The following is a 138,466-nucleotide window of genomic DNA, read 5'->3' as shown; positions in this document are numbered from 1 at the left end:
TCATCTGCAGGCTTATTATCACCAGCAGATCGGTTTCTAATGCACTTTTCCTTTTCAAACTGTCACACTGTAATACTTGCCTCTCGTTAAATGCGTTACAGACACAAATCTAATTTGCATGCTGCTTTTCCTTATTTCATTTAATTGTAATTACAGCCATTTGTTTCTCCCCAAGTAGATGGATAAATAAGTGTTTGTCATGATGAATCCAACGAGAGCCTGTAGCAGGAATCGAACCCTGGCGTGCGCTCGTTAGCTCGACACGTCGGCTCGTTTGTTTCCTACGTGATTCACATCTTAACGGCTCCACTTTGTCTTTCAGAGAGTTTCTGGAACGCGGCGTTTTTCGACAAGGAGACGTCGTACCTCCACTTCCCACGTTCCACGGCGAGCTGAGGCCGACATCTCCTTCCTGTTCAAGACCACGGCCTCCTCGGGCGTGTTCCTGGAAAACCTGGGCATCAGAGACTTCATCCGCATCGAGCTGAGGTGTAAGTACACGCTGGAGGGGGGGGAGATTTAATCTGGATTAGAGCGACGAGTCAGCGAAACCTGGAAGTGAAAGTCTTAATCTGGATCTGTGTTAAAAACCCAGAGGTTTCAGACTTAATCTGTTTCAATCTGCGCTGCAGGGAGAAGATTGTTTACTTTGGTTTGGTTGAACCAAGTTGTCTTTAACTTCCTGTCTCTGCTTTGAGTGTCACAGGAAGTTCATATCCATATCCATTTCATCTCTTTATTTCATTATGGAAACTAAACAGCTTCTCCCTGTCACTATGATTAATACAAATGATGATGATGCTTCTCTCAGCAAGTTTCTTATTATGTCCAGTTCCACCAGGTCCGACAACACAAGGAAACTTTTATCAACATTATGAGCCATAAACTCTTAGCTCCCTGCTGTGTGTGTCATTTACAATATGACATCAGGAACCCAGAGGGTGTGATTCTACTTTATTGGCACCACAACATTGTGTCGCCTGCGTAGGTGTTTGTGTTTAGTTTTACATTCACATCCCTCTGTGCTGTGGTGTCATTTAAAAGATGGAATAAATGCCCCCCCCCGGGCTTCTCCTCCACTGGGTTCACGGTTCGGACTTTGATGCAGTGAACAATGAGCTGCGCACTTAGAGGCAGACGAGTGTGGAAAGTCGTGAATCTGTTGTTTTCTGTTTCATCAAATTCCATTTGCTATTTTTGTGCCTCACCGTGCATTTGCTTATAGATGGGATTTGAAGGGACAGACACACACTCGGGGACGCTGCAGCAGCAACAGCCTCGGTCCTCGGGGGAAATCACAGTCAGCTCGTTTGTTCCAGCTTTGAATACCACTGCTCCGCCGGCAGCCGTCCTCAGATCGCTCCTGTTAGTCCTGAGAACAATCTCCCAACGAAAGTTACCGTCGGAAGCCTTGAGGTTGGTTTCATCTCGCTCTCCGCTCCCAGAGAAACCAAATCCTCTGCTTCCAAAAAGAGGAAGAGAGAGGATTTGTTTTCAGAGACACTCGAACTCTCCGTTTGAAAAGAACATGAGAGGAGAGAGAGAGATTCTGAAGGTGCTGGTACGACTGTTCAGCTCCTCCAGGTCCCACCAGGCCTCAGCGATATGATGATCCATACTGGGTGGATCGTTCCATCGTGAGCAGTTAGGTGGATCACTGGGCCTGAGTGCTCACTGTATCGTGTCTTGTTTTGTATCATTAACCTAAAGCGCTCCCGGCTGCTTCCATAAACACTTCCTTAATTGATTTTCTGCAAAATACATTGTTGAAACTTAGTGTTACGATTTGAATTACGAGGATAAATTGATTTTAGTTCCTTCCTGTCCACCCTTGAAGTTTTCTATCTTCAACTGTGTCCAGCCATAATCCACAAATACAGATTTAAGATCTCTCTGTGCCTTTGATGGGAGGAGGAACAAAGTCACTGGCACCAGACCGTGAATTTAAGAGGGACATCTGAGAGTTACTGAGATGTTGATGGTCTAATATGTCTCATATCTGCTTATACTCCATCTGAGTCTCTGCATGACTTCACAGAACCAAACATTCAAACTCCATCTTGTCCTCGTGGTCCATCCCTCTCTGACTCCTCCATCTTGTCTCCTCAGCCTCCACTCAGGTGGTTTTCTCCTTCGACGTGGGCAACGGGCCGCTGGAGGTTCTGGTGCAGTCCAACGAGTCGCTGAACGACAGCCGGTGGCACCGGGTCCGAGCCGAGAGGAACGTGAAGGAGGCGACGCTGCGGCTGGACCAGCTCCCCCCCGCCAGGCAGGAGGCGCCGGCCGAGGGACACGTCCACCTGCAGCTCAACAGCCAGCTGTTCATAGGTGAGGGGGAGACACACGAGGCCTCTGCATCTCACACATACACACACAATCACACACACACACTTCTTCTACATTTAGTTTCTCCTCCCCCTTCAGTTCACAGTATCTCCCGCTGCAGGAAAGCACTGATCTGTGCACAGCTGCTGGTTCCTCCTCTGCCGTCGAGCAGTTCATCTGAGCTTGTTCAGAACTCGGAGTCTCCCTCCGAGCCACAGAGTTACTCATACGTCTGTTTGGAACTGGACAGAAACCAGTGAAAAGACTGGAAATACTCGTGATCAGATGAATTTGTTTGCTGTGGATGCAGAAACACAACATTTTAAATAAAAGATAGGACAAAAACATTATACATACAAGATTTAACGTGTCTTATTCAGACTTTTTGTTTTAAATCAGGTTATTAGTAGAATATTGAAACACTTCCCTTGTAATAGTGATGAATTTGACACAGATAAACTACAGGAGAGAGATGAGGAGCAGCTGCAGCAGGAAGTGATCCTCAACGATTCTGTTTCTGATCAAATCCTCAGAAGAAAAAGGTTCAAAATATTCTTTGTTTTCCTCTAAATCTCCTTTTGGCTGAATCCCGTGGTCTCCTCAGCGCTATCGGATTTAAAAGCCGCTGAGTCGGCTCGTCCAGACTTCAGCATAAACTCCCGGTCGTCTGATCCCAGTCCCTCGAGGCTGGGAGGTCCGACCTCTTCTCACAACCCGGCTCGGAAGAAGAGAGATATTCTCAAACTGCTGTAGGCTCGACACGGCTGGATATAAAAGTGCTGAGTCGATGATTTGTTACATTGGATGAATAAACAGGGAGCAGTGGTTTTATATATATATACAGTGTCTTCAGATGATCTGTAGATGAACCTGTAAGTGATTCATTAGCAGTCACCCTGCGACTCTGAGAATATCCACAGTCATCAGAGCTGCTCCTTCATCTACACTAACCTGATTGGATCTGCAGCGAGGAACAAATAATGAAAATCCATCAGTTATCATCAGGTTTTATCGTCCTGTAAATAGTTTGTGTGTCACTTCATATCAGTAAACACAATGCGCAGGGAAACAACACAACAGTGATGAGATTGGACGAATGTGTTTATCCCATAATCCGCTGTAAGTGGCCAGCAGGTCGTCACCATCAGCCCAAACCCTGTATATATTATATTATATACTACCTCTGAATTATCAGCACAGAGCACTAAAGGATTTATACTGTTTATTAGAATGGAAATGTACTGGTATGGACTGGTTCTGTGACTTCAGCAGCACTGGGCTTCACAGGTTCGATGCCCAGCTGAACCTCCCACGAACACCGGGATAATTAAGAAGCTCCGACGACCCTGGCTTTGCTTGAATAAACCAGTTTGTAATTTAATTGCAAATAAGGTCTCCAATTAATATTTAAATGAACCTGTGCGGGGGGAAAAAAACAGGATCCTGTAGTTGCAGGAAGTAATCACTAAAAGAAGGAAGTAATAATAATAGAACTAATTAAATAAAATTAAGTTTATTTGAGAATGTTTTTAGATTTAGTTTGTTCTATTAAGTGGTTTGAATTGGGGCAAAGCTAGTCTGGAAATCTCCAATGATTAATTCCTAACTGGGAGAAAAATTATCTTTCCCCCCTAGTTTCTAATTCAATTCTCTTTTACCTGCATCCTCTCGTTTTGTAAAGCACCTGGTAGACGTGTTTTTAAAGATGCTACATGAATACATTTTATTATTATTATTATAAATCTGTGGTTTTAAAACCAAGAGGAGACTCACGGCCACTGTCGCTGCAGAACCACAGAAAAAGTAATTGCACCGTTTTTTCCCAGGCTGCGTATTTTTACTTGTAAAACATTGTTTAAGCAAATGTCTTCACTTCTTTGTTTGGCTTCTTTTCATGTTGTTGTTGTAGGATTATTCACGTATTAATAATTCATGAGCATACAACAGCTTCCTGTAGATCTGCTGTATGTGAAACCAAATATTGATTTATTTGGATTAACGGCTCTCGGCTTGTTTAAATTCATAAACCCTCTCTCAACACAGGCATTGTGTTTATTAGGGACTTCTGCTCATGAGATGCTGTGTTGGTCTGTGTTGAAGTCAGACTCCGTGAATCTACAGTGTGTTTGTGTGTGAGTGATAATCCTGCCTTGCTTCACAAGGAACTGAACTCCATTGTTTAGATTAATTAGCCTTTGCACAGATTTATAATCCACAGCATTGTTCATCCTCTGATTCCTGTTGAGGAAACTCCACACGCAGCAGTTTCCAGTGCGACGAAGCAGAAACGACTTCCTTTGTGAAGCTTCATCATCTTTTGTGTTGCCCTGTGTGGATGTGTAATCCTTTGTGTGTTTGTGCTGCGTCACCGTCGGCTCAGACACTTTATTCTTCTGTCTCTGGGACCAAAGCATTTGCTTGTACACGGATTTTCAAGATTCCCCTTGTTTGCGTCTCGTGTCCCTGGATGTGATAAATATACGTGAAGTATCCTGATCAGTCAATTCTGCAGCTCGAGCCTCTAATCTCGTGTTTGCTTTGCCACAAAAACATACTTCAGTTACAAAATTAATGAAAATAATCATTTGATTTCACCATCATAATTCTTCATATTTAAAATGTTTTATTTATTCACAAAGAAACAAAACAGTTCAGCAACTGAAGCTGAACATTAATATGTTTTTGTGTTCGTTTTTCTTTAAGATGATAATGATCTAAACTTAGTGCAATAAAGTCTGTATACTACTACTAATAATAATACAATAATCAATAAATAATAATGACAGTAATATTTGTAGGGTTTAAGTTAGTATAGTGTTTTTACCAATACTCTTGTGTTGAACTTTTTATTATTGAGGACTCTTTTAGACTTGAGATATGTTTGGAATGTTTTGTGGACTGAGGTCAAAGGTCAAGGTCGCTGTGACCACACAAACACCTTGAGATTCAGATTCATATTTGGCACAAAGGTTTATTCAGACTCCCGGATTATCTGGTTAGATTTTAGTTGTCAAAGGTCACGTCGGCCTCATGAAACTTTGGCCTCTTCTCTACTTTACTTTGAGAGAATCTCTTCAAGTTGTGAGCGTTTTCTTCTTCGTCATCTTTGATAATTCTCGTTTCTGAATAAATCTGCTGGTGCAAATATGAAATGAGAGCGTTTAGATGCTGTTTGATTTGTTATTCATGAGGTTGATTTACACTCTGCAGAGTCAGGGTGTAACTACCGGGCTTTGACTCACTGTGATTATGATGCTGATTTACATAAAAGGCATTTACATTAAAAAGTGCAAGATGTGCTCTAACGAGAAAAGGTCATTTTATCAGAGCGCAGGTGAGATTCTATCTTAATGCTGAACGATGATGATCAGGAGACTTATAGGATGAAAATGACTCTTTATCATTTCATCTCCAGTTGTTTGAAGAGTTAATGAGTCGAATCAGACCGGAGAGCAGAGGCCTTAACGCAGCTCGGTGATTTATCAGTGTGAAAAGCTGCGGCTGCACAAAAGGCAGCTGTCAGCCGAACGCTGCTCAATGAGCTTCAGTCTGTGATCACTGCAGGACTAAGAGGGTGTCGTGTTGAATCCCAGTGAACAAACGGGGACCATTACACAACGCCGAGCGCAGCGGGAGCCGACACATGGAAGTGGGCAGCGCCTCCTGTTTGACAAGCAGAGCGACAGCTGATGAAGGTTCTGCCCCCGAAACCGTTTTTCACCGTCTCTGTGATAAAAGCTTTGTGTCACCACGGTGGGTTTTTTCATCGTTTCATTTCGAGAGAGGAGAGTTGACAGTTTAAAGCTGATGGAGGAGCGGGGGGGGGGGGGGGGGGGGGGTATGCTGCACAGGACAAGAGGAGGAGGAAACCAGTGAGACTTATCAGGACCCAAAGAGAGAAGGAGTGTGTCATGGTTCCCAGAGGATGTCTCTGGATCCCTGTGGTGATCCCCTGACTTCACTTCAGATCCACCGTCTTAGTTTTGTGTAAAATGTCGTCTTGTGGAGTTTGGTAAGAAATATTCATGGTCCCTTGAGGATGAATGTCTGGGACTTTTCCTGTTGCGCCAACTTCTGAAATATCCTCACCAAAATCTGGCTCAGACGTCCATGATGCCCAGAGTAACTGTTTGTTCATGAGCAGAGAATAAACCCTTTTTAAAAACACATTTAAAATCTAAATGTGCAAAATGATGTCACTGACTTCGACTTGCAGCTCGTGTTCATGGTTGTGTTGTGTCTCCTGATGTGTTCAGGAGGAACCGCGTCCCGGCAGAAGGGCTTCCGGGGCTGCATCCGCTCCCTGCAGCTGAACGGCGTCACCCTGGACCTGGAGGAGCGGGCGAGGATCACGCCCGGGGTTCGACCCGGCTGCCCGGGTCACTGCAGCAGCTACGGCTCGCTCTGCCAGAACCGGGGCCGCTGCGTGGAGAGAGCCACCGGCTTCCACTGCGACTGCGGCCTGTCGGCGTTCACCGGAGTCTTCTGCCACTCAGGTACCGTCCACCTGTCACTGAGCCTCAGACTCCATGAAGAGACCTGATGGACAGGTTTCTCATGAGGCATTAAAAAACACTGAAGGAGAAACAAACACATGAAAAGAGGAGACTTCAGACTGTTATCAGGACATGTGGGTGTTTGTCAGTTTAAAGGTTGAGAGTCTTTATAAATCCAGTGAACCTTTGAGTTCAGTGAAACACTCGACAAGTATCGAGCTGAAGCTTTCATGCAAACTGAGGCTGAGTGACTTCAGTCTATTCAAACCACTTGTTTGCTGCTACATTCATTACATTAAAAAGAAAACATCATCACATTGAACTTTGTATCTGGGTTCAACAAACTGAAGTGAGAAGAACTGCAGGAGATTAGATCTGCATCAACAGGACGAGGCTCAGGTGTGGAAAGTGACTATATGTTCTCATCCTGTTGATATCAACAGCTCTTCATAAAATACATGAACTATAAAATTAGCATGTACACATTAGATAAGCATTAACACAGACAATTATTAAGTCTAAGGAAATATCAATATTGTAAATAAATATGTTTGTGTGTCTACTTTTCTGATGAAGCTATAACAGTGAGTCTGTCTCTCTTCCTGCAGAGGTGTCGGCCTCCTTCGAGTCCACCACCTCCGTCAGCTACACCTTCAAGGAGCCGTACGAGCTGATGAGGAACAGCAGCGCCCCCCCGTCCTCCATCTACTCCGACGTGACGCTGAGAGGAGAGAACGTCTCGCTGAGCTTCAGGACCAATCAGAGTCCGGCTCTGCTGCTCTACGTGTCCTCGTACTACAGAGAGCACCTGGCCCTGCTCATCAACAAGCACGGTGAGGAGGGGGGGGCTCTTATTTTGAAGGAGTGTGGTTGATGTTCAGACCTGAGGGGGGAGTGGATTTATTCTTTCCTTTTTCCTGCTCATCCCTCGTCCTCCTCCTTTCTCCTCCTGCTTTACAATTTTCCTCTCATCCTTTTGTCCTTGTCCTCTTACCTCTAATTTTCATCTTTTTACCTTCCTTCATTTTCTCTCTCTTCTCCCGTGTTCGTTCGCTCCCTCCTTTTCATCTTCATGGTTTTAAACCTCTCTCCGTCTTTACTTTTCCGCCACACCTCTTTTTCCTCCCCCAAGGTTTTCCAATTACTTTCCTCTCCTCACATCTCCTCCCCCTTTTCCTTCCTCCTCCTCATCCTTCGCTCCGCAGCTTTCCCAGATCTATCAGGATCTGTCCGATCTTTCTTCTTCTCTGGATTCAACCCGTCAGCCTCTACTGGCTTTTAATCTGTCCAGCTGGGAGGACTGGCTGGAGGAGGACAGAAAGTGTTCAGTGGTTTTATCAGTGGGAGCTGATGGGTGAGGCTGAGGGGGAGGGGGGGGGGGGGGGGGGGGGGGGGAGTTTGCTGCAGCTTTTAATGGGCGACCGGTCAGTGTGCTGCAGAATGAAACAGCAGAAAACTCACTGATGTGTTTTATAAACTTTGGACTCGGATGATGTTGTGAGTGAGTTTGGCTTTTAAGAGAAGGAGGCACTTTGAATTTATAAATCACATTTTCTGCTTCCAGGATTCTAATAAAACAGCACTTTGCTGCTAGATTAGCTGTAAATGGATTTCTCTGCTGTTAATGACTCACGGCTGATGGACAGCAGTGCATTAAGGTTTCCTGTTGACGCTGGAGTTGTCAGGTGAATGGTGTTAAACAAGAAGTTTCCAATTTATCTGTTTTCTTTTTAACTTCAACTGAACTTTTACCTGTTCAGCCTCCAAAACCAAATTTTCCTCAAGACCTCATTCAGGAACAGACGTGTTACCAGAGCAGCAGCAGGAGTCTGCAGGTCGCTCTTTGTACCACTGTAGAAAAATAGAGTTGTAATCATAAGATTTCATATTTCATATCAGTTCACTCTAACACTGTGAGGGTCTCACTGGGCTGGAAAGATACCAGCTGATGTTTGGATGGAAGCGGGGAGAACTTTCTAGACAGCTGACCTGCATCTGTTGTTTGCAAATGCAGCTCTAAATGTAATGTTTTCCTGTGTGTGTGTCTGTGTGTGTGTGTGTGTGTGTGTGTGTGTGTGTGTGTGTGTGTCTTTGTGCAGATGAGCTGGAGGTGAGGTACAAGCTGGACAGCAGCAGAGAAGCAGAGGTGCTGAGGAGCAGAGTGAAGAGTTTGGCCAACGGACAATTACACACTGTTACTGTCAGGAGACTGAGCGACTCTGTGTCCGTGCAGGTAACAACACACACACACACACACACACACAGAGACACACACAGACACACACACACACACACACACACACACTTTAGTAATACCTTACCACCTAAACCTGGACACTGTTAAGAGGCATTCAGCAGTTTTAGTCCACTTGGGGACAAAGACTCAAATAAAGCATCTGTTGTGTTTAATGAAAAATATCCAGAGTAACATGAGAATCCTATTTAAGTTCAGTGTAGAACCACAGCAGCTGTAAAAACTGCTTCATGTGAATTCCCCCCCCCTCTCATGTTTTATAGATAAGTCACTTTTCTCAAGGGTAAAGTCAAGGTCACACATAGAGATGCACACACACACACTTTACAGTATCGTGATATTAAAGCTCTGTCAGCACTTTCCTCTCAGCTCCTCCTGCAGCTGGACAAACTCCACATTCATGCATCTCCTCATGAAACATGAAGCCTCCTAATCAGACCTGGATCTACTGAAACTCTTATCTTGTTAACAACAGCCTCAGGTGATGCATGAGGTGAACTTCACCCAACCAGGCCCCGGCAGCCTGGATGTCCATATAGTTATCAACGTGGTGAGATAACAAGTAACAAGGTGACCTCGTCCTGGTTCACTGAGCCGAGCTGAAATATGAGCTGCATCTCATCTTATCCTCCTTCTATTCCTTTGAATCCTTTTATCTTTAGAAGAATGTTGTGAAGACGGGAGGTGAACGTATACTCTGGACAAAGATATCTCACCAAGAGATTAAACTGGATCTGTTTCGGGTCCCACAAGAGTCAGCAAAGTTTAAGAGATTTTTAAACTTTGGGTTTTGATATTGGAAAAACTAATTTTGGTGGAACTGAAGTCAGGAGATGATTCTTTTCTTTTCAGATTAACCAGAACGCCAGAGAGGACTTCAACCTGACGTCTGACGGAGAATTCAACGCCGTCAAGTCTCTGGTGTTGGGCAGAGTGCCAGGTCAGTGACGAGGCTGAACTGGGATCAGATCTGATCTCAGACATGAGCTCTGGACAATAAGGTCTCAGGGCATTATCCTCATTATTCCTATCTGCCTTTTTGTAGTTACTGTGATTTATTATGAGTGAAAACCACAAACAAATAATACATAATAGAGATTAAATCATATTTTTTGAGTAATGCTGATTTCCTCCCTCTCCAATGTGGATGTTGTGTTTCTGATGTCGCTGCTTTCAGGTTCCATGTCAGAACAAACGAGAAGGACCTGATGCATAATTGATGAGTTGCTGTGAACATCGTGTTTTGCCCCTTTTCGCTTTCTATCATAACCAAGAGGTTGAAAAATATTAAATATGTTTGGCAGCTTTGAAAAGCCTCAGGTGGAGTATGAATATGTTTAGCTTCAGTTAGAGTTAAAACCGGGAGGATGTTCCTCGAGTGGAGAGAAGAGCGTTAGAGCACATCGACCTGGAGCTGGACAGGGACCTGTATCACAGTGGGACAGGGACAGTAATTGTCTCAGTCATGACTTATTCATGTTCCCTCCGAGCGGCTGCATCAGAGACGGAGGTATGAGCTGTTAATAACACGAGGGGCTGCGAGGCGGCCACGGCTTTCTGATAAGAGAGAGACTCACAGAAACAGTTTAACAGGAAACAAACTGTGAAACAGGAAGAGTCGGTGAAGCAGCCGTCACCTGACCAGCTGAACGAGTCCCCGCCTTCTCCTCCATGTCCCATCCACTAACATGGAGGGCTTCTGATCTACACTGCAGCCAGCCACCAGGGGGCGATCAATGTAATTGTCCATCTTGTCATCTCGTCTTAATTCGGCTCCACAAATTAATTTAAATTTGGATCTATTCGTTTTCTTCTTTCTACGAAGATAGTGCTGAAAAATGTTAATTACTTCAATTTAATTTAATTAATCTGCATAGAAGTTGTTTTAGAACATAATTGTTATTGTCAGCCTAATGTAAACATTTTGGTTATTGGTTATTAAATCATAAAGAATCTTATTATAACACAATATCTTAGTCATGGCTGCACACAACTCATTTTGAGGGCATTATAAATACTAATTATCTTAATAACTTCAGTCTGTTACTGGATGTAAAGTCTCAGAGAGTGAGGCACCGTGTGTTTGATCCCCAATCAGCCGGACTGATGGAACAGAGAGAGGCTGATGGAGGGAGGAGGGAGGAGGGAGGAGGGAGGAGGGAAGGAGGGAGGAGGGAAGGAGGGAGGAGGGAAGGAGGTGAGTGGTACAGGCTGCCGTCATGTTCCCTGCTGCTCATCAACATGAACACTTCCTGGGGAAAGTCACAGTGTGTGTCTGTGTGTGTCTGTGTGTGTGTCTGTGTGTGAGATCCTCAGAATCAATGTGCTGCCTCTATTGTCGTCCTCTGCAGGATAATGTGCAGCGGAGTCAATGAACCTGTCGGTGTTTGACATGATTTGGACAAATGGTCCCGGTGGTTGAGTGCAGCCTCTAAATAAATGTTTAAGTTACAGCGCCGATAAATCAAGCTTCACTTTTATGCCTCCAGGAATAGACAGCGACCGGAGGCACATGTCGGGTTTGTGCGTGTGTACGTCCGGCTTCAGGGGATTTCTTCACATTTCCTACAAATATTAAATTTGTCTCTTGCCTCCTTTAGTTTTCACCACATAAATAAAGTTGTTTACAGGTGAGATACTACTTTATTTTGCTCCTCTCCTCCTCCTCAGACTCTGATCTGGACCCGGACGTGTCCAGGTTGGCGTCTCTGGGTTTCTCCGGCTGTCTCTCAGTGCTCAGCTTCAACTCCATCAGTCCTCTGAAAGCCGCCCTGCTCCACCCGGACACCAGCCCCGTCTCCATCAGCGGACCTCTCCTCCGGTCCAGCTGCGGCTCCTCGGCGTCGGCCAATCCCTACGCAGCGGAGAACAAACACCACCTGTCAGGTGAGAGGAATTCTAGAAACGTTTGAAGATGGAGATGAGCCACGTTTTGTGTTTTTGATTTTGTGAAGCATTTACAGTTTGTGACACTGTAACCTGTGAGGAGGTTATATTACATACTTAACTACTGGTGAGTTACAGAGAGAGGAGATATAATAAGATATAATTCGATAATAATAAGATAATAAATATAAAGATGTACATACCTAGCTGGGATTAGATTGTAAAAGGAAGCAGTACATTTTAAAACCACTTAAAGGTTAGATGTTTTTATATGTGACCTAAAAAGCAAATATCTTCAGGCCTGGGTCCTCGTTGTGATCTACTAAAGTGGAGGAGGCGGGATTGAAGCCCGACCAGGAACCAGGAAGGGAAACCAAACATATCGAATTATTCAGAATAAGAACATGAGCCATATGAGCTATATCCTGTTCCCGACAACGTGCTGGATGAGATAATTAATTTGAATTTCCTGTCACATTTCTTCCCTGTAGAACTGTTTCCCTCCAGCTTCATGTCTCTGTCCCTGAACTCTCTGAAAGACGATTCTGTGACTGTGTCTTAAACTTTCTCTCTCCTGCTGTTTGTTCTCTTCTCTCATTGCTTCGTCTTCTAGGAGCCTTTTATTTACTCTATTTTATCTTGTCTCAATTTCGCAATTTTAATCTTCTATCTCTCTCTTCTTTTCTTCTCTTCTTCTCTTCTTCTCTCCTGCCTCTGCTGCAGACCAGTCTGGCTCAGTGGGTTCAGGTCAACCTCTGGTCAATGCCATCAGGACGGACTCGGCTCTGATCGGAGGTACTGAGCAGCTTCACCGTCTTCTTGTGTCACTGACAGATTTATTCCATTGATGAGAGATCACCTGCTCCTCTGGTCAGATTGATTCAGAGTTAGATTGAATGGCTCCTTCAGTGTAAAGGTGAAGCTGGAAGACGTCTTTTAAAACTCTGAATCGAATCTCTGTGACTTTGTGTCTCAGACTCACAAAGCTGAGCTAATTAAAATAAACTTTTCCTTATCAAAAAGAAGTAATATAGTGCGAAATTAAATTTCTGCTCCATATTCTTGAATTCCAATTAGACAAATCCATTTCTTTGAGCAGCACAGAGTCCAAACGTGTGAAATCCTGTTCGCTGTGTTGAATGAGATTAGGAGGAGACGTCCGGACCTCAGGGGGGTGGTGGGGGGGGGGGGGATGGACACACATCACAAAGCTCTGTGACCAAAGTCCACTGTGGTAGATTCACTTTGCAGAGTCAGCGTGTCAGTCAGGAATCCACAGGGATCCGGATTCTGCAGAGCAAGCAGACGTCTAAGTGTCACATGTGCTGATTCATGTGTGTGTTCATGGATGTTGTTGAGTTATTTGACATGTTTGTTGAGTTTGTCTCAGCTGAACAACACGAACGTGCCTCAGATCAACATGTGCTCTGCCTGATGTTAAAGCTCCTTCTCTGTTATCTTAAAGAATTGGTCTTTTTTAAATACAATGTGCTATTACATTGATTTCAGTGGTATTTTCAAATTAAATTGAACCTGAGATCATATTCTCAGATGTGCTCAATGGAGCAGCAGCTGAAGAGATGGAAGAGATTTGAACCGGGGGTTGAATGTACTAGAAAGTTAGATTAGAAGGATACTCAGAACATGAAAGGGAATAAAGTGAGTGTAGAGGGAGAGAGATAACATTCATACTCATTTAAAACCTTTAAAAAAAACGATCTGACATCTTTAAACGTGCTCTGCCCTGCAGGTGTGATAGCGGTGGTGATCTTCGTGGTCGTGGCCGTCCTGGCGATCACGGGCCGATTCCTCTACCGCAGAAAAGAGACGTACAGGAATCAGGAGGTGAAGGGAGTCCAGCGGGAGGACAGCCCCGACTTCCCCTTCACCAGCCAGACCGACTCCCAGAACGTCTGCGGGGAAAACCGAAAGGAGTATTTCATTTAGCCGGAGACGAGCCCGGTGAACTGGAGACGCCTCAGAACCTCTCACTGAACCCAGAGCCACTGGGAGACCTCACTGGGAGACTTCACTGGGATAATTCACTGGGAGACGCAAAAACCTGTATATTGTGTACATATGGATCCAAACAGGACTTCTGAGGAGTTTGATTTCCTGGTTTCACAGATTGTAAATATTTAAAAACAAAATGTAAATGTCGGCTTCGTGTCCACAACAATCTTTCGCTAACATCAGTGTCGTGTTGGGACGTTTTAAAGGGGAGACTTGTCAATGTTCATATTCTGGTTTATAATTTAAATTTAACATTCTCCTCATTTTCAGAACACACTGTCCTCAGATTGTCCATCGCTGCTGCTCCTCTGTTCAGCCTCTGTCTGAAAAAAACACATGGTTTCAGCTCCCGTCTCTTTTTATAATATTCAAACACAACTTTATTTCATTTGGCTGATGCACTTACACAATTTAGCAATTTCCATTTTGCAAGTATTGTCCATCTTCTGAATTACACATTCCTCACAAGTGATTTTTCTTCCAGTAACATTTTAGCTCCCACTGAATTGTGCTGTTAACAAATGGCCTCTTCAAAGTCGACACAGTCTCACTGCAGTCGTGCACATCGCCACGAGCGCATTGTGCGTTTGTCGAGTGGCACGCCGCCGTCTGCTGCCGGTTGAGAGACTCGGAGACTTTTTAATACAGCAGGGATTGATTTTTCCACTTCATTTCCATTTCTACCTCTTTCCTCCTTCCTCTCGCTGCCGCTCTTTCTCCTCTCTGGTGAATTCTCTCCGTTCGGAACATGAAAGCCAAAAAAAGCAGCGGACACAAATACATCTATGAGCATTTAGCGTTTTCCAGTTTCCTGTTGTGAGGAGGCTTTTGAGAAATCGTGCTGTTCAGTCGATTGTGTTTCCTCCCTGCTGCCGGCCGCCTGCTGGAAGCCCCCCCCCCCCCCCCTGCTCTCTGAACAGCAAAGCTTTTATCACTGACGGCAGCACGAGGCTCTGTAACACTGGGCCTGTCTGTCACCTCGCTCGCTGCACAGACGTGTGTTTCAAACGCTAATCTGCTTCTGACAGGTGGACTGGGACTCGATGGAGAAGCAGCTGAGCTGATCAGGATGAGGCGCTGAGATAATCCAGGAGGCGTCAGGCAGACATGACATGAAAACACACGAGGTGATATTAGCAACTGACTGAATTCAGCTGGTGTGGAAAGAGGAGGTGCTGACGGAGGAGAAGCTGAGAAGCAGAAAGAGGATCGACAGCAGCTGTTGAACAAACACACACCGTCCTCTCTCTGCCAGGCCCTGAGGCACTGATGGGATTTTAATGAGGAAAAAGTTGCTAAAACTTTAAAGTGCATTGTTTTAGTTGTTTTTTGTTAATCACACAACAGTTCGCCACATCCAGAGACTTGATTCTCTGAAGTGTGGTCCGTCCTGCAGAAGAGAGGAACTCAACTTTCAGTCTGAGCTCAGCTGCTGAGAAAACAGATAAATGTAAAACTACTGAGATTATGGCTCCATCCTCACGACTACGTTTTGGTTTGAAGAAGCAATAACTTGGAAAAGTTAGACGCTCAAGACCACAGTTTATAATAGATCTAAACAAATCCATAACTCCTGCTCTTTGAGTTTTTTCTGCTCAGTTAATTTCACGAAAACTTTACACTCACAACCTGCTTCTAGATATTTTCTACATGTGCTTTCCACTGAGGCTCCAGACAAGTTAGAGATGTCAGATATTTAACACATTGTTTTTTTTTTTGATTTACTGAGAGGAAGAAAAACCTTGATCCACATCAGCCTTGTTCTTCTTACAGGAGTGAGATCATGACTGTGTTGTCGTGTCTCTCTGACGATGCACTGGTTTAGAGCTGAAGTGTGTAACCGTTGTGTTGGTGCAGTGACGTGTGTGTGTGAGTGAGCTGCCATGTAGAAATATACAGATTTGATTCATACGCTGGTTGTTTGACTATCAACGAAATGCTGTAAGAAAATAAACGATCTTTTTTTTTACTTGAAGATCCTGTTTTTCATCGTCAGAGTTTTTCTGTTTCCACTTCACAGACGAATCCTCAGTTCAGAGTCACTTCTGAAGTTTGTTAATCTGGTTCCTAGTCAGAACCAAAGAACATGTGTTGAGGGAAGAGAAATGAAAAAGCTCGGAGCTCTTTAGCTTCTTTGTTTACGGTAAATGAAGCTGACACATGAAGGAGACTCCCCCTCCACTACCAGAACACTTTACATACATTTACATCTTTTATATTTGCTCTTTCAAACCGCGGCGTGGGCGGATTCACATCCTTCACCGCTGACTCCTCTGCTGTTAACATCCACACAGCAGGGACATGTGACGAGCGGTGAATCATCCACATTCAGTGATTCTCTGCAAAGTGCCACTTGGTCCCTTCTGCCTTTTAAAACGCCCGAGGTCACGAGAGGGTTGGACCGAGTTGGATTGTGTGATTCAGGTAAATCTCTGCTGTTGGCTGTAATCACAGACCTGATTAGAATTGGGATGTGATGAAAGATTCAGCCTCATCTTTAAAGTTAGATAATTTCTGTTTTGGTGGATAATCAGTTTAATGACCAGTGAGAAACCTCAGGAGCTCAGAAAGATGGAAGAGTTGGAAGCTCACAAATTGATTTTATTTGATTTTCAACATTTCTACTTTATTCTTGGCCTTTCTACTTTATTTGCGAAATATATTAAATATCTTCCTCTGAATTCGTTCGACTTTACTTTCAACACTTTGCCTTAATTCTCCACATTTTGACTTCCCTCTCAGCTTTCTGACTTTATTCCCTGAATAGAAAAATAAAAACCTCTGACTTAGTTTCTACTTTGTTCTTGACACTCCAACTTTATTTACAAAATCCTTCTCCTGATTTAATTTGACTTTGCCATCAACATTTGAACTTTTTGGATTTAATCTCTATATTTTGATTTACTCTCAGTATTTGGACTTTGTTGTTAAATGTCCGACTATTTGCGGAGCACGAAATAATTCTTCCTCTGATTTAATTTCCCTTTAACTCTTAAAGTTTAGTTGAACTTAATACCTTCTATTTTAGTTCATTCATTTTAGTACTTTTTGACCTTGTTTAGATAAGTACTATAAAAATAAAGTTATAAATCAAATTATCATAATTATTATTTATCTTTGACCACTCCACTTTATTTTCGAAACACTGAAATGATAAAAAACTGAATTATTACTATATTCTTGGCTCTAATTCTCCTGCAGGACCTGAAACGGGCTCATGAAGGTCAGAGACATCTTTCCTTTTCCTCTTCTCTCTGTGGATGTGAAACCGAAGTGATCCACCTCGTTTCACGGCCGTGCTGCAGAAGTCGATGGATTGAGCAGATGCATAACCATGTGTCACCCTGAGCCCGTCAGCGGAGGCAGAGTTACAGCAGCAGTTCATTCGTGACGATGCATAATTCAGGTTATATTGGAATCTGTTTGTACTTTGTTGTTCTGATTTTTTGTCTCTGGACCGACAATAAGTTACAGAAAACGATAAATGTTCTAGAAAAGCACTGAACCTCCAACATTCCTCTTCTCTCCAGTTCCAGTGGAGTGATCTCTGCATCTGTTTCTCCTCCACTTGGCTGGTTGACTGGTTCAGTTCACTTGAATCCCTCAGTATTCAGCCCGGCTCCTCAGCCCGGCTCTGAAACCTGTAATTACACTGGTTTCCAGCTGTTTCCAGCTGCACCAGTGGCTGCTCAGGAGACGGACCGAGCTGCATTCTGATGAGAGCAGCCGTGTTGCTGGTGAAGTGTTTTTCTTCTGCTGCCTGAGTTTGTATCTATGTGTTAAACATGTCGTGGTTCTGACCTTAAACTGCCTCCTGGTGAAGCTGCGATTGAAAAAGCATTTCAGTCTCCAGGCCTCAGGTTTAAACTCCTGATGAAGAACATGTGAGGGGATGAAAACTACATTTCAGATGCATCATGCAGGTACTCTGATTATCTCAAATACATTTAACTGACAGATATTTATTAAATATGACAGATTCAGATTATTACAGAACAAATAGCCGATATGAGTCTGTTCAGAAGTTTACACCCGATTCTAAATACTTAATAATAATAATGACAAATAATTATTCTAAACACATCGATAATTAATTAAAGTATTATGAGTATTTCTACTCTGTGGCTTTTACTTATATAGTATAATATCCATCTTTCTCCTGCTGCTGTAAATGACAACAAAGACACAAACACAAAACAAGTATAAAAAGCAATATTCCAAATAAATCCTACCAAATAATATAGTATATTAGTTCGTGTAATATTGTATAAACATATTTCCAACTTCTTTAGTGAGTTTTCTGTGAATTTATATACAGATTCTACAAATCCTTCTTCTTCTTCTTCTTCTTCTTCGTCTTCCTCTTCTTCTTCTTCTTCGTCTTCTTGTTCTTCTTCTTCTTCTTCTTCTTCTTCTTCTTCTTCTTCTTCTTCTTCTTCTCAGGACGTATTGACGGTTTAATGGAATTAACGCTCTGTCGCCTCCTCCTCTGAAGTCCGTGGCTGATTGAACTGGATCGTTCAGTTTGTCCCTCACACTGGAGGTGAGCTCGATAATTACCTGAGGCTGTTGTCAGCAGACAAACTAACTCGTGGGAGAAAAACAAGCTTTTACTTTGAAGTAAATACAGGGGGGCACAAGAACAGTGAAAGCTGTGAAGATGGCCCAGAATGCAACGGGGTGTTTACTTCTTTGTCGGAAACTTTCTAATCGAATATTCATGCCGCTTGACACAAAAAGATATGTCCGTTTTAAAACGATTTAACGGTCACTGACCAAATATTCCGATGTTTCCTTTGCGATGACCTTGTTGTTAAGCAATATGTCCACAGGAGGGCAGTGTGGAGTACAGTGCATTACCGTATAGGTAGCTAGCGTTTAAAATAAATGAGCCTTTATGCTGCTTTGCTTGTGAACATGTCAAATTTCATCGATTTGTCATCATACTTTTGTTGTTTCGAGATTTTAGGCTTCAAAATCCAGGTGAACCGTCATGATGATTGACAGCTGAGATTGACTCGCCATTGGTTGAGTGCTTGAATCAGTGGGACCTCGATACGGAGGTCTTTTCTTACCCAGAATGCCACGGTAAAACGTGAAAGTTCATAAGAGGATTGTCCGAGTTCACCTGATGCTTTTGCTTTTGAACCTGTCTTCAGTGAGAGTCCAGCAGCTGGAGGAAGGTGAAGAAACATCTCTGCAGCATCTCTGATGTCCGTCACGAGGGTTTCGTGAGGTGAGTCCAGGTTGAGATATATTCTGTCTAATAGAAAAAATCAAGTTTAAACTGAAGTCATGTCGCCACCTTGACTTTGCAGATTTATAATCCAACATTCTGCAAGAGAGCTCAGTTTGTTGCGATGCCAATTAACCTCAGTTTCACTCGTGTGCCTCGTGCATCCGGTGATAAATATGAATTATTCTGCTTCTTCTTCTTTCCCCCTGGAAGATTCCCATCCTGCTGCCTCCTCCTCTGCCAGTCGACAGCATGAAGCTCAGAGAACAATTATCAGACGACACATTTAGCTCATGAAAATCTCCTGTTGGCTGCTGTCCACCGAGATATGAAGATACTAAAGGGACTTTTCTCAGCCGTCTCAGAAACAGCAGAGCTCCTCTCCTCCTCTGTGGTGATGCCCGGCTGGAGGGAACCTCCTCTCTCACCAGCAGCCGGCCGCTCGTAACGATCCAGCCCTCCTCCGGTGTGTAATCCCAGATGTTCGAGTTCTGTCGGATGAGTAATTAGACGACAGAGTTTCTCCTGCTGATCGTCAGCCCCCCCCCCCCCCCACCACGAGCTGCAGAAGAGAGGCTGATCTAATGAACTCACTTCTTTCGAGTGAGAGATTCTCGAGAGCAGACGTTTGACTCAGGAGCCGCGACTGAGCAGCTCGTTAACGGACAAGATGTTCTCGAGTGCATCTCAGCGACTGATTAACAGGGAACTAACACGTTGGTATTCATATTAGTGTTCAGATCTCCTCATATTAAAGGACTTGGAGTCACTTTGAGGACTTTATGGAAAGTTTCTGTTTAAACTCTTCTTTGAATGTATAGACTTCGGCAGTTGTTTGGATGTTGAGCTCATTTATTCCTCTTTTACTTAAACATGTATTCAACAATACATCTATAAACGATACACACTCTTCAACCAGACCCTTAAAATGAAGAAGCGAACAGGAAGTCAGTGGGTGGAGCCTCGTTTCAAACATGGAGTCGTTGCAGTCTCCTGTACATCATGGAGTTTAAGGGGGATCAGCTTTTCTCTGGGGTCCCGTCTCAGTTCTGCTCAGCGACTCCTCGATGGAGGCTTGCAGCTTGTAGCAAGTTCACGAGAACACAAAATAAAAATCATAGAAACGTTTGCATCCTAAAAAAAATGCTAAACTCTGAGTGTGTTCAGAATTTATTCGAGCCTCTGCTCCGCGAAGCAGAAAGATAATACGATAATACTTACTCCAAGCGATCTGCGTATTTACTTGTTATCAGATTTCGTTCTTCACCTTCTTATCAGACACAGACTTAGAGCCGGCAGCGTTTTGAGGAGACAAAAGATCTTAATTAATAGTCAAGGTCGTCCGAATTCTGTCGTGTCCTCCTCCTCGAGTCTTATCACCTCGTGGGAGCGCAGAGGTGAAACTGAAAAATGTTTGTAGAAAGTCAATTTATCGTGGGACGGGTTGGAGGAGGCTGTGGGAACTGATACCGATCGTGACGAGCAGCGACTCCCGGGTGGAGGCCGGAGCTGGAAATGTTTTTCGGGGAGAGAAGGCGACGAGGACGATCCTTTAAAAAAGTTCTCCTCGTCCACCGCGGCTGTTTTTTCTTCTTCCTCAGATTAGCTCTGTTTCTCCAGGGACTGATATTTTTCCATTAGAGATTAGACGGTGTTATCTCCTGTTAAGATGGAAGGTGCTGGAGAGTCAAGGTGCTTTCAGAACCAGACTCTGGAGCAACCTGATAAATATTCTCTGCAGAACTTCGGCTCTGTTCAAACAATCTGTCTCTCTGCTTCCTGCTTCCTGTTTCCTGTTTCCTGCTGCCTCCTCCTGTCCTTCATCCTCCTGTTCTCATAAGGAGGAATAACAAGAAGCAAACAGGAAACACAAAGTGAAGTCAAATCCTCTGGATCGCCCCCTGGTGGTCGGCTGCTGTACAGCTCATAAACCCTGCCTCCTCCATGTTAGCAGGTAGGATATGGATCAAACTAATATAGTCGTACTATCTTCATTCTCAAATATCAATGCACATCTCAGACACTATATATTTAAACTAAAATGCACTGGAATTAAGCTTCTACATTAGAACGCCTTCTATACTGATGGTGCAAATACTACACATACCAAGGAAGGTATTGGAAGCACTCTGCCGCCATCTAGTGGTCGAAGTGCAAAATACATACTAGCCCCTTGGGACAGTGCATTTTGAGGTATTAAGCTGTATTTTAAATACTGTGATGATGGAACAGCAATGATTGTACAGAAACATATGTTGTTATTCAATTTCAATCAAAAGCAGCATGAATCTACATACCAGAGACTGGTAAATTTGTTAAATTAAGGTTATGCCCCATTATGCCTAATGTCGCTAATTTGCCTCATACCTTAATTTTATATCTACTGTAAATGCTATATTGAAATTAACAAACTCCGGCAGTAAGGGGTTAAATGATGAAATCTTGAAGGTGCAGAAACCAGTGCAGCAAAGATTTGTTGTTTGCCACCTCAGTTTTTTTTTTTTTAAAGCATCAGCTCCTCAGCTCAGTTATAATGTGACGTAATTCAGAGAAAATCCCTCCACCAGTTTTCTCCCAACTCGGTTTTTAAAATGGTTGTGAAAATTGCATGAGTGTTTTCAATCATATGCATTTATCCCAGTGGGATGATTCCCTTTTCCAGCGGGTCTCCCCTAAGCTGTCCCATTACACTCGATATGATGAGGCTCTCTCCTGTCAAAGACGCTCATTTACCCTGTGGCACTCCTCCCATTACAGACGCCCACGGGCTGACATTTACTGAGGCCTCCTACTCGTGGTTATCTCGGGGGCGTTGAGCTATTCTCTGCTCACCAGGTGCCTCCGTATCCATCTCCCTCTAATTACTGTCTTTCTTCCATTTGCAGTTTGCTTCTCTGTTCCTCAGTCGTTGTTATTGTCCGTCGCTCTTAAGCCTCATCAACTTTTCTCTCCTCTTGTTCCGTTTAGCTTCCGTGTGCCGTTTAATCCCGGGAACAGGCCGAGGGACCGAGATGCGGTGACCGGTGTTTGTTTCTGTCGCTGATAGGATGCTCGGAAAAAACAGTTTTTACTAATCCGCAAATATGTCCACAAATCCTCGAGGTAAACACAGTTGTTGTTTCTTGTTGTGACAGCGCGGATAAATACATCAAACCAACGGCAGAGCAAAGAAGAAGATTATGGTCAAGTGAATCATTAGAGGCTGCTCTGAAAGGCCGATGCATTCGCCCCAGAGGCAAAGAGAAACACGACTTCAAGCCAGTTTCCTGTCGACTAAAAGGCAACATGAATAATGTGATGTTTAAAACACGTCTCTTTAACCTCGGACAGGTTTTCTGTATTTGTTTGTTTTGCTCGCAGGGAGCAGCAGAGTTAGAGCCGACAGCTGCAGTTTCATTTCCCCACCGGGCAGATTTAGTTTTTGTTAGAAAAGACGGCTCTACGTGTTTTCATTTATTGTTTCATAATGCTGGCGTCGTGAGGCGGCGGCCGTGATGAAAGGCCGAGGAGATTTAATTGACTGGACTCGAAGGCGCGTGTTCGAAGCTGCAGCGGGAGAGACGCTCAAACTGTTTAATCGATAAAAAGAAAAATGACTCCAGGAAAACAAGTTTGACTGTCGAGACCCGAGCGCTCTCCCTGGATTCCTCATTGATATTCAGCAGTCGTGACGACATCAGTGAGAAATCTCCTCCACGACCCCGGTGACAAATTGAACCTTAAAGAGAGAAAAAGCAAACATCTGTGATCGAGTGCTTCGTCCGACGACAGCTGAACGCACCGGTGTTCATCTTCCTCCTCTGTCGTCCCCGTGGCATCGTTTAGTGTCAAGCATCAGACAGTTTGTGTGTGTGTGTGTGTGTGTGTGTGTGTGTGTGTGTGTGTGTGTGTGTGTGCGTGTGTGTGTGTGTGTGTGTGTGTGTGTGTGATGTGTCCAAATTCCCCTTTTTTACAGTTCAGATTTGAAATGAGATTTTCTCTGCATCAAGAGAAACGATATTCTGCCCACACGTCAACACAAAAACATTATTATGACAATTTTACAAACCTAGAGCATAAACACAATCAAGTATAATTTTTTTGTGTTCGTCTAAGTTTACAAATGTTTAATATATTAAGTGCTGCATTATTTATCCTCATTATCTGGATATAATATAAAGTTGATAGTTTGTGAACATTTAAACCACATTTATTACAACTTTAAAACAAAATGAAATGACGAAATATGTTTTAAGAGGTTACGACCTTATAACCACCCACAGAATCTGTAATTCATCATTTTAAAAAACAGAAATCTGTGTACCAGACATCAGACTGTATCACCTCTCACGCTCTATTATCAACAGATCTATCATCCTAACTAGCTTCACCACGTTCCACCAATCCCTCTCTCTCCTCCTGTGTCTCGGCTCCACGTCTCAGGGCGGGAATCGAACCCAGACCCCTCACCTGTGATCCATCCTGCTGCTCATCCATATTGATGTGGTGCGATCCGGTCAGGTCGGTGTTACAGGTCGTCCTCCGCTCTGAACCATTACTCACCCGCGGCACATCGATGATGCTGTTTGTGCTCCAAGGTCAGAGCGCAGTGATGGATTCTTAGTTTACAGAGCTCTGAACTGAGTGAGGCAGAGACGGATCGGGGGGGGGGGGGGGGGGGGGGGTCAGGGGAATGGCTGTTTCTCTCCAGGATCTTTCAAAGTGAAGCAGCTCGAGCAGTTGAATGAAAAATGAGTGAGATGATTGAACCAAACATGCAGGAGTTTGTTTTTCTGCTGATCGATGAACCACCTAGTGGACGTCCTGAGAATCACCCTCAACAAGAGTTAAATTACCAGAATACGTGGAAACCTCAGATGAGCCACATGTGATGCAAGATCAATAGAAGTTGAGGAGTATTTGGTTTTCCAGGAAGTTTTGACTATCTAAACATGCAGCAGAGTGGATTCTCCTGATCAGAAACACAAACGATGATGCTTCATGAAGAAGTCTAATGTTTCATCCCTAAAATTCACGGAGGGAGATTTACATGATCAGCAAAGTGGCCCCGGCTCAATAGGCAGCAGGAGAACAAACCCGACCACAAGCTGCTCCCACAGAAACACACAGATCGAGCTCCAGCATCAGCTCCTCTGGTGGATTAATCATGGAAGAGATCATCAGAGCTGCTGGAACATATTATCAAAGCTTCATTAGTCCGACTTCTGCTGGTCCCAGCTGCTACTGGTTTCAACACCACCTGTCGCTGCCGATCCTGTCATTCCTCACCTGTCCACTAGGTGTCCTCAGTGAGGTTCTCACTTGCAGCACATCACCTGTCGACACGCCTGCTCCACACGAGGGTAGAAGCCGTAAAAAGAGGAGCGGGCAGATAAAGCCGGTGAATCCAGTGCTGTGTATGCCCGAGGACAGCTAGCACAACATCACACACACACACACACACACACACACACACACACAACCTTTATTTAAAAGTTGTTATAAATGTGGTTTAAATGTTCACAAACTGTTAACTTGACATTATATCCAGATTATGAGGATAAATAATGCAGCACTTAATAAATTAAACATTTGTAAACTTAGCCTTATTATTCTTGATTGTGTTTATGCTCTTAGTTTGTAAAATTTGTCGTTGTAATGTTTTTGTTTTGACGTGTGTGCAGAATATCGTTTCTCTTGATGCAGAGAAAATCTCATTTAAAATCTGAACTGGAAAAAGGGGAATTTGGACACATCACACACACACACACAGACACACACACACACACACACACACACACACACACACACACACACACACACACACACACACACACACAAACATACACACACACACACACAAACATACACACACACACACACACACACACACACACACACACACACACACACACACACACACACACACACACACAAACACTGGCCTGGCTAGCCTCGATTTTCCAGCAGGTCCTCTGTATTTTGTTATTTCCCCATCCAGCCTGCATCATATATGGAAGCCATTGTGGTTACAAGCAGAGAAGACAGTTGTCTTTGATTAACTGTTGGCAATCAGAGAAAACCGAACCGGCTGATATAATTATGTCTCTATAAGGCCCCAAAATAAAATCATTAATAAAATGTTGGTTCCAGGCCTGAAGCTTCCAGGAGTCAACAGGGACATAACTGTGCTAAAGATGCTCCAGTGATCATGTCAACGACAAATATTTAGTCACACGGAAATTCAGATTTTAAGGATTTTAGTGTCCAGGCTGTTTGATTTTATTCTGAATGATATCGTGTTTCAGTCCGACCTCGACGCAGCGTCTCGGCTTCATGTCCTGACTCTAGAAACCCCTCCTTAAATTCCAATGCACAGTCTAATCTCCCACTTTCCAGTCCCCTGGGCGCCACGTGTCTGTCGGCGGCAGAGAAACAGGACGATTGTTTCTTTCTGCGACTGCGAGTGCAAACAGGGATTTTAATCAGTGTGTGCGTCGGTGCAGGATGTGGAGACGAGCACGGACTAAAAACTGACGTGAAATATCATTTTTTGAGATATACTCTTTATTTGCTTCGGTGCTTTAAGAGTCATAACTGAGCAGGAAGTATGGAGCTGGACTCAGGGGCGACAAAAACTTGAAAAGTATGAATCCAACACTTTTAAAGCTCACTAATTAATATTTACTCCTCATTTGTTTAATTTGTAGGCCTACTAATAAACGTTATCTTATTTTATATTACATTAAATTTTCAATTCCTGAGCTCCACCTTTCTGCGAAAACAGAAACATTTGGTCTCTTATTGGATCTATTATATTAAATTCAACATATGAAATAGAGGCTAGATGTTTTGACCATTTCCAGTAATCAAAAAGCTTATTTCCCTAAATGTCAAACAATCTTTCAGTTTATTCTTTAGTCTTACTTGTTACAATGGTTGGTCCACCACACTGTAATTCACCATAAACTAATGAGTAAACACACATTAATGAGGAGAACCTCGTTTTTCATTGAGCTCTTTGGTTCTAATTATTAAAACAAAATGCAAATCATCCATAGATGGGTTTGTTAAAAGAAAAGTAATTGGAATTGTAAATCATCCTTAATGGTTGTTATCTTTCTCCATCTTTTCCATCTTCATCTGACCTTTTTTATTCTATACACTCCACATGTTTTATTTCCCATAATGCACATTGTGTTAGTATTTAAATTAGAATGCTCAGAGAGAAGCTGCAGAAATTAGCCTCGGTCGCTTTCAGCCAACGCTGATTATAATTAGTGATTTATTTACAGTTTCTGCTGCAGAGTTAAAGTGATGAAGGTTTATTAATAGTGAGGAGTGGGAGTGTGTGTTCGACCTTGAGCTTTTTCTACATGTTTATTTTCATCACAGTGTTTTAAAGTCCAGGAGGAAACTGAGGAAAAGAAAAGCAGCTGTTTGTTACTTTCACTCGCTTCAATGTCCACTTGTGTTATATTGAATAAAATAAAATATTAATATCACACAAATAAAGTCGTAAATGAGAAGAAAGTTGTAATATTACTAGGATATAGTCCTAAATAAAAAGAAAGTTATACTGTGTGAAAATAAATTAAGATTACAGTATTAATTTATAATATTATATTTAACTATATTAAATTAAATTGATGTAATCTAATGAAAAAAGTCATAACAATAAAAGAATTAAGTTTTAATGCAGGTGATATTCTGATATTCTCTATCTAACATGACATGTAGCCTGAAATTACTTTATTCTGGTAAAATCACAACTTTTATTAAAACTCTATTCTCATAATGTTGTCTCTCTCTAAGTGGCCCTAACACCAGTTCTGTTTAAAAATGCAAGAAGAATAAAATGGTGGGCACAGAGATGTGTTGCTAATCTAATTGTTGTGACCACTTTGCTCTTTGCGAATGTGTAATGGATCATTTCCTCGCTGGAGGAAAAGGCCATGAAAGAGAAATTAACTTCGTGGAGTGGAGACATTTTAACTCTGCAATCTGCATAATGAACTTTAAGCTTCACTTTGATTCTTCTTCTTCTTCTTCTTCTTCTTCTTCTTCTTCTTCTTCTTCTTCTTCTTCTTCTTCTCTCTCATTACAAGCTGCATTCGGCTGATAGCAAACCTTCTGTCACGGTGCAGAGCTGAGATGTTTCCATCAGCGGATGAATTAATGAACTTCCAGCTCTCCTCATCTTCCTCCTCTCACCTCCTCATCCCTTCTTCTGTCAGCCCGTCCCTTTGTCTTCTTTGTCGCCCCCTGGTGGCTGGCTGTATACATAAACACCGCCTTTCCCATGTTAGTGGATGGGACATGCTAAAGCTCCATCCCCCCTGGTGGCTACAGCACAGACTCTAGCCTCAATCTAACAAGATGGCAGTGTTCGTATTCCCTTCTATTTTTGGCTTCACTTGTGAATATAGTGGGAGGAAGTGTAGACGTGTCGTCCATCTTTATTTACAGTTTGTGGTACCGATAAAAATCCACCAGCAGAGGTAACAGTTTTATCTGTGGGAGTTATTTCTGGTGCGGAAACACGACGTGTAAAACTTCAACTTGGAAAAATAGGAAATATAGACGTGTCTATTATTGGAGTGTGCTGAGGAAGAGGAGGAGGAAGAGGAGGAGGAGGAGGAGAGATTTCAACTGAGCACCGGAGAGAAGTGGAGGAGGAATCTCAGGAAGACGAGGAGTTGACGGGAGAAAGTGGACGTCAGAGAGGAAGAGGAAACTGACAGAAGAGGCTGTGAAGGTGAAGGAGGAGAGCTCTTTGACTGGTTTCCTCTGTGCTGCTCCCTGGAGGATCTCTATTTATCCCTCTCCTCCTCTATTCATGATCAAATAGAGATTCCCAGGTGATGTCTCCACCTCCTGCTCCCCTCAAAGTCATTTGACATTTATTTTAAGCCAGAGGAGAACCTGGGGAGAAACCTGCAGCAGTCACTTCCCCCTGAGCCGAGTGCGGATGTGTGTGTGTGTGTGTGTGTGTGTGTCCCCTCATCATTACCTCCCTCCTCCTCCTCCAACCATCACTTATATCCTCCTCTTCTTCTCCTCCTCAAAGATTGTGTTTAGACACGATCCAATCACACCCATCTGCAAACCGACGCCCACACGCATCACTTCTCTTTCTCTCTTTGTCCTTTTTCCTTCTCCTCCGTCTCTTCTGAGGCGGTGGAGTCAGAAGCCGGCGTCCTCAGTGGAACCAACGCCCCGCGGTGGGGGTGCCGTGACTCAGGAAGAGAGAGAAGCTTTCAGACTTCACAAACACAACCTTGTGATTCCCTGTTTCAGACTGTTACGGCTGCAAATAGCCAGCGAGTGGAGCTTATAGCAAAAAAGGATAAATCCATGAATCTGCACCTGCAACAGATTCTAACATCAGACAGATAGAAACTGATATTGACTCCTGTCTGATTTGACGACTCCTCTTTTCTCCTCTTTTCATATTCTTGTGAATATGGTTCAGTTCAAATCTCTTTGAAGGATGAATCCCTCACGGCTCCTCTTCGCCTCAGTAGAAACACACTGAATACAATTTTCCATCTATTGTAGAATGATCTTCCTCTTCTTTCTAACGTTGATGAGATGATTGAAAGAGAAGTGAATAGATGCTGTGATGTCTCATTGTCTCCATCCTCATTAACTTTGTCAGATTGAGACAAACGTGGGACATGTCCTTGTGTTTTTTCTCTCACACAAACTTCTCCTGTCGTGGGAACTCGTGTGTTTTTTAAATGCCACCGAGCCGACGTCTCATCAGAGAACAATAAAACAGATTTCATATGCAAATAAAACAGACACACGCTGCTAAAGGAAACGAACGGTTCCACCCGGGTCATTTGTGTCTGCTCTCATCTCAATGTACGAGGCTCACATGAACGCTGCTGGTAATTTCACTCTGATTGTTTCGTCCTCGCTGAGATTTACTCTGAGTGGAAATTAAATCAATAGATGCAGAGACGCTCCTGCGACACTTCACTTCCACGTCTACAAATACCTCCGTTCCTTAAAAGAACCAAATCAAGGACAAACCTGATCTGACTGGGACGGTTCAGAGACAGATGAATCCCAGCAGCTGAGGCCTCCTGCAGCTTCTCCTCTCTCGCTGACCTGCGCTGCCACAAGGTCAACGGGCCAGATTGTGTTGTGGTCACAGAAAATAAAAAAAACGTTAAAGTCTGGAAACCGGCTCTGTGGACGAGTGTCACGGACACTAATTGTTTTTTCCTTCCTGAGGTGGAAAACACGTGAGCGATGCCGATCTGCTGGATCCACGGCTGCTGCTGCAGGTGATTGACAGTTGAGGGGTGAGAGACGGAGCCGGGGGGTTGAGGCGGAGGGTGAGGAGGGTGGAGGAGGTTGTTCGGTGGCCAGGAAAGTGCAAAGGACTGAGGTGAAGGGAGAGGGATAAGTGTTGAGCCCCTGCTGGAGCCAGGAGAGGCCAGGAGGAGGAGAGAGTTCAGACCTGGAGTTCAGACCTGGAGTTTCTCTGAGATGGAGCCAGAGAGGAACTTCTGAGTGAGCCCAGGAAGCTCTCACTGAGTCGTGGAGAGTCTGGTGATGGAGAACATCTCACATGTGGCATAAGCAGGTTGTCAACTTCCTTCCTGTCTGTGTTACTTCCTCTTAACAGACACAGTCTCTGTTCGGCCTGTGGAGTTTTATCAGAACCACCTCATGTGTGAAGGTGGACGTTATGTGTCCAGATCAGGCTCAGATCCTTTGTCTTCATCAGGACTTCAACTCGTTGATTTGGCCGAACGCTGAAGTTCATTAAAGTGCAGATGATCTGAATAATCAGCCTCACACTATGAATTCTGTGGATCCGTCAGAAATCACTGTGTCCAGGTTCGATTCTTCACTTCACAGCTTCGCTCATCTGTCCTCGTCTCCTTCAGCTCTGAACCTCGTGGCCTCGGCTGATGTCAGGTCAGTGGTTCTCCTCCGAGTGGATCTTCGTGCTTTAACAATTTTCCTCGTTGGCAGTTTCTCTCGCTTTATGTTTTCGGAGGTGGGGATTTTTCTCCGCCTTATTATTTTTGCTGACCGAGGTCTCACTTTCTCTAATGGCTGACCTGCAGCAAAACTTCTGAGTTGTCGTCCAATTAGAGGCGACAACTCAGATCCACAGCACAGGAAGGAGTTGGTGGGGAGGGGGGGGGGTTCTGTCCTTCTCTGGAACATTCATGGTGCTTTTACTTTGAAAATGACCTAGAAGGCAACGAACAGTGGAATGTTTTTAATTCCTCTTTCTAAACTAAAAACCATGACAGCAGGGATTTACTCCGTGACTCAGCTGCAGGACATTAAAAAGCAAGTTTTCCTTTTCTCCTCTGTCCCGTGAAGGAAAGACTCCGACTCTCCAGGATTCTGTAATTAAAGTATAACACTGTACAGACGGCTGCTCTGATACCTCACTGGTAATATGCGTTGGTCAAACCAGGCTTTGCTTCTACAAGAGAAAACATGTTTTTTCCTTTGGTCAAATCCACCTTTTGTCCCTCTCTTAATCCGTCCTGACGCCGTCTCTTTGAACTCTAGCTCTACTTTCCTCTCCTTGTGCCTCCTCTTGATAACATTCACAGGGAAATAAGCTGTTTGTGGCGACGCTCTCTCTGAGGATTCACATTTGATGATGATGCTTCAAATCACCTTAAAGCATGAAAGGCTCCACGCCCTCTCCCACCTTTCAGATCCCAGTTCGGCTGCTGGTATTTTTAAGACGGCTCATCAAGGACCATCCCAGCACCGTGGACAAATAGATAAAGCTCTGCAAACGGGTAAAAGTACTTTGAATGTGTCCTTGGCGAGGACGTTGGGTGAAGTCTTTGTCTTGGTCTGTGTGTAATTGTGATAGAGCAGCATTTTTTTGCACATGTAGCTTCTCCCCACTCTTCCTCCTGCAGGGAAGACGAGCAGCACCTTAAAGACTGTGACACTGCTGGCATTTCTTATTTGTTGTTGTTGTTGTGCTGGTGGTGTTGGGTGGGTGGGGGGTGGGGGGGGGCGGTAATCTGCAGCTGCTGCCTTCACCTTCGTGCAATTGTTGCAAAAATTGATTTCAGTCTCGGCTGAACAACAATGCAGCGGCCGGCCGACGGGTTGATTAGCTCCACACAGAGGCAGAGACAGGCGCCCAGATCCCATCTCACATGAGAGAAAGAACCATTTCATTGGAAGTATATGGGCCAGAGACCTGAGAGTCGCATTGTTGGCAGGAGGAGGAGGAGGAGGAGGAGGAGGAGGAGGAGGACGTGAACGCTGCTGCAGCTCAGGGATTATTTAGAGAGGTGGTTGGAAATAAACTGGTTGAATATAGACTAGCCTGTCACAAAATGATCCATATATCCCCAAAATGAAATGTCTGGAGGTCTGGGAGGTTCTGATAAAGGGTAACAACACACATATAGAGTCACATTCACACACAGGTACACACAGGTACACACAGGTACACACATATATGTATATAAAACACTGGGACGTATTCCCAAACCACCAGGGGTAATCTATCACAGGCTCGGGGGGGGGGGCGGTTGACTGTACGTTGATATATCTGCTTTATTATCGGCACATTTGAATAGAGGCTGTGCTGAGAATTCCTACCCAGTGTTTTTATACAGGTGAGATGGAGGCAGCTGCTCCTCCTCCTCCTCCTCCTCCTCCTCCTCCTCCTCTTCCTCTTCCTACTCTTCCTCCTCTTCCTCTGCTTCAGGATAATTCTTCTGAGACTGATGGATGTCCAAGAGCAGACGTTTCAAAAAGCAAGAAGAAGCCTGATGAGGTGAATTCTGATTTGGGACTATCACGTACATGAATAACATTTCATTGATTGATTCACAGAAGCAGTTTGAGCTCAAGCAGATGCTATTTGAGTGCAAGCGTAGAAGCATCACAACTTCTGATCAGGATCTCAGGAAGTCCTTCTCTCAGAGTGAAAACATCAGGGGAGTCGTCTCCCCTGTGATTCGCTGGCGACCTGTGCTGAGTCAGCTGATTGGCGCCCCCCCCCCCCCCCCCCCAAAAGGATGAGCGATGTAGAAAAATATGTTTTGATGAATATTTGCAGCTAGTAATTGAGGAGGTAAAGCCATTCCAGTGGCATTAATCAAATTATGGCAGTAACTTAAAATCAATTAATCAGTTTTCCTTGATTAATCAATTACTCATCTGGTGCAGACGCTGTCAAACTGTAATGAGACATGATGAAGCCCGGCCGTGAGAGTTAAGCCTCTTGTGGAAGAGGGACCTGAGAAGAAGTTACACAAGAAATTAACCAACACACTAATGAACACACAAATGTTTTTAGAAACACTTAGTTAGATTTTAAAGTGTCTCAAGGGAAGGAGGGCCTCGGGCGTCCAGCTGTGTCTCAGCTTGTGTTGTTGTTGTGTTTACATTCGTGACGACAAACTTCTCAAAGTGAGTCACATGCAAACTTGTCTTTAGGAACAAAGAAAAGCTCAAACGTGAGTCGACCTATGTTAACGTGTTTGATGTGTTTTTTTTTTAATTTACAACAATAAAAGTCCTGGAAAGGCAGAGAAATTCATTTTATTTTGAATGTTTCCACACATTCATCCATTGTGTATTTTTTTGTCACATTGATATTTTCATGAGTTGACAAACAGCATTAGTTAAAAGCATTAGTAGTAAACACGACTGGAGAGAGACAGACAGAAGACGAACACAGACAGATACAGACGGAGGCAGAGAGAGAGAGCTGATCTCAGAGCAGCTGCACGGACCTGACAGACGGACTGCTCCTCCCTGGATGGCTGCTTTAATGACATGCTGCAAACTCATTCAGCAGGACCAACAAATCACTGGGACAGACACACACACATCACACACACAATCACACACACAAACACACACTAACACTGCTCCCTGCCGGAAAACATATAACCCTGCTTTAGTCGTGGAAAAGGAATAAAACTGTATATGTATAAATACTGAAATGTTTGTGCATCTTCCTGCTTCTAGATCAGTGGATTCTGTGCACACTTTATTATTTCTGTTCTATTTATTATATTTGCTTACGTCTATATTGCATGTTTACTCATTACTTTTGGTCTTATCTATTCTTATCTTATCTTAAACTATGAACTGCTTATTTTTAAATGGTTTAAAACACTTTTAAGAAAATGTAAAGTGCAAAAAGACAAAGAAAAAGATGATTTGAAGATAATTTAAGTTTGACCTCAACCTTTTATCCATTAAAACATTAAACTGAAATGTGAAGAGAGTCTGAAGTTGAATTCCTGAATTCTCCATTTTGGAAACTGAGTTAAAATCCTGCTAAACTGTTCTTCATGAAGTTGTTTCATGGACTTGGGAGGAAAACGCTAATCATGTGGTTAATTGATCGTTACTAAGATTCCTCCTTCGTTAGCTGGAGACCCATTATAAATTAAAACTTATTAAAAACTTAAGAAAGCGTGATCGATGCAGTTCAGCACAAACAAAGACAGAATCCAAATTGCTTGGACGACTGGAACCGCTCGTTAGCATCCGTGTCTCTGATCAGCGGTCGGAGGGATTCAGGGCCTTTGATTGACAGGTGTGATGTGCATCTGAGCGTCCGGGCTAATGTTGACAGATAGCTGTTTCTCTGCAGCGTCACAAACTGCAGCAGCGTGAAATGAGCTTTAATTTGCCTCCAGTTATTTCAGCTCTGATGTTGTTTGTGCTCGGTTTCGCTCCGACGGCCCCGCGACCCGCTCGGCTTCTAGATGAGCTGAACGTGCTGCTGCTGGAGGTTAGCATGCCTGAGCGTGTGTGTCTGTGTGTGTGTGAGTGTGTGTGAGTGCAGACATTACTGCTAATTGTTTCAGTGCAGGCTTGACCTTCTGGGCTTTGCACGTCTCATGTATTAAAAGTTGAGTGAATATTCGAGCGGCAGCGATGAGATGATTGGAAGCGAACGTTCCTTTCAGGTTCACATGTGACTTCACAGCTCCTCCGTGGATCTGATGGCTTTGATCTCTCTTTGAGCCTCAATCAGCCTCGAGCTCCTCTGAGTGGAACACGATGGACTCGTTATTAAAGCTCAGTTTAATTGTCACTGCTTTTAAATCTGAATCTAAAAGGAATTTATCTCATTTATGGCAATTTCCCATGAACATCTACGGTTCAGAGAAGAGTGAGTGTGAATCATAAGATAAGATAAATGAGAAGAACATTTTTTTGATTCTGCAAAGTTGGTAACATCCAGGTTCAGCTTCATGTTATGAAATGTCGAGATCAAAGTCAGGATATTATTTGAATCAATATGTAATTTCACGAGAAAAGGTCTCAATATTAAAAGTTTATGAGAAAGAATATTCTTTATACTTTGTACCAATATTCCACAAATTGATATCTGTAATTTTTCCCAGAGCTTTTCATTATACTACAACTTGAGTCCCTGGAGGTTTTAGTGTTTTGTTTCTATGTTTGTGTGTTTGCAAGTTTCAGCAGATTCTTGTGCAGCCTTGAGCTCGTTATAATAAATAATAATCTGGAAACTGATGAATCACTTTAGTCACTGCCTTTATGTAGAAATGTAGATAAATATTTAGCGAGAGCCAATAACCACAGATTTGTCCCCGGAGCCGTCAGTGCAGTTAAATTTAACATCTTTGTGTTACGAGCTTCTGGTCGAACAAAACAACACACATGGATTTTTGTTGGTCGAGGATTTTTTATAGAGAAAATGAGTTTGGAAATAATATTTTTCTGTCAATCCTTTATTAGATCTCCACCAGTTTCAGTCATTTAAAAAACCTTTTCATATTCATGTTTGTTTAATTGATGCAATGCTTTTTACTTTGCTTTGACAAAATGTAATTCAAGACAAGTTTTTTAAGATTGCCAATAATCAGGACTAGAAATGCAACTAATGATTACTTTCATTATCATTTCATTTTTCAAGAAACCCTTTGGTCTAAAAGATTCCAAACATCTTCTAAAAACCGGAGGGGATGTTGTTAAATTACCTGTTTTAAGTTTGAGAGTCTGGAACAAGTGAATAAAACTTTCAAGAAGCTCTGAAATAACAATTCTCTCAGTAAAAGAAATGGAATTTGCCCCTGATGTCATTTTCATCACTTAACTGCTGCTGCATCATTTCTGTAATTATATATAATCACAGCCAGGAACATCCTGTGTTCCACCATCAGGGAGTCACTCAGAAATCATATTGGACTTTGTGTTGGTGGATATTTGCTTCATGATGATCATGAACTTTTATTCTTTTTACAGCTTCACCTCAACTTCTCCTGACAGTCACTCAAACTTGGTGCTGTTTATATAACTGTCTCACTTTACTGTTACACAAGACGTGATTAAGATAATCAGACAAGATCTTTCACGACTTTCCTCCGAGTTTCTGAATTTCCATGTAACTCGTTTATTCCTTCTTTCTAAAGCATTGTCCTCTGCTACATATTATTAGGGTATTACAGGTATTAAATATATTTTAATAGTCGTGAGTCATATGTCTCCTTTCAATGTGCATACATTTCTTTTTCCAGATTTCCTTTTTGATTGAAATCACCGTGACCTTTGACCATTTAAATCTAATCAGTTGATCTTTGAGTCCGAGTGACAACTGGTCAAACTTTGAAGAAATTCCCCTGTGACTTTGACCTTTGACCTCCAAAATCTGATAAGTTCATCTGTGAGCTTGAGTGATCCTTTGTGCCAAATTTAAAAACCGAGTTCACAGGACAGATTGGCCGTCACTGCCAAAGCGGCATGAAGAAGTTATGGTACAGTAAGTATTAATAATTAAATGTCAGAGTCGTCAGTTGGCTTTGTTTGACACACTTTTATTTTTTAGTACAAGTCATACGTAGGTAGTTGACCTCTCCGGCTCAAACAGAAAAAGACTAACAGTATAAAACAAGTTCATCAGGAGGAGAAAACTAGAATCTGTTAATCTGCTAAGTGTTCCACTTCTTAACACAGCATTTGATTCAGGTGCATAGTTTAAGAGTTCACGGTGAAAACAACAATGTAAACAAACCATTTCCCTACAAAAAAAAAAGATAACTCACAGCTTTATTTGACTGAAAAACACATGAAACAGAAGTTTAGTGTCACAATGAAACTTAAGTCACTACAGAAAAAAAAAATGTATATCAAGTTATCTACTGTTCACAATCCTCAGGAGTTCATCTGATCAAACGGGAGAGTTTCACATCTTGTTCCCGAAAACCAAACACAAAGCTCGTCTGTCACAAGCGTCACAGCAGGAGAGAAGCAGCGGGTTGAGTTTCTCATCGTGTGAGAGAGAGAGATGAAGATTAAAAGATACACAACAGATGCTTTCAGACAAAACACCGAACTCCAGAGAGAGACTCCGGACTTTCTCTGGACTCGTAACAACTCGGCAGAACATCTGAAGATGCAAAATAAAACAAAACAAACCAAAAGTCTCAGGATTAGGAGACGGCTCCGGACACAAAGATCTCCACCTGAACGCTCCGGAGGTTTTCTGTGTTGTCGTGAACGCGTCTGAAACTCCGGAGAAACTCCAGAAGTAATTCTGTGGCATCGGGTCTGAAAACAGTAACTTCTACACAGAGTCACTTCAATAATACAAACATCTGTCGAAGGTAGATTGAGTCGGGCATTGAAATCTCATTGTTATTATTATTATACCTGTTAATTATTCGATACAGATCTGAGTTACATGAGAGTTTGAGTAGTTTTCACAGTTTGGGAGAAATAAGAAAGTCAAACTTGACTGAAAATCACTGATGTTTCCTGCGTGTGAGAGAAAACCCTCTGATCTCAGCCTGAAGCATCCGGAGGAAAGGCACCGACGTTCTGAGGATTGTCTTCCAGGTCCAATCATCGTCCCTCCGCTCACATGGAGGAGCCGCTGGGGAACAAACACACACAGCTCGTTAGTCGACACTCCAACACAACACGTCACCTCGAGTGAACAGAGACGCTTCTGAGGCTGTCGACATGTTTTACTTTTATTTTCTTAATTTGCATCCGTCCCTGAGGAAACTGCGTTAGCTGAAGGGAACAGTTTTTAAAATTGTAGGTGAGATGACCCGAGATCATCAGCTCTCGAGTCAGAACAAGCAGACATAACATGTTATTAATAACAGACTGTAACTGCAGAGCAACGCCAATTAGAACGGATGTGAAATGTGACAATGCAACAGCGGGGGAGAAATAAATCATCAATTCAATTTTTTAAAAATGTCTTAAAACACAACCTGACCTTTGACCTTTGAAATCGGATCAGTTTAACTTTGAGTCTGAGTGTGAAACAACTTCAATTGAAAACCTTGAGTTTTATCCACTTACCCAGATTTAATCAGCGAGGATCTTCTTTTTGTTGGATTTCTTTTTCTGGAAATATGGGAAAAACAAAATGTGACTCACAAGTTCTTCTGCAGGCAAATTATTTTGTGCAGAACATGTCAGTGTTGATAGTGTGTGTTGTGTGTGTGTGTGTGTCGTACCGTGGAAGCAGGTGTTACTGGAGAAGCTTCTATCTCCACTTTCTGCTTCAGTCCGTTCTTCTCTGTAAAACATCAACACGTGAACATCAGGCTGAAGCTTTAGTTTCTGCTGCCGCTCAGTTTGGTGAACTCTTCAAATTATGATTATTGGTTCAATGTCCTCGTACAAATCAACACAACTAACTGCTAACTTCCAACAAGTCTCTTACTCTTCTTCTTTGCAGAGACGGGAGTTTTCTCGACCTGGCCGGCCTCCATCTTCTTCCTCTTCTTCTTCGTCATCTCTTCGCTCGAGCACATCGAGGAGTCGAGACCCTCGGCGGTCAGGTCGATCATCACGCCGCTCTCATCCGCATCCACCACCTTTCCCTTCTTCTGCTTCTTCATCTTTGGAGGTTTGTTTTCCTTGGAGGAGTTCTCTTCTAGCTCGGCGGTCTTCCTCGGGGTGCTCTGGTCCTGGGGGGCGGCACGTTTGGGCTTTTTGGTTTGTTTGGGCTGAGGCGTCTCCTCCGCTGCCTCTGGAGTCCCTCTGTGAGAACAAGATGTTATAAAGTGACCAGTTTTTAATGAAAAAGGAAAAGTACATGATTAGAAATTGTTTAAGTATCTAAAATGACATTCAACATAAGAGAACTAAAGTTTACAGACTTCTCCTCGGGTGTGCTCTTCTTCTTCTTCTTCTTGTTACTCTTCTCCTCCTGCTTGTGCAGCCTCAGTCTCTTCTTCAGACTCAGCTTCTTCCTCAGCCGCTGCTTCTTCTTAGAGGACGAGAGCAGAGACGAGTTTCCTTCAGCTGGAGGAAGAGAAGACGTACAAATCGCTGTTCAGCTGAAGCTCAAAGTTGTTAAAGCTGCTTCACGTTGATTCAACAGACAGATTTTATTTACCTGTTGTATCCAGTTCCTTTTCTGAGTCTTTGTCGCCCCCTGCTGCTGATTCGTCAGACTGCACCACCTCCTTCTGTCCTTTGGCCTTTTTAGTCCTCTTCTTCTTCTTCTTCTCCGTTGATTCGGCTGGAGTCACAGGATTCTCCACCTCTTCTCCTCCCTCCTCCTCCTCCACCTCTTTTACAATCTTCTTTTTCTTTTTGTTTTCCAACGGAGTGACGGGAGTTTCCACGCTTTCCTCCTCCACTTGGTCCTTCTCCCTTTTCCTCTTCTTAGCCTTCTTCTTCTCAGAAGTTACCTGAGGTGCCTCCTCAACCTCCTCCACCACCACCTCCTCCTCCGGCTTCTCCACCACCACCACCTCCTCCTCCTCCGGCTTCTCCACCACCTCCTCCTCCACCACCACCTCCGGCTTCTCCTCCTCCTCCTTCTTTTTGTTTAGCTTCTTCTTTTTGGCCGACCTGGTGGAGAGAGGACTGTCGCTGACTGTTTCTGAGGCGGACGTGTCTGTGCTTAGTGTTTCCTTTAGACTCTTCTTCCTCTTCTTCTTGGGAGTTTTTACTTCTGGGCCTGGTTCTTGCTCGGCTGCTTCAGCGTCTTCGACCTGAATGTTGAGGACGATGCCGTCGTCTGCTGCTGAGAGGACAGGACACGAGGAAATAAAGGACAAGTCACAATAATGAAAAAGAAGAAAGTCAAAGTCAAAATAAAGAAACAAAAATTGCTAAATAAGTTTAAAGTACTAAATCTGATAGAGAAAAAAGAGATTTCGAGAATAAAGTCTCAATTTAATGATTAAAACTAAAATAAGTCGTTATATTTCCAGAAAAAGATAAAAAAATATTATAATTTTCTGAAAATCTTGTACCGATCTGAAAAAACCCTTTGAAAGTAGAAGACAAAAGGTTTACAACATGTTTTAAATATGATGGTAATTCAGTTAAAGTCTCTGTTACCAGCTTCAGTAGCAGGAAGTTCAGCGGCGTCACCAGGAGCTGCCGACGTCTCCTCCTGGTTCTCAGGCTTCAGGTCGGCTGTGAGGTCCTGAGGAAACAAAATAGATTTTATTTAGATTCTCATCTTCTCTCTGCACCTGGAAATATTTGATTACAGTATTCATTAATCCCTAAAATAATACAAAGAGGTTGTTTTTTTTTTACCTCGGATTTCTCCTCTTCCTCGACTGTCTCGTCCTCTTTTGGATTTTCAGCTTCATTCTCAGGTTCTAGAAAAGATGGAAACAGAGCTGCCATCATATCGTCTGAACTCTTCTGGAGCTTGTTAAGACACCACAAGTATTTTAAGTATTTATTAAGAAATTAACTGCATAAAAACCTCAAACTATTACAATACATAAACAATAGTGATGAAACAAGGAGTTGTATTTAAACAAACTATTTGAGAACAAGCACATATTTACATAATATGAATATTTGATTTACCTCTTGAGTTTTCACTGGTTTGTTTAAAGTCATTTAAAATAAATCTAGTTAACCTTTTGTTATCGTTCACCTTCAGAGAACTGATTTATTTTATTGCTCCGATCTGAATCCACCTCTGGGAACTTTTTTACCTTTTAACTTGTCAAACTATTTAATGATGACACTGTCCCAACCACTGCTGCAACATAATCCATCAATAAAAATAGTTTTTAGTCAGAGTCCTCAAACTTCTCCCGACTCTCCTGTTGGTGCAGCAGCAAATCATCATTTTAAAAACCAGCCGCTGTGATGAAGGAAACACCAGAGCCGTTCGGTTTCCTCACAACAGCTTGTGATGTTTCTCGGCTCCGTGAGAAACAGACAGAGGAGACGCCACAGGTGACGCCTGCTAGTCAAACAGCTATTGGTTGTTCATACCTGCAGGGGGCGGGGCTTTGCTCTCCGCCGGCTGCTCATTGGTCTCCTCGGCTGCCGGGTCAGAGCTGGTGGGCTCGGCCTCGCCGGACGCCTGTAGTGAAGAATCATGAGGTCAACAACAGTGACCCCAGACCCGGAGATTCTTCTTCATTCTGATTTACTTCTATTTCATTGACTCTATCTGGTTTGATCTTTTTTTAGTGAGTTGCAGTTTTGTCAATTATAACTTAAACAGTTTGGACCTGAAAAGGAACAGGAAGTGGGTTCTGTGCTCCAAACAAATAAGATCAATAAGATCCAACACTGCACCTTCACGGCGTCGTCTTCCTCATGCTCCTCCTCCTGAGCGCAGGGAGGCGTGGCCTCTGTTTGACTGACAGCTGTCTCCTCGGACTCTGCGGCTGCTTGTGACTCCTGAGGACGGAGAGGAGGAGACACAACCAACCATTGAGCCTGAAAGTCGATAATCTGTATTTAACTCGATCAGTGAAGGTGTCGTCCTGATCGGGAAAGTTTCATAGCAGTTATTAAAAAGTTGTGGTGGACAAATCGATAATTTCATATTATCACATTGTCACGGTTTTGTAAAAAAATCATTCAAACGTCTTCTTTCCTGCCAACAACAGCTCTGATAACGTTTACTCCAAAACAGGTTCCCGTGGCTCAGGAGGGAGAGCGGGTCGTCCACCCACCTGTGGTTCTACCCCCCCGTGTCCTTGAGCAAGACACAGAAGCACTAATTGCCCCCTGACAGCTGAACTGAGTGTGTGTGTGTGTGTGTGTGTGATAGAAGAACAACACACTGAATAAACACGAGGAAACGTGGGCTCAGCAGAAGAACCAACAGCTTCTCCTGGTTTCATGAGCCGTGATGAGAACCAATCAGCAGCTCCGCTCGTTTCTCCTCCGTCAGTTCGGTGTAAACACAACGAACAGACGGGAGAAACCATTTGGTGACGGAGAGCGGGGAGAGCGGCCAATCAGAGGGTTTGTTATGTGCCGGAGGAGATGTTATTGAAAAGTGAAAAAAGGGAAAAGTTGCACGACCACATTCTTTCAGATTCAGCCTCAGGTCACCAACCTGCTTGGGCTCATCGCCGCCCGGGGCCGGAGCTCCATCCCCCGTCTGGTCCGCGGCTGCTTCCTCCAACTCAGAGGAGCCGTTAGTGGCCGGGACACAAGTTTCACCTGGAGCCGCCTGAGGAGGAGCAGGAGCAGACTGATGTTATGAGAGGTGGAACAAGATAATTCTGATCATTGTGAAACTGTGTTGGAGACAATTAGACGACGACAGGAAGCCACAGTGTTTAACAGGAAGCAGCCTCGTTAACTTTTCACATTAAAACTCAATGATTTAATTTATGGAGAGTTGCTTTTTGTCTCCATGAGGAAGACGAGTCCCCACAATGTGACGCTGGAAACAGAGTCTGTCCCCACAGCATGAGTAATACAGAGTGCGCACACACACATTCACACACGCACAAACACACACGCACACACACAAAGTCTCAGAAGATTATCCGTCTGTCACACACAGTTTCTGTCCAAACAGCATCATCCACTGCATCACTGAGCAAATAGAAAGAACAGAGACGAGACTTTGATATTCTCTCACACACAGACACACACGCACGCACACACACACACACAACACAGACACACACGCACGCTTAATGTGTGTGTATCTCACGAGCCTAAAACAACACTGCAGCTACTGTTAATCTATCAGGACATTATCTGAGTGACTGGACAAGAGTTATGTCTGTGTGTTGGGTGTGTGTGTGTCTGTCTGTCTGTGTTGTGTGTGTCTGTCTGTGTGTGTTGTGTCTGTGTGTGTGTGAGATCATGATGACATTAGTTTCCTGTCGTTTCAATCTAGGTCAAATCGTGTCAGTTTAGTTTTTAACATTTTGCCGTCAGATTTCTTTTCCCTGAGTTTCCTGTAGATATGTTTTGTTCTGAAGCCGAAGTCGTGCTGAGCTGGACGTCCTCACGTTAATGATGAAGAGGAGATTAGTGATGAAGAGGAGATTAATGTCGATTCCGGTGTTTGAGCTGCGTTCAAGCGCACGGACTCGGGCGTGGCTCCCGCTCGGATCACTGAACCTTTCCCGATTAATCAACGTCAAAGTCAGAAAACAGTAGATGTCCTTCGTCGTGTCCCGGAGCTGAAGACGATGCTTTCATGTCTGAGGGGCCCGTCCCTGCTCACCTCTGGTTCTGTGGACTCCTCCTCCTTGTTCTCCTCCTCCTCTTCATCGTCTTTCACCTCTGAACCGGACGACTCCACGCCATTCGACTGGGGCTCTGAAGGACGAGATGTTTTTGATTAGACTCTGAAAAGTTCCCTGAACCATTATCTGCAGTTATAAACATCATAAGCTCCATCCTCTAAATGTTAATATGTATATAAATATATAGTTTTACCCGGTGGAGGCTTTGAATCAACATTATTTTCCTCTGCGCCGTTGGAGAGTTTGGCGTCCGCCCCCTCTTCCTCTTCGCTGACAGCAGGTTCTGCTTTAATGCTCTTCTTCTTCTTCAGAGTGGTCGCGTCTTCTGTCTCTTGTTTAGCATCTTGGGCTAAAGAGCACAGTCTACACAACACAGACACACAACACACACATTTTTTTATTCGTCATTTAGTTTGGAAACAGATATGATGCTTTTGAAAACTCTTTTATATTTAAATTATGTTTTTATTTGGTGTAACTCCTTAAAGCCGAGTCTTAAGATGGACGACATTTCAGCTACCTTGATCGCCCCCTGGTGGCCAGCTGCAGTACATGTTATAAACCCTGCCTCCTCCATGTTAACAGACAGGGACCAGACTAAATGATCAAAGCTCACATGAAATAAATGTTTCTCAAACAGGTTTTTCTGTCCTTTTGGTAAATCTTATTAGTTATGTCAACAACGCAGCTGCAAGTTAATCCAAAAGTTCAAGATGGCTGCTCCTGAATCCAGGGTATTTTGAAGTGGGGACATGTACTCGATGTTGGCTTTAGTTTAGCTTTTATCGTTCAATGTTTATTTCTTCTCTTCATTAGTTTTAATGAATTGTGATTTGGTTTTACTTCATTTCTTCACAGATTAATAAAAGTTCCTTTATAACTCAGTGATTGTGAAAAGGCTCAGAGACATTCAGGACTTACTTCACCCAGCCTGTGTAGATATCGCGCAGGTTGGAGTTTTGCTCTGAAGATTCCACCTACACACACACACACACACACAATTAAACAAACATAAACACAATGAAACCATTAAAAAACCATCACATGAGTTTATTCTGTCTCCGTTTCCAACTGAATTCCTCTTGAAGCCTCATTTTAACCACGTTTTCATCAAGTGGCCGGACGACTCAAATATGACAGAGCCGAGAGGGGGAAAGCTAATTTCCTGTGGTTCAGAATCACTTTGATGCCACATGATCCCGGATATGAATCCATGGAACCGAAGAAAAGTAACAACAGCCGAGTCCAGATGGAGGATGGCAGCGACTTTTCACTATAATCAAGCTACAAGCTTTTTTTAACGATTAAATTATGATCGACTTCAAGTGGCCCTAATACTTCATATTATTAACTTTACAACTGATTTGTAAAGAGAAGTTTTAATAGATTATATAAGAGTATGTGTGTGTTTGCATTGTGACTAATAAGTATTTATCATTTATTACTCTGTCACTAACGTACATTATGTATTATTTGGTCTCTAGAACATCAAAACAACAATTCACTAAATCGCAAGTCAGCAAATTCTCCCATTTTAGAAACTAACATTTAGTTCAAACGACTTACAGATTATTTGATCAATACAATTTGTTCCCGAATAATTTTTTGATCCAGAATTAATTGATTAGTCGATTAATCGATGCAGTTCCGGTCCACGTGGGTAATAATATACAGCTGTGATCGTTAAATGGTTTAAAAAGTGAATGGGGTTTTGAATGGAGTGTTCGTGAGCAGCTGCAGGAGTGTTGACACAACCGAGCAGCTTCTGAAACATCATGTTCTTTTCCAGCAGGAGGCCCCAACACACACTCACACACAGACACACACAGACACACACAAACACAGACACACACTTTAATCTCATATATATTTAACGTCTTATATAACCTGCACATGTTCGCCCTGGATTCAGACAGACACATTCAGGAGAATCTGACCGATCGTGGATCAGCAGCGTCGGTTCTGCAGATTTCAACATAGAAACGTGGGGGAATCGAACCTTCTTACCTCAGCGACGTGTTTCTCCAGCACTTTGGCCGCTTTCTTGAAGCCGTTCACCTTCAGGTGCTGGTAGATCAGAACCAGCAGCGCTTCGTCCTCCATGTTCACCGACGGGACCGACTCACAGACGCTCACAGACGCTTACAGACACGATGGACCAGCGGGTTATTATTGACCAGTTATCCTCGCTTCAGTACATGCTCGTTATTCTGGCTGCACACGTGTGTGAGCTACACCCGCCCCCCTTGCAATGCATCATGGGAGCCTGAGTGCTCTTGCCTGAGCTTCCGCTCTGAGGGCGGAAGTCTCTTCTGAGATTTAACTTTGAAAAGTAAAGTGGACCTAAAACAAACTTTAGATTTAATATTAAGTTTCAATAAAATCTTCAAGATATACAAGAATAATATTTTTGTTCGTTCAACATGTATTTTCAAATAGATTTATGAATTCCAGTTATTATTTTTTTGCAGTCCCCTATTTATTAAATAATGCATTAATATTTCATTAATATTTACTTTTTATTACCTATTAAAATATAAATACATGTCTTTGTTACTGTAATCATTACATAGTTTAATTTCAAATTATTAATCCATATTTTGATTGTAGAAATAATTACATTTATTAAATGCTATAAAACTATTTATTCTGACTTTCCTTCTGCAAATTAAATAATCATCCCTAACTAAGCAAAACTGGGCCCAATAAACTATATTTAAATTAAAAGAGTAAACCTCTGCTGCTGCACATCTGTAAGTTGATGACCTGCTGTGATTTCATCCATCTCATATAAACTCTATTTCTATTTATCATCAGTAAACCTTCCATTTTCACAAGTTTCTTTATTCCTGCACCAATGGGCTTCTTCATGCTCCATTAATAAATCTGTGGAACTGTAATAATAACCATTAAAAGCCTGGACTCTTGATTTAGTTTAAATAGAGGAATTAAGAGCATTGAAGAGCTGAAGTTGTGTGTATTTAAAGTGCGGCTGAGCAGATGTTTCTCCTCCATGATAATGTCTGGAGACGCTCCCCCGTGTCTTCCTCAGCTCCAGTGAATAAGCTGCTGATAAAAAACACACGACCTCTTTCACCACTTGGCTGGAAACTTGGAATGAGACATGAAGTCTTTCTGGGACAGAGGACGAGTCACCGCTGCCTGGAACCACTTGGTTTCTTAAATAAAGAGAAAAGGGGCAGAAATGACAGAAGAAGTCAGAAGAGACAAACTGGACTTTAGAGTCAAAGACTGTGTTGGACACTGGAGTCTTTTCACTGAGACAAGTCTTCCTTCATTCTTTCTGCCTAATTTACGTCGAGGTGTTTTAAATAACGTCTGCCAGTCACATTCCACCAGTTCACCCATTCCTCCATCATCTTAATTAGGTCCTCTGCTCATAACCTTCAAAATAAAGGCACGGACTGAAGACACTCATTTTTTAATTGCTCCTTTGTGGAGCTCTGACCGAGAGGCAACTGTACTCGTCTACACATGAAAATAGAATTATTAATAAGTCAAAGTTTAAACATTTAAATAATTGTTTTGCTCCAGTAACTTTAAAAAAAAGTGATTAATCAAAGAAAGTTTGAAATGTGCACATAAACAACATCAAGGGTCCTTATAGAAGTAAGTGTGGTTTATATCTAGTTTATTCGCTTATTTTATTGCACCTATATTATAAAGGAAATTCCAGTTTGCGTCCTGTAATTGTCTAAATTGTTCAGAAAGCTTTTAAAATCTATTTCACAGTATTTCTCAGCTGAACTTTAAGTGTTAGTTTTGGCTCATCAGTCATTTATGAAGCACTTTGACCTCCAGTAATCTGATTGATTGATTTCTAAAGAACATGCTCATCTTCATATTCATCTTCATCCTAATGAATCTTTTACTTCCGCATTTCCCAGGAGGGATAGCTGAGGCTTTTATTTCCTAATTAATGAGACGTGTTTCCTGTCTCCTGCAGATGATATTTGGGACTTGATGCAGTTTGACATGTGTCCAGTGAAGACACTGGTTCCTGGTTGACTGGAGAAGAAGCCTCCTGCTCGGCCTCAGATCAGTCCGGACTGAGGTCCCAGCTCCCGGGTCAGCTGATGCTCTTCACACGGTCTCACAACCACAAGCGAGATGATGACAATAATCAGCAGAGACACAAATTCACAACTTGGATTTCCATTAACGACCTGAAGCTTTCACCGTTTTCAAGTTGCCTGAAAAGAAGCAAGAACAGCGGATGTTTAGTTCTTTAGCCCTCAAAATAAAAGTGCCCAGACTGGTCCGATTATAACCAAACAAAATTGTTTTTGTTTTTGTGAAAATTAAAGGTTTTTAATTTTGAATTAAATTATTTTCAAGTCTTACATTTAATTTACAAAGAGTTATACGTTTGTTAACTTAAAGTCAGAATATACACTATGAAGAGTTGTGTATTGTTGTTATATATCATTATTACTTTTGATCATTGGCTCCTCGGCTCAATGGTCAGGTCTGACAAAAGCTTAGTTAATTGTTCATTGGAAAATCTGCTCATCAATTAATCATGATAATTGGCCCTAATGTGGAAATGCTCATTAATTATACACGATATATTGCTATTAAGAATTATTGATATAAACCGCTGTGAAGTACTTAACATTTAATGCCAAAATCAGAAGTTTAATAGAAAATTATTACAACTTTGTATAAAGATCTTTAAAAGTCTTCAATTTATTTCCAACCAATAAGGAGCAGGACTGTTAGTTTGCGAATCTTTTCATTTATACACGTTCCAACACAAAAATGTTTCATGTTGGAACTTGAATATAAAATAATTCTAGTGATCTTTTCACTTGTTTGTTTCATTCTAATTTGTATGAATTGTGGGGTTTTAACTCTAGTATTGTCCTATTTATATTTGTTATTACTTAATATATAAATACTTTATATTTACATCAGGAACGGGTCATCTCTACGGAGCCGCCATGCTATTTACAGTCGGTCAAACTGGACAAACTAATCATCTTTTGAGTTTTATAACAACGGAAGCTACCGCAGGTTCTCTGTCATGTTCGAAGGGGGGGGGGGGGGGTGAGGTGAGGGGTTGTTCAGCTGCAACATGACATTCCACCACTAGATGTCACTCAATCCTACACACTGAACCTTTAATATATGTTTTATAGATATAAGTGTGTATGTGAATTGTGGGCACTGTTTGGTTTCTCTATCATTTTGAAGGTAGGTAAAGTGCCTGGATTTGGCTGATGTGTTTTATTCTGAAGGCGCAGAGCAGAAGTCTCCTCGTGTGGATGCCTCTCTCTCTCTCTCTCTCTCTCTCTCTCTCTCTCTCTCTGTGTCTCTGTGTCTCTGTCTCTCTCTCTCTCTCTCTCTCACCGAGACGCTCCGGAGGAAGAAGGATCTGTGGAAACTGTGGAAACCGGAGGACATGCGGCGTCTCCTGCAAACTTCACCCGAAAGTCACTGAACAAAGACCTCGAGGGACGAGAGGAGGAAGAATGAAGTGAAGAGGAGAGGAAGAGGAGGAAGAGGAGGAGGAGGAGGAGGAGAGCCGTTCACTCCCATCGATCCTGCACCGAGGTATTGATCGAAGGCCTGAATTTATAATAATATCTCATCTGAGCTGATTACAGATGAAACTGATTTCATATCAGGACGAAGGTTCGGTTCATTTTCAAGTTGATTCAGGAAGCAAAACAAAACGTGTGAGCGAGTCTGTGCATGTAGAGAATCTAACACACTGCAGACACACACACACACACACACACACAAACACAGAGAGAGAGAGAGAGAGAGACACATACACAGAGAGACACACAGAGACACACAAACTTTAAATGTCATGAGTTCCCTTATACGGGTTTCTGTCCTCATAAGGAAAACAATAATGTGAGAGTGTAAACAGATGTAGGTCCCCACAACATGAGCAATACCTGGACACCACGCACACACACACACACACACACTTAACCAACCCAACTTTAACTGGAACCTAACGTAAACTTTGCCTAATCCTAAACTTAACTTAAACCCAACCTCGAAACATGCCTTCTTTAAAACTCAATGATTCACATTATGTGCACTGAAGGAAGACAAGTCCTCATGATGTGTCGGTGGGAATGAGGTCCCGACAACATGACACACAGACACACACACACACACACAAAGACACACACACATAGAGGGAAAGATGTGTGTCCTCAGCTGCTACCATGACCCCCAGTGTCTCACCTGATGAGACACCAGTCCAGTCATCAGCACTAACTGGGAAACAGCTGCGTTCACTCACTCTTCACAGATAAAGTCCCACATCGTCCTCTCACATCTAAAGTTTATAAAGTTTATAAAGTTTATAAACACGTCCCACTTTTTAAACATCTGTTCCCGGAACACGAAGCTGCTCATGAAACTCTGACTGAATAAAAAACCACAGAGAGAGAGAATCCAACGTGAGAAGCTTCACGTTCAGATTCACTTCACACTCGCACACATTGTGTTGTTGTGTTGAGTTTCATGTAACTGATGTCGTTGACTCATCACAAACAATTGATTTAAAGTTTATTGAAAACATCGTCTGGTTCCATCGTCTCAGATCAGATTTAGTCTTTGTTTGCTTTTCGTCTGTTTCCTGTAAATTTAAATATCTAAACCGACTTTATCCAAATGTTTATTCAAAGCAAAAAGGGGGAGAAGGATTTTGGAAGACGGCCGATAGATGGTTAGGATTTTGTCAGTTGATATCTCAGACGTGTTGAGTCTGGTTTATGTTTCTTATTTGTCACGGAATATAAAGCAGAAATAATCTCCCCTGGTCCTCTGCCCAGAAACAATAAAACTCAGAATGGAGCCAAAAACTAACAACCTACATTATTGTGAATATAAAGATTATTATTTAATAATAAAATCCACGTTGGCCTCAAAAACCCAGTGTAGGTTTTCCTTGATAGGTACCTTAAATCCTACTTAAGTATACTTTATACTAGATATACACTTCATACTTTAGTACTAATATAATTAACTTACTCACTTTCATAGTTGCCAGAAAATAGCATCTTGATTTGTTTCTTAATTTGAAATCTGTCTGGTTATGTTATACATAAACTGATCCTCCAATATATTATAAAAAACACAATTTCACTTTGTATATATATATATAAAGAGTAATAAGGTGTTTTATTAATGCTGCACATTGTGTTATATATGATACTCCGTCATACACACACATCTAATGGTCAAAGTGTAGTCCCCCCCCCCCCCCCGTGTCCTGCCTCCTGCTCCATCCCAGTTTGAGCTCTACACACATTCCCATCATGTTTTATTTGTCATATCCAGTTTCAAAGATGGTAAACAGTTAAAAACATCTTCCTCTGGGTTCCAGCTCTCCTCCAGATGAATGTGTTTCAGATCCCAGTTGCAGCCCAGTTGGCAGCTCCGTCTCGATGTGGTTTTATGAGGTTCAGCTTCTCCGGCAGCGATCGCACGCGTGTGGGACTTTGTGCCGACTCGAACATTTTTTAGCTGCATTTTTCCGCGGTTTGTCGACGTTCCGCGTTGTATTGTTGTGTGTTTTATATTTGTGTTGTCCCTGCAGGGCGGCTGTGGTCACGATGCAGACTAATGCTGCTGCTGCTGCTCTGGCTCTGACGGTCCTCTTCACCCTGGACGGCCTCAGTGCCCAGCGGTCCGAACCCAGCACCCAGAACCAGGAGGACGGACACACTCAGAACAACGAGACAGAACCGGAGCAGAAGAAGAAGAAGCAGCCGCACATCATCTTCATCCTCACAGACGACCAGGTGTGTGTGTGTGTGTGTGTGTGTGTGTGTGTGTGTGTGACAGAGCCAGCATGAGTGTGTTTTCTTGATTACAAATGTAGATGGTAGGTTACCAAAACTTCTTTCCTCCTCCTCCTCCTCCTCCTCCTCCTCCTCCTCAGAAGGGTTGTTTGTTCTCCTGGTCACTGATATAAAGCTGCAGAGTTGAAATCAGCTCCTGCACATAAAGGACATATTCAGAATTATCCAGTGAAAACCACTGGATCAGCCAAACGTTGATGTAAATATAATAAACAATAAAGCATGTCACTGACCTCCTGAATGTGTCTGTGACTCGGTGACAGGGCTTCAATGACATCGGCTACCACAACCCCACCATCAAGACGCCCACTCTGGACAAGCTGGCGGCGGAGGGAGTGACGCTGGAGAACTACTACGTCCAGCCCATCTGCACGCCGTCACGCAGCCAGCTCCTCACGGGCAGGTACCGACTCTCTGCTGGCCTGCTGGGAACACTGGGGACCTTCAACCAGAGAGCAGTGGACCAGTAGATCCCAGCTGAGCATTAACCGGTCCTCTTTTGTTCAGGTATCAGATCCACACGGGGCTGCAGCACTCCATCATCAGGCCCAGCCAGCCCAGCTGTCTGCCCTCCAGCATGGACACGCTGCCCGAGCGGCTCCGGGAGGCCGGCTACACCACACACATGGTCGGCAAGTGGCACCTGGGCTTCTACAGGTGAGGACTGAGCCGCTGCTACTCATGGATTCATATAATCTGCATTGATAATTTATTACTTTACTCAAACACTTAATATAAATCAACACATTCCTGGGAGTTCCAGCTATTTACATTTGAAACTTAATATTAATAACCTCACACTGAGGTTGTCATCCTCTAAACGAGTGTGTCTGATGAGTTGTGTGTCCACACGTGAAGGCAAAAGTATTTATAGTCGAACCGAGCGGCCACACATGACGGGGGGGTGGTGGTGGGGGGGGGGGGGGTAATTGTTCAAACATGTGGATAACTGCACACGTTCAGACGCTCTCTCCTCAGAGACGTTCATGGTGTTGAACTTGGATGTTCACACACAGAGCGACAGGAACACGTGTGTGTGAACAGTGGAAAGAGAAAATCTGAGTTGTGTTGATCTGATGTCAGGAAGGTGAGGGTGTGTGTGTGTGTGTGTGTGTGTGTCCACATCTCAGGTTCATTCTGGGTCTTGAAGCCTGTTGTCACACTCTCACAGCTGGGATGGCGCAACTATGCAGAACTTTTCCTGCCGGAGCTGCAGATGTTTTTACAAACATGTTACTCGTCAGGTGATAACTTCTGCTGTTTATGTGACACAGGAATAACAAAGTAAAAGTTCCTCCTGTGTCACATGAACCTCCAGAGGAATCGATAACTCTCACTGCGTTAGAAAAAGAACAGCGTGTCCAGAATCTCAGAACATGTGGTACCTCTATACCTTCTCAGCCGTGTGGCAGCTCAGCCAAGTAATAAATATCTTCATGTGCACCTCCAGCAAAAGACTCCAATGATCATAAATAATCTCATTTATTATAATTCTGTCAGGAAACCAGCACACGAGTGTTAAAGTCCAATCAAAACAAGCAGAGCTCCATGAAGCAGCTCTGTTACATAGCAGGTAATAAAGAGAAAGAGCTAAACCACAGTATTCAGTTTGTTCTTTTTACATGTTCAGCTACTAGTAGCACCGTAATACTGCTAATAACTTAATAACTTATATATTTGGATTTCTACAGAACCTTTCAAGGAACCTAATGCTGCTTTATGAGGTAAAGAAAACACAGGAGATAAATATTTAAAAGTAGAAGGACAGTAAGTCGAGTAAATTCCTCCACCAAGACTCAACAGTTCCCCAATAAAACCAGATTTAAATTCACTGGATCCAGATTTTTAGTTGGACCTGCAGCAGATTACACACACTCGTAAATATCAGTCCCAGAAACACAGGTCTGATTTAAACCAGGATCCAGGACTGACTCTGGACACAGAGCAGGACTCCACTGGTTTGTTTGTAAGCACGAGGACACGGTTCTGTTCTGCAGCTGCAAACGATTTCAAGAAACCCAGGAAGGAAGAAGCTTTATCGAACCAACACCAACGTAAAGAGGTTGCAGATTAAAAGACTATAAAGCATCCATTGCTTTTTCTAAGGACACATTTCACTGTGAAGCTCCACAGGGAACCTTTAACACTTCTGTAAAGTTCTGCTGTAAAACAACACGATGGAAACCTGACGCTCACTTTCCTCCATCTTCCACTTCTCCTCCAGGAAAGCGTGTCTGCCGACCAGAAAGGGTTTCGACAGCTTCTTCGGTTCTTTAACAGGAAGTGTGGATTACTACAGGTACTTTACGAGCGTGAATACTCTCTGATTGTGAATAAACTGTTGACAGTAACTCACATGTCTCCACCGGGCCTCCAGTTACGGGTCGTGCGACGGGCCGGGCCTGTGCGGCTACGACCTCCACGAGGACGAGGGCGTCGCCTGGGGCCACGAGGGGAAGTACTCCACCACGCTGTTCACACAGAGGGCCCGCAAGATCCTGGAGAACCACGACCCGGCAGGCAGGCCGCTCTTCCTGCTGCTCAGCCTGCAGGTATCACACCGACGTTTGATTGGATCAGAAATGTAATAACTTCATACTTAGAAGACAAACATTAATTTGGACCCGAAGAGGAACTGGTTAGATTTTGGTGGTTAAAGGTCGAGGTCACGTTGGGCTCGTAAAACAAGCCTCTAGTGAATTTCTTCAATTTCTATCAGAATCAAATGTTCACTGATTAGATGGGAAGTCACATTGACCTCCTGCTATTGTGAATAATGTCGGGAACGCCTGGATTTATACAGTCTCCACTACTTTCTCAAATTATACAATGACATATTTTATTATTTTCTATTAGATTCAGAAAATAGGTCAAACATGATTCAGGCTGATGTGTTTCGAAGCTGCGTCAGTTTGTAACTGGATTCTGAGAAGTTGCAGAAGTTGGAAAAACACAGAATCCATGTTAAAGTTTATTTGTTTGACGACAAGCCTCAGGAACTTATTTAGAAACTGGCTCATCTGAACCAGAACCTTTCTCATTAAAAACACGCCTCACAGAAAATGTAACCTGATGCCAGAAGTGTTTCACCTCACAAGAGAGAGAGAGGGCTGTTTATTATGGGTTTTGTTTTTATGGCAGCTGAGTGCGTTTGATTAGAAGTTTGGGATCTTGAGGGGGGGTAAAGAGAATATGGAGAAAATGTAGATGATGTCATCGCGAGGAGACGAAAAACAAAGAGCTGTTGTGTTTGATTTACTCGTGTTTCGGGGGGGGGGGGGGGGGAGTGAGTGCAGGGGCATTCTGGGAAATGAGAAGCTAGGAAAAGTTAATTTTCCTTTAAAACGATCCTGGGGTCTTGAAAAATGTTATTGAGGGATGACTGTTTCCCTCCAGGCCGTCCACACCCCCCTCCAGCCTCCGAAGTCCTACATCTACCCCTACAGGGACATGGCCGACGTGGCCAGGAGGAAATACGCCGCCATGGTGTCCACGGTGGACGAGTCGGTCCGGAACCTCACCTACGCCCTCAGGAAGTACGGCTACTACAAGAACAGCGTCATCATCTACTCCACGGACAACGGGGCCCAGCCGTTCACCGGAGGCAGCAACTGGCCACTGAGGGGCCGCAAGGTAACTTCACAGTCACGACTGGGTTTGAGCCACAGTTTGAATTATTTAGAGATAAATGTTTGTATTTGTGTCTTCAGGGCACGTACTGGGAGGGGGGGGGTCCGCGGCGTGGCCTTCGTGCACAGTCCTCTGCTGAGACGCAGAAGACGAGTCTCCAAAGCTCTGCTCCACATCACCGACTGGTTCCCCACCCTGGTGGGTCTGGCTGGAGGAAACATCAGCCAGGTCAGTGAAGCTCAACACAACCTGATAACAACGTGTTTGTGTTGGATCTTTGCTGCATTTCTTTTTTTTACCGTCTCAGCGCTTTCACAGTTTGAAGTCCCAGATGTTGACAAGCCGACCTCAGCAGTGACGGCTGATGGAGATAAAGATCTGAAGCTGTTGACTATTTTATTGAGTTGTAAAACCCGAGGCTGTAAAGAAAGATGGACGATGTTACACTTCCTGTCACGAGCCAAACAGGAAGCCAAAATATCCCAGATATGAACCCCTTTAGTTTGGTCCATGTCCCATCCATTAACATGGAGGAGGCAGCTTGGATGAGGACTACTGGAGCCCACCACTAGGGGGCAATAGAGATACTTTGGCTCTACTTTTTCTTCACATAGATTCAGTCTTTTAAACTTCAGGTTACAGTGCTACTGTAAAACCGATAAATCTGCTCTTGACCTTTTGTGAAATCTGCACTTTGTGTTTTATTTCATTGGCAAATCACTGCAGCTTCCAAAAAGCTTTGTTGGCTCGATGTTCAAACGCAGATGAGCCCGACTGTCGTAGTTACACAAATCTGAATAATCCCAGAGGAGGCTCCTGTAGTTCGAGTCTGACCCGAACAATGTTCACGTCTCGTTCTCAGAGTCGAGGCCTGGACGGTTTCGACGTGTGGTCGACCATCAGTGAGGGGAAGGAGTCGCCTCGGCAGGAGATCCTTCACAACATCGACCCCCTGCACAGAGCGCCGGCTCAAACCATGAAGTGGGACGACGACACCGACGGAGACTCAGGTAACTGACACGGTACCAAAAGAGCTGGACAGTATAAAGGAGGGATGAATGGAAGATAGAGCCAATGAAGGGATTTCTCTTTGTCTCATTTGTGTTTCCTCTGATTCTTCAGGAGGTTCATCGAAAGCTCGGACATTCAAGAAGCCAAAGAAGAAGAAGAAGAAGAAGAAGAAGAAGATTCTGAAGATGAAACCGAAGCAGAAGTCAGCGTTCAGGCTCAAAAGCACAAAGAAACCAAAGTCCAAACTGAAAGTTAAACCGGTCCCAAAAAAGAAACCTAAACCTCCGACCAAAGACTACGCTCAGCATCAGTCCGATCACAGGTTCAAGTCCCGCTCCGCTCGTCTTCCACCTGCATCAGGAACATCTGACCCCAAGTCTCAGCCTCGGGTCCAGTCTCCTTTAACACTGAAGTCCAGACGGACCACATCCCAGAAGCAGAACTCGGGTTCATTTCAGACAAAATCCAAGACTCAGCTCAAGTTACATTTTAAGTCCAAGTCCAGGAGGACGGTGTCCCAGCACCTGAATGAGTCCCAGCCTGGGACGTCCCCGCCCACGTCCCACACAACGCTCCAGCTCAACCCGGAGCCCTCACAGACCGTGTGGGACTCGTCGGTCCAGGCTGCCATCAGGGTCGGAGACTGGAAGCTGCTGACGGGAGACCCGGGTCACGGAGACTGGGTTCCGCCTCAGGTATCTGACAGGTTTATAATCAGGAGGTTGTGTTTTCAGTTGTGTTACTCAGTTATTTGTGTTAGGCAGCAGGATTACGTTAAAACTAGTCAACAGATTTACATTTCTGATTATCGGGCAGATCCAGGAGATTTGATTCTTTAATGTGTCGATAGGACAGGATTCTTTTATTCTTCTGTTTCAACCCGGTTCTCCTCCTCAGGTTCTCCCCAGCCTCCCTGGTCGCTGGTGGAACCTCGAACGCACCTTCCCGTCCCTCCACAAATCCTCCACCCACAAAAACATCTGGCTGTTCAACATCAGCGGCGACCCGTACGAGCGGCAGGACGTGGCGGACCAGAGGCCAGATGTGGTCCAACAGCTGCTGGCTCGGCTCGCCCACTACAACCAGACGGCCGTGCCGGTTTACTTCCCGCCCGACGACCCTCGAGCAAACCCCAGTCAGCACGACGGCGCCTGGGTGCCCTGGGTGGACGAAGAGGAGGAAGAGGAGGGGAAGTATCAGGGGGTTTACAAGAAAGGGAAGAGCAGCAGCAAGAAGAAGAAGAAGAAGAAGAGGTGCCGGCTGTGCAAGCTGAAGTCCTTCTTCCTGAAACTGAACACCGGGATGATGTTCAACCGGATCTGAGGCTGAGCCGCCCCCCCCCCCACGACAGGAACGTGACTTCAGCACTTTGAACTTTTTGTCTCGTTTATTCCACTTCATTCAGTCGACGTCTTTCAAGAACTTTATCAAACGTGTCCGTTCACTGGTTTCACTCCATCACCTGCTCCTTTTTTTTTAATTCTCTAAATAGCGTAATTTTAAATGTCGGAAAATCATCGACTATAAACAAAGATGGCTGATCCGCTGGTTTTCACTTCGTAAAAGTGAAGCCAAGACTCCCAGGACACTGGAGCAGCTGCATCACCGCCACCTGGTGGACTGAAGAGGAACAACTTGTTGTAGCCATCAGTTGTACGACTTTTACCGTAGCCGGCCACCAGGAGGCGATCCAGATGACTTGGCTTCACTTTGAGGAGCCGTCGTGTAGAATCTATGAGACAAATCCAGATGTTATCGTCAAATATCTCATCTGAGATTTTTATCGTTCATAAACTGACGGAGTTCTTGAACCAAGAACCGACTTTGTGCGATTGTAGAATGTTAATTTACACTGTAAACGATTAAAATGTGTGAAACAGAAAGAATCATTAAAGGGATATAGTGAGTTGATGTTTACTGTAAGTTCCATAGATCCACAAATCCAGATGTTCATAGTGACAGTGCATGATCCTGATGATGTTAAATCACTATGGTTGTTTTTCTTTGATCATAAACAAGAAAACCTCACAGAGGAGTTTATACATTTTTCATGTTTTCACTTTATTTCCAGTGGTTTCAGATGTTTTTCTACTTTTGATTTTCAGTTATTATAATGTGATGGTTTTCTATGTGTGACCCAGGCCTTCAGATCCTGTGGTTGTTTGAATGTATCGTTGGTGATGAGCATCTTTCTGACCTTTGATTTCCACACATCCCACTGTGAACAGCAGAATCTGCCATTTGAACGTATATATCACATTTTATGTAAAGTAATATTTAGATTTTGAAATTCAAAGAGTTTTAAGGGTCAAGTTGAGTCACTGAGGTTTTGATTTGTTCTTAGAGATTATCAGAAGATGTCTGAACCCAGTGAAATAAACCAACAGGTGAATAAAACTGTGACTGCTCTGGTTTTACTTTTCCTTATTCTTCAGTTCAGTGAAAACACACTAATTTAGAATGTCCCTTTAAATTCTATCATTGATATTATTTACATATTCCAGATTTTTTTTTTTTAATCTCATCCTTCCACCAAGTTTCAATAAAAGAGTTTTTGTAGTTTTCAGGTTATTCTGCTGACAAACAAGTTCACTGAGCCACAGATGTAAAGACTGTTATGATTTTTATTTTTCCAATTCAACCTCCCACATTCCAGAAACGGGTTCAAAAAGGTTGAAGCTTCCTGAGCAACGTCTTTGAAGTTAGAAGTTTTTTCGTCTCGCCTCTAAATATTTGGCTGTGTTTGCTCCACATTTAACAAACCACACTCGTGGCTGTTCTGCAACAGGACGCGTCAGTGTGAGCGCCGAGTTCCAGAGACACACAGGACACGTTCCTCCACCCTGAGCAAATAAAGGTCAAATTGGATCAACAGCGACCGGGTCTCCTCATTTCAGGTCCGCCGGCTTCAGCTCGGATCACAGAGGAACGTGTTTGTAAGTGTTTTACATGTGTGAGATGTTCCTTCTGCACACAGGCCTCGTCATTAAACCTGAGTGCAGCTCAATGAAAGACTTAACTGTCAGCTTCAGGTCAAAGGTCAAAGGTCACAACTGAGGCCTGATAGTTGTTCGATCTAAATCTGGAGTCTGTACGTCTGATCTCCAAAGATCAACATCTCAGACGAGTTATTCATAATATACATTAAATTGTAAATAAAGCTTTTAAAAATGTAAGTATTTATTCAGATTGTGTGTTTATTAAACAGGGCTCATTTATAGATGCATGAAGTTAAAGATGGTTTAGCTGTTACTTCCAAATGCTCTTATTTTAGTTTAATTTCAAAATAAAACTACTTTAAATGTAAACTTCTTCACGTGCTGCACATGAGAAACACAGTTTGGCCGCTAGGGGGAACCAGATATTAACAGATCCTTGCGGTTTGTCTCCAGAGCATCTTGAACAGAACAAACCAGAGCGTCTCAGCCTCAGCCACAGGAAGCTGCTGGTTCTGCTGGTTCTGCTGGTTCGACGTCAAAGTGTCTCTGAGCACGTCACTCACGTCACGTGTCTTTGTAACTGGTCCTCAGGGAAATGGAAGAGGAAACGTTCTCTCTGGTTTCCAGGAACCGTCAAGGTCGTTTAACCCAAGCTGCTGGTTTCAGGTTGAACAGGTTGAACTTCATGATCCTGAAACTTTCCTGCACTGATCACTGAGGTATCTTCATCATCATCATCATCATCACTAACATTAGTACGACATAGTTACTGTGTCAGACCTGATTTATAGACAGTGTGTGTTTGTGTGCAGCAGAGAAATAAGACAATCAGATAAAAGTAAAAGCATCATCAGCTCTGACACACACACCTCACTATTCATGTCTCTCCAGTTTGAATTAAAAACCTCTCTTCTCATCTTCTCATCAGTAACCTCCCTCCTGCTTCCCTCCGGGGGAGGGGGGGGGGGGGGGGGGGACGACCTGTACAATATGAGATCCACAGAAGTGGAGCACGTGGGCGGCTGTGGAATCAGGATTCTCTCATGGCAGCGCTGCTTTCTGGGGGATTTCTGCAAACACCATCAAAAAAACCTCATAATTGAGTTTTGTTCTGGTCGCAGTGACTCGACAACTCGGTTACAACTCGTCCACCAGATTAAAGAGAGTAACACCAGCAATGATGGGAAGGGGCAGAATGTTCCCTCGTGTGGAGAAGCAGGAAACAAGGAGCAGGTGGAAGGTCCCAGTCAGGTCAAGCTGAAATGAACATGATGAGGAAGAGGAGTCAAACATGGAGATGATGAAGATGTTAACTTAGAAAGACGATAAGATGAAAGAGCTCTTCGGAGACGTTATTTCTGCAGCAGGATTTAAACATCGTGTCCTGACTCCAGCTGCTCTACAGACTCCAGCAGAGACCTGAGAGCTCTGGACTCCGACCTGAACAACCTGCAGCTGTGTTCTTCATGTGTGAAAGATGATCTCCAGAAAATGTCCAGAACATAAGAACCACAACACAGAGAACAAAAACCTCTGCCACCTAAACTTTTCCCTGTAAAAGAAAACTAATTTTAAATAGGAAATTAATGTAAACATAAATAAGACTGAGGTAATCGTATTGAAGACTTAGTTTCTTCATATTTCAGACCCTGAGTGAAACATCACTGGAGAAACAATGAAGACTTTCACACCGGAGAACAAAGTGAGACGCTCCAGACTGAGTGGGCTCAGAAACCAGACAACCTTGGTCGTCCCAGTTGGCCCCCTGACTCATCGGTCTTTAATGAGTGTGTGCTGGCTGCTCACCACGGCGCCCCCTGGTACCTGGAGGCAGCGACTGCAGACGAAGGTACAACAAGGTGAGTGGGAGATGAAGTCAGAGCACATGAAGACACCGAGGCTTCTCTGCAGCTCTGATTGGATTCTAAAGAAATTAACTTTGCCCAAAGCATCAGACGTTACTGAGCAGCAGCAGCAGCTCACACAGCGAGAGGCAGGAACACGCTGGATTCATCGATGACCTGATTCAAATCACTCAGCTGCAGGTTGCTCTGGTTTTCGGTTACACACCAAAGTTTAGGAGCTTCTCTCCTGACTCACAAAGTCTGTACAACAAGTTCTCTGGTAAATCTGTCTCATGGTTTCCACAGCGGACGAGCTGATCTGAGTCTCACGTCAGGAAATACAAATACTGCTCGTCTATATTGTTAAAACATGACGCATCTGTTTATCAAACTGTAATGAGTCATAAAAGAGTTATAAACAGCTGTGAGGTGTATTTTTCTATAAAGTCAACATGTTTTTGAAAATATTTAGAGATTAAATAATGAAATTTGGTTTGTTTTGGTTCTTTAGAGTCAAAGTCACTGGACTCATCCACACTGAATGTTCCTTTCCCCACCAATGAGGTACGAGGCCTTTATAACTGATTCTGCATGTTCCTACACAAACAGGAGACGCAGTAAAAGCTCCAGATGACAGACACACACACAAAAGCTGTGGCAGAGGTCATTTCCCACCAGACATGTCTGTACCTCCACCTTGTAGGCTGTAGGCTCAGAACATTCCTCACAGATACAAGGACACACACACACACAGATGATACACCGAAGGACAAAGACGACAAAAAATGAGACGTGAAGATCCAAACACATAATGCCCTGGATTTTTATTTCATTTTGTGACAATTCAAGAGGATTCTTAGTCTTTCCCATGAGAGAGAGAGTGTGTGTGTGTGTGTGTGTGTGTGGTGGAAGAGACCATAAAAATAAAACTCATGAATCAGCTGGGCCACTGGAATGGGCACTGGGATCTGTGGTACAGACAAAGACAAACTACAAGAAGCCTTGTTCAGTACCGAACTCTTCACAGAAGAGAGATTTATCTTTTTGTTTTGAGGTTTTTTCTTTATTTCCCAAATGAAGGCACCCGATAACTTGTAGTTCATGGCTTCTTCAGCCTTCTGGAGTTTTTAAAAAGTAGAGAAAACGTTTATTTTATTCATTTTTTTTCTTCAATTAATACACGTCGTCTTCCTTATTATGTAGAAGCTGGAATGATATAAATGTCAGTTACTGCATCTTTTAAACTCCCTTATTGTTTTTTTTGATTTTTTTAGATCAACAAGTAACAAAAGAATGAAGTTTTCTGTGAGAGGAAAATTTAAATTAAAAAAATGGTACAAAAATATTCTAAAAAATAAGGGGAGGAGGTGGTGGTGGTGGTGGGGGGGGGGTGTTATCTTTGTGAGAAAACAAAAAAGGGAAATAAATTCACCTGGTTCCAACCAGATGATCAAATCATACAAAAGCAGCATTGAAATCAATTCCTAAAAATAAACAAATCATTTAGTGCTTAGATGAGTCAGAAGCAGCAAAGGCTTCTGGGACAGAATCTTCATCCCCATTGTTTTGTTACTTGTCTCAGGAATAATATACGTATGGAAGAGCTCAGTGGAAACTGATCAACCCAACGACAAACTGACAACAAACAACGTCACACCCGTCTCTGCCCCGCGCCACAATCTGGGTGAGAGCGCCCCCTGGAGTCAATGTGGGGGGGGGGAATAGAGACGGGCGAACTCGTGGCCATGTTCACAACATCCCCAAAAAAAAAAGAATAGAACAAAAAGACAAGAGTTGTTTAAATCGAGCTGAACACTGACGACAGAACGGGGAACCGGTCGAAAAGGGGGGGGGGGGGGGGGTACAGTGTATAAAAAAAATAAAGGTTTGGAGGAAAGAAAAACAAAAAAACCCTTTTTGTAAACACGGCACAATAAATAGATCAGGTTCCGTTTCTGTGGCACAACGTTCACACTCGCACCAGTTTGTCGTTTTCTCTTTTTTTAATTTAGATTTGTCTTTTTTTCTTTTTATATCTCGAGTGCAAAACATCACAAATGAACAATTTCTGTATTCAAGTAATGTTATATACAAGAACAGGGAGGGAGGGTGGGGGGGCAGGGTGTGTGTGTGTGTGGGGGGGGAGGGGGATATTACAAATATGCAGTACTGTACATATAATTGCCATATTAAGAATTTACAGACGATCTCTTATTAACAGTAACAAATAAGGAAATTGGGGGGGGAGGGGGGGGCAGGGAGAAATGATTTTTTTGTACGAGATGAGCATTGCAATTAAGTCCCAAAACCGTTGCCATGGAAATCCAGCCTTGCTCATTGCATTCATGACTCTTACAAATGATGCATAGCACCAAAAAAAACAAAAACAAAAAAACAATAACACAAAGGAGTGGCTCTTCCTCTCGTGCAGCGAGCGAGAGGCTACGTCACCTCCATGGCCACTGTGTTCTCTGATAGACTGTTCAGTGCTGGCTTGTCCTGTTCATGATTCTCCCTGAGGACGACAAAGACACCACGAGGACAGTGAGACACAGCCAAAGGTTTGCATTCAAAGCACTTTCATAAATGTACATTTTACTTCAAGTAAGTGTTTTTATATAGTCAAGTATTTCCTGCTAATTTACCCTTTATTTAGAGTCTATGGTTTAAACTCAAGGTTTCTCTTCTGACACAACTAAATAAAGTATCATCATCTTTAGTCTTTTGACTTTGGCTGATGGAGCCTCACTTGAGTTATTAAATGCAGTTATGTGTTATTATTGATGTCCTCACCTGGGCACTATGTCCAGCGGCGAGGCCGAGGCCGTGGTGACCTTGGGTTTCTGACAGTTGCCGGTTGCGTGGGTGAACTTTAAGGCGGATGTGGACATGGTGGTGCTCAGTGTCCGCACTGCGTGGACACGCTTCCCGGTGGGAGCACCCAGACGGAGGCTGTTGTTTCCCAGCAGGACCTGAGTGGTGGCGGTGTTGGAGGTGGGGGGGTGGGCGGTGCCGTTGTTGTTACTGGTGGTGGAGGTGGAGCTGGTGGTGGTGCAAGGGTGGAGCAGGGCAGGCGTCGAGGAGGTGGTGGGAGGAGCTGGGGCGGCGGGGGATGGGGACACTGTGCTCGAGAGGTGCAAGCCCTTGTAGACACCTGAGGGGTCGAGAGAGGGGGAGGAGGTGGGGGAGGACAAGGGAGTGGGGAGGAGGAAAAAGTGGGAGGGAGTTAGAATTATTCTTAAAAGGAAAAATCCTGGATGTATTTATATTGAAACTCAGAACAGAATCTGCTCTGTGATGTAAAAACTGTTCAAATTCATAATAAACCATTGAAGTGAATAGAAAGTTTCCCAGCAGCTTGATTCAGTGTGAAGGATGATTCCTTAGTATCCTTCACACCAAGAGATAAATCCTGTCATAACAACTCTACACTCGACTGTAAAACCTTGTTTCATAGTTCTGCTGCGAGGTGAGGACCCTGTGAGGTCACTCATGAGATTTATTCCTCCGCTCCAATAAAGATTTACCCGCTGCTGATAGTCTGAGTTTTGGTTTTCGCTCCTGTTATCTGTGAAGGACGGATCAGCGCTGACACATCTGCAGAAGGATCTAGAATTAGATTCTGTTTTCTCACTTATCTCGATTGTCTGCAGCCTGACACGGGGGGTGGGGGGGGGGGAAGAGAGCGCTGCAGGTTGTGTTCCGTCTACTTTTATCTGCTCCTTCACTGTGACTCCATTGTGGGTTTCAGACGGTAATTACCTCACCCTCATTGTTTGCTTTGTCTGTTTATCGTCCCTGTTGGGCTCCACTTGGGTGGAGTGCACTTTAAAACTGGAGGGCTTTTAGTTTTCATGACCCTGAAGTTGTTCTTATAGATGTGGTACCTGAGGGGGAGAGGACGCCGTTGACTCCGCCTCCCGGGCCCAGCTCCTCCTTGGTTTTCAGGGCCAGCACTTGGTCGGCGGTGACGAGGGCCGAGGCGGCGAACTGAGCGCTGGCCTGGTCCAACGTGTTCGCTAAGCCCTGTGAGGAGAGAACAGGAGAAGATGGAGGTTAGAGAGGAAACGACAGAGTAAGACGTGACCACGACCGCCTGCCGCTCGACAACACAGAGTACTGACCAGTGTGCTGTTGGCAGTGTTGGTGCTGATGGCTTTCTGCTGCAGCTGGATCTGCTCCAGCTGCTGTTTCTGCATCAGGGCCAGCTGCTCCTGATGCTGCTGGTACTGTTCGGCTGTGAGAGCTGAGAGGGACAAAGGGTTCGTTACAAATCTGGAGACTCACATCATCATTTAACAGGGTTTTCTCTGTCTGTGGAAATGAAATACTCCAAGAAGATTCACACAGAACGATCCAGCTCTGTTAAATAATGTTCTCATGGAAAAGGAAGATGCAGGAGATCTTTCTTTAAACACATTTGACAGACATGTTTTGTTGGCAATGGATTCTAAAAAAAAATTGTCACAATAGACAGGACCCCCCCCCACGCACAATTTCAGTGGCTTCAATTGCAAAATTTTACTCTACAAAACAAAACCACTCATCACTGATTCATGAAGCCGTTTGAATTCTCAGTTTCCCTCTTCATTTGTCTTTCCTACACAACCTCAACACTCAGATTTCAACAGTACAAAGTATGTACTAATATTTGTATCGTTAACTGTTCTGATTCTGACCAAACCTTCGAGGTTCTTGGTGGCAAATGGTAATTCATAGAGTTCACTATCCCACTCAGGGAAGTGTTGTAAAACACTAAATGACTCAGATGCAGAAAGGTCTTTTCACTGTTGTGTTGGAGTTAATACTGTAGATCCTGATGAGGAATAACTGGAACTTAACCACTGAAGAACTCATTCTTACTGGTAAAAGTACAACTCAAGTTCTAGATGACCTACTGTGACACACACTGCCCACAATGACGGGGAAAAACTGTCACAGTCAAGAGTTTCTATTAAAAGGGTATGAACAATGCTAGAGACCATTTTCCTCTCTTGAAAGGATACCTGGACTTTTTGGCTGATACCAAGAACTGATCTGATACCAGTGCATAAAGAAAAACACCTAACATTTTCACAGTTGTAAGCTGGATGGAAGTGAGGATTGTTGTCATTGTTGTATTGCTGGTGCTGTAATTGGCAACACGACATTTTAGCTAGCTCGGGCTAACGCTACTGAAAATCACTTCCTCACCGCTCAAGAAAACTTTTACTACAGTACTACTACCAACATTTAAAATATGTGGCATCAGATCAAGACATCGATACCCAATGCAGTGTTTTCATCAGGATCAGAGGCCTTTACGATGCTGCGTCAGAACATGAGACTGAATCAGTGTCTGGTTTCACAGAGAGACTGGTGTTTCATCAAACTTTCCACATGTACTATGACCTACTATTAAGAGCAAGTTGGCAAGCTTCCTTCAGTTGGCTTTTGTCGTACACTTGATATTCCAGCCCTGGTTTACAGATATGAGGCTGCGTATGAAAGAAATCTGATCCTCCAATAAACACGAGCTCCAATTATCTGGTCCAACCTGATTTCTCTCCTGCACCTTCTTGCCTGCATTTTGTAAAAAGCTGACACGTGGTCTCATCTGCATCCACAACAATTGAACCTGTAAATATAATCCTAAATCTTTCTTCACTGGCTTTCTAATGATTAAAAAGTCCAACTCACAGATTGCAAAGTATCACGTGGCTGTACACCTCAGTGCAGTATTGATTCACTTATTAATCACGTGAGCCAGTCAGCTCCACACTTCACAGGAAACAGGATTCATCACTCTGCATCTCAAAGTCACACCTCCTCCTCTGGAACCGCTTCCACTGAGACTTCATGCTAATTTTATTTAATCAAAATACTGCTTTAAACCTTCTTTAACAACTTCTCTCTGTAGATTCAACCACTGCCTGTAGTCACTCTGCTCAGATAGTTTTTCATGCTCATCAAAACAAGCCCAACTCTCGTAAGCTGCTTGTAGTCACCCCCCCCCCCCCCCCCCCCCGCCCGACTGCCCTCGCTGTAACGCCACCGGGGACATGTGGCCTTCAGTTTGCATTCAACGCTCCACACCTTTGTCCACACACCCTGACAAAATCCTGCGCATCTCATGAATTCATCAAACCCAGTTTTAATTGACACCTTATGGACTGGGTGGGGTGGGAGGTGGGAGGTGATGCAGTATGAATGCAAAGTGACGCCAAACATCAACTCTCTCTCAACGCAGCTGGAGGACGGAGCAGACAACTGGGATTAAACACTCCCGACAAACAAATGGAAGTAAAAAGAACAAACTAGTTCATAAATATGACATGTCTTTTTCATAAATACCTTCTCTCATAAAGTTCTGATAATCAAGCATAAGTAAAAGTAGCAGTGGCAAACTTTCGCCTCCTGTTCACCTCCAATCTGTGATGGCAAGAGGCCAATAAAGCATTGGCTTCCTGTGGTGAAGCAAATCCACAGCTGGACCTCGTGTGAGGTTCTACTTTAGTGAGTTATAATCTGTCACATTTGGGTGTGTAACTTTGCCCTTAGAGTAAAAAAATATATTTTGGATCTGTCCCCTAAATCTAATCCACTCCAAAAGCTAATGTGTTGTGCTTTTGCCCATATCTCACCCTTCCACCAAGTTACTTAATAATTTCATGAATTACAAGATGTTTCTCAGCACAAATTTTTATTCACCGTCATTGTAGAGGAGGAACTGGTTTGTGAATATATAAATATACTTCTTCCGATGAAATGTTTTCATAATAAAGTCGCCCGATTTCACAGCAGAGGTCGTGGGTCTGCAACCTCAAGCTGCCATGAGTGCAGAACAGGTAAACCACAATTTGAAGGCAGTCTGAAGGCAGCCAAGCCTCTTACCAGCAATGGGTGAGGGAGCAGGGACCACCCTTGCCAGGCGTTGAGAACCAAAGGGCTGTCCCCCAGCTGCGGAGGCAGAGCCTGGGCGCTTCAAGCCTCGACTCAACCTCCTGAACAGGGGGTGGGCGTTATCCAGCTCGTGTAGTGGTAGTGTCCGTGGTCTAAAGTGCCTCCATCGACACGTCTTTATATTCAACAGTATCTGACTGAGGTCCGTGGAAGAGGGGGAGGACGAGGAAAGAGAGGAGTTGATGGAGGAGGAACTTCTGTCTGAGGTATTTGTTTCTGAGGTACTGGCGAACTTGTCGGTGGCTGACGGGCGTGACGTAGCTGTGGGAGGAGGGGGAGACGGGGGGAGAGGCAGGTCGAGCATTTCTGGATCCAGGCCGTGGAAAATGTTGTCATAGCCCGTGTGCGCCCTGTCCAGCAACACCCTGAGGAGAAGAGGAGCAGGTCAGATATTCTGCTGTGACACTACCACATCACTTAAGATTAACAGAGTGAGAACAAGTTTCACAACCAATCAATCATTTCCAAAATCAAGTAATCTACCAGTTAATCAATGAGAAAAGGACAATATGATGCAAGAATAAACATGTTTAGACAGTAAATTGTGTAGTCTGATATCTCACTGAAAGAGCACTATAAAATCCTATCTGCTGGATGGAGGTGAACTGACCTGCCGCCTCGTCCCTGGCGCCGGCGTGCCATGCCCAGGCAGCGCCGCGGCACGGTGAGTGTAGTGAGACTGTAGCGAAAGCGAGCTTCACCCAAACCGCCCTCCCAGCGATCACACCACGGCCAGCTGCCCACACGGTCCTGACGAGCCTGGAGAGAGAGAACGCATGGATCAATGCCTCAGACATTTGCGGCAGACATCTTTGCTTTCAAGTGTTTCCTTGGTGTATTTATGAAACACAGAAAAATACTAGAATCTTAGAAATGTGCACGTCTGTCCTCTGCTACAAAAATAACTGAGAAATGCTTTTGTATAACTGCTGCAAACTTTATTTGAGCCACTCTGCATTTAAACGTGTTAATTATCTATTAGGTTCACGTTTAACAGGGCAGTAAATCATAATAACTCAACAAGGTTAATTGTTCTCTTTTAACCAAAAGGAAAAGATCATTAAATTTGCCCTGTGACCTTCAACTACCAGCAGGGAGCTCGTTTGGCGGAGCAGAGTTTTACTTTAACTTTACGTTGTGGACATTCACATCGACCTTAAGGATCAGAGTTTCATTATCCCCACGGTCTGGTGATGATTAACTTCATTAACTACAACACATGAACCTCTGAGGAGCTTCTCATTTTACACTCTGGAGATGTAAAGATTATGTCACTTACAGCGTGGTACTGGCAGCCTGCTTTCCTGCGAAAGGCGTAGCCACCGTCTGGGTCGTTCTCCTCCTCTGCCTCCGAAGAGCCTGAGTGCAGCTGTGGACACAGAGGTCAGTCAGAGGTCACAAGCAGAACACTATTAATTAAAGCTGAAGCAAGAGATTCTGGTTTGACTACATGTCCCACACTCTCATGGGTTTATTAAGACAAAGTGCAGAAAAGACAGAGAAAGTTAAACAGCTCCCACAAACTTTCTCTGACTGGCTGTGATGTTTGTTTTGAAGCGTGTGTACCTGGGAGAATGTCTCGTCGTCTGAACTGGGGAAGTCATACTGGTTGAGGTCCTTGGCGTTGAAGACGACAGGACCAGGGTGGTGGGGGGTGCCCGACGACAGAGGCAGAGCCTTCTGCTTCTTCTCATATTTCCTCTTCTGCCGGGGAGCTTCCATCTTCTCGGGCTACAGGGGAAACAAGAGATGAGTCATGAGACACTGCTGCCCAGGGGCAAACACACAGTACCCTCTTCTTTTCCCAGCTTCCATGAAGGATCCAGACTCATGAATGGAACAGTGGGCCTCACCTTGGACTTGTAGTCCTTAAGGTCCATGTGGTCCTGGTGTCTGTACTGGTTGGTGAGAGGGACCAGAGGAATGATCTGCGGCCTCACCAGCGCACGTTCAGCCAGAACTTCTGCCATCACCTCACCACTGTAGTCCGACATGACGTTTCTGGAGAAGACAGGGGACAAAGGATTAGCCAATCAGAGTCTTGGACAGATCAAACCACTTGATTTGGCACAGTGGTCAGTCTGGTCCCCTTTACTTCAATGAAACTCTTTAGAACTGGACCAACTTTATTTCTGTACTAAATGCAAGAGCCTCACCTCTTCTCGAAGATCTCCAGAGTGAGGTGCAGCAGCTCCCTCTTGCTCTTCTCCCTCCTCTTGATCATTTCCAGGATGGTGACGGCTCGACTAAGATCCCTGCGTAACTTCAGCATCTTCTCATACGACGCCTCGTCATTCTTACGATTCTGAAAGTTCAAGAGAAGGAAACGTTAAAATCACTTGGGCTATAGACTAAAACACAATTTAAGCTTTAAAAAAAGAATTGGTCAAGAAAATGAACCAGTTTTATAAACATTAGTTACAACTTTACTACAAGTCGACTTATGTTCAGAAAAATGTAAAGATTTAAATCCATGACAAAGGCAAACAAGTTATCAAGATTATTACAAATTCATAAAATTACCACTTGGTGGCGTACATCATTTACAAGATGTTGGGAGGAAAGTGTCAAATCACAAAAATAAGAAAAGGGGCAGAGGTGATGTAAAAATCTATTTTAATCTCATGAGGTTCAGCGTTTCTCTGACTTCTTTTATCAATTAAAAGTTTATATATCGACAGGCCTCAAGTCTCGTAGCTTCTTTCCATATTAAAACTTGCCTCTGCCACAAACACCATTACACAAAGTAGCTCGGCTTGTTTATCAAACAAACAGATCGATTTAAAAGCAGACTGCATCTCACACTTAATATTTATTTACTTTAAGAGCAAAATGAAACAGAAAATACATTTTCATTTATGGTAAACAGCAGCCTCATTGGAAAACAAGGACTTAGGTTGTTGATCAGAAATGGAACCGACAAGCGTCTAATCTATCTTCAGAATAACACCTAAAGTTTGCGTGACAGCAATTACATGGATATGTAAATTCAAACTCTACCTGACAATTATCAAATAAGCAAAAGAATAAATGAAGTCTAGATGTCCTCAATTTACATCTCAGTTAAACAATGTAAGACTTTCCAGATGTTTCAATGAAGACTATCACAGGGGACGGATCTTGAAATCGTCCAATCACAGCATGGTAGTAAGTGAGATAAAGCATTGCGTCAACCGACCTTCCTAGTTTGCATCTTCTCTGTGCGCCGCCGGAAGGCCACGTAGGGGTCACTGGTGCTGGAGCCGTCTCGCCTCTCCTGCTTGACGTTGGGGATGAGCGAGTTGGCCTTGCTGTTTTTCCTCTTCCGGCTCCAGTAGTCGAAAACCTCCTTGATGAGCTCGTCGTCCTCCTTCAGCAGCAGTTTGGCCTCCGGAAGACTCACCGCCTAAAAGATACAAATTGGGGGTTTAATCATTGTCCTACCATAATGGAAATACCAGAAAGACCAGTGCAGACTCATCGTGCACTGGTCAAACAGGTATTTTATTAAGCCTTCTTTCCAGCCAGATGTTTTTGGGTGAAGATGGAGACTCAAACAGTTGCCCACCTGCTGTCCGCTGCCTTTTTCCAGCCTGTCAATCATCTCCTCAAACTGCAGGAAGCTGATCTCCATCTTCTTCTTCAGCTTGATGAGGAACACCTCATCCTCCGAGTCCAGGTCATAGTCCGGCTGCTCTGTGTCCAAGCTGAAAGCTGCAGGGAGAGAGAGGAAACACACTTTAGATACGAGTGCATGGAATGATGAAGAACTGCAGGTTTGTGATCAATGGAAGAAAAATGTCAGTATAGGGAAACTTCACCATTTTCAACTTCGAAGGGCGGTGTTCATATGAGGGCAGCATAATAAGTCTAACCTAGTCATGTGTAATAGAGGGTTGAGCTGATTGGGGGAAATATATCACATCTTTTTCATATTTTAAAAGTAATTCAACGCAAGAGAGCAGAACAGTAAATCACAAGAAGCTGCCAAAAATAACTCATCAGCAATGTGGAAATGGTTCAGCCCTGCAGACTCAGACATTTTCAAAGCAAACTTATCTGTAAACTTAATCTGGTAACAACTCTGGAGGTAACACAACAAAACTCAACCACTTTAACAGAAAGTAGCCAAAGGAAGGAAAGTCGGTACAACCTCCCTCATCTGTATTTCACAAAGTCCTGAAACAAACAGATATCATGAAGAAACTATTACACAGGCAGCAGCAAGAACTAAACAGTATTCCTCCTCACTGTGAAATGTATTTGACACAAAGCTTGAGGCATCAGGTCTTTTCTGCTGCTAAAAGCTGATTTCAATCCCCCCCCAAGGAAATCTGATACTAACAGACAGGAAATGCAACATTACAGAACTTAAGTCATCAAGTCATTTTTCAGCCAAGTTCTCAAAACTTACTCTGAAATAACAGATTTTCTACAAACCCTGACATTATGTTATTGTTTGAGATGCAGCAAAGAAAACTAAAACTCACTCAAGATATTCAAAGTAATGGAGAAAGCTTAAGCTTATAAAGGAGAGAAGATTTCCATCAGTTGGGTAGCAGGTCACATAATTACCCAAAATATCCAGTTTTCCAGCCAGTAGCATAAAAATAACTAGAATTAAGTGCCTGGTTTAAAACTACCAACATTTAATATATTTCTGGTGTCAATCAGGGCAATAATGTTATATATTCATCGCCTCCATATACTACAACATGGAAGCAAGGTTGCTACCTCCACAACAGTCACTTAGAATCCATCATTTAATGAGCAAGAGTTTAGATGACAAGGTTTTCAGAACCTTCAAAAGGTCAAAAGAGCCAAATTTACAAAAATTGTATTATATCAATAAGTTAAAGCATAAAATAAAGGTCATCTCCTACAATCATTGCAAATGCTAACCCGTAGGTCTGTCACTTATTTGTAATTCAAATTAAAAGGGAAGAGGGGACTGTGATGACCGGTTTAAATTAAAAATATAAAACACGAACACTTCCGAGCAAATCCGCCCTGAGGGGACATTCGTGACTCAGAGAGTCAACGAACAAAAGGTACCACACAACTGTTGTACTTCTCACAACAGCAACCACACAGGCAGGCAGTTTCTCTCCCCCCCCCCCCCCCCCCTTCAGACACATGGAACAGGACTGACTGGCTCTAATAGACGGTTAAGATGATCTGTCTGTTATTTAGTGTAAATACATTAAATCTCAACCGACCCAGTAACAGATGGACCCAACATTACCAACAGTTTAATGGAGCCTGCATTAATGCATATATTAATGATAAAATAAAAAAAAAGGGACACACTGATTATTTATAAAAGGTCAGAGGTTCATTATTATAATTTTAGTTGAGGGATCTGCCCTTTTCCTGACGGTTTAATGTGAGCATATTTTATGACTTGAGAGACAGAGAAATATAAAAGTTAATAATTTAATACAGCCCAGCCTTTCCTCCGTGAACAGTGAGTCCCGTCAAACCTCAGACTAATTCAGATCACTCCACATCCGAGTCTCACAACTCACAGCGGCTGTTAAAATGTGTGTTAATTCAGCTGTGGTTTGTCTCACTGCAAGAACACAAATCTGTTCAAATCAAATTTAACAGGTTTCTGTCGAGTCTGCAGTCACCACACTGACAAATGTAGAGCAAACAATACGCAGGGCTGAGAATATGCTGCTTCAGCTTTAAAATGATAACCACAGTCAAAACTTAATTAGAGCAAATCATTTTCATCTTGAGCAGCAATCAATGCAGCGGAGTTTGAAGGACGAGATTCACGGTTATTGACGAGATTCGTTTGTGAAGTAGATCTGCAGACGAGGACGTTTCTCACATGAATGGAGCAGGAGACAACTGTGTATGTGGAGCTTTAGATGTTTTTGTATAAAATATTAAACTTTCATGGCCTGAAAATAACCTCAACAGGATTTTCTTCACATTTCAGAGTGTCTCAACCCCTGAAATTTGTTCAACAGCCATTTGACAGACCAAAACATTTGTCATTTCAGCGTTCGACTGATAGCGGCGTCTCGGTTTAGGGCAAATTGTTTCCCTTTGAGGAACAATCGTGGCAGCTACTTGTGACACAGACAGGCCGACTGAGCTGAGCCATCAGGGAAACTCATTTTGTTTGACGCATTATTTGACAACTCATTAAAAACATTTGTAAAAACACATGCCTGAAGCCATTTAAATGATTGTCAGAGAGAACAGACCTACTACCTCGGCCTGGGAGTCATTAACAGAAAATATCTGGAAAAATAAAGCAAAACCATCGCACCCTCCACGGCAGAATTCATACACTGCTGAGAACTCGTCTGACTGTCTTCATACGTGAGAGACACATTCCAGGAAATGTCCAAACCCAAGTTTCCAGACATTTTCCAGAGATATTGCCCGAGAGCCTTCATTGAAAGGAACCAACTTTTTTTAATCAGCCTGTCTGCCGCTCAAGCTCTGCAGCCAGCAAACCTCTTCACTGAAAGTTTCCCTTTTTAATGCTATGGCTATACAAGTCACATCAGGTCACCTTTTCATTGGATTAAAGCTGTTCTGGGGAAACTCTTCAGAAGCCTCTTTATGGTCCAAAAGTAAATTTAATGACACAACACAGGTCTCAAGTGATGATTTACAAGGGAACAACTCTCCTTAGATTACACTAATGGGGACTATTCTGCTCATTATTTTGATCTGCAGTCCCAAAGTGTCACTTAACACATCAAACATAATAGAGGAAAACACAATTATCACCTAATGAAACAAATGAGGGGCCTAACCTGCAACAACAAACCCATCGGCACTGCATTCTGCATCACACACTTTGCCATTAGAGAAGCCCACTCACGCTGTATGTGAATTAGCTGCTTTGGCATCTTGTACTCTCCAGGGTAGAGGGAGTCGTAGTAGGTGATGTCGCTCTCCGCCTCGGGGACCGGGATGACCATGCTGTCCCGTTTCTCGCCATATACCTGATGTGCGGAGATGGCCCGCTGGAGATGGTGTTCCTACAGAGACACAGGTAGAGGTGAGACACGAGGATCACAAAGACATTCCAAAACAGAACTGCCAGGTCACATGGAATATAGAGAGCCTAAATAACAGTGGTGCCACGTTTCACGTTCTGAAGATTATGCATATTGGTCCTAATTGGAAATACATTTTTTTTTTTAAACAAGCAAACCAATTGAACGACAGAATCAATCAAGACTGGTCGTTTATAACAAGCAAAACAACAAATCAGTATCCGATTTTCCTCTAATAACGACACTTTAAAATAACTGCCTAAACATAACTGACTTCACTTTCAAAATTACAGCTGTATTCACAAAAATATGTTTCTCCTTTCAGCAGATCTAATACTACGCTGTAGAAACTAGACATTCCCGAAATGCAAAAGACATCTTTTATTCTTTTTGTGAGGAAAACCCACTGACTCATGTAGATACCAGCTGAGAGAATCCGTTAAGAAGGAAGCTAACGATTATCCAGTTTCACAATAAGTAACATTTAATCTCCGTACAGGAACAAATAGAACTGCCAGGAGACTCGGAAACATTAAAACATCTGGTGCTAAGTCTGCACTCAAACCGTCAGTCAGGCATTTAAGTCTTCATATGTGGAGGAAATTCCTGATTGGGCCAAGAGGACAAATCTAAACCTGCCCTCCATCCAATCACTCTCCAGACAAACACAGACAGAAACTTGAAACCGTTTTTGTCTCCAACTCTCAGTCAGTTATCCTTATCTACCCGCCGCCAGTGTGAGGAGAGCCTGCTGCTGCCAAACCCGCTGAGGGCGACCGTGCCGGAAGGAAGGCAGACAGGCTGGGAGGCTGATGAACTGGTTTGCTGGCGGGCTGCTTGTCTGAGGAGTCACAGTCAGTCAGTCTGTCGTAGCAGTAGAAAGGCTTTTGGCCCAGAGCTGGGCACAGAGCCACTGGCAGGCGGTCTGTCAACAAGGCAGCGTAGCTCGTACAACCCCTCTCTGGGGACAAGGTGTGTGTTTATTGTTTCCCCTGCGGCTGGGGAGGGGGGGTGCAGAGAGTATGTGCGTGTGTGTCCTAGGAAGATGACAGAATGAATGAATGGCTCACATTAAGTGAGTGTGCGTGCACAGCTGAATGTGAAAGTCTGCTACTGTAAATGCAAATGGCCCGTTACGGTTGCATGGTTCCATGGAAAGCACCAAATGACAAAGCAGCCCCATCACATCGGCTGCTGTAGAATACATCTGCCAGCGTTAAGTAAAGGAAATACTGCATTAGAATGTATGAAGCAGCTTCATGCAGACTCAATCTATGCTGACAACTTTCCTAAAGAGATAATTTTATGAATTTTAAATTGTCAACCTTATGCTGCTCCGATAAACTCAAAGTCCCTGCTTCTTCAGCTGCATTCAGACATGTACTTTCCAGAACATTTCCAGAGGGGCATACTTGTGTCCTTGTCAATAGCCAGGCCATTGTACAAGTACTTTAAATAAACGGGGATTGTACATCATGATAAAATTACTTTACATTGAGAAATGTCAGATCTTCAGTGTTTGTCATCTAACGAGGGGCTTATACAAAAACAAGTCTACACTTTGGTATAAAACATTTATACCGTCTTGTTTTTTTAGTCCCCAACTGTTTTTTGCTATGCAGAATTAGGAAAGAGGGTAATGGTCCGGCAAAGACCTATTATTTATATATTTATATATATATATATATATATATATATATATATATATATATATATATATATATATATATATATATATATATATATATCAACGATTCCTGTACATTTATTCCAAATGTGACAGTATTTAGTTACAGAAGTACTGTAACATAAAGGCTCAAAAGCAGCACTGTAATAATTAGCATCATTAAAACTGAACTGTTTGGAGGACAGGTAGATCCTGAGATGACCCGACCTGATATTGTGACCATCAGTACGTGAGCCGGTCTTTATGGGCTTGGATCATCTGGATATTGTTCTAAACTAAGTCTGCCTTTGGCAACACATGAAAGCCAGGAATAAAAGGCTTATGAGAGGAGAAACACAGGGAGGCTAAACTGTTTTCACTGGGTTAAATCAGGCTACGTGTGCTGCTGCTCAGAAACACCTCCAGCGGAAAACAGAAGACTGACAAAAACAGAGCAGGGCTCGGATCAATGAGTCTTTTTATAAAGAGGCCAAACGTTGAGCAAGTCAGTGCTTCATCATATTTTAACAGATGGTTCTTAAAGTGGAAACACTGCATCGGTCTAAGTCTACAGAGAGCTCGTCGTTTTTAGACTCATGGACGCTCCCAGCAGAGAACTGGATGAATGGTCTTTGTGGCAATAAAAACAAATGGTCCTCGACACTTCCAGCAACACCTTGAGGACACAACGTGCTGTTCTACTGAAAGAGAACTATAATAGATGGAGACATTGCAAACTACGTATTCAAAATATTTCACATGCACAGTGAATGAACATATTTAAGACTTAAGCAGTTCAGATTACATTCTAGACCTTTCAATCTAAAAGCCAGGACAACAAAGGATGAATGAACACAACAAATTATTTATAGCAAGTTGAACATTAAGGTAATGCCCATTACATACAAATATATCGGCTTCTAGTAGAAATAACCCATGTTTCATGGTTAAAGCTAAAAGAGGATGTTTGGAAAGTTAACTTTCTGGTGTGACCTTGTGTCCCATCATGTTGTTTCAGTTTCTGTGCACTGCACTAAATCTGATTTACTGCCTCCTGGAGCCCAGTGCTCATCAACACCATTTGGACTTTCGGGACGAGCAATATTCCACAGTCTGTTATACCCGAGGCGAGTGACTGATCGTACTTTACATTTATGGCGCCATGTGCTCCGACGATCTGTTCGGAGGACGTAGCTTGCATAACCTTCATGTTCCCACCTGATCTCTACATTCCCCTGGCAAATACCTAAACCTCCGGATCAACTTCCTCTGACATCTCCACTATGAGAAAGAAACTCATAAATCAAATGGCCGTGAGCAGAATCACGTCAGCTGCCAAACCTAATCGAGCTACTTGTTTGTTTACGTTCCAAGCCGTGGCTATTTGCCTGAGAGTAAATGGACTCAGATTGAGGTGAAGAGTCACAAATACAGAGCATTGGCTGGTGCTCTCACACACACACACACTCAACTTTTTCCTCTTGATCTGGCTTTTTCACACACACTGGAGTCCAGAAATAGCCTTTTTAAAATGACCGAATCGATCACTGTCAAGTCCGCTGAGGCAGCCAGAGCCGCCTCCACCTTCTCTGGTCTCGCCTGTGACAGTTACTGTCCCAGACACTGTAAATGCCTCTTAACGTGATGGACAGCCACTGGGAATGGTCTAGTGGAGCTGTCGAGGGACAAACGGCTACAGTACAAAGTGCAGGTTATGCACTGCGTGGGAGAGGATGAGTTTTAACATCCAGTCTGAGCGGGGTGGGAAATTAATGGCGGCCATCAGACTGCGTTTTTGGCAGCGAAGCAATTTGCAAAATAACAGAAATTTTCCATTCCCTCAAAAAGCGGTGGCTAATAAAAGACAGAGGCAGAGCCAACAAGATAAGTTTGTCAGATTAAACCATGATTCCACTACTGTATAATAATACAGTGAAAGCAATTACTACAAACAGGCAGTGTACACACAGTTCTCTTTCATTCATGGATCAGCTACTAGAGAATTCCTGAATTCACAGGTCAGTCTCAGGACTGGTTCCAGCTGAGCTTTTCCAATCTGGCAGACTGGCTGTGGAGTTTGATTCAAGAACCTGCCCCGAGGCTGCTGTTAGTTTCCCACGCTGCCCACGTGCACGTCAAAACAGAACTGTCAACAGTGAGAGCAAGAGAAACAGCTGACAGAAGCAACTTTCACTTTCACAGCATGTAGCTGGCAAAGACTTTGGACAGGTGACATGCTCCAAATTCCCAAATAGCAAGGTCAGACTGTGACAAAGTGGTGGCATGCCAGAATCGGAGTGTGTTTGTGTGTGTGTGTGTGTGTTTCTGAGTGCGAGTACAAGAACTGTTATGGCAAAGAGGCTCACACAGCAGATGCCTGTGGGTTCCCACCACGGCCGCGGATATTGACCTGACTTTCACCCAAACGTAAACACAGGACAAAGTGTCTGGCCCAAAACAAACAGGCCGCACGTGCTGAGGGAATTTCCGCGATGACAGCTCTCCAGTGCAGCCGCGCCGCCTGAGAATTACCAAACCACAAATACCAGGCTGAGATATGACTTTTAAAAAGAGCGTAAAGGCAGCGGCAGAGAGAGTAAGCCTGTAGTGTTGTGCTCAGTTAAATGTTTGAAACGAGCAGGGACGAATAAAGAAAGGCTCCGATCTAAAAAAGACTCACAGCTCAATATTAAAAGCTTTCAAGTAGCTGAGTCAGGAAGTGTAGGGACACCGCAGTCACCCTGTGGACCACAGAACAGAGAGAGGGGAGACAGTGCGGTTGAGGAAAGAGACACATGCAAAACTGATGCTCTCTTAAAAACACGTGCAGGAAATGTAAGATCTTTGCTACTTGAGCTCAAACACAGAAATGCTGGCCACTGAAATCTGATGAGGGACTGGTTAAAAAGTAATGCATCTAAAACTCACAGCAGAATGCTCCAAACACTGAGTGTCTGGCAGGCAGCGGGCCTTGGCCTCTACCTCTTATGATAATATCACTGTTACATAACAAAACGCTCCAGCTGAGCAGAGTGCAGACTCTGAAGTGACAGCAGCCCCCCCCCCCTTCCTCCTCCTGCCCTGACCTCCTCCTGAGCGCCACATGCCGCTGGTCTGCCGGCCCGCTGTGCGATCTGACACACTGAACCCCCGACACCGAACCCTCCAGGGGAGCAGGGAGGCCGACCGGCTGCAGCAGCTTCACACTGAGCAGCAGTGAGATTCCCTCATGTACTTGCCCTTTACATTTAAACATGAGTCAAACCTGCTGGGCTGCAGAGCTGCACCATCGGAGAAGTCTATACACAGCTTGTGGGACCGGGTTGTCTGACAAATGGTACAAACCACAACCACAATAAACTGTGAAGCTCCAAAGAGATGCATAGATTACAATAAGATAACAACAACACCCCTGTGCTGTGCTACACAACCCAGAGAGAGGCTGACTTTGTTTATTTACCTGCCTCAGTGGCCGGTGCTTCTCTAAACCTCACTCATGTGCACTTCTCTTCTCAAGTGTCACGAATCTGCTCTGAAGGAATATTTATATCGGTCAATGAGCTGAAATCGGATGCGTTTATCTGGCAAATCCAATGTAAACACTGAGAAATAGATGTGTCTAATGGCTACAGCAGCTGATAGCAACGCGAGAGACTAAGAGAGATGTCTTTAATAAACAACACAACCGTCCTGGAGCTGCAGAAACACCGGTCAAACCACGGCTGCAGATGTTGCAATAATAATGACAACAGCTGCATTATGCACCGCTCGCATACAGACAACCAGTTAGAGCTGAGACACAACACAGACACACACAACAACGTGCTAACAGCTACATGCTAACGTGCTCGGATATAACAACAAGGTGGAAACTGTGTCCACACACGCAGTGTCTGGGACAGATGTTCAGTAAACATCTGCAACGTTGTTGACATCTGCCTGACAGGGGCCACGGAGCATATGGAAGCGCGGGCTCCCCCTGGCCGCGGCCCTCCGCCACTACAGGCCCCCGCACACTGACAGGCGAGACAAAATGTCGGAATAGCAGAAGTCACATGATCCCTTTGTGCTCAGAAACTCGTCTCACGCACAAATTAACCGACCAAACCCACAGATTCCCCCTGATAAATACACCCAGCGTCCCCGCTACTCCCGCACGCGGCCCCGGGTCCCGCACATCGGACCTCCGCGGCTACAATATGTCGCGTTTCTTCCCAGAAAAAAACCCGGCGGCCATTTTGTGAAAGCTTGCGCAGAGACAAGAAAAAAAAAACAGAAAAAAAAGAGGGACGCCTGTGATGGTGGAGAGAAGAAATAATAAAATAAAAAACCCCAGCGTATATTCACAAATTTATTACAAATCATACCGATTCCTCTTCCTTCTCCATCCCCGTGGGCATCTGCGGCACCGCCCGGTTAATGGACGCATATTCGTGCAGGTCGGGTAGGTCCACGCAGCGGAAGACGGGCAGCGGCTTGGACGCGTCCAGCGCCCGCGCCCGAAACGACAGTTTACTCATTTTTTCACAGTTCGAGTCGCAACGGGAACGGGTCCGATCTGCGTGAAGTCGCCGCGGAGCCGGGCGGAGCTCTCATGGAGGCTGCTGTGCGGTGGCGGCGCGGCGCTAACGGGCGGCGGAGTGGCGGTCGCTGGGTTTTTAGGGCGTCGCCAGCGGAGCCGGGGGGGAAGGCCCGGATCTCGGTAGCTCTCTCTCGGACTGTTTTCCTCCGACGCTCCGCTCCCTACCGGTGGTTCAGTGCGCCATGGACAACATGGCGGACATTTAAAAGTCTTTTGCGCTGTTTGGCTCGGAGCGGTCCAACCCCCACGTCGAGCACCGACCATTCCCGCACCGGCCCGAGCGCTTGCGCGGTGCGGGGTTTGGGGGGGAAGGGGTTCGGTTCGTTAACGAACTCATAAATGATTGAAATAAACATTAGGCGCCGCAGACATGTACATTAATAAGTAAAAGATTATTTATTGATGAGACTTTTATTAATTAAAAAGGGAATTCAACGTTACACTGAAAAAGGTCCAAATAACTTATATATTCAATTATTGGAATTCACCAAATTGCTGAATCAATTAAAATTATAAATCAAGAAAAATATATAAATACGTGTTTATTCAGTAGAAGACATTTTATATTCAATTCAGAATAGATAAAAAAGATATTGTTAATGTCATAAAATTCTATTTGCAAAAGTTTAAAAAAGATATTGTCAATATGAGAAGATTTTATATAATTTGCAAAAGTGATACGATATTCTTAATGTCATAAAATATGATATAATTTGCAGAAATAAAAAGATATTCTTAATGTCAAAATGTTAATTTGCTGTAGTGATCAAAAGACAACGTCACAATGTTGTATATCATTTGCAGTGTTTATATACAATGGACGCCACAAGTTTTTGTATATTTTGCTCTAGTGATAAAAGGCTTTATTGTGAATTTATTAATGTGCAGTCATTGAATATTTAGATTATAAGATCATATCCAATTTTGTAGAACTCTAAATTCATCTAAAAGCTCAACTAAGTTTATTCTTTTTATAACTTTCATTTAATGATGCATTAATATGATATATGATGCTTAATTGATTATTGATATTATATTGCAGTCTTGCCTGGTTTAATTACACCCGCTACCCTTAAAAAACTGTAAATACTTATATTAAATCAGGTTTGCAAGTTGTATTAAATCAAATACTTTACTCTGAAGATGTATTATCTGGTACTGTGTTTTTTGCTTTAGTACAAAACCAGAGGAATACTATCTTTACAAGCCAACACCTCAAACAACCCAGAACAAACTGCTCCTGCAAACTGACCTGAGAGAAGCACTCCCATCCACTGAACCTTATCAAGCAGCATTGATCCCGGAACAGATAATGATTAAAGAAATGTTTGTTGCAGGTGAAGTGCTTCATGTCACCACGTTCACCTGGTGAGCAATGTCGCCCTCGTCTGGTCTCACAGGCAAAGGACCTGGATTTTCAGGACAGGACACCATCATGTGTTCGAACTCCAGTACAAACACACACTTGGTGAATATTGATATCCAAAGCACTGAAGAGAGCTGACGTATGATGAATGTTTACTAAGTCTGCCACACAACCAGAGCCAAAGGCAGCCACACAAGGAGTTTTTCAGAATAAAATACCTTACCTGTTGATGACATTGGGTCTATCCAGGGTCCACCCAGGTGAATAGATGTCTTCTTATCATCATTAAATCCACTGACGCCATCGTGAGGACCTGAGAGCCAAGAGCAATGTGGGACATTTAGTAAAAACTCTGACAACGGCAACAAAAACACATGACGACAACTCAGCTACAGGAAAGAAATAAAACCTGCAGGTGAGATGTAGAGCCAGAGGCGGGACAAAGACGGAGCATTCGTCCACCACCTGATCACGATTGTCCAGCGACCACACCTGGCAGGGTTCACAGGTTGAGCCTAATTTATAATGAATTCCTCTCAAAAGGATGAATTGATTATTTGAATCTGTATATTAGCAAACTAACCAGTGTTAGGTGTGAAAAGCATTTCACCTCTCTCCCTCTGGAATGTTGAAAAACATGTACAGATATTCAGGCTCCTCAGCAGATGAATCCTCATGACTTTGGTGGTCCCCTTATCTTTCCCATAGCGCCACCATGAGGTTCAAATGTTGTGTGTGAAATGTTTCAACTACTTCGACTGCCAGGATGTCTGGGACAAATATTTGTAAGCTCTCCAAAGGATAAGGAGTTTAGCAAGTATTCCTTTAGCTAGAACTATTAATAGGTTAATTTTATTAGTGATAAACCCTGCACAGACGTTTTCCAACTGTTATATAATGAGAATGAAATCTAAACAAATTCAGGGTTTAACCTGGAACAAGATCTGTTATGCAAAGCATCCATGAGATAAAAAGCTCAGGAAACACATGAAACCACAGGGTACACATTTCTATTTAGTTATACTTGTGATACATGATCACTACAGTATCAGCAGTGTCGTGATGCATAGCTAACTGACTAATGCTTTTTGATATATTCACATGTTGCTATGTTGAAGAATTGGAGGCCCTACATATATAGAATATTTAAAAATGACACATTTCAGAAGTACGTTTTCTCTTCAGCTGTAATAATATTGGGTGGCGTCGTCCACAATGCCCTGACATATTTACTGAATCACCAGCCTATGTAATGTACTGTTAAATGAAAGTAGAGTCAGGGCCTGTGGTTCCTGTGATTGTGCGTAAATGATAAAACTTTGCTCGTTCTGCTTTTTTCCACATTCATGTTTCCGACACATACTTTGTGCTGGCTGGCCTCCCACTGTCCCCTGAGGGTGGGGCCTGTCACCCAACACCCAGACGTCTGTCTCTGCTGAATTACACCTCATTTCACTGGATATAGAACCAAGCAGCTGCAGTAAACAGGCTTTTATAACGAATTATTAACTAATAATGATCCTGCTGGTCACTGTGAGGCAGATCTAATGCAGGCTGGGTGCAGGTCTACTGAACTTCATATTGACAGAGGGGGCCAAACACTCATGATCCCCCTCCCCCCCGTTTGAGTCCTTGTATGGTCGAGGTGGCTGTAGGTGGGGGGGGATAACGTGAGGGATCCAGACCCATGCAGGCCAGGGCCAAGCAGTTCCCTGGTCGACCACAGCAGCTGGTCTGGCGCTGTTCAGCCTCACACCCTTCACAGTCCTCACATCCAGCGATTATTACATTTCAAATGATAAGATGGTGGAAAGATTAATAAAATAAAAGAAGCCCCCTGATGTGGAATCATGTGAAAAACTGAGCCTCTCATCGACTGAGATGTTTCCTCTGCCCGGGAGACGGATCCGGTTTCTGACTCCTTCTGTCGTTAATGTCACAACTACACAACTACACAACTCGACGGTTCTTGTGGCTGAAATGAAACCCCCACTTCCCCCGGACCTCACGGATCCACCCCGCGGCCCCTCGGCTGACCAGGTGCCCGGGGAACTGGTGCCTTCAGCGGCTGAATCTCATCCAGCTGACCAGCCAGGAATTTGATTGCGTGTATGAAATCATCTGATGCCAGGAACACTTTTCACGCCGGGCCTGTTTCGTGTCTAAAAGGCGGCCATCGAGCCGGAGGAGGAGAGGTACTCACCGGGAGGATCCTCCGAGAGTCACGAGACATTTCTTCAAGTTTAAAAAACCCAGAGATCCATCAACACGACGCAGCTTCAGCCCGGGAGGCGCCCGACGACCAGCGGCGTAAGCCCCGGCCACTTCCCCCGCTTGTCTCCACCGTGAGGGGGCTCTCGCTCGGTGCTCCCGGTGCTCGGAGCCGCTCTCCGGTTCGTATCCTGCCCGTCAAAGACGCGTTTCTCTCGGGGAAAGTCGATGTTTAGCGGCCGATGTGAAACTGGAGCGCTGGAAACCAAAGTGCCACTGTTGGGGGTTAACAACTTTACTGTGAAACACGGCTTGTGATTGGCCAGCGGCGGCCACCAATCACCTGTAGAGAGCCCCCCCCCTTTCTCCCAGGGCACGTGACGTCTCTATCAGCCCCTGTGATTGGCTGAGGGTTTTCTACACTCTAATGAGGTTCTACTTTTATTATATATCAATTTAATTGAAACGCAAAATCATACTGTACATTATCTATAGTCCCCTCGTATCAATATAAACATATATTAAAGGTTCAGTGTGTAGAATCCAGTGACATCTAGTGGTGAAGGTGCATGTTGCAGCCTTCAGTTGTCATAAAAACTCCCAAAGGTGTTTAGTTTGTCCACTCTTGGCTACTGTAAGAAAAACATGGCAGCCTCCGTACAGAGGACCCAGTCTGGAAATATCATGTGTCATCGTTTCCTTCATGTGATCTCAGACTGATTCCATGTGGACATCAGGGTCAGAAGTTTACTTCTCCATGACTGGATGTCAAGCTGCAAAATAAATCAGCACTGTGGTTTTTATTCTTCTGGTAAATATTGGGTCTTGATGAGAAAACTATCTATAAACATCACAATGGTATGTTCCTCAATAGACTTGTGACATTTCATCTGCTCGACTCATTTCAACAAGCTCAGTTTGTCAGGATTAGTGTTGAGGTTTCATTCACTGACCACTTCCTCCTCCGTCTCGTGTTGTGTTGTGTTTTGGGACCACGGATGATAATTAGCTTGTTTCTCCATTAGATTCATGCACATCAAGGAGGGGGCGGCTGTGGCTGAGGGGTAGAAGGTCGGCGGCTCGAATCCCAGCTCCTGTAGAAGTGCCCTTGGGCGAGATGCAGAACCCAGAGGGGCCCCTCAAAGATGCTGAACGCACGGATTGGAAGTTGCTTTGAATGACATGTTCTGTAATGTAACATCAATAACAGGCCTCTAAACACAACAATACACAAAACAGTAACTGCACAATAACAACTTAATGTCGGGACAAATTGTTTTGAATGTTTATTCAATAAATAATTTTCAGAAATACAGAGTTGCAAATGTGATTTTGTGGGAAAAACTAAAAAAAGGCACTTAAAAACAATGGTGACTGGTGTAACCTTCTTTTGTTCTTAACAAAAACAAAGATCGGGGGATCAAAGATCTTTAACACTATGTGACTCTTTTTTTTTTATCCATTCCTATTTCTGTTCATAAAAAATTGTTTGATCGAGGCACCGACAAATGGCCGAGTGGAACTACTCACATGTTAACAAAAGAGAAACTGGGGCCATTACCCAGTTCATTTTCTACAAATAAAAACAAGGCAATTCAATATAAGCTAAGTTAGTTAGCAAATAATAAGGCAGGTTTGCGTATTTGGCATTGCTGTGAAGAATTCAGGACCTGAGTTGGCTTTTAACTTGAGTAAAGAAAAACCTGGAGCCAAACAGAAACACGACTGTACACTGACGTCCTTTCAGCCAGAAAGGCAACGCAAGAAAATATCTTTTGTAGATAAAGACACGATTCAATTGATTGTTCTGATGGAATTAAGTCACTCAGACAAAAACAATACTAACGCCACCAACCTGGTTCTGTGAATACATATATGGCTTTACACAGAACCCAGACACATACTGTACACAATTCATTGCTGCCACACACGGCCGACCGGCGCTACATTTGAAGAGATCAATCCAAAGAGACGGTTAATAAGAAAAGTGTGATATCTACTCGGTCAAAATAATTAGAGACACAATAAAACCTTTGCTCGACTTGCATGATCATTTGGAAAGGAAAACTTCATTTGTTGCCCATCATCAACGTCCAATTAGACCCTCAACAAAACACTGATGGCTTGACGGCTCTCTAAAAAGGCCCAGTTGAGCATTTCGTTACCTTGCCAGTCCTGTGGCAGAGAAGGGAATCTGTTCACAACACTTTCTCTCGAGTTCTGCAGAGGCACAACATCAAATATAAAACCCCACATTTACACAGACTGTACACATTTCATACGATGCATAGAAAATAAAAACCAAGTTAGTAAAACACACTGAAATAGTGGCAGAATGCATTGCTATCATTTTGGTGACTACAACATACAAACAAACAAAACAGACAAACAGTGAGCGTTATAACCCCCCCCCTCCCCTCCCTTTCACCCGGACCCATGTTTCTTCTCCATACAGTGTTGACACAGCCGAGGCAGAGCTCCATCACTTGCCCTCGTACTTTGGATTGACGACAGTTGTTACGGCACTTTTGTAGATCGGGTTCTCGCCCTGAGGAAGAGAGAAACACAATCGAGTGAGTTCAAATAGTTTTGAGGAATCAGAGGAACAAACCACAGCACTCGTCAAACCTTAGTGTCTCACGGGCCTGAGCTAAGAAGCAGGAGTTAATGAGGCAACTTAGTTACAGAAAATACAATTTATAAATGACAGTCGGAATGGAATAATAGTTCCAGATGAAGATTAAAACCCCATCACCAGCCTAACAACTGACCAATCAGACCACTGGAAACCAGAGTCATTGTTCTAGCTACAGGATCCTGATGAGGACAAAACAGTTTACACTGAAGGGACAAATAATACAGAGCAACAGATATTTTTGTTGATCAGTGGGATCAGTTTGCTGTTCCACTTCTCATTCATTTATCAACACTAAATAATTATACATAATAAATATTGCTTTTACTCTCTTGTTCCATCTACGCAGCTCAGAACAACACGAGGAGACTGATGATAATGTCAAATAGAAACTCTCTGATGTCTTTTAAGAGAAATAATACCACACAGGAATGTAAGACTCAGGGAAGTCACATAATGAGAAGATATGCTGGGTATGTTGAACCTGTATCGTAGCAAGGGCCTCAAGGTTGGTGGTGTCACCAAAGAAGAATTTCGACACCGATAAGCTTGAGCAGTTTCACAGTATAACTATCTCACTATTCGCTTGAAGCAACAATTTTGTCAGTGAGACATGTGAGATGTGCTGAATGTACAATAAATAATAAAAAATATATGAAGAAAATGCCAAGAAAACAAAAGGCAAACGACGCCACCTCTGGTTAAGTTTGCAAATTTCACAACATGCTGTTGTCAAGTCAACCAAGGTTCAAAACCACACAGAGGAAGTTCATGCATCACACAGGTGATACAAACTTTGACCTAAAGAGCAGCTGATTTATTCCCATAGCTGGGATTCTGGAACTGGTTAATAGGACTCTTGTAAATGGGGTTTCCTTGCTAATGTGGAGAAACAAAGAAAGATGGAAGGTGAAAGGAAAAACAGATGAATTTGACATGAGCAGAGCAGTGGATAGGACAGGAGTAACAGCCTGAGGAGAAATGCTCAGAACAGCAGGAAAGATTGAAAAGAAATTAGTCATTAGAGTCCTTATTCACCTGTGTAATTTGTCCAACAGGCCAATAATGAAATCTTCTGTTGTAAATATTGTGTTTCGATTTTCTTGTAAACTGATTCTGTATATTTCATTTTCATTTAGAAAACAAAAACAATTCCATAATCGCCCTATAAAAATTAAAACTACATGTATGTCAACTAAACATATCCATCCCATCATAAACCATATGTCTGTGTTTATGTGGATAAACGAGAGAGCAACTTGGGGAAGTAGCTGTTAATATCTATTTAAATAGTAAAGTCTATAAGTAGTTCCAACGAAACGCTACCTATGGTGAAAGCTTGCTTCCTAAATTCAACCATAACCTCGGCTCCTGTGACTGAACCAGCAGCAGTGCAGCTTCCTCCAGATGTCGCCCAGCGGCCCTGCTCTGTCTCGGCTTCATTGCCTTTTATGGTTGTGCAGTTGTGTTGTGTGGACAGCGAGAGGCAGCAGTGTGGGCCGAGGGAGGGCCACTCCCTCAGCGAGACGAGACTAAACAGAGCAGCAAGGAGCTCAGGTTGGTCGAGGACAGAGAGCTGGAGATTCGGTCTGTTGGGTTTCCACAACTTTCTAGATGATTTACTTTTAACTGTGAAGAAATGGAAAGTCTAAAAACAATTCTAACTCAATCCTTTTTAAAGCCTGAGTATAATTTCCAGCAGTTGAAATAACACCAGTTAAGAGGAAAAGATTCAAACACTGAAAAAGAGTGAAGCCTGCTCATGAAGGAGAGGAACCATCGTTAACTGCTTCCGGTGCAACGGACTCACCGTGTCCCACTTGGCGTTCATCTTCTCCTTCTCGAACTTGGCGAACTCTCGGCGGTCGTGGATGATCATGAGCAGCTTCCAGATGAGCAGCAGGGCGAGGCCGATCAGCACGATGCCAGCGACCACGCCGGCCACGATGGGGATGATGTCAGGGCCTGATGGGCACTCTGAGAAACACGGGAAACAAACAAGATGAAAATTAAATGTTAAAAATAGAACCTCGGGTAAAAGATCGACGAGATAAACGTTATTTCCTGAGACATTAACAAAACTCCTTACCCAAGTTCTCCACCACGAAGACCTCCTTGGTGTCATTCCTGATGGCGTAGGTGTAGTAGAACCAGCAGTCGTTGGCATCTCTCTCTTTGCAGTGAGTCAGAGGGAAGCTCTGGTCGGTGGGCTGGGGCAGCTTGTCGCGGTCCTTCACCTTCATCAGCTCGAAGTAGCTGCAGTCCCGCTCACACGTGTCCTTCTTCTCACCGGCCTTGAAAGCTTTGCACTGCACACAGTCTCTGGAGAAACGTGGACAGAGGACGGATTAACTCTCTGAACTGGCAGAACCATACCATAGGTTTTTAGAACAACTTGTGTCTTCATACCAAAGATATCAAATCTCAACTAAAAACGCTTTAACATTTCCGAATCTTAAATTTCCACGTGTGAAGCCGTCTGACTCACTTGTGCTCGGCGCAGACCCCGGGGCAGGTGGGACAGATCTCGCAGGTCGGACCCTGGAACTTGGGATTGGTGCACTTGCAGATTCCACACTCACAGGTGCCGCGGCCGTTACAGATCTGCCCGTTCTTCGCCAGGCAGGTGGAGGTCTCCAGGGAGCAGTCGCAGGCGCTGCCCGTGTAGTTGGCGTCGCAGATGCACTTCCTGCACTCACAGCGTCCATGTCCTGGTGGAGCACGGGCAGAGGTTTACCATAGAGCTTCGATACGACCGGTGTCAGGTGGTGCAAGTTAAACAAGCCTCACCTCCACAGAGCTTGTTGTTGGAGCGATCACAGTTGAAGTTGTCACACTCGCAGTATTTCCCGCTGTAAACCTCCGCTGGATTTTCCCGCGTCTTACATTCGCAGGTGCCGCAGACACAGTCGCCGTTGTTGCTGCAGATATCGGTGCCGTTGTCTTTCCGGCAGTTGGCGTCCAGGTCCTCTGTCCGCACTTCGTCTTTGCTGCACTCACACTCACGCCCAATACGTCCCTCATTGCACCTGAGACAGAGGACAGAAGCTTTCAGTTCATAACGTGCAACCTGGATTAAGAGCAATATGAGAAGAGAATAAATGAATAAGAAAAAAGTATTAAATATAATATCAGCCCTTATTTTAGTGGTAAAAGTAAAACAGAATCTCATTTCCTTTCCTAAATCATTTACTCAAATACATTGTCATTCAAAGCATCACTTCAGACTTTAAAAGAAGTTCAGTTGTGGCTGGAAACAGAAATCTCAGTCTCTACACGTTCCTGCCTCCAGACTTACTTGCAGGCTCCACACTCGAAGGTCCCGTTGCCCTCGTTGCACTTCTCACTCTTCGGTTCTCCGTCCGCGGCGCACTGACAGTCGCAGATGAAGTTCAGAACCACCTCCACCTCCTCGGTGAAGCCCTGCGGTTTGATTTTGATGACCTCACGACGGCTCTTTGACGGACACTTCTGGGATTCGATGGAAATCTTGAAAGACACCTGGAAACCAGAGGAGAGTTTATGGGTTAATTGAAGCTGACGAAGACGATGCTTTGAAGTTTACTGTTCTGTTTTCCAGACATGATTCTACTTATTAGCTTGTAAAGTGTTTCTCATTCCTTCAACTTTTTATTAATCTGTGTTTTTGCCCCGTTTGCTCTCAAATTAAATCAGTGGGTTCTAGAGCCTGACTGGTAATATCCACGTCGATGGTTCCTTTTGATATGAAAACTTTTTAAAAGAATAAAAAATGGAGAAAGGTGTAAAAAAAAATGTAATATCTCTGTAGTCCCAAGCCTCCACATTCTCAGAACCTGTCAAACTTGTATTTCATAAGCCGATTTATTGGTATCATAATATTACCCTACCCCTGAAAATCCATATTGGTCGAGCTCTATAAGTTTCCCTCAACCAGTGGGAGAAACCATTAAACACAAACTGCAGTCAAAACGATGGTGTTTACCTCGTCTCCGATGGAAATGTTGGAGCACTTCCTGCCGTTCTCTCCCGTCCCCTCCACGCCGTTCTTACAGATGGACTTGTAGGTGATGGACACGCCCTCTGGCAGCCGGCCGTTTTCCAGAATGACCTCAGATGACAGAGCCTGTCCCAAAGACCAGAGAGAGAGAGAGAGATCCAGTGCTCACTCTTCAGTTTTGATTTTATCCAATGAATACGAATTACAAAACATAGGGAAGAAGCAACAACTCAGATTGAAACCACAAGTCATCTCTGAAAAGGTGGTGACTCACATTGTAAGCATCAATAATGAGTTTGATCACGTTGCTGGAGTTGGAGGACAGCGTTCCGACGGCTGATTTAGGAATCAGGTTTTTCAGCTCCTGTTAGTGTCAAAGGTGAAAAAAACAATGAACAAATAATAATGATGCACATTACTTATTATGACATAAATCAAATACAAGGTTTTTCAGTACAGTTTAGATAAAAACTAAGTTTACCTTGTAAACAGGCTGGAATTCGTGAGTGACGGCAAAGATGGTCTGAATGTTGTGGTCGCTCAGTTTTTGGACCAAATGTGCGATGGAGGGGTAGTCCTGAAAAACACACACAGACACACACAGACACACACAGACACACACAGACACATTAGACCTTGCAGTTCTTCTTTTATTCATATTTTTGTATCTGGCAAGAGTCAAATCCTAACATCAATAATACATTGGGACCATTAGTACGAGGATGAAACATTATGCGTGTTGAATAAATGATAGACCACATACGTAGTAGTGGCTCATGGTGTACATGTTGTTCTCCAGATGACACTTCCCATCATTGGGGAGGACGATGCCTCCCAGTTTGCCGTCTCCAGCGAAGTGGAAACCAGCGTCGGTGGAAAACACCAGCAGACGAGTCACGTTCCTCCAGCCGATGTGCTCCTGGTAAGATGAAGACAAGAGTCCCCTCATTAGTTTTACTCACTCATTACTACACTGATTGCTGAAAAGCTAGAACACACATCAGGTGTTGCTCAGTCTTACCCCACAGACCGCCACCTGCATGATGGCGTCGAAGCCTCCCTCCGGGGAGTCCAGGTTTCCTGAGATCTGCTGCTGACTGACCAGCTGGTTGAACTCGTCTCCGTTGTTCGTCAGCTTCAGGACGTTCTTGTAGCTGAAGGGACTGGTGCAGTTCTGGTTCCCCGTGCAGGGGTTGATGAGCCTGGCTGGCGTGGTGCTGATGTAAGGCATGACCGTCTTCTCCACAAAGGAGCCGAAACCTGAAAGGGAGGAGAATTTCTCTCAGCTACTTGTCTCTGGTTTATTGTACCTTTAGTTCGTTGAGTTTTTACTCACCAATCCTGAAGTCTGTTGTGATCTTCTGCATTTCCCTCATCAGGTCGGTGCCGAGGTTCTTGACGTTTTCCAAATCGTCTTTCATGGAGAATGAAAGGTCCATAAGGTAGTACAGGTCGATGGGGTAGTCCTCAGCACGCTTGAACTTCAGGTCAAAGGTCTGAGGCTCACCTTGAGAACAGAAGATGATAATTAATTTGGAGGGGACACATATGAGAATGAAAATATCTCACCGAGTGAGTTCTTGTTGGACATTTACCAGATCTGAGTGTCAGGGTGAGTTTCTGTGGCTGGATCTGGGTGATCTGCTCAGGCTTCAGCTTCTCATTCGAGTCCTTGCGGTTGGTGACCGGCTTGTTGGTGTTGATCTCGACGCGTCCGCGTGGGTTCTCGATCGTGGCCACGCTGCACTTCCTCTTCTTCAGCGACTCCAGGTCATCACACCGGGCCGACTTGGATTCGCCCTGAGAGAGGAATTTCTGCAGGAGAGTAAAAGATGTAATTGTGAGGATTATTTCAAGTAAAATTTATACTACAACTAATTTCATACATATATATTTATCAACTTTGTTAAGTAGAGAATTTTCACAATCGTCTTCAACAACTGATCAGAATCTAACGAGCACAAACATATGTAATAATAAGTCATTTCCACGTGTGACGCATGTTCAGAAACATCTGGATCGTTTCTGTGGAATTTGTGTTGGTGGGGCGGACATGAAGAAACTTGTTGACAGGTTGCACAGTATCTGACAACATGTGAAAAGGAAGAACACGACTTTCCATAAAACAATTATTTGTTATTTTACAGACTCACTCAATTAGGACTTTTAAACTGTATGTGAAAGTTAAACTGTGAAACTCTCCGACCTCTGAGGGCATTGTTTACGCAGATACAGGTTTACAGGATCTTTAACATGACTGAGGATCTTTTTCAACGAGGCCCCTGGAAACCGATCAATTTTACATTCTGTTTGGAACAGTCTGTTCTTTAGGCTGTTGTTTGTAGGCAGGGCAGATAAGGAGGAACAGATGACTGCCAGGCCTGAATAAGAATATAGATTAGATGCACATGATATCCCACAAGGCAAAGTGGAGGAGAACTAGAGACAATGAACTCAGTCAGAACTAAAATGATTCTTTGACCCAGTTCTTTCAAAACCACATGATTCACAAGGCTATTTTTTTATCAACCCTACAAACTGACAGAAAACATAAGCTCAGATTTATATTAAACTTTAAAAGCCAGAAACCAGAAAGAGAAGAGTCATTGTTCTGAGGAACACAGAGTTCACAGGGGGAGTAAATAATTTAGATAACATTAGGGCACATACAGACAGATGAGTGTGACTGTTCCAAGGTCTTCTTTACACTCTTGCAGATGTTTTCTTTCTCCTTTTAAATAATTTGGGGTCCAAAGAATGTCCAGACACAATATTCTGGACATTTTCAGGAGGAACCAGTTTGAGATCATGTTCAGGAGAAAACACCAAAATAACCACAGCCATAGCTGACACGTGCACAGAGGTGAAACAATCATAATATCTTTGGATTATTTGTTTAAAATCAATCAAACTGAGGCTCTATTCTGTCTTACACATATTTTTTGAATAGTATTAAATGTATTTGTGTTAGTCATTGAACTTTGTTTGCCTTTAGCACCAGCTGTGCATGTGACAATGCTTCCAAACAAACCACAGAGGAAACTGACGGTGCAACATTCGTTGTTTAAGATCTGACAGATCCGATTTTTCGTTCATGAGGTAAAATAGTGGAGAGGCAGCTTCAGGGATTCAACTCACTTCATCCGAGCACCATCCACACATCTCGGCCACCTGGATGCATTCCCCACATGACTGAGCGTTTGCTTTGATGCAGATGCTTCCCTCTGCAAGAGACGGCATGAGAAGACAAAAAGTTCCATTAGTTCATCGACCAAAACCAGCCAACAAAACACAACCTCTTTCCAGCGAAGAGTCATGCTGAGAAAAGCTCGAGGCAGCTCACCAGCAGATGACTTCACCTTGTTAAAAATGTATTAAAAAGGACTCCCACCATTAACCCACTGGTCCCACAGTCTTAAAACCATGAATTAAGAAATGTAACATTTGAAGAATACAAAATAAGAAGAAAACAAGTTTGAGTTTTTATCACTGTTTCGCATTTTATTCTTAAAACCACAGACTACTCTTAAAAAAACGTGTCAAATATATAACAAATAAAAGCAAAGCATGCTGAATCAGCACAGTTTAACAAATAACAGTACAGTTAGTGTATTGCACTCGTAGAGCTGAGAGATGCTAGTGTATGGATTAGCTGATATCTAATATTTTAGAGTAATCCAAACAGATTCATGTGTGTGTTCTTACCTTGCTGTGCCCAGCTGCTGCAGAGGACGGCCGATAGAGACGCTATTAACAGTAACCGCAAATCCATCTGCAATGAGAGAAATATAAAGATATAAAGCTTGACACGTTTAAAAAAAGGCACATACGTGTGTTTAGAAAACTGTGAGAGCCTGCAAAGATGATGACGACTAACGTGGCTCAATAATTGTGTAACAATCGGAGGTATTTTGTTATTGTTGCAGAATAATGTGGTCACACAACAAACGTGTGTGCAAACAGAGAAATGAAGGTTTTTTTATGCCCTTCAACTAATTTAGAGCAACACTATGTAACTTGTTTAAAACAGCAGCTTGATTAAAATTAGTTTGAGCGATTGTGAGTACGGAGAATGTTTCCTCTTTCACTCCCTGAACGAGAAGGTTCGATCTCCTGTGAGAAGAACTGAGGCACAGCTTCGACTGTCAGAATCAGCTGCAGCAAGTTGAAGAGTGAAGCTGAAGGGTAGATCAGTTAAAAATACTTAGAAGTCAATAAAAACCAGAGTTTCTCTCTAATATTCATCAGAAAAATTGTAAAATATGAGGAATTCTAAACAGAGTCTGGTGGATTTGTTACAGCAGCAGCTCTTCTGGTTCAGGAAGCAGAGGATGATGGGTAATATCCACAGTTCAGTGAGTGGGACGATGCGGTCAAGAGTTTGATCGCCTTTGTTTTCTCTCAACATGAAAACCACTTAATCGCTCAGACACTGAGCCTAACAGAATAATAACCACACGAGGCTGCAGAGGGCGCTGTTGCTAAGTAAAAGTTAGTGTTGTTTTAAAACCGTCTTTTCAAACTAGGTTTCAATCCAGTATTTTCATTTTTCTTGGGAATAGAAATATTCCCTTTAGGTTGTTCACACTAAGTTAGTCCACAGTTTGTGAGGCTGTGTTTTCCAAGTATACAATTAACACAACCATGCCCTTTTTAAAAAGGTCTCACGATTTGGAAAGACTCAAAAAAACGATTTCTCACGGAGCTGAAATGACCCAGTTACCACAGCAGTGTGGTGCAGATGTATTCCACATGTGGAGGAATGAATGGTTCACACTGAGCCGGCATCATCTGGCCTTTCCTCAACACCTCTACCAACAACTACACTTACTCCATCCATGCTTTCTCACCATTGTTTCCTGCAGGCTGATGTAGAATGTTACTCATTATCTCAACGAGGCTTATCAGTAAATAATCGATAAGAGACGGAAGGGAACAGAGACTGGAGAATAAAAATGTTGCATAATGAAGAGCAGAGTCAATTTACACTTGAGGTGTTTAGTCTGAACCTGCATTACTCATAATGAGTCGAACAGCAAACATGTAATGATTCTAACAGAGCAGCAGCAGGAGCAGCTTGGGTTTAATGGTATGGAATTTTATAACCAGGGAGGAATAACTGTGGTTCACTGAGCAATCCAACGATACCTCTTCACCACACTGAGCTGAGCTGCTGAGGATTAACAACCCAGACGTAACACAAGAATACAGAGCTACACAAACCAAAAGTGCAGATTGTTGGTGTGTGACGGCAGCTCGGAAGAACTTTTCAAACGGGTTGCGTGCCGTGAAAACCTCGAGTCGAGGCCACAGCTCCACGGGCAGAGGAGAGGTAAAGTAGGTGTGTTCCCCTGAATGTGTGTGTTCCCATATTTGGTCAGGCTGCCTCCAGTCTCCTCCTGAACCGCTGCCATTCCCCTGAGCTCCAGTGACACACTTCTCTGACTGTCTGCCCAGACCTCAACCGTAGAGACTCAAGAGCAACTCTCTCAGTATTTGCCCCAGTAAGATGCAAAGAGGAAACCAGGCAGTGTTGACAGCAGCTAAGTAACAGCTGTGTCAGAAAACAGTCTATTACTGCAGGATATTTAAATGAACACGAGAGAGGGATATGTTGAGGGTTAATTATGTGTCGCAGAAGTGAAACCAGTGGTTGTTTCAGTAGATGCTGGTGGTGAGAAGGTGAAAGATGTTTGCTGCAGTGCAGTGTGGGTCGGAGGGCACAGGCATCAGACACCCACATCCTGTGAGATGGGGCCTGATGACCCACTTAGATGCAGGTTTCCTAGAAGTGGTTTAGCGATAGATTATTATCATATATCTGTGTGGAAACCTCAGAGACAACTTGATCAACACTTGATCAACAATAAATATGCCGGACTGGACGATTCAGAGAGTAGTGGGGGGGGCAGAAGAAATAGACCTAACACAGAAAACAGCACATTATTTATATCTGGCCAGGGACATTAAATCTACTTTATTTTTAAATCATCATGTCTGTTGATGAATAGACACGGCCCCCGTATAAAAATACTTCCTACTTATAAAAAACGGAAACAGACAAGAACTTGTGGTGACACAGAAACTGTTCAACACAAATCAAACCCAGCAAGACGGTTAATAAAACTCAAACCAAAAACCAACTGGAAAGACTTTTCTACCCAATGAAGCTCCCCCCCCCACCACATTCCAGGAGTCCAGCATTGTTTACTGCTGCCGGGTTCGTCCTGCTAACAGATGGACGGGCGTTTGGAGTCTCCAGTGGCTGAGGGCCACATAATGACATTAGGCGGAGGAGGCCCTGGCATTTCTGGTAGAGATCCTAGTGCATGATAACTTTGAAAAGACGTTTGCTTGTTGTGCTTACTCACATAGTGACTGTTTTAAAATGTTATTCATTGTATTTAGATATCTACATCTCCTCCTTTGTTGATGGCACAAATTTAAGAAGAACTTAGAAGACATTAAGAGAGCGTAAGCCCCCCGGAGGAAACCACATTTGAAACCATTAAGTGTTTTAACAAGAGCTCGACTGATTTATCTGTTGGTCGACATGAAACTTTCACAGACATACTGGTATCTGCTTGCTGGTATGAACATTTTTTATTTTACTGTATAGACATTGCAGAAAAGTTTGTTTACATTTTATTTAAAATAAAGTTTATTTTCTTATTTCAACTTCTATTCAGTTATTTTTATGTCTTCTTTATATTTATAGTTATTTATAATAATATGGATAAACTACAATATCAAACCTCTACTACATTTCTTTTGTCATAACGGTTCAATAATCATATCTTAGGACATTTTCTTTTTTCAAATACACAGCAGCCGATATAATAGTCCCTATAAATCCATATCTGTCAGGCTCTAATACTAACTGTATTCATAATATCATCCGTAAACATCTCACGATGAGTCAAACTGAAGTTGTCGCTGCCTCAACAGCGACTCAGAGATATGAACGAGAGTCTGACTGTTGGAGAGGACGTCCCTGTGTCAACGGAAATGGCGGGAGCTGATAAGAGCTGAGAGCTGAAGACACTGAATCATAATTCACTGTGGTAATTCTGATCCTGATGACTGTGACACAGGATACAGGAACGTCTCACGTGTGTGTGTGGTGAATTCAGAGAAAGTTTGACCCGGTTAAAAAGCGTAGTTAACTTTGTTTAACACAAACTCAAGTGTTTCTAATCAACTGGATAGAAAATTCCTGAAGGAACTCTCCGGAGCAAATGACTCGGACCTTTGAGTTATTAAAAAGGTCCAGACTCCTGTTTATGTCTGAAAGCAGCGCGAGTGGCAGATGATACTGAACCACTAGGTGTAGGTGAGAAGATGTGTTAACAAACTTTTCTTTAACAGTTTCTAACTCCACTCATCCACACTTTTAACCCCCCTACAATATCATCAAGCAGTAACTTTGGACTGAGTCATTGCGATGACAGACCTAAGAGCTTAATATTTAGATTAACAGGGAGTAAACTATCGATTCATGACTTTGTATGGTCAGACAGTAGAGGACGGAGCCGGCACATGCTTGGTGTTCCTGGTGATGGATATTAACGCCACAGTTTTTCATTTACAGTCCACTCTCTGTTGACAGTAACCAGAGCAGCTCGTTCCGATGCGAGTACAGTAACCGAGACGTTTATCAAGTATGGATGTGTGATTATATAGGAACACAGAGCAAGGTCCTGGTGGATGAGACTGTGTTTCCTCTCCAGACTTGCAGACTTGTCCAATCAGTCCTTGTGGTTTGGTTTGGAAATCTGAATATGACTTACAGGAATGAGCTTGGCCGGCGAAGTTATTGGAGTTAGCGGTTAGAGGGATTCGTACAAATGATTATAAATGAGTTTGGGCTGGAATCAGTCCCGTCGGCTGGGCCGTCTACTTGATGTTTTATACTGCATGTGCCTGTAACCATGGAAAACATGGCGTCTGCTGCAGACACAAAAAACTAAAATGCATGTTGGGTTCGGGTCGGACCCTGCAGTTTGGGCAAAGTGCATAAACATCTTCTTTGTCTGTAACAAAATGAAAATGCTGCCAACTTTAGCTAATCATTCTCTCGTTGAATAGTGATCATCTGTCAGGTGTTTGCTGTTAATTTTGTATTTATGATGGTTTGTATGTGTCTGGGAACATTTCCTGCAAACCAAGCTATATTTACACACTAATACAACAGCCAAGTTTTCCACACAGGCGGTGGGAGTTATGCTCGGTCCCTGACGAGTGTTTTCTAAAGAATCTCTTCCAACAGCTGCTGTGGAGAAGCCGTGAGTAACTCAGCTCCGCTCAGCGCTGCCTTCAGACTCCGGCAGGTCAGAGGCACTTTGATTCAATCTGCAGCCTGAACACACGCCTCGGGGGCCACAGTCACGCTGTCTCATGTAAATGCACAGACAGCATTCTTCTACCCTGTCCTTAAAAGAATCTACACCGTGCACGAGACCTCTGCAGACTCCACACTGGAAAGACTGTGGTGAATGAGAGACACATGACAAACATAACTTCTGATAGAAAATACGATGTTGTCAGGGTATTAGGATCCACATCACAGGTAGATTTACTCATAACAAGAATGTGTATAAAGGAGGATTTTTGGATAAGAGTTCAGCGATATAACTACTTACTATAGAGACATAAATATATATATATATATATACATACATACATAGATGAAAAGTCACAGAATCAGCTTGAGTCAAACTTAAAAACAGGAGGTGAACATGAGGGGTTTGACTCAGACCCTGCATCAGTGTGTCACCACTGCTTCCTTGTTTACCTCCTCTGTTCACCAATGGTGATACAGTGACTTATCTGCCGATATCTACCAGAGAAACTGTCTGGGCAAAGTCTGGTTCAGGAGACTTCCTCTTGGTGGGGGCCACCAGACATTGTGTTATCAGCTAAATAAGGTCTATTGGGTTTTTATGTCAGTTGGATTTATTCTACCACAGAACTGCAATCAACTGGGAGTGGCAAAGAAACTAGGTGTGATCAACTGGTGGTCTGTGGGTGTAGATACAGTTAATGTCACTCAAGAGAAGGAATTGAAATATCTGAATAAGAGTCAAATATGTTTATAAGATCTGCAGTGTCAGACTTTCCTCTGTGACTTGTTGCTGTAACTCAGAGAGGTTTTAAAAAGTGTTGTCTAAAGGTGGAGCAGAAAACATCTGTGAATGTTTAGTTGAACAAAGTCCATGTTTAGATTGTGGATGATATGAGTTTATGGTTTCTGTGTAGATGTCATAAAAACATGTAGGTTTGGTTTTAAGAGGTCAGATGTCTTTACAGAATTGACATTTTAAACATTCTTTTGACAAAGCACAGACGTATTGATCTTTAAAATCTTTTGATTATTGAATTTTAGGCTTTTTAAACCTTTAAACAGCTGGTAACAAATCCCATTGCAAACCTCAGGAGTGCAATATCTAATTCTAATGATCTAACAACGAGATGTGCTAAATACATTTCTTCAGATTTATGCTCTATGTCTGTCACATTAAAATTATGAACGTTGCACAACTTTGTCAACAATGTTTGTGAGAAACATGAAGAAGTGAAAGGTGGTGAGCAACACAAGTCAGCAGTGTTCATGCTGGGTGGGTCATCCATTAGTCCAGAGTGAGGTGCCCATCCCCCCTCACACCCAGCTCTGTTTGCCACCCGGTCGACCAGCCGGCCCCCCCACCTGCTGCTGGAAGTCACAGTCGGCTCTCAGTCCATTAAGTGCCCAAACAAACTCAGCACGACTCCGCAGCCATTTTGTTGATTAGACCACACCCAGACATCACTTTTCTCCCCCAGCTGAAGGATCAGGAGGAAGATCTCACTTCCTACAGCAAGCAGAGCATGATAACTGGAAACACAACGTACAAACAGGAACACTTCATTCATCCAGACCAACATCTGCCAGGCGGCTTTATACCGAAGGCCTGTCGAGCTAGAGGAGTTTTAACAGGTGAAGTCTTTGGGGTTTCGAGACAAAGGAATGTGTTCAATCTGTTTAAACGTCTGGCATTAATAAAGCACCTTTAGAAAACCAAACTGCAATGTACTTTAACAAAACAATATAATTTATAATAAAACAAACTTAAGATGACTCCTTGCAGGGGGTTCCACAGCTGAGAAGGGAGAGTTAAATCCAGTCTGCTGTATTTGAAGCTGTTGCATGAACTGAAAGACATGTTTGGAGTTTGGCTATGACATGGAGGAGATCCTGATCCTCCAGGCCTCCTCGGAGAGATGAGATAATGCATTCCAGCTTCACTAGCTCCAGAGGATGTCATGGAAAAACGACGTCACCGAAATATTTGGTGCTTTTTCCCACTTCTGACTTGAACTTGAGTTTACAAGGTCAGTTGGATGTAAACTAAGAAAAGCCAGTGTTCAGCATCTGCTCAGCACCAGTCAGCAAAGAGTAGCTGCAGCATTTAGCAGCTCAACAGAAGAATCTCTCCTGCAGGAGCTGGTTGAGACCAAACACACCGACAACATGCATGGCCCATTGTAAAAAGAGTTTATGAAACATCGGTAAGTCAATGAATAACTCCCTGAGATATTGGTCTAAATATAAATTTGAGCAAAACACCATATCTCACAATGTTAAATAAGAGGTTCAAGTTCTTTCCTAGGCCATGTCCTGACACGGGCATTAACACAACCTCCTAGGTGGAGGCAACAATAATAATAAGTACGTGCAGGTTTAAATCTATGTTGTGAAGCTTCCTCTCAGGCGGTTTCAAACTTCCCCTGTCTCTACCGCGACTTCTCAACATTTTGCCGTGACATGCGACACCACTGACTCTAGATCTCTAAACCAGGAATATGGTGACAATTATTTTAAAAGTATGATCACATACCCTGCAAACATGCTCCACTCCCACAAGCTACATCGGACTATCCCTGGAAGAGCCGTCATCCGTGACTCATTACTGGCGAGCGGGGGGGGGGGGGGGGTGTTGAGTAACGCAGAATGACCCTTCAATCTGCCCCAGACACTCCTTGCTCCTGGACAAGCACAACTTGCTGTGTTTAAACACAACAATGTTACTAAGGGAAGTGAGTCAGTGAACTACAGGGAGCTGCTCTAGCCTACAGACACGTCTGTTCTAAAGTAAATTCCCCGGCCTGGTGTATATTGTCTGTATCTATGTTATGTGTGCATGCTGTGCACGATCAGAAACACATGGTTGTAACACCTCGACACCGGGCTGTTACTATGTCATTACCATGCTGCCTGAAAGCCAGGCCCGTAATTACCCCCAAAACTTTTTTATTCCCAGGTCACTAAATAAGGTCTTGCAGCAAGAAGTCAGGAAACAAAGATTACAAGTTAAACTGAGTCCCGAGCCTAACCAGGGAGGAGAAAGAAAAAACAGCCCCCCCAGGCTACAGTTCCTTTACAGGAAGTGAACGGGGCAGGCGAGACCAATCTTGTCCAACTACCTCGGAGTCAACAGTCCTGGATGAGAGCTGCGGGCGAGGCTGAACAAGAGGCTTTCCACTCTGGTTAACCAAGCTGGGCGGCTTAAAGACGTCTTAGTGTGTCTGTGTCTCCAGCCGCAGTTTACACAGTCCACAATGAAGTCTGACCAGACTGGGGTCCGGCTGTGGTCTGTCCCAGGATATCCGTTACACACTTGATCACACTGGAGTGTTTACGGCTGAGGTTTTCTGTCCCTTGTGTATAATCTGTCCAGAGGGAAGAGTCTTCACAAGTTATACTTAGTCCACGTTTCAGATGTGAAACATGTCCTTTGGCAAATGGACATAAAAGGTTTTCCCAAGCGTGTCCAGACAAGTCAAAAAATCTGGGATTAATGATCGTGAAATCATTCGTCATACTTTTAGACAATGAGGCAACAACACCAAGAGTTAACGTTAAGTATAAAATATGTGCAACAACACAATAAAACACCTTAAGATCATTAACTGAATATCAGGATGGGACTTGGGATTATTTCCGTTATCGACAAGTCAACCAAATAGTTTCTCCTTTTACGGTTTTTACAGATTTAACGTCTGAAAGTAGTTTTTTTTTTATTTGAAATTCATCGTTCCAACGTGATTTTAAAAGTTTTACTCAATTTTCACGCGTGACAAAGAAAAACATCATTTTTCCTCCTCGAGAAAAAGTTCCTTTGAATCAAAGCCAGTCTGAAAAAAGTCTCAACAACTTTTTGTTTTAGCTGAATATAAAGTATGGTCTTGACGTCAGACGTGTGAAAGTTAACCTAGTTTATAGTTAACGAGTTGAACTAGTGATGTAGGGTTGATAAATCACATGTTATATCCTGTCATGGCCTCTCCGGTCCTACAAAGCGACCACCGGGGCCTAGTTCCTCCACCAAAGCCCAAACCCGACTCACCGAAGAAGAACTAGTTTGATTATAAAACCAACACTTTAAAACTTTAACTTAACAACCCGACCCGTGTGACGTCACGGGAAGAGACTAAGTTAGCTGTCTGTTAGCCGCTAGCTAGTTCTGGTTAACCCACACCCAAAGTTTAGCCCCCGAGGAGGAGATGGCACGGCAGCTTCTTCCCCCCCCACTTTTACATCGACTTAACTCGGGTAAAACATGGAAGAGCGGGTTCCATGCGGGTTAGAACACCGTCACCCACCTTGTGTAGACGCTTTAACGTGGTTTCCTCGATGGTTCAGAGCAACATTAGCCCCAGAAAAGTGTCTTCTTCAGCGGGGACGTGAGCCGAGGACTAGCCGAGGAGAGGGTCCGCTTTGTTTCCGCTAGGGACCGCACCGCCGCGACGAGCCGGCCGATGGACACACGGGTGGGCTGCGATGGCTGGGAGTTAACCCGGGTGCATGTGGGCTATGTTCAAAGTGAGATAAGGGCCAGACAGTCCGCGGCTCGCTCCGAACACGTTACAGACGTGTCGGCTCCTTTCGCTGGGTTCTTTCTCCCGTTAGAGCCCCGCTTCAACAAACCCCTGTTCTCCGGTTAACCCCGCCTCTGCGGGAGGAGCCGCGGCGCGCAGGGGGCGAAGGAACCAGCACACCGCCGAGAAGTGAACTCACTCTCACCTCGGATGTGGTGACAAGCCTCAGTTCACACAACGACACACAAAGTATAGAAGGTGCAACACGGGTTTACACTAATATACTCTGTGACACATTCACCAGGCAGCTTTAATAGTTGTAGTTAGTTTTGGTGCCTGCTGGAAATGAACTTAATCTTAACAATAACTCATATTTAAGATAAGATTTCAAGTACTTTAATTGAGTATTTCAGATTTAAATGTTTATTAGAAACATACAATCAATACAAATATGATGTCACTCAGAGGGCTTACAGATGTGGGCCACTTCCGGTGATGATGCAGCATTCCTGGCCTTTTTGTGGCCCAGACAAAATGCACCTGGGCCTAAAGTGGTCCAGATGTTTGTTCAACAACATCCATGATGTTTTGTTGGAGAAGATGGTGAAAATGTGCAGGAGCTTCCCTGAGCTGCACCATATCCCATCCGACTCGAAAACAAACAAACGGACAAGTGGGAAAAACAGAAAGAAATAGAAGTAAAAACAGAGAAGTTACTGCAGGAGACAAACATCTAATCCAAACCCATAAAGGATGTTACTAGATATAAACTCTCCCTGGGCCCATTACAGCACAGCCTCAGATTTCGCTTCCCAAAAAGCGTCTGATGACATTTACCACTTCTGTTTCGGTTCCATTTGTTGATACTCTGGAGTCTGTGCATATTTCCTGGTGGTGTACCACTGGTTTCCCACTAACATTTCCCACTTCCTGTAATATCCCTGCCCTATGGGTCAATAATAACCTAACACATCAGACGAAGCACAACTGAATTAATCCTCATGTGTGGCTGCAGAGGGCGCTGTTGCTCAGTAGCAGTTACATAGTGTTGCTTTAAATCTAACATTGCAACAATTTAACCTGAGAAAAACAAGCTTTTAAGTGAAAAGTGTTCTTAAATAAAATGTTACTTCAACAGTTTGGTGGAAATAAATAAATAAAGGAGGATTAAAAACCAACGTGGGAAAAAAACATCAACCAAAACATTTACACACATGTTGAAAAACCCACTTCCCTGCTTCAGAGTGAGGGAACAAAGATGACTTCCACCAGTGAGTCTCAGTAATCTGTGGATAATGTGTGATGAGAACGCAGCAGCTGGTCAAACAACACATGAAGTCATCATCTCCATTACATCTCCACATCACCACACACTCATCCCAGCAGCACATGCCTCAGATCATTAGTCCAGGGAGAGTCGGCTGAGTTTCAGCTCCACACACATTCAACACAACTTCAATCTGCTGCGATCGACACTGCTTTAACATACTCAGCACAATTAATACAAGGACCAGTTTATTAGGTACTTTATACTGTCTTCACTAACAGGGACATGTTGTACTTTTAGTGTTGGCTGTGCAAAAGGACTGTAAGTTATTATAGTTTAAAACCCATGCTTGTGATTTAATCAGATATGTTGCATGTTTGAATGTTAAAATAACACATAAATATCTGCATGCAAATTAATGAACACACTTCTGACATGTTAGTGCATCAATAATAATAATAATAATCCAATTATAAAATATGGGTATATTATACATATTGATATGTTGTGGCACCATTCTTAGCAGGAAACATCATCTTGCATGTGATCGTGTCTGAGCTGAGGAGAAAGTTGTGAGTTAATGTGGGTCATGAAACTTAAAACTGTTTTATAGCAAAGATAAACTCTTCAGTGTGTGAATCTGAATGTTTCTACAGGCGATACTGCCACCCTGTGGTGGATGCAGGACATGGCAACCAGGCCAGGAACATTATTACTGGTTCAACAAGATAGAGCATTTTTATGGGTGCCTAGTGGTGCATGGTGCGTTGACCAACACTAATTTAATGTGTATAAGATTGATGTATCAATATAAATATGTGATTAAATGTCACATTTTAGTTTTTGGTTTCTGCAAGTTATATAATGTATTGTTTATTACAGCACATTTTAGACATTCAAAACTTCTTTACTGATTATTTTAGTCGGTAGCAACAAGAACCACAACCACTTCTAGAAGGGCGGATGACAACCTGCCAATGGACTTGATGCCTGATGTTGTGAGTATTTGCCTGTGGAATGTCAAAAACTAATGAGAGCATCATATGGCTTCTTTTATTAAATCCTTTATCTTGGTGGTACCCAGAAAGGTCTATGATGGTGTTAGTAGCCCCCTCTGAGGGGCGCCTGTAGGAAGAACCGGCCCTGGTGAGGACCAATGTGAGGACGTTACTGTGTCCAGGGTATCAGGACCCGAGCACCAAACAGAGTGAGACAGGGTGAGTGCCTGTCGAAATTGTAAGGATTATTAATTTAATTTTTTTTCCAGGCAAATGAATTGGCTTTTTGAGGGCTTCAACATGCTCAAACTCTTACCAAAATTTGCAGAAAATTTGAAAGTGGTGAACATTTACGTATTCTGGAGGAATTTTCAGAGGGCGTGGCAAAATGGCTAAACTTGCCCCCGAGACCCCTGGAACGTGTTCACATTGACCGATCTTAAGAAAAAGCGATACACAGGTGTATCATGACCAGACAAACAAAAAAGTCGTAGGTGCAAATGGAAAAACGCAACATTAAGTCTGATATTCTGCATTTAGTGGCCATTTTGAAAATATTCATCATTTTCACTTTGAAGTATTTGCACAGGGGCTTTCATCAGATCAACTTCAAATTGAGATGATGTAATCACAACAAGATGGAGATACAAACTAACTCAAATACATACAAAATGTATATTTGGCACATGAAGCCCTTGACTATATTCTGCGTCTCTTTTATTTCATTTTATTTTTGATTAAAAGTACAGTTAGAAGACGGGGGGGGGGCATGTTTGTGTGTGTGTTTGTTGAATTTATATAAAGAAATAATATTCTATAGTTTAATATTTTGTAAAAGTATTTCTTTCAATTCAAAGGCAGATCAATGCACTACAAACAGTTTGTGCTATGATGTTTCAGTCTTATAATACAAACAACAGTCCTTTGATAACCCCTAACCCTTTCTAGTTTTTCTCTATGATTACACCCCTAAATTCCAGATCATAGCCATTTGTCTTGCATATAAAGGAGAAAACACAATCTCAACATCCAGGTGTAGACCACAGCTACACAGGAATCTTCACAAAGTCCTTCAACAGCGATAGACAACATCAGCAGATCAACATTCATAAATACAACGAACTTTGTTAGAATGAATCAACTGAGTTTATCTGAAACGGAGATGATCGACTGCTCTGGATACAAAGTAGGTTTGGTTTTAATCAAGAGAAACTTCAGGTTAAACTCTTTTTAGTTTTAAACCTCTTCAAAGCATAATTGTCTTTTATTTCGTTGACCTTACAGTAGCTTAACAGACTCTAAAATCAGAAGTGTGTAAATGTCAAATTAATTCAGCTCTGTCTCTTTGAATATATCTGAAGTTAGGATGGGACTGGGTTTTACATGTGACGTGTATATTTGTGTCTTTCAGTCACTTGGACAGAGGCAGTCGGATTATGCTGCCCAACATAAGGGGAACGGTGTCAACAATTGGCTGAAGGCCCTCAGCCACCCGGACACAAGGAGGAGGAACCAGGAGCTCGCTGCAGGGAACGCTGCTCTTAAGAAGCTGCATCATTTGAACGTAGTTATTCTGAAGCATGTGGTCGAGAAAGCTGCTCTCAAGAAACAGGCTGCAGTAAACGCTGCTAAAGCTGCAGTACAGGCTGCTCTGAAGAGGCAGCTGCTAGCTGAGAACGCAACACTGAAGAAGCACAAGGCCTCTAATGACTTACATCTGGATCAGATCAGAGGCGACTGTGTCAACATGTTGACGTTTGTCAACTTATCAAAAGCCAGAGAGAGAGACTTGAAGAAGGAGATGGAAGCTATGAAGACGAAGATGAATGAGAAGGTGCAGGAAAACATCTCCCTGACCTCAGAGCTTCATCTCCATCACTTGGAGAGCCAGAAGGTCGACTGTGACTTGAAGGTGAAATTTGCAGCTCTGAAGGACAAGCTGAAGACAAGTCTCCGCAACGAGGAGAAAAGCTTACAGGAGAAAAAGTATCTGATAAAATGGCTCGCGAGGAGAAAGAATTTGGAGAAGGAAAACCAGAGCCAGTTACTGCAGATCCCTAAGCCTCAAGTACGTTACATCAGATCATTTTAGATCTTAAAGGGGACATATTATGAAAATTCCACTTTGTAGTGCTTCTACACATTTATTTGGGTATCTGGCATGTCTACCGTCCCGAAAACTCTGGAAAAAAACAACTCCCGCGATGTGTTGTGGTGCCTCTATGTCACACACGATACTGTCGTTGCAATGGCCTTGGACCCCCCCCCCCCCACTATCATCTCAGTTAGCTCGCGAGCTAACGCTAGGCGGGGAGCCGGACCGTCTCTCCCCGGAGCTGGTGAGATGATGGTGGAGGGTGGTCCAAAGCAATGTAGCGAGACTCCCTACATAGGCATGGTGTGCAATTACGTACTTTTCTGTCGTAATCCCATTGGACGCAAAGGGGAACAACAAATCGCGGGAGATGTCTTTTCCCCGAGTCTTTGGGACCTAGACATGCCAGATACCCAAAATAACATGTAGAAGCACTACAAAGTGAAATTTTTCATACGATGGGTCCTCTAGTGATATGGATTGTACGTTTTTTTCATGTTTAGACTTTGAGGAACAAAATGTTGACACTTATGTTGTGTTTCAGGTTTCTGAGAGTCCCACCTTCACAAAATACTTGAACAATGTGATTGCCATAAAGGCGAAGCAAGCAGAACTGGAAAGAGAGGAGAAGGACGAGAAGAAAGACGCGGAGAAGCAGGAAAAGAAAAAGCAGCTGGAGAGAGAGAAGGAGGAGAAGATAGAAACGGAGAAGCAGGAAAAGAAAAAGCAGCTGGAGAGAGAGAAGAAGGAGAAGGAGGAGAAGATAGAAACGGAGAAGCAGGAAAAGGAAAAGCAATTGGAGAGAGAGAAGAAGGAGAAGAAGGAGAGCGAAGAACGGAAGAAGAGGGAAAAGAAGGAGAAGGCCGAGCAACTGGAGAGAGAGAAGAAGGAGAAGAAGGAGAAGATAGAAATGGAGAAGCAGGAAAAGAAAAGGCAACTGGAGAGAGAGAAGAAGGAGGGGCCAAAGAGCGAAGAAGAGAAGAAGAGAGAAAAAATGGAGAAGAAAGAGCAACTGGCGAGAGAGAAGAAGGAGAAGAAGGAGAAGATAGAAATGGAGAAGCAGGAAAAGAAAAAGCAACTCGAGAGAGAGAAGAAGGAGAAGATGGAGAAGATAGAAATGAAGAAGCAGGAAAAGAAAAAGCAACTGGAGAGAGAGAAGAAGGAGAAGATGGAGAGCGAAGAACTGAAGAAGAGAGAAAAGAAGGAGAAGATAGAGCAAATGGCGAGAGAGCGGAAGGAGAAGAAGGAGAAGACAGAAATGGAGAAGGAGGAAAAGAAAAAGCAACTGGAGAGAGAGAAGAAGGAGAAGATGGAGAGCGAAGAACTGAAGAAGAGAGAAAAGAAGGAGAAGATAGAGCAAATGGCGAGAGAGCGGAAGGAGAAGATAGAGCAGCTGGAGAGAAAGGAGAAGATAGAGCAGCTGGAGAGAGAGGAGAAGGAGGTGGGAAGTAGGAGGGGGAGAGAGTGGTACCCCTGTTTTGTCTTTGAAATCTAGAGCTAGATCTCTTGATCTGGATTGAGAAGCGTCACATCTGAGCGACAGAAATCAGAAAAGTAGCGGGAGAGGTTTATCTTTTTTTAGAAGTTTAGATGTTTATATTTTCAAAGCTTCACTTCATATTCTGTTGTTTACTTCTGCTGAATGTGGTTTATTGTATTAAGGTGCATTTTATTCAGGGTTTTGTATAATCACAGCAGTCAATGACAAACCTGTGAAAGTGAAATGTTCATACGATGGGTCCTTTAGTGATATGGATTGTACGTTTTTTTCATGTTTAGACTTTGAGGAACAAAATGTTGACACTTATGTTGTGTTTCAGGTTTATGAGAGTCCCACCTTCACAAAATATTTGAACAATGTGAATGCCATAAAGGCGAAGCAAGCGGAACTGGAAAGAGAGAAGAAGGAGAAGAAGGAGAAGAAAGACCTGGAGAAACAGGAAAAGAAAAAGCAGCTGGAGAGAGAGAAGAAGGAGAAGGACGAGAAGATAGAAACGGAGAAGCAGGAAAAGAAAAAGCAGCTGGAGAGAGAGAAGAAGGAGAAGGAGGAGAAGATAGAAACGGAGAAGCAGGAAAAGAAAAAGCAATTGGAGAGAGAGAAGAAGGAGAAGATGGAGAGCGAAGAACGGAAGAAGAGGGAAAAGAAGGAGAAGGCCGAGCAACTGGCGAGAGAGAAGAAGGAGAAGAAGGAGAAGATAGAAATGGAGAAGCAGGAAAAGAAAAGGCAACTGGAGAGAGAGAAGAAGGAGGGGCCAAAGAGCGAAGAAGAGAAGAAGAGAGAAAAAATTGAGAAGAAAGAGCAACTGGCGAGAGAGCAGAAGGAGAAGAAGGAGAAGATAGAAATGGAGAAGCAGGAGAAGAAAAAGCAACTCGAGAGAGAGAAGAAGGAGAAGATGGAGAAGATAGAAATGAAGAAGAGAGAAAAGAAGGAGAAGATAGAGCAAATGGCGAGAGAGCGGAAGGAGAAGAAGGAGAAGATAGAAATGGAGAAGGAGGAAAAGAAAAAGCAACTGGAGAGAGAGAAGAAGGAGAAGATGGAGAGCGAAGAACTGAAGAAGAGAGAAAAGAAGGAGAAGATAGAGCAGCTGGAGAGAGAGAAGAAGGAGAAGATAGAGCAGCTGGAGAGAGAGGAGAAGGAGAAGATAGAGCAGCTGGAGAGAGAGAAGAAGGAGAAGGAGGTGGAAAGTAGGAGGGGGAGAGAGTGGTACCCCTGTTTTGTCTTTGAAATCTAGAGCTAGATCTTTTGATCTGGATTGAGAAGCGTCGCATCTGAGCGACAGAAATCAGAAAAGTAGCGGGAGAGGTTTATCTTTTTTTCTACAGTCTCTGTCGTGATTTTCAGATTCTGTCCTTTGACCATCAAGTTATGATAAACATACGAGATCTGCCAAACTTTGTAGAAGTGATATTTAAATGAGTTATTCAATCGAAAGTAATATCTCATTAAGTTTTATTGTATTCTGAGTAATCAAGGTTTTGAAATTGTTTTAAAATGATCATAAACTTAACCTTCTAATGCTGAAATAGACCAGTGATCATTTTTCATCTTATTCAGTAGGTGCACCATTAAAACAAACCTATTTACAAATAGAAAAAAGATTTACCAGACATGAAGTTTAGATGTTTATATTTTCAAAGCTTCACTTCATATTCTGTTGTTTACTTCTGCTGAATGTGGTTTATTGTATTAAGGTGCATTTTATTCAGGGTTTTGTATAATCACAGCAGTCAATGACAAACCTCTGCAGGAAGTTAAAGTTACGATGTCAGTTTTAAAAGCATCATTACACACACAGATCAACTGGTGAGATGACCTTGACTGAGACAACACAAGGTCAGAAGTGTACGATTCAGATGGAGGGAGGTTTAACTCAAACTCAGTGAAGCAAAAGTACAGATCCCAGCAGTGCACCCTGTAAACTGCTGCTTCATTTGGATCTTTTATCTGCCTATGTAATAACTATATGCATATTAGTTAATTTAATTATGGGTGACGCCTAGTGGCTGGTACCATTAGGTCCATGCTTTGCAGGGCTTCGCATGTATGCGAAAATGACCTGTTTTCAGGTACCCCGGGTGCACTAAAACTGCTCTCAAATCCCCAAACGGAGGTCCTCAGACATGATTTTTAGATATTTGAGGTGGTGAGATTGTTTCCTTCGCAGACATGTCACTCTCAAATCTCTCGGACCTGTGCTTATACCCGCATTGAAAAATCGAGGAATTATTTCCGGATCCTTCTCCCATTGGAGCCCCATGTTAATTCTGAAGATTTTTCTGAAAAGATTAAAACTGAAAAATAAAAAATAAATCGCTCCCACGGCTCCATTTCTCAGCTCTCACGAATAAAGAATATATCTGGTTGTAGTGTAAACTGTTGTGATTCTCAAAATGTTTTCATTTTCCAGATAGGACTTATAGTTTTTGAGTAACAAGTTTTTGTTTGATGACGGTGCTAGAGTGTGAAAAAATTTCTCTTCCATTCAAATTAATGAAAATCTTAGGAGGAGAATTTATGAAATGAGAAGTATGTTTCTAAACTGCTCGCATGGCCTCATTTTTGGGCTCTAAACAATAATATAGATATGTAATTGTTCGTCCAAGCCTTGTGATTCTCACTGTGTTTTCATTTCACGGATAGGAGTTATAGATTTTCAATTAGATTATTTCGTTCGGGACCTTCTCCTCAGGTCTGATGTCTGCCTCTCTCACAACACACCTGCTGTAATCAGGGAGTCACACACACAGAGGGAGGGGCCAAAAGGGACAGTGAGATCTATTTTTAGTGGGTTGAGCTGCTGACTCAATGATCCACTGGTTGTGAGTTCAAAACCATTAGCAACCAAAAATTACTTTTGAACAAATATATTAGGGTGTGTTCACTGATAGGGATAGCGCCACCTAGTGGTCGGTCTGAAAATGAAGTTTGTGCAATCGGTCCCCAAATCCTGTCACATGATCAGAGCCCTGTCCTGAAGAGACCTACGTGTGTATGCAGTGTAAGCGATAGCGCCACCTGCTGATCAAGTCTATCTCTCTCTTAAACCAGTCTCGATCTCTCACTATATCTCTCTCTCTCTCATTTATACCAGCCAGTCTCTCTCTCTCTCTGGGTCTCTCTTCCTCTGGGTCTCTCTCTCAAATTGACACAGTCTGTCTCTCTTCCCCCCAAAAAAAATATTTAGTCTGGAACCGGCAAATTCTAGGCACCCATTCGAAATTTCTCGGCAGGAGGAATTTTCTAGTTAATGTTCTACACCTCAGCAGGGAGTTAGGCTACATAGACAACTTTATTTGTATCGCACATTTGAACCACAACTCAAAGTTTTCTACTAGGTCGCACATGTTTTCTTATATGTGCATTGAATCCTCTTGAGTTGTGAGTGAGCTGTTGATGTTCACTATCGATCCACAGTCCTGTACACAGAGGAAATAAAGGAGCAGTGTAAAGCAATGAAAAAGGCAATGTGTGTGTGTGTGTGTGTTTGTGTGTGTGTGTTTTTCTGCATTTTCTTTCCCTTGATGAAGCTTAAGTGTCATTTCCTGTAAATATATAAAGTTTCTTGTTTCTTGTAAACAAACATAAAAAACAATAGTAAACTCCTAACAATTAGAATTTCTCAAACAAACATTTTCCCTCTCAATACATTGGTATTAGGGCTGTTTTGATTTGATATATAACAAACATTTAATGATATTGTGTTGATATAAGATATGTTAAGTTTGTAATTTGAGCAAATTGACTCTTTAAAACAAAGCATTCTCTGTGGAGCTGGAAAGAAACAGTCGAGCATCTTTTATTTAAAACATTTATTTGATCCAATTCTTTGGAATGTAATAGTCCATGATGAGAGTCTGAGACGACAGGGACGACGAGTGTGGGTGCTGACCAGAAAGTCAAAGTACAAACAATACTTTTAGTCACTTAAGGCCTCACGTTTCCCCATAATTATCTTTTTTTAAACTTTCTTATTTCCTTTCTTGTCTTTTTTTCTGGATCTGAGACGGCAAAAATTACAGAAGCAGTATTGAAAATAAAAACTTTTTTTTCTTGTCATACAAGGGGGAAAAAATTAAATGAAAAATAAAGAAACGATGGCACGTACATCAGTGACGGTACAAAAAGACAAAGTGATATTATACCAAGTAAATAAAGTTGTTACGTTTCAAAGAGACGATATAAGCTTTTTCCAGAATGAAAAACATCTCTGTAAATTGTACATTTCAGAATCATATCACTGTCATCTGAAACTGTTAGAAAGAAGCAACAATAGCACTCTTCTACTTTCCTTCTCTCTTTTTAAATCAACATCATAAACACATAGATTTTTTTTAAATATATCAGTGCAACATTTGTTTTCACGTCGAGTGCTGCAGAATCCTTTCTTGCTCAACACGTGACCGACTCACACACACACACACACAAGTTCCCGTCAGACTCAAAAACACACAAAAGAACGACTGAATCTGTGAGAATCAGGAGAATCAGGAGCAACCAGACGAGGATGTGATTCAAATCCATCGACTGATGAAGTTTCTTCTTTCACGGCAAAACAGAAAAACCTAAAAATGGGCCCGAGAATCGATTCACAACGAACCGCTGAGCCACCGTCTCCTTTCACATTTTGAGTTGTGTTGTTTGAAAACAGGTTTGTGTGCAGAAATAAGTCACAACTTCTTAAACCTGTGACTGTGCAGAGTGAACATGAAACGTTTGATGGAAGCTAAATCAGAACAAAGCAGGAATATTAACACAAAGGTTATTGTTTTTAGTTTTTTAAAACCAACGTTCACTGAACAATTGAAAGTAAGAACAAGTCAGTTTGATCTGATTTTATGACTTTTGCCACATTGACCGTTAACTTAATACTTATCAAAGGAAATGCTGATTATGAAAAATTGGATTATAAATTTCAATTTTCAAGAGGACACGGTGAATAAAACCCTTTTGCACCATTTAAAATGCAGATTAAAGTCAAATGAGTTTATGAAGCAGATTCCTTCAGGTAAAAATCAAGAACCAAACCAGTGTTTTAACGGCAAATTACATTTTTACAACCTTTTGTAAATGATGAATAGAAACAGAATTTATAGAAGAGCACTGGTCAGGGTCGTTCACTGTGAGTTACACAAACAGGAAAAATAATCAAACCACAGTATTTTAACTGCAAATCCAACTTTCACCTGTTTTAAATGATGAAAAGAAATACAAGTGTGTATTTTTACATAATAAAAAGTATTGAATTGACTGGTTTACTGGGTTTCCCCCATTGGCCCTCTGCTCTGATGATCTCATCTTGGTTCTAAAAGACGAGACTTGATTCTGTTTGTCGTTTCCAGGATGTGATGAGTGTGTTGCTTCTCTTCGTGACTCTGATAAAAGTTCATGTATAAATCCTTCCTCTGATAGTCAGCACTGGAGACACAGACACACACACAGCATTGTCACAGCAAACGCTGATCCTGGGTCAGAGCCGTCCACTTCCTGTCCGAGAAGGGAGGCGCTCTCTGGAGAAGTCTTTCTGACGCTGGACACGTTTCAGCTCAAACGCTCAACAGTCATTTTGTTTGTCCAACGCTCCGTCTCCCAGTTTGTCCGTTTTACCCTGTACACAAACCACCACCTCCCACGAGGCGTTCCTCAACAATCATTAATCCACGTTTCCTCATTGTTAAAAAACGTTGTGTTCCCAGGACACACCAACACAACTCAGGACGTGATCACGTTTTCAAAACAAACACAAACAACAGGATTCTGTCTCTGTCCGTTCAAATCAAGACTTCTGTACATTATCTGAATTTTTGAAGATGAAGTTGAGTTTGATTTCAACGTGGAAAGGATACTGCGGCACTGGTGTCTTTTTCTATATATATATATATATATAAAAAAAGAGGGGCGCTCAAATATATTAAAACCTATGTACAATATGTTGGATGTGTTATGTGCCATGAAAACGAGGCGTTCAGGGCTCCGACACATCGTCTGAAAACGTAACTGTTAACTTGGATTTGAACGTTTCGAGTCTGTAGCCGTCGAGCAAAGAGGATCTGCAGATCGACTCCGACTCGAGTGACGACCCTGAAGACACTGAAGTGTGATGATCACAATCTGGAAAAAAGTTCAAGATTCACTTTCTGGACTTTCCCCCCCCGAATGTTTGTGTTGGAACCCCGGACAGAACCAGCTGATGAGAAAACAAGGCAACGGAAAAACTGGAAGAAATAAAAGGCACTGTCGGAACCAGACACAGGTCAACGGGTCAGGATGGTACCTGCCGTGCACACAGACACACACACACGCACACTCACACACACACTCACACATGGATACAGATAAACATGAGTGTAATGACCACACACACAGTTGCATTCACGCTCGCACACACACACACGCACACACACACACAGAGGGAGAAAGAGAAATATGTGTTCATGGATATGGATAAAAATGAGTGTAATGACCACACACACACACACACACACACACACACACTCTGCCCTGTTCAAACGATGACGTCTGAAAACAAAACAAATAAACAAACAGATATTTTCTTTCCATAAAAGTACACAAACGACTCTTTCGTCCTCGTTGGTCTCAACACCAGCACGTGATGACGACAAATCAACAAAGCACGTCGAGAACAAAACAAATAGAATCCTTAGTTGTCTTCTTTTTCATCTTCTTTTTTTTTGCTGTACAGAGTCTTTATACACAGTGCCCCCTACAGGTCGGTCCCTTCCACCGCCGCTCCTGAGAAATCAAATTACATCGGCTCCCTCTCAGCCCACCCTGCTGTCCCGCCGGAGGCCGCGGGCCCCCAGGTTCCTCTCGGCCCCGCCCTCACGCCTCTGAGTAGTTCGTCTGTCCGTTCATCTTGTCCTTCTTTAGCTTCACTCCGTCCACCAGCTCAAAGTTATAGTTCTCCAGGGCGGATAAGTTCCTGTCCGTCATGCTGCCCTGCGAGCAGGCGCAGTAGAGCACCACGCCGCAGATGGCGCCCAGGAAGACGCCCAGTGCCGACATGGCGATGATCGTGATGAGGATGGGGTCCAGGGTCTTCAGCATGTTGCCCGGGCCTCGGAGCTCGCTGGTGTCCTGTGAGAGAGAGTCTATCGCTGCAAGAGAGAGAGAGAGAGAGAGAGAGAGAGAGAGAGAAATACAATTTTATTCCATTCAAATAAAAAACAAAACCTGTCATTACTTGTGTCAATGAGCAGACTGGTGGTTTTACAAGTTCTGCACCATAAACTTAAAATGACGTCGTCCATGTTTGTCTGGTTTTATTTCCGCCCGGTTCTAGAGCATATGAACGTTGACTCTTAAATCTCAGACGTCAGATTGTCTGTGAACGCACCACCACAGAACTGGTGCCAGCACAAACTGAATGAGGAAGTTGAACTGGTTCATGATGGTTTATCTCACATCGCTACTTTATCTGCTCTTCTTTGTTTTAAGAAGTATATCTATGAAATGTATTTTTATTATTGTTAATAAATACAATGGGCAGCAGCGGAAAGTAACTAAGTACATTTATTCAAGTAATATGCTCAAATAAAATGTTTCTGCTACTCTATACTTCTACATTTCAGAGGCAAATATTGCACTTTTACTAACTTGAGTCAGTTTGTTGTAATAATTATCAAGTACAAGAATAATTCTACAGATCTTTAGACCCAGGACGAAGAGTTCTGACTGAGCTGAAGAGTAACGCTGCCAAAATGAAAACACAGACACGTCAACTTACGTAGGATGAAGATGTCAGTCGGTGGAGACGTTGGAACTTCTGGATCTGGAAGAAAGAAAAGTAATAAATATTATAATTCAATAATTTTATTTCCCAGCACATGACTGGAAGAAGTAGGTTTTATAAGTGTGGTCTGTGTTAGACGCACCCTTGCAGTCCTTGGCATTGAGCCCATCCAGGATCTGGATGTTGTCCACAGCTATGTGACCTGAGCTGTGTCGGTCTGCAACACCCTCCACCACCACCTGGGAAACCCACAAAGAAAACCAGTGAGTCACATTGAACCAGGAGCTGAAGATACAGAGCTATAATCATATTATCTTCAGCTAAATAAATCTAAATATATAAAGTAAAAAGAGGAGAATTACTTAAATCGGTTTGGGGTACAACACAAACAAACACAAACAACACAAACAAAACACAAACACAACACAAACACAAATCTGTCAGAGGGAAACTTTTAGATTCTAGTTCTTTGTTTCCATTTTACCTGATACGAGACGCTGGAGTGCGGCAGCAGGACCCGTCCCTCCCTCCAGCGTTTGTCCTGATGTCCCCCGAGCGTCCACAGCATCTGCTCCCCCTCGGCCTCCTTCCTCTGCCTGATGTGCAGCGCCCCCACGTGGTCACCGGACATGTGATACCAGAAGGACATGCACAGGTCGGCGTCCGGCGCCGTGATGGGCAGGCTCACCAGCCTCGCCCCCTTCTCCGCCTCGTCCTCGCCCGTCTTGCTGTACGTCTCTGTGTCCGTCAGCTGCATGTAGATGAAGTTCCCCGGTCGGCCTGCAGGGGGTAGCACAACACAAGGTAAGAAGCAGCTTAGAAACACACAGCTGCAAATTATTAAACACTTTAAATCTGAATTTTTTTACCATAAATTAAATATAACACCATTTAGGAATGTAACGGAGACTCAGTGATGCAGATTTATTTGGATTATATACGAACACAAGGTTTCCAAACCTCCCAGAGTTCATTGCACATTCTCTTTATTCCGCTCGCTTGTTTGCATAATGTACAGTTCTCTGTCTTTAATGGAATAAAAGTGAAACTGTTAATATCTCCTCCTGGAGGCACGAAACAGATTCAAGGTTTCTGTGTTTTCTGACAACACAGGAAAACATCTTCCTCCACATCACAGACGACTCGCCTCCTCTGGCTGAGTCGAGAAATCAAGGTGAAATCGTTCATTTCAGAGCCGCCGCCGCAGAAGAAGAAGAAAGGAATCCATCACAGGCGCGGTGAACGGAGAGAAGGACGCGGAGCCGAGGCACGGTGATGAATTCCTGAGCTTCAGTTCTCGAGCGTTTCACGGCCGCTCGTTCATTTTCAATTATTCTAGAGCCCCGAGCGTCTTGGAGTTCTCGGTGCTGAAGACGTCTGACTCCATCAGAGTTCTGTCTCTGAAACGCTGCTGATGCTTTCAGGGCGTTGTGTTTGGGTGTTGATTTATTTAACAGTGTCAGTGCACTTTAATAATCATATCTTCAAGGCCCCATTTACTTTGTTTCTACGGTTAAATCTCTATTTGATGTTGTATTCATGATTTTGGAACTGTACATCTGTGTTATTCTGATTTAGTGGCACGTTTTGTGATATATTTCATTGTTTAGAGAAAGAGGGTCAGACAAGCCTTTCACCACCGAGCTCTCCCAGAGCATCAGTCCAGTGAGAAGAGGGACGCTCAGCTCGTACCTATGTGGTCGTGAGTCGGTCCTCGGTGGACGGCCGGAGCGCCGGTCGTCTGGATGAGCCACTCGGCGCCGTTTCCTGTTTCTCTGGACCAGCCGCAGAACGACGAGAACTCAAAGTTACAGGCGAACCACACGTACGCTGCAGAGAACAGACACACAACGGTTTGTTAGGAGCAGGAGACATTTTAAATGTAACATAAACACTTGTTTTGAGTGTCTTGATGTCATTTAATATTGTTTTCTATTGTTTATTTAGCTGTGCAGTAAATTGCTCTTTAGGGAAAGATCTTGTGATCATGTTGTTGGGCCCGTCAGTCCAACTCTTCAGAACTTCTTCACTGGTTGACGGTGGCATACGACCACAGGGCGATCGTTTTAGATTTGACATTTGTGTGACACTGTGTGTAACTCCACAGATGTGAGGGATGGGGGAGAGTTGTGTAACTCATGTATTTAAGTAAAACTCTAATAAATAACATCTTCACATTCTTTACATCCACTATGCTGATATAAAAAAACATCCAGAGAAACACACAAAGCTGCACAAAGCAAAGTCAGACACTTCGATCCTGTAAGTTTCAGACGGAGGAGGAGGAGGAGGAGGGTGAGACGGCCCTAAGAAATAAAAGCCAGCCCTGTAACATCGATATTAAAAAGCTGTTCCTGCTGTATCGTACACTCGGTATAAATTGTGTAGCTTGTGGGAAACGAATTGCACGAAACGAAAGGCTTGTACGGACGGAATGAGGAAGACGCAGGGTTGTGTTGTGTTGTGACTGTGTGCGTCGCTGCCGGGCATTTTCCTGAAACACAGGAACCGAGACGTGACGGCTGATCGACAACAGCAACAACACAAACATATGTTTGGGATCAGGACATGAAGAGAGGGAGCGAGGGAGAAAGGGAGAGAGGGAGAGGAACAGAGGGACCTTCCACAGAGAAGGGCGCGGTGCCACCAACATGCGGATGTGAAAACCCCAAACTGAAAAAAACCAACATCTCCCTCCCTGTTTCCCTGCCTGTGCCAGCGGTGGATGGCGGCAGTGGTTCACCGCCGCACCCAGACGAGCGCACGGGTCTCAAACACCGGACATGTTGTTTCTGAGCAGCTAACAGGAAGCAGGGACGAGCGTGGAGCTGTCTTCACGCCGGGCTTCGGCTCTAATTGAGACCCGAGAGGCCTTTATCCTCTCCCTCCACTCTCTCTCTCTCACCACACCTCCGTCCGCTCCTCTCTTTTACCTCTACCTCCTCTCACCCAGCAGCTTTTCTTTTTTCTCTATCTCATCTCTATTCATTCCTCCTGCAGGCACTTCCTCTCTTTGCTTTCTTTGCCTCTCTCTGTCACTGCGACTGTTTATTCCACCTTTCTGTCTATTCATCCCTCTCTCTCTCTCTCTCTCTCTCTCTCTCTCTCTCTCTCGCTCTGTCTGGCAGTTTAGTGTCTTTACTGGGAGAATAAACTGAAATGATACTAAGATGTTCATGCAGAGAAACAAACCAATATAAACTCCTAAAGCTCTGGAAGCTCCTCGTCTTCTACGTGTACTCGTCTTCTCGTCTTCTTCATCCTGAGATATTTGTGTTTCTTCCAGTTTCACGTATGAAAACAGGTTTTGTGCACGAGCACCTAAACCCGAATAACCTGAACTGACATCGATCTTTAAGAAATGTGTATTTTACTTTTTAGTCCGGTCCATGTCCTATTTGTTAACATGGAGGAGGCTGGGTTTTTTGACCTTGACTGCAGCCAGCCACCAGGGGGCGATCAACGGATGTCGTCCATCTTTATTTACAGCGTGCGGACGGGAACACAAATAAACTGACGCACTAATCTGCTGCATTAATATGTTTGTCTACTTTGAAAAAGAAAAGAAGATGAAAGAAAGACGAAGAGAGAAAATGAGAAAGGAAAGAAGCCGAGCAGAGAAGAGAGGGATGAATTAAAGATGAGAGGAGTAAACATGGAAGCAGATGGCGCTGGACATCCTCACCTGGCATGAAGTCCAGGATCGGGTCGGCCGCCGCGGTGCCTCCTGCTACAGACAGATGGGAGAGTGGAAGTGAGGTCAAAGGTCAAAGGGGGCGGGTCCCACCCACACAGATGCCAACACACTTGCTCATCTCTTTGAGGAGAAATCAATTTTATCTCCTTTATAGTTAATGTTCAAAAGACGATTCAAAACTCAAACTGTGAGAAGGATCAGGGAGAAGTTTCCAAACCGTCAAAATCAATAAGATACAACAATTATAATTCTGATCCAAACATTTATATATTTTCAAATATTTATCATTTGAATTCAGATCTTTCTCTTTTCCCAACTTGGTTTTAAAAAGGAGTTTTGGTTATTTACCTGTCACCAGCTCGTAGTCGTAGGGCGCCTGCGTCTCACCACCACACTCCGCTTGTCCCCCGTCACAGCGAGGGCCACTGGTGGTGCCCGGCGGGGGGGTCGACGCCTTGGTGGTGGAATCGAACGTGGTCATGAGATGTGTAGAGGCGATGGGCGTGGTAGGGGGCGCTGTCGTCGTGATTTCTGAAGGGAGAAGAGACGGTGTCAGAGGGAGCAAGGGGGAGATTGTGTGTCTGTGTGTGTGTGTGTGTGTGTGTGTGTGTGTGTGTGTGTACATCTGTTAGTCCTTTACAGTGTACACATATGGTTTGGGTACATCTGAGTGTGTACATACAGTCTGTGTCTCGTCATGTGTGTGTGTGTGTTGTCTTTGTTCTTTCCTTTTGAAGTCAAACTATTAATCTTGGACAGACACACACACACACACACAGACACACACACCACATACCACCACATACCCTTTTCTCTTCTTCCACCCCCCCCCCCCCCCCTCTGCCTCCTCCTCTTCCTCTATATGCAGACACACACTCCTAATCTCTCTATCCTCTGATTCACTGGTCCTGTGCTGTTTGTGTGATACTTTCCCTCAGACATGTGATCTGTTCACAAACATGTTTACAACAACACAACACAACATCCTGTGCGCCCAAAATGATGACAGACATTCAAAAAATAGATATCAAGGTATTATCCACGTGTCTTTTGAGAAATTAATTTTGAGTGAGACAGTAAAAATACATATATACAAATGACTGCAGCTCGATTCTGAGCATTTTGCAAAGATATATGAGAGTAACACACACGCACACACACACACACAGACACACACACAGAGTTGCTATCTCCCCTTATTCTTATCAGCAGCCTCCCCCTCCCTCTCTGACCACTGCAGTAGTAGAGATAAAGCTCTTCAGCCTCTCTCTCTCTCTCTCTCTCTCTCTCTCTCTCTCTCTCTCTCTCTCTCTCTCTCTCTCTCTCTCTCTCTCTCTCTCTCTCTCTCTCTCTCTCTCTCTCTCTCTCTCTCTCTCTCTCTCTCTCTCTCTCTCTCTCTCCCTCATTACATAAACAAAAATACTCAGTAACAATCATATTTTCACGCTCTCCTAACCCCCTGCCCTCTCCTCTGACATCTTGTAACTTGGATGAGCTGAGGTGGAGCCGCTCAGATGTTTGAAACGTGGAATGAGATCCTCACTGACCTCATCATCTGGACGACTCACAGAGAAACTTATGGTTTTTACAGAAATCTGAATTACAGACTCGATTTCTCTCCGCGGCGCCATCGAGTCGCCGGCGTCACAGGGAAACCCCCGAGGGGAGGAGTCTATGTAGCAGTGGTGTCACATGACCGTCAGGTTTTGAGCTGATGTTCATATCTTTCCCCAAATATTTGTTTCTGTGAATTTGACCCCAAAACCAATATAAAGAAAACAGTAATAACTGTTAATAATAAACATGAAGACGCAACATTGACTCTTGATTAGAGATTTATCAGTTGGCCCATAAACAATTTGCCGATATGAGGCTTTCACAGCATTTATGTTAACCAATATATTATATTTTATAGAATAAGATACGCAGAAAAGATAATTTTCTTGATTCAAGTTCAATGTATTGTATTTATGTTTTCTTAAGTAATTGAAAATAAAGTTTGTGATTAAAGCCTCAATTACATTTCTTTGTTTTCATGATGACAACAATTGTCCTTTATTAAACACACATATCGGTCAATGTGTTGTTATCTGAAATGTGTAACTTCCTAATATCAGCATCTTAAACGTGTCTCGGCCAAAAGTCACATGTTCAGTCCGTCCACTCATTTCTATGACCTCACTTCCTCTTTGTTCCCGTCACACTCGGATGTAAAGATGTTGTTTTACGGCTCCGGGTTAAAAGCTCTGACGTCGTCTCACACGCTGACTCGAGGTCAGTCGACAATAAAACATAACGACAGGTTGGTTTCTTTATGGAGGCACAGTCTCCATTGTTCAGGACGCTTGTCAAATACCTTTTGTGTGTGTGTGTGTGTGTGTGTGTTTGTGCTTTACACCTTCATGGCTTTCTGCTGTTTCTCTCATAGGTTTCAGTGCATTAGAATAAAACACACTGTTTTCTGTCCATGAACCTAAGTCCATTAAAATGTCTTTAAGAGATGTGAAGCCTGGTTGAGACATTAAACCAGTGTCAGACTGGAGTTAACATAGTGACAGTTTTCCCAGTTGAATTTAAAATGGTCATTTCATTTATTACCTGTTGTATTTTTGTGTTATACAAACTGAGGAGCTTAGCTAGGAAAGAAAAGATTGTGAGTCTAAATTTAAAATTGGCAGCGGGAGACCTCACAGTGGGTTTCCATGTTTTCTGTCTGTGCTCAGATAAGTTTTGTTTTTCTCTCTCCTCTCAGTTGCAGCAGATAAACTCAAACGCAGCAGATGTAACCGCCATCTTCCCGGAGTCGTCTGGAGCGTCCAGGGCAGAGCGTCACCGGCTGTAACTCGGCTGCTCTGCTCTGTTCCCGGTTATGGTTTGTGAAAGCCGAGCGCCGCTCTGCACCAGGAGCAACTCGGACGAGGCCAGAAACCACAGGAGCTTTCATTTCAGCCCAGGTCTGACAAAGTGATATTAAAAACATAATGTGCTGAGACAAATCGCCTTCGGGGGGGGCGACAGTCGAATTTCCCCCCCGGTAATCGGATCCAGTTTAAACTGTTTCTACTGAAATGCAAAGTTGTATTCACTCCAACTTCCAGTTTACACCAGGATTCATCGATTTAAGTGTAAAGATAATTACTTTCTCATTTTAACAGATGTGTATTTGAGTGTAAAGCAGATTTTAAAAGGAGACAAATGGTTTTTTGTGTGTTATAAAGGTTTTTCGTGAATGTAGAAGTTATAAAGTTTGAAAAAGAGACTTCAGCGTCTGGACTGACCTTCCAGTTCACAGCCCAGCAGCTCCAGGCGCAGGCCCAGGCCCTCGGTGGTGGCCCTCTCCGGGTAGATCCTGACGAAGCGGGTGAGGAACGGACCCATGGACCTCAGCTCCGGAGTGTCGTGGTTCTGATTCCCGGTGAAAATCTGCAGGAAAACACAGACACACAACTGGTCAGGGATCAGGATGAGCTTAGATGTTCGTACATGTTCGGTTGAGGAACCTGCAAAACTCATTAAAGTGGAGTTCAGAGTTTTCTTATGAACGTTAGAACGATGAATAATAATAATTCTTCTGTCGTAGATTTGGGAAAAGAAATCCGACTCCTCTTCATCTTTTTCTATTTCTGTTCAAACCGAGGTTAGAAGTCATCGGTCCTGAGCCGGATGTGAACCAAAACCATCAATAACTGTTCAGATCCGACTCTGCTTCTGATCGGGCGCTTTGATAAGAAGCAGAAACCGAACCAAAGCAGGAAACCAAAGCAAACGGCAGGAAATCAGAAGCAGAGTTCGTTTCTTTCATCGTCCCGACGCGGAGCAGCACAGATGAAACCGTTTACTGTCCGAGTGGTGGGACAGCGAACACACTCACTGTCTGAGCGGAGAAACTTTCCCTCTGTGTGATTTACTAAAGGCTGCAGAGTGGCAGAGGCTGTGGATAAAAATACTTTAAATTATCCCTCAGTGGCGACGCTATCACACTCATCTGTATTATATAACAGCAGGTTGGTGACATCACAGCGTCTGGTTCCAGTTGAATGAGAAAAACATCGACTGTTATCATCTTTCAGCAGAAACAGAATTCTGCACAGACGTGGTCGAGCTCCAGATAATTGTACCGTAATATGATATTTCTAAGAAAGGCCCTCACATTATTGGTATTAATAACTCTTTCATACCATAAAGCATAATTAGACGTTTGATTCCATAAAGAGCATCCGTCTTACTTACAACATTTATTATATTTTCTTTAACCTTCAATTGAAATCTTGAGCTTAATCAACATCTTTCTAACAGAACCTCTTCCAGGGCTTCTACCCTCTGGATGGTCTCACACCACATATTCTCTCATCTTTATGCATGAGCACATACATTATGTACAGTGTGTGTGTGTGTGTGTGTGTTAAATCCATGAGGAGCAGCCGGGGCCTCACTGATCCTTCCTTCCTTCCTCGTCTTTTGAAGAGGTTTTAAAAATGAAAGACACAGGAAACAGAGCGTCGAGGCCGAGGAGCGACAGAGGAGCGTCCACCTCTCCGTCTGCCGGCTCACCTCGTCCTGCGCCATCTGGACACAGAGGAGGAGGACGTCCCACCAACAGGGCCGGGCAAGGAGGAGAGGAGGCGTCTTTAAAGCAGGGACATGATTTTCCTCTCGGGGACGAGAATCACTTGGACGTACGGACGCAGGGTTGGAAACTTTGAGTTTGTGTCTTTAACGTCCCTCTAGTGGTCGTCTGTGATCCTCAGGACTCTGATGTCACCTCACACTTCCTGTCTCTTCATTTTTCGGGTCATTGTGAGTCAGACTGTTGATTCTGAACAAACCAGAACTGTTGAACCGAGACCAACACACATCATAAATATCATATCATCCTGTGCTGGGACCAGGAACTGATGGTTCTGGGGCTTTTTGATCATAACACACACGAGTTCTGAAGGAGGACGAGGGGTAAGGAGCCAATCACAGCTCCCGGCAGTTCATCTGCCAATCACAGGGTTGATATATATTTATAGTGACAAACAACCATCAAAGCTCTCATGAGGAGAACAAGCAGGCGAACCGCTGCTCCACTGCGCCGCCCTGACATCCTTAGTGCTCAGGAAAAATGCAAATTCCAAAATATATATTTTATTCATCATCGACCTTGACCTTTGACCTTTGGCCATCAGCTGACAATGTTACTCATGTAGAGATAAACTCCAAATTAATATTGACACCAAGTTCGGTTAAAATCCCTCGGTAATTTTGTATTCTCATAATTTCTCTTTATTCAGTTCAGGCACAGACTTGAAATCCGCTGCCGTATAAATAATGAAGTTTTGTGTCAAGGAACTTTGTTGATAAATGAATCTCAGAGGAGTCGCATGTTTAATCCCCGTCAGCAGCTTGATCTCCATAACGTCTCAGCCTGTGTCCTTGCAGCAGCAGAAGTTAATGACGCCACAGGAGGATCACAGGAGGATCATGGGACTCCGATCGGGTGTCAGGCGAATGAGTGAGAGAACAAATCATTCTGCGAGTGAAGGAATAAATAAACATCGACGCCGCGACCCGACTTCATGATTTTCATTAAATTCCCCGCTCTGCTCTCGGGTGGAACCTCGTGCTCTCCTCTTCTGGCTCTTATTCATTTGTTGCGTCTCGATATTATTTGCCCCGACAACAACATTAATTCCCCTTGAGCTTTATTTTTCCATATGTCGTTGGTTTAGTGGAGCGACGTCAGGCAGCAGCAGCTTTTCAGACTTCATATGAGCAGCAGTTTGTAATTTGACTAAACATTTCATTCCAGTCGAGCGTCCGTATGAACGACGGCTTTCAGGAATTACAGATTACAGCCGGAGGAGCTTTCATCTGGATTTCTTTTAATTTACTTTCTGTTATTCTGCGTTCGCTCGACAGGCCGCCGCCCGAACCCGACAGAGAGCGTGGAAATCGTGAGATAAAGAAAAGAGGAGGGGGAGGAAAGAACTGGATGAAGAAGAAGAAGAAGCATTTCTTCTGTGGAGCAGTTTATAGAAGAGAGAGTTCACTCCTCTTCATCGGCACCAGCTTCTAACCTCCGGAGGAAGTGTCACCTAATTCAAATGAGCGGTTCCTGTGATGCTCTACGTCCTGTGATGCTCTACTTCCTGTGATGCTCTACTTCCTGTGATGCTCTACTTCCTGTGATTCTCTACTTCCTGTGATGCTCTACTTCCTGTGATGCTCTACTTGATGTGATGCTCTACTTCCTGTGATGCTCTACTTCCTGTGATGCTCTACTTCCTGTGATGCTCTACTTCCTGTGATGCTCTTTTTCCTGTGATTCTCTACTTCCTGTGATTCTCTACTTCCTGTGATGCTCTTTTTTCTGTGATGCTCTACTTCCTGTGATGCTCTCGTCCTTTGATGCTCTACTTCCTGTGATGCTCTACTTCCTGTGATGCTCTACTTCCTGCGCCAAGGTCTATTCCTTCCGTTCGTAATAAATTACATTTCTTAATCTCCTTTGTTTCTCTTTAAATCCTCTGACTCCAGAACTGAAATACTTGTTGGTATTTTAAGTACATTTTTACTTTGTGGTATTTTCACTTGGATGTGAGTGGCAGCTGATCTTTACAGGGTCCACCCCTGTCATCCGAGCCGTCTCTCAGCCCGGTTGTAACGTGGACCACGTTCTGCTAAACACTCATAGGTCATAAAAATGAAAAGACACGTCTCCAGGTTGATATTAAACTGACGTTCTGACATTTAAACAACATTTAGTAGATTCCCATAGATTGTAAATGAACCAACCTTCGGCCTGGTGGTGTTTTCCTCCTTCACATAGTTCCATTCTTCTCCGTCCACACTGACGCCCACTTTGAACCTCTTCATGAAGACGTTCCTGTCGCGGTGTTTCCCTCCCTGGATCACGACGCCGCTCACCATCTTGTCCTGGCCCAGATCCACCTGCAGAGAGGGGGGGGGGGAGACATAAAGAAAGTGAGCCTGGCTGCTTTCAGAACTGCGCCGACTTTTTCCTGAAATCATCCAGAGCTGCTGTCTGCATCTGTGCTTCCCAACCTGAGGGCTAAAACCTCTGTTCAACATCTTGCTCAGAAACTTTACTGTCGACCACTAAACTCCTCAAACCATGACCTCTGACCCCTGAACCCACCTGCAGCCACTCGTTCCTGAAGGGCTGCTTGGTTTGCTGCCCGGTCCAGCCCGACCTCCCCGTCAACAGGCGGGAGTTCTCAGCGACCCAGCCGCGGTCGGCGTAGGAGGAGGCGCTGATCTGGGCGTCGGAGATCTGACCCGACACCATCCCCAACATCCCGGAGCACGGGTAGTCTGCACAGGGAGAGAGAGGAGGAGAGAGAACACAGGATAAGACACTTTTTAAAAGGCGCACAGAGCGATAAGGGCGACCACTGCCGTCCTTATCTCGACACTGCTGTGATCAGCGGTTTTGCTCGACACCCTCTGGTGTTTTAAACCTTTTTATAAGCAGTTCACACTCCAGAGTAGAAACACCACAGATCCATTTATCTTCTGTGGGATGGGGTCTGTGGTTTGAAGATGAAGCCGGATGTCGCAGGTCGAGATACAAACTTCGACAGAGGTTTAACGAGACACCAAGCGACCCCCCCCCCCCCCCCCCCCCCCCCCCCCCCAGTCGGTCAAGCATCCGGAAATAAACGGGGATAATTACTGAATAATTGAGAGACGTCAGCTTTTGTGTTTTTCCCTGAATAAGCAGACTTAATGAAATTTCTAAAATGCTTGGACACAATGGTCTGGTCATCCTGAGCCAAGTCTAATGCATTATCCACAATAATCTAATATCCTGCTTGAACCAGTCTTTGTCTCAGTGGGATATTTGTGTCTGGTGCTTAACGACAGCTACCGACGATTTTACTTCCTCCACAATGTAAACTTATCATGATCTTTATGGAAACGCCCTCCAGGACTGTCTGTGTGTGTTTGTGTGTCTCAAAGAACCAAGAAAATGGGTTTAATGTGAGATTTGAAAAAGCAGATTACTAGAAGTTGTCTCTCAGTGCACGTTCTAGCGTTTTGGGGGCGAAGCTTCACGGAGAGGGTCGATTCCAGATGGTGGGATGTATCACACCTATCACTTTAAGGCTTTTCAATAAATAGCATGTAAGAATTGACATTAATACAAGATATATTCTGCTCATATTAATGGTAATCATTTTAATCAGTGTCCAATGCTGCAGCTCCTCTTTTCAGCCTCTGTCTCAAACACTTGATTTTATCTCCTGTCTCTTTAAGACCCCCCCGCCCTCCTGATTAACCACATCTGTTGTGATTGGTCAACCTCCAGGTGTTTCATGAGCTTCACTGTTTTCTCCTCTTATCACAGACTTTTGAAATTTGCAGAACTTTTACATTCATAAAAACCTCTAAAGGAAACTATTAACTATTAAAGGAGAGAAACACTGGAACCTTGTATATCTCCTTTAAATTAAGATTAAATAAGGATCAAGTTTAAAGTTATGGGCTCAGGAGTGAATAACATTAATAGTTCCTTCATGTACAACTACACCACACACACACACACACTTCCCCAGTTGTGTCATTATATCTGGTGAATCTCGTGTCTCGCACTCTGCCGCCTGTTCTCCCATGAATAAGAGTCTAATCTCTACTTCATGAAGCTTCCTACCCAGAGTGGCTTGTAGCACATCAAGGACGCAGGTTTATATAACGCTGGAGGATGAGTAATGAGGCGGTGTGATTTTCTGCTGCTCCTCTGTAATGAATAACGCTGTCCTTCTGTGGGTGTGTGCTCTCGCCTTGGAACGCCGGCGATTATTCTAAATCAACAGAGAGCAGCAGGAGGTTCTCGTCCCGCAGCCAGAAAGATGTTCGCTTGATTCACGATGTGCAAAGTGAGAAAATGGAAATAAAGGGAGAGGACGCGGTTTGAAAAGAGACGTCGACCTGCAGCCGAGAGGAAGTGGAACTCCTCCAGAGTAAAAGCCTTTTGAACGTGTCTTCAATAAGGTACATTAAGCATTTTTATGAATTAATACCAGGTTTATGTCCATTAAAGAACAATGTCTCCAATGTCTCAAAAACATATTGGATGTGTGAAAGCACATCATAGGTTTCTAAATCTATTTAAAAACGTATAATTTACATTAACACACACAACAGTATATTGAATATTGCACATCCTCATTCTCTCCTGTTTTGCCTTTAACTTTTTATATCTTGTATATATTTTGTTTTGTTTTATGTATAGTTATTTCTTTCTTATGTGAAGTACTTATTGTGTTTTTGAAGTACTTATTTTGTTTTATGTTTTATGTTCAATGTATGCACCTTTTTTACCCAAAAAATCCGAGGTAGGTGTAAATATACTTGGCAATAAATCTTTTCTGATTCTGATTCTAATTCCGATTCTGATTTATTAAAAAGTATCAGGAGATTAAAGTAAGAAGAAATAATGTTAAAAAAAGAAGAAGGTACATCAAGAATTCGTAAAATTAATATCAGGCTCCTAGAAATCAGTTCACTGTGTCTCCAGTGTGAAAGTGCAGGTTTCGAAAATTAGTTTAACTCTTGTAAAACTTACATTTCTATTTAAAAAGGAAAACTAATCAGTTGTTAAAACAGATGAATTTGACCCACATTAACATTTCTGGAGATAATTATCTTTTTTTAGAAGATAAACAGCAGAGTGTGGCTGTGAGTGAAAACATACGTGTGTGTGTGTTAGATTAGATAAACTTCAGATGACATTAAACTCTAATGATCCCTGTGGGGAAGGAGAAAGTGAATTAAGAAGAAGAAGAATCCGTGAAATTAAATATGAATGAAAAGTGCAAAAAGAAAAATGTCGGCGGTGAGTCGGTGCATGAGGAGTTGAGGTGTGAGTTCAATACCTGACGTCCTGCAGCCGTAGACCTCGAAGCGCATGCAGATGCCTTGCTCCCAGGTCATGGGGCGGACCCGGACGTATCGAGCCAGAGTCTGTTTGGGAAGAAAAGCTTGAACCTCGGCCACCGAGTTGTGGTTCCCCTGAAAGATCTGAAGACCAGAGAAAAACACAGGTTAGTACTTTTGTTCACTTCATGTTAGTGTCACTTAATATGTTGAATCTATTAATAAACCAGAGATTAGAGAGAAACAACTTCTCCTGTGGAAACTTCTCCTGCTGCTTCTGTTTCCTGGCGAGTTGCGGTTTGAGTGAAACCTGGTTTGACCTCTGACCTGTGACTAAATATACTTCACTTAACGTCTCAGCCTTTTCTTTCTATTGAAGCTGAAACACCAGGCACCACAGGGTTCTTCTCCTTCATTTAACAGTGGCTGAGATTTGAACACGTGAAGTTTGCACGATGCTCTGTAGCCTGTTTGTCAAAGTGTTTTTCAGTGAGAAACTGGGTCTGTTCTTCTTCTTCAGTCAGAGGAGCGATAGCGATGAGCGGCTTGAAGATGTAAAGCATTGATTCAGTTGTCCACCCCTCATCGATGAGAACGAGTGCTTCATTACTCATTATACAAACGAGGGTTGTTACCTCGTCTTTCACTTGCTCACCTTCTGCTTGGAGCCCTCCTTCACCGTGACCCAGTCCTCCCCGTTGGAGCTCAGGTCCACTTTGTAGGCCCGGACGAAGTAATGCTTCTTGGTCTCTTTGGAGATGGCGCCCTGCGTCCCGATGGCCGTGATGAACCGGAGGAATCCCAAGTCCACCTGGAAACACAGAGCAGGAGGGGGGGGATGAGTCAGTGGAAAAGAGACCCCAGGGAGAACGGGGGGGGGGGGGGGGGGGGGGGGGGGAGAAGCTAGTCCACAAGAAACTAGATTTAAGAGAGAAACACACACATGTTTGCTCAGCTGTAGAAGTGATGAAGTGAGTCAGGCCAACGTGGTGGAAGTTGAAATAGTTAAAGTTATTGTTAAAATGTGGAAAAAGGGTAAAAAATTGTGAGGTAAGGGTTGAAAAAACTAAAACAAAACATGGATAAATGGTCAAAATACAAAGTTAGAAGTGAAAAATATATAGGTAAGAATATTATCATAGATAAATGTTTAGAATATGTATTAAAAAGTAATGAATAAATGGTTGAGAAAGATCTAAAAGTCATTATTGCAATATATAGTGAAAATTAAGGATTATGGTTTAAATAAACAGTATATATATTAGTTATGAATACTGCTTGAAATATATATTTGAAAGTAACAGATAATATATGACTAAATGTGAATAAGTGTCTGGAATATACAGAGAAAGTTGTGTCAGTGACTGGAGTTCATCTGAGGCACATGAGGGATGAGTGGATTCGTGCTGGAACATCCAAAGGGACAGAAAACCAGAAGCTTTCACCAGCTCCCTTCAAAAGAAACACTTAGAGGAAACGAGAGCCTGAAGGTGCAAAACTTTTCTGACTGTTGAAGATGAATTAAACCCGAGTCGGCTGCAGCACAAGGTTGTGTTTGTTCTGAGGGGATCTTCAAATGTCAGCGAGTGGAAGTGCATCAAAAAAAAGAACCTTAAAAAGGAAGAGGAGCCTTCTTCAGAGATTTCCTCTTTACATTACCAGAGGATGTAATTTGTGAGTTTCTACTTAGTGCCCACTTAGACCTAAAGAGACAAACTCTCCTCCCACAGACGCTCCTCTGGCTCGTCCCCGTGTCTCAGCGTCCTCGGATCTCATTAATTACACCGTGAGACGTCCACAGGCAGACGGTGAAGATCCAGAGCAGGACGCAGGAGAGACAGACGCACCACGTAACAGAGACCTCTGAGGGGACATTACACCGTCTCTGTACTTCACTGCTAAACTGCTGACACGTATTGGAGGTAATGAGTCCTCCTCCATCATCTTCTCCTCAATGAGCCACTTACACCTGACGGGACGAGGCGCCGACAGATTCAATAGCTTTTTAAAATCCTCTCAGTCATTTTGATTGTGGAAATAGACACGAAAAAAACACAACTCCCAGTATAATAAACCATGAATCTTGGTCTTTACCACAGTGGGTACGGAATAGATATTTCCTTACTGGTCCCTTGTTGCTCTTTTCAACTTATTCTTTTTCTAGAACCGGATGAAGCTGAATGTGTTTTGCGTTTAGGTTTAATTCAAACCAGTTGAGTCCAGAGGAGGAGCAGTGTGTGTGTGTGTGTGTGTGTGTGTGTGTGTGTGTGTGTGTCTGTGTGTGTGGTGGGAACCAGCTCAGGATCAATTTTACGCTTGTCCACCCACATCACTAATGACTAGTGTGTGACCTGTGGGGTCTGAGTGTGTATCTACATGTATATATATATAGAGTCTGTAGAAGTTTTTTAACTGTGCTGTCCCACAATCCAGAATCAAGACAAGAGCAGTTGATAAAAACACTGATTGGTCTTAATTAACTTTTACCGAGCAGCCATCAGAGTCACTTCCTGTGTTTCTGACCCTCAGGCTACATACCTAACTTGTGTTTTTAACTTTAATTTGATCTCCCAAACTTACATCCCTGACATCCTGACCAGATTGAGCAGATATCATTTTTCATCTTCATGTTTCCGGTTCCTCCAGAGTGGATAAAGTGACTTCAGGACGAATCTGGGATCTAATCACTCAACTTCCATGTTGAGGATTTAGTTGTTGACAAATGAGGATTTTTCAAACTGTTAAAACTCCAGAGACCTCGACTGTGATCTGATGAAACATCTGATGACCTGTCACATCTTAAAATAACAGACATCTGTCAGTGTCCACGGCTCAATCACCGGTTTGATTGCAGGACTAGAATAAACTGAATAAACAGAATAAACTAATTTTCCAGAACAGCGAACAAACTCAAACCTTGTTTCTGCAGACATCCTGAAAAAAGAATAAGAATTTAACCTTATAAAACCTCCTTTTCTTTGAGAAGTGATTTAATTTCGGGTTTACTCAAAGAGCGATTGGAATAAACATGTGATTTTCCTTAATTCACAGAAATCCTTCAAACAAATCTCTGAAAATGAAACCACAGCGACATCCTCTCATCTGATGACGACACTTTCTTTCTCCAAATTATCATCTATGGGCCAAACGACAGATAACAAGTATTCTTTGAACCAGCCGAGGCATTTTAATCTCCCCGGTGCCGAGCGGCTTCGAGACACAAGAACGTTCAATGTGCTGGAAGAAGAAGAAAGATCATAATCATCAAAGAGCAGAGCAGCGATAACACCGAGCTCCACAGTCGGGTTTCTGTTTAAATCAGTTCACAAATACTAAAGCTTATCTAAAATGAAGATGACTTCACCGAGGCTGCGGCTCCATATATAGATATCACATCAAGTTCCATAAAACTGAATCAAAGCACAGAGTGAAATCGATTTATTCTCATAACCGGGTAATAAACGAGGTCCTTTCTATTCCACTCCACTCAAACTAAACTCTATTGCTTGTTTGTTGAGTTTGAAAATCATCGGTTGCGACCGGAATACACCCGAGCCCCCAGTGTGTGGTGGGATGCTCTGGGTAATATACAGTGTGTAATTATGATACTGTACATGGGAAGGAACCAGAGGCCGTGAACTTTCCACCACTGATGCTTCTTCTGGAGGAAAGTAGAAAATAGATTCCCCCCGCCGGTCTGTGACTGACAGGGAGGACCCCTGGGAAACAAGGCTTTGTGGGATTGTTCGCTCTCGTCATTCCCCCGGCTGCATCCGGATATAAACTCCCACGAGATGCCCCCCCCCCCCCCACGAACACCACACGTTGCTGTATAAGACAATTATAACTTCTGTTGATCACAGCACCGAGATCAACAGTTTGTTTTCTAGAGCTGCGTCCAGATGTTTCATGTTCCACGAGGGTTCCAGGGACATCTTCTTTCCTCTAGTGTGTTATAGAGGTTTTATGTGAGACTAAAACTTATGCAATGTTTAAAAACCCCAAAGTCTATATGATATATTATATTTGCATAATGCACGAAGCAGCTCGTCTGACGCACGTGAACCACGTGTTTCAGACAGAGGCTGAAGAGAGGAGCTGCAGCATTGGACAGTTTGAGCTTATAAACCTTTTATAGAAATAACACAACTGAACCTGACTATGAGAATATGTCTCCTTTAAGTCACATGGTTCAGACTTTGTTTGTTTTAGTGTCAACAAGCCAAGTATGAATAATAAAGGGTCTTGTTTACGGCAACCTCTATATAAGGGTTTTAAAATACATATAAACATTTATTTAACAAAACATGAGAAAATAAATAAAACCAGACAGGAGAAGAAGAACATTGGAAAGTGGATTTAAAATCGAATTAATAAAAGAGTACAAATATGTTTAACTGAGTCAAATATTTTTGAAGCGCTACAGAAATTGAAGCTTTAAAGCTGATTCCTGTGTGTTCAGTAAGCTGAGAGCTGTGGGGATCGAACAGTGAACGCCTGGTCTCCCTCGGTCGCCCGCTGTGACCCGGAGTACGAGGGGCCGAGAGGGCAAACACCAGGTCGATCATTCACAGGGGTATTCAGGGAGTGAGACTGTTTACGGCCTTAAAGTTGAGCAGTAACATTAAAAACAATAACAGCAATTAAAAAAAATCGATCTATTATATTAAATCATGATAAATAAGGTTTAACAAATGAGCTGCTGCAGTGAAATGAGCTAATGGACGGTTCCCCCGGGTCTGAATGAAGTAAAGCTGCTGAAGACAGTCATCTATTGTCAGGACATGTTTTTCTATAGCAGCCGCTCAGAGCTCCATTCTCCGGACTTCCTCCACACGACGACTAAAGCTAATTGCTCTTCCATCTTCTAATTGCTCAGCACTTGGCAGAGCCTCCATCTTTCGCCACAGAAAACAGTCTCACTTCGGGCTTTTTTTAATGAAGCGAACAAAACGCAGGAAGGAGACATAATTCAGTCTGAGTGTGTCTAAAGCAGATTGAAGAAAAACACCGCTACTTCCTGCCAGGACAGGACACTGCAGCAACAGTGATAGTGAAGAAGGAGTCGGTTATTTCTCAGGGTTCAGTGGAGACTCGAGGAAGTGTCGTCCCCAGAGGATCCAGAGCAGAGGAGGAAAAACATGTTTTCACTGCTGCACAAGTTTCTTTACTGAGAAATACAAGAAAACTTCATCTGATGAAGTTTATTCTTAATTATTTCTGTGCTGAGTAGTCATTACTACATCAGTACAACAGTATCTTAACATCAGTATTAATTATTCAATACTAACCAGATTACAAATTGAGTACCTAATAGTTATTACTGAGTGGCCATTACTATATTTAATACAGTATTATTAAGGTATTCAGCAGTTATTACTACATTATTACCTGATTACTATAGTTACTACTGTATAAATCAAATAATACATTATTACCTGAGTCCTCAATACTGTATTAATAAAAGTATTCACAGCCATTACTACATTTGTCATTCATACATTATTACTTGAGAACTCAGAAGTCATTACTACATCATTACCTGAGTACTTTGTAGTCATTACTACGTTACTTGAGTACTCAGTATTCATAACAAAACTAATTTGATTTGCTTTAACTCCTTTCTGAGAAATCACATGCTAATGTTTTTATTAAGAACGTTAACATGATTATGTTAATCTGACGTTTATAGAATCTTAAAAATAATTTGGCAGTGATGAAAACGAGGAATCATTTCTGAACACATCCGTTTAGCAGCCTCGAGATTTTAATCCCAAATTAGACCGAAGCTCATTAGATCTAAGTCTTTGTTTCTATGTGATAAATTAAATTGAATTATTCTTTTTCTTCCTCCTCCTTATTGAATAAAACATTAGATTCATGATGAGCTCAGACAAAGTGCAGGTTCCCCTCGGTTCATAAGATCACTGTGGCTCTACTCCAGAGGTCTGCTCTGGATCACGAGACCCTCAGACTCCCTCTGTGGGATCCTTTGTGATGCAGTCCCCCCCCCTCCACCCCCCCACCAACCCAAATGTGTTCTCCAGATGCTCGACGCTGAAGCTCTTCCTGGAGCCGTCCTGAAGACAAACAGCAGGGCGTCTATAAATACCTGAAGTCAGGAGGGAAGGAAGCGTTTCCTGGGCCGACGTCATGAGTTCAATAACAAGTCACTTTACAGCCACTGGTGCAGATGCACCCGCTGACCAGTGAGGGACACATTCACACATATGGAGCCCGGGGGGGGGGGGGGGGGGGGGGATACTGGTTCTTTTTAAAGCATTGTTCAAGAGAGTGATCTCACACATCTGTGCTTAAGATGAAGTCAAGTATTTAAAACCCAACTCTAACGATCTTTAATATAGCAAATGTGGATTGATCTATTATTTCCACATTAAAAGTTGCTTCAAAGCTCATTTCCACTTTGCTTTTATGTTCCTGCTGCATAAGTAACATTGATATATTTTCTTCATGAGCATCGAGTCTGCTGTCAAACCTCACATCAATAAAATGTGGATATTTGTAATGAAATGCAGGATTTACATCTCACTGCACACACACACCAGCACAATGACGAAATGAGTCACTGCAGTGAAAAATATGATTACAGATTCATCATAAAGAAAGATAATGAGCTCACTGTCTGCCGCCATCCGAATTGCCCAGGGTAGCATCACCCGACAACATTATGAATAGCAACCTGAAAATAGTGTCAATAAAATATAAATGCCTTTAAATGAATAATAGAGGTGTTTGCAGAGGAGGAGGAGGAGGAGGAGGCCGACATGCAAGAATTAACCAAGTCATAATTTTCTTTTCAACTGAGATGAATGGGAAGCCGCGAGGCAGAGCACGCTGTGTGGAGCTGGCCACGCATCACACTTAATCACATGAAGTGGGATATTCTCTTCACAAAAAAACCACCAGTCATAACTCAGACGGCTCAGAGAGTCGAGGGCGAGCGGCAGCTCCGTGTCTGAGGCTGTAAATCACCGTGGCAGAGGGACGGCCGGTGCCAGAGGAACAGAGAACTGTCCTCACACAGAGAGCCGGGCCGCGGACTGGGGGGGGGGGAGCGGTCGTCACCTCCATCCTCACCTACAGCGAGCGCGATGGGAAACACCCGGGGGGTCAGAGGTCGGCGGTGGAGGCTCCTCAGATCCGTGCTCAGCAAACTGCAGCAGGTGCTTTGTATCGTGAGCAATGAGATTTCACTCTCACTGTGACTGTTGGGATCAAACGTGAAAGATGGGAATAGATTTAAAAAAAATCTGGATTCAGATTTAGCACCCTAGGGACTCGTCGAGGAGCAGGTCAATTATTCCTCATGCTGTGGTTGGTTCCTAAAGTTTTATAATTATAATAATAACAATAAAAAGCTTTCTTTGTATCGGACTTTTCTTAAAAAAACTGAAAATCAGACCCAGGCTTCGTGTGTTTGCTCCATTGTTTATATTTGATCCAGTGAGATTTGGTTTCACATTTTAATCTCTAAAGAATTTAGTTTCCTCGTCAGGATTCATCTACTTGTCGTGTTGTCTTCTCCTTATTGTGTTCACTAACTTTTAAAGTGTTTTTTCCCATTTAAATGGAGACAATGGGCAAACTGGTTGATTTAGTTAATGCTGTCGCGACTCTAACATCATTATGTTATCACCAGCAGGAGAGTTCACGTCCTCGTGGTTCAAACATGACATCATCAGAGGTGAGGACAAGTGAACTCTGTGCATTTCTTCATCTGTCTCAGTTGGTTTCTCCTGAATGCAACACTGGTGCTGAGTCATCGTTTCTCACGTCTGGATTCCACTCGCTCCATCAGCTGCAAGAAAAATCACCTCTGACCCTCGAAGAGGAGCTGAAACCTGCTGCTTTCACTTTCTCATACAAAATCTAACTGACGCCGTTTAATCAAATCAACATAGAATAACTGAGTAATGCAAACATGGGGCCTGGTGGTGTTTTCAATGAGAAATAATCAAGATACCGAGTCGACAGAGCGCTGGGTGGAACAAGAGGTTAAACTGGCCTCGTTAAAAATGAAGAATGTTATAAAATATACAATTAAAATCTTAAAGAGATGGTTTTACTTCCTCCTTCCTCCTGCC

General features: G+C 43.2%; 6 protein-coding genes and 1 pseudogene across 9 annotated transcripts in view; 3 read left to right on the top strand and 4 right to left on the bottom strand.

Moving 5' to 3' along the window:
• Nucleotides 1-14,867, top strand: part of LOC128454478 (contactin-associated protein-like 4) — a 69,820-nt pseudogene extending 54,953 nt beyond the window's left edge.
• Nucleotides 14,868-35,988: 21,121 nt separating this feature from the next.
• On the bottom strand, nucleotides 35,989-44,886 carry LOC128454638 (ABC transporter F family member 4). Of its 2 annotated transcripts, none has more exons than XM_053438083.1 (15): nucleotides 44,653-44,886; nucleotides 43,567-43,622; nucleotides 42,839-43,008; nucleotides 42,624-42,718; nucleotides 41,493-41,609; nucleotides 40,721-40,825; nucleotides 40,412-40,502; nucleotides 39,713-39,777; nucleotides 39,509-39,596; nucleotides 38,553-39,188; nucleotides 38,314-38,458; nucleotides 37,875-38,194; nucleotides 37,666-37,727; nucleotides 37,508-37,552; nucleotides 35,989-37,067 (listed from the first exon to the last, which is right to left on the bottom strand). In XM_053438083.1, the coding sequence occupies exons 1-14, from the start codon at nucleotides 44,746-44,748 to the stop codon at nucleotides 37,514-37,516; spliced, it is 2,085 nt and encodes a 694-aa protein (XP_053294058.1). In that variant the 5' UTR covers nucleotides 44,749-44,886; the 3' UTR covers nucleotides 35,989-37,067; nucleotides 37,508-37,513. The 2 variants fall into 2 exon arrangements, with proteins under 2 accessions (XP_053294058.1, XP_053294059.1); XM_053438084.1 differs by having other exon boundaries at nucleotides 38,553-39,185.
• Nucleotides 44,887-47,983: 3,097 nt separating this feature from the next.
• LOC128454637 (arylsulfatase I-like) lies at nucleotides 47,984-57,542 on the top strand. Its single transcript, XM_053438082.1, is given in 12 exon segments — nucleotides 47,984-48,222; nucleotides 50,234-50,438; nucleotides 50,762-50,901; nucleotides 51,006-51,155; nucleotides 52,723-52,797; nucleotides 52,876-53,050; nucleotides 53,895-54,131; nucleotides 54,209-54,223; nucleotides 54,225-54,356; nucleotides 54,991-55,138; nucleotides 55,251-55,834; nucleotides 56,037-57,542. Coding segments are annotated over 11 exon segments (2,271 nt in total). The 5' UTR covers nucleotides 47,984-48,222; nucleotides 50,234-50,249; the 3' UTR covers nucleotides 56,463-57,542.
• A 4,588-nt stretch (nucleotides 57,543-62,130) lies between these two features.
• Nucleotides 62,131-83,973, bottom strand: LOC128454154 (enhancer of polycomb homolog 1). Of its 3 annotated transcripts, XM_053437423.1 has the most exons (16): nucleotides 83,689-83,973; nucleotides 81,709-81,798; nucleotides 81,372-81,528; nucleotides 73,694-73,853; nucleotides 70,412-70,557; nucleotides 70,043-70,249; nucleotides 69,021-69,169; nucleotides 68,718-68,865; nucleotides 68,431-68,595; nucleotides 68,144-68,233; nucleotides 67,475-67,623; nucleotides 66,796-67,229; nucleotides 64,047-64,168; nucleotides 63,810-63,948; nucleotides 62,716-63,076; nucleotides 62,132-62,437 (listed from the first exon to the last, which is right to left on the bottom strand). In XM_053437423.1, exons 3-16 carry the CDS (start codon nucleotides 81,468-81,470, stop codon nucleotides 62,365-62,367), a joined length of 2,442 nt encoding a protein of 813 aa, XP_053293398.1. In that variant the 5' UTR covers nucleotides 81,471-81,528; nucleotides 81,709-81,798; nucleotides 83,689-83,973; the 3' UTR covers nucleotides 62,132-62,364. The 3 variants fall into 3 exon arrangements, with proteins under 3 accessions (XP_053293397.1, XP_053293398.1, XP_053293399.1); XM_053437424.1 differs by lacking the exon at nucleotides 81,372-81,528 and having other exon boundaries at nucleotides 62,137-62,437; nucleotides 83,689-83,972; XM_053437422.1 differs by lacking the exons at nucleotides 81,372-81,528; nucleotides 81,709-81,798; nucleotides 83,689-83,973 and adding an exon at nucleotides 79,905-80,072 and having other exon boundaries at nucleotides 62,131-62,437.
• A 996-nt stretch (nucleotides 83,974-84,969) lies between these two features.
• Nucleotides 84,970-103,294, bottom strand: LOC128454155 (integrin beta-1). Its single transcript, XM_053437425.1, has 16 exons — nucleotides 102,953-103,294; nucleotides 94,016-94,082; nucleotides 93,449-93,534; nucleotides 91,906-92,125; nucleotides 91,647-91,817; nucleotides 91,332-91,570; nucleotides 91,074-91,229; nucleotides 90,792-90,887; nucleotides 90,585-90,674; nucleotides 90,296-90,436; nucleotides 89,630-89,832; nucleotides 89,122-89,360; nucleotides 88,820-89,042; nucleotides 88,421-88,653; nucleotides 88,142-88,308; nucleotides 84,970-86,244 (listed from the first exon to the last, which is right to left on the bottom strand). The coding sequence occupies exons 2-16, from the start codon at nucleotides 94,080-94,082 to the stop codon at nucleotides 86,179-86,181; spliced, it is 2,397 nt and encodes a 798-aa protein (XP_053293400.1). The 5' UTR covers nucleotides 102,953-103,294; the 3' UTR covers nucleotides 84,970-86,178.
• A 3,301-nt stretch (nucleotides 103,295-106,595) lies between these two features.
• LOC128454477 (trichohyalin) lies at nucleotides 106,596-110,552 on the top strand. Its single transcript, XM_053437888.1, has 4 exons — nucleotides 106,596-106,619; nucleotides 106,845-107,501; nucleotides 108,208-108,969; nucleotides 109,349-110,552. Exons 1-4 carry the CDS (start codon nucleotides 106,596-106,598, stop codon nucleotides 110,258-110,260), a joined length of 2,355 nt encoding a protein of 784 aa, XP_053293863.1. The 3' UTR covers nucleotides 110,261-110,552.
• Nucleotides 110,553-112,823: 2,271 nt separating this feature from the next.
• LOC128454925 (neuropilin-1a) overlaps nucleotides 112,824-138,466 on the bottom strand; it is a gene marked incomplete in the record, with an annotated part of 55,985 nt that continues 30,342 nt past the window's right edge. Inside the window, 12 exon segments of the mRNA XM_053438522.1 lie at nucleotides 112,824-116,144; nucleotides 116,774-116,818; nucleotides 116,922-117,018; nucleotides 117,264-117,559; nucleotides 118,472-118,609; nucleotides 120,465-120,509; nucleotides 120,825-121,007; nucleotides 123,755-123,899; nucleotides 127,257-127,412; nucleotides 127,621-127,796; nucleotides 130,361-130,505; nucleotides 131,017-131,172. Of these exon segments, the coding sequence (XP_053294497.1) occupies nucleotides 115,870-116,144; nucleotides 116,774-116,818; nucleotides 116,922-117,018; nucleotides 117,264-117,559; nucleotides 118,472-118,609; nucleotides 120,465-120,509; nucleotides 120,825-121,007; nucleotides 123,755-123,899; nucleotides 127,257-127,412; nucleotides 127,621-127,796; nucleotides 130,361-130,505; nucleotides 131,017-131,172 (1,857 nt within the window).

The sequence above is a fragment of the Pleuronectes platessa genome, chromosome 13, assembly GCF_947347685.1.
Source record: "Pleuronectes platessa chromosome 13, fPlePla1.1, whole genome shotgun sequence".
Lineage (NCBI taxonomy): Eukaryota > Metazoa > Chordata > Actinopteri > Pleuronectiformes > Pleuronectidae > Pleuronectes > Pleuronectes platessa.
This window is presented reverse-complemented; position numbering and strand designations above follow the sequence as displayed.

Excerpts from the sequence above, each read along its gene's own strand:
- LOC128454638 (XM_053438083.1), bottom strand. The coding sequence starts at position 44,748 with ATGGAGGACGAAGCGCTGCTGGTTCTGATCTACCAGCACCTGAAGGTG. Across the intron at positions 39,778-40,411 it reads CAAAGCCCCGCCCCCTGCAG|AACCTGAGAATGAAGCTGAA; the intron begins GTATGAACAACC and ends CATCTTTTCTAG. Across the intron at positions 38,459-38,552 it reads AAAGGAACTGGATACAACAG|CTGAAGGAAACTCGTCTCTG; the intron begins GTAAATAAAATC and ends CTCTTCCTCCAG.
- LOC128454154 (XM_053437422.1), bottom strand. The coding sequence starts at position 80,057 with ATGAGTAAACTGTCGTTTCGGGCGCGGGCGCTGGACGCGTCCAAGCCG. Across the intron at positions 73,854-79,904 it reads TGGAGAAGGAAGAGGAATCG|GAACACCATCTCCAGCGGGC; the intron begins GTATGATTTGTA and ends GTGTCTCTGTAG. Across the intron at positions 68,234-68,430 it reads ACGACGAGACATTCTCCCAG|CTGCACTCAGGCTCTTCGGA; the intron begins GTACACACGCTT and ends CTGTGTCCACAG.
- LOC128454155 (XM_053437425.1), bottom strand. The coding sequence starts at position 94,082 with ATGGATTTGCGGTTACTGTTAATAGCGTCTCTATCGGCCGTCCTCTGC. Across the intron at positions 90,437-90,584 it reads TCATTATTGATGCTTACAAT|GCTCTGTCATCTGAGGTCAT; the intron begins GTGAGTCACCAC and ends TCTTTGGGACAG. Across the intron at positions 89,043-89,121 it reads CAACAACAAGCTCTGTGGAG|GACATGGACGCTGTGAGTGC; the intron begins GTGAGGCTTGTT and ends GTGCTCCACCAG.
- LOC128454477 (XM_053437888.1), top strand. The coding sequence starts at position 106,596 with ATGATCGACTGCTCTGGATACAAA. Across the intron at positions 107,502-108,207 it reads TGCAGATCCCTAAGCCTCAA|AGAGAGAAGGAGGAGAAGAT; the intron begins GTACGTTACATC and ends AAGCAGCTGGAG. Across the intron at positions 108,970-109,348 it reads TGGAGAGAGAGGAGAAGGAG|GTTTATGAGAGTCCCACCTT; the intron begins GTGGGAAGTAGG and ends GTTGTGTTTCAG.